The following is a 141663-nucleotide window of genomic DNA, read 5'->3' as shown; positions in this document are numbered from 1 at the left end:
TAAATATCAGCAACAAAAATATGAGGAAAATGTAACCACTTGGAAATTAAGAAACACTCTCCTAAATAAATTTTAAAAAGTGAAATTTCAGGGGCAAGATAGAGGTATAGTATTAAGAGATACAAACTACTATGTATAAAATAAGTAAGCAACAAAAATATATTGTACAGCACAGGGAAATAGAGCCATTATTTTGTAATAAATTTAAATAGAGTATTGGGAGTTCCCTGATGGTACAGTAGTTAGGACTCCATGCTTCCACTGCTGGGGGCCTGGGTTCAATCCCTGGTTGGGGAACTAAGATTCTGCAAGCCACACAGCGTGGCCAAAAAATTAAAAAATAAATTAAATAAATAAATGGAGTATACTCTATTAAAAAATTGAATCACTATGTTGTACACCTGAAACTAATATAATATTGTAACTCAACTATACATAAATAAATAAATAAATAATAAAAAGTGAAATTTCAAATTATCTATAATCTTATGAATAAAACGTTTCATACAAAACCATAGGAATACTGCTAAAGTTGTACTCAGAGGAAATTGTGTAGTCTTAAAGGTTTTAATTATTTTAAAAAAGATAAATGAGTAACATATTCAAAATTTAAAATTAGTACAAGAACCATGTAAAGTAGAAAGAAAATTCTAAAAAAAATTAATAAAATAACAGTTTGTCAAAACAGTTGAAAGGATTTGAAAGGCCCAATAAAATAGAAAGGAAAAATATCCTGGCAAGCCTGAAACATGGGTAAAGGATAGAAAAAAAATAATAAACAGTAACCATGAGTCAGAAAGGACATATAACCACTAATAATGGCAATTAAAATGATTACAAAAGGCTATTCTGTATAACTCTATACCAAAGGATTATAAAATCTAAGGAAATATTGTCATTCCTGGCAACAAAATAAAATACTACAATTCCCCCAGCAGAGAAAGAAGACCTAAATAGACTAGTATGTAACTCTAAAGAGTTTGGAAAAGTAATCAGTCATTTTAGAAGGCACCAGGTTCAGATGGTTTTACAGCTGAGACGTCTTCAATTTTAAAAAACAAGAGGAAACTTGGGGGTTATAGATATGTTCATTATCTTCATTTCTTTATTATGGTGATGGTTCCATGGGGATATTCATAAATCAAAACTCATCAGCTGTACACTTTACATATGTACTGTATGTCAATTATACCTCCAAAAATATGTTTACGAAAAGACAGGGAAAGTAGGACTTCCACTTCCAATGATGAGGAACTAATCCTTTAATTCTAATCAACTATAAGACTGGACAAAATCAGAGGCGATTGCTTTCAGGCTTTGGAAAACAGGCAACACAGACTGTGATCCTTGAGAAAAGGGAAATAGACAAGATGAGCCCCATGTTTGTCCTGGCTTTCTGCCTGGTGACAATTTCCCAACTGCAGTGGATCCCAAGCAAAGGAGTGGTCTCCCTGAGCTGAAAAGGCAGAAATCAGTATTTGGGGCTGCTGAAGCAGCAGGAATTTGCAGGTCAGGGTACAGGAGCAGCACAACAGTGGGTGGGAGGAGGCAAAAGTCTACACAGGAATTCCTCTTGATTCTTTGGCCAAAGAAGACTGGGCTGTGGGTTCTGTGTGTACAGAGTGAGACTCTGTGAGGCTCAGCAGAGAGCAACTTCTCAGGGCTGAGAGCTGAACAGAGATACCAAAGTTTGCTCAATATTGGAACATGGAGTTCAAGCCCAGCCACAGTGGATGTGCTGAACATTTGGGGCATTCAGTTGAGACTCCCAAAAGGCCATGCTTTAGGAGTAAGAACTAAGTCCTAGAGTAAAGGCCATGCCCAAGGACCAAAGACAAAACCAAAAGAGACTCTCCCAAACACAACTTAAAACCAAACCTGAAAGGAACAAGAGGCTCCATCAGTAACTTAACTACCTGCCAGACCAAAACTCAAAACCCTTGAAAAGAATGCAGGAAAATCCAGACTCCCTACAATGTATCATTCATGTCTTCCATACAATAAAAAATTATTACCTGTGCAAAGATGAAGGAAAGTGAGATACACAGTCTAGAGAAAAAAATCAATAGAAAAAGACCCCAAGAGGACCTAGATGTTGGAATGAGCAGAAAGGATTTAACACAACTATTATAAACATGTTTGAGGATTTAAAGGAAGAAGTGGACATAATGAGGGAACATCTTAGCAGAGACATGGAAAATATTTTAAAAATGGGATTTATAAAACAGATAAGTATAATATCTGAAATGAAAATTTCACCTTGTAAAGTCAACAGAACATTAAAAAGTGCAGAGAAAAGCTTAAACTTGAAGAATCAATAGAAATTATCTAAATTGAAAAACAAAGAGAAAAAAATTGGGGGAAAAAAAATGAACATAGTCTTAGTGTCCCACAGGACAATATCAAACTGTAACATACCTGTATCAGGAGCCCAGAAGGGAAGGGGAGATAATAGGGTAGAAAAACCATGCAAAGAAATAAGGGGCAAAATTTCCCAAATTTGGCAGAAAACATCATCCTACAGATCCAAGAAGCTCAGCAAACCTCAAGTAGGATAAATACAAACACACACCTAGGAATATAATACCCAAAGGTCTGAAAACCATGGATAAAGAGAAAGTCTAAGCAGCAGCCAGAGGAAAAAAGACATATGAGGGAAAACAATACAAATGACAACCCACTTCTCACCAGAAACAGATGCAAGAAGACACCAGAGCAAGGTCTTTAAAGTGCTGAAATAGAGAAAGTGTTCTCTAGAATATACAATAGAATTCTATCCAGTAAAAATATTCTAGGAGTGAATTCCCTGGCGGTCCAGTGGTTAGGACTCTGCACTTTCACTACCGAGAGCCTGGGTTCAATCCCTGGTCAGGGAACTAAGATCCCGCAAGCCGAGTGCTGAGGCCAAAAAAAAAAAAATTCTAAGAAAATGAGGGTGAAATAAAGACGTGCTCAGATAAACGAAAGTTCAAGAGAGTTCACTGCCAGCCACAAGAAATGCTCAAGGAAATTCTCCAGATGGAACTCAGATGAGCAAAAAGGAATGAAGAGCACTGGAAATAACAAATATGTAGATCAATATTTTTAAAATTGTCTTTTAAATTACATATTAATTATGTCTTAGTAAAACTGGAAAATTTTGTCTTTTGCATTTTCTTAAAAAGACAACTATTTAAAGCAAAAACAGTAATATTGTATTGTGAGCTTTGTATATGCTCATGAAATATAAGACTCTCAGCACAAAGGACAATATTGGGGGTGTAAATGGCATTATATTATTATAAGAGTGTCACGTTTTACATGAAATGGTACAATATTAAATCTTTTTAAAAGGACTACAATCAAAACTATTAAAAGAAACTTTAGGAAAACATTTATAAAACCTTAGGTGAGCGAAGCCTCCTAAAATAAGACAAACCCAGGGGCCTTAAAGGAAATGACTGGCAAATTTAACTACAAAACAACATATTTTGTTGCATGTCTCCTGGACTGCAGGAGACACTCAAAACAACATCAAATATAAATAACCAACTGGTAAAAAATACTTACAACACATATGAAAGACAAAGGTTTATCATTCTTACTATACAAAAAAGCCTCTACAAATTGTTGTGAAAAAAAGATGAACAATCCAACAGAGGAGAGAGCAAAGGATATGAACAGGCAATTCCAAGAAGAGAAAACCCAAATAGTAAATATAGGAAAAACTGCTTACCCTGTCTACTGACCAGGGGAATTCCAATTAAAGAAACAATGAGATAACATTTTGTCCCCATTATATTGATAAAAATAGAGAAATGACATCTAGTGTTAGTGAGAATGTGGAAAAAAGGAGCATTCTCATTCCTTGCTACCAGAAAGGTGAATTGTTATAATCCTTTTGGGAAATAAGATGACAGTATTTACTAAAATGTAAAACATACATGCCCTTTGACCCTGCATTCCCACTTTGGGGAATCTATCATATAATTCCTGAGTAAGTACAAGAATGTTTATGGCAGTATTGTTGGCAGTTCCCAAAAAAGAAAAAACAACAAAAACCTGAAACAATCCAAAGTCCATCAGTAAGAAAACAGTAGAATCCATTCTGTATATGAACAATATAGAATTATACATAGATACTAAAAAGGAATGAGTAAGATCTTTATTTTTTTTAACTAGGTGGGATATACATGATACTTTTATTTTTAGGTGGAAAATTAATTTATAGAGTAATAAGTACAGTTTACCTAATTTTTATGAAAATACAAACAAAAAACCTCAGATAAAATCCTGCAGATACAAGCTCCCAATGGCCAAAGCTAGAACAATTTGAGCAATAAGATAAATAAAGAAGTATAGGGCTTCCCTGGTGGCACAGTGGTTAAGAATCCGCCTGCCAGTGCAGGGGACACGGGTTCGAGCCCTGGCCCAGGATGATCCCACATGCCACGGAACAACTAAGCCTGTGCGCCACAACTACTGAGCCTGCGCTCTAGAGCCCACGAGCCACAACTACTGGAGTCTGCGTGCCTAGAGCCCGTGCTCCACAGCAAGAGAAGCCACTGCAATGAGAAACCCACGCACCGCAACGAGTAGTAGCCCCCACTCGCCGCAACTAGAGAAAGCCCGTGTGCAGCAACAAAGACCCAGCTCAGCCAAAAATAAATACATTTATTTATTTATTTAAAAAAAAGGAAAAGAAGCATATAGCCAAAGTATAAATAATAAATATCCATGAGTCCATACTGGTATAAATTATTGGTTAATAAATACATGGGGAGAAGTGACAAATCTGTGCAGAATTCCAAATGATTTACGTAGGTACTCTGTCCACGAGAAGTCCCCACTACTTAGGGGTGGGCTCTACATAGTGACTTCCTTCTAAAGAGTATAGCATATATGGAGGGAGGTGGTAGCTTGACCCTGGAGAACCCTGAAAACACTGTCTCAACCAGGTGATCAAGGTTAACCTCAACAGTGATAAGTCATGTAGATGGTATGTACCCTGGATATGATGTGATGAATGGTGGTCTTCCTCCTCCAAAGCCATAACCTCAGTCTAATTATGAGAAAAACATCAGACAAATCCCGGTAGAGGGACATTTTACAAAATACCTGACAGATACTCCTCAAAACTGTCAAGGTCATCAAAAACATGGAAAGTCTGGGAAGCTGTCACAGCCAAGAGGAGCCTAAGGAGACATGACAATTCAATATAATGTGGTGTCCTGGATGGGATCTAGGACATTAGGTAAAAATGAAGGAAATCTTAAACCATGGACGTTAGTTAATGATAATGTATCAATAATGTTCGTTCATTGTAATAAATGTACCTTACTAATATAAGACGTTCATAATAGGGGAAACTGGGTGTGGGGTATATGGGAACTCTCTATACTCTCTCCTCAGATTTTCTGTAAATCTAAAACCGTCCTAAAAGTTAAAGTCTGTTTTTCAAAAATCCTATACATACATGTAGTTATATTTATCCACAGATATGTGTATGGATGTGGAGAAAGAGGTAGAAGGACACACACTGGGCTGCAAAACCTGGTTACATTCATGGGGTGGAAAGAGAGGCTAGTGGGAAGAGATGATTAAGATAGTTTCACCTCTGGGGACTTCCCTGGTGGTCCAGTGGTTAAAGCTCCTTGCTCCCAATGCAGAGGGCCCGGGTTCGATCCCTGGTTGGGGAACTAGATCCTGCATGCCGCAGATCCCGAGTGCCGCAACTAAGACCTGGCACAGCCAAATAAATAAATATTTTTAAAAAAAGATAGTTTCATCTGTTAAAACAAGTATGTACAGAAAATTGCTTCTGAAATTTAAAATTATATATTAAAAATAGTAATAGAAATACCAATGGGCTGTAATTGTACACATCTTAAGGAGTCAGTTGAAATGAGGGATTTTGACTCTATGCCTCTATGGATGGTCCCTTGTTGCCCTTCTGTGTCAAAAGTGTAAAATCCTATGACTGTCGCCTGACCATTCTCTTTCCCAAATCTATCTCAATAGGAACACACTACTCCATTGAACCTAGACCCATGAAATGGAATGCATCCCTGGAAAAGGTAGGATTCATCAGTTCTTTGTTTGCTTTTTAATTAATTAATTGATTTTAATTTTTTAAATTATGTTTAAATTATTATTTTAACAAATGTCTTCTTGGGAATTCCCTGGTTGTCCAGTGATTAGGACTCGGCCCTTTCACAGCCGGGCCCTGGGTTCAATCCCTGGTCAGGGAACTAAGATCCCACAGGCTGCACGGCAGGGTCAAAAAAAAAAAAACGTCTTCTTGTAGACATATACAAAAATGTATAAGGAAAACAATATCAAACACCTACAGCTCCAGTATCCACTATCATTATTTTTTGATTATTTTTTAATTTCCTTCTAGGGCTTCTTTCAATGCACACATGGAGTAGTTTGATTTTTTTCTCATTACAAAAATAATAAATATTCAATACAGAAACAAATCTTCAAAACAGAAAACACGGATATACAAAAAGAAGAAAATGAAAATCACATATAATCCCACCACTTAGCATTTATCCATGTATCCTGCAGACATTTTTTTCTGCATTTACTTTTCTCTAGACAAAATTGGGACTCATTCTTTTTTTTTTAATTGGAGTATAGTTGATTTACAATGTTTCACAGTACAACAATGTTATTCAGTTATACATATATATACATATTCTTTTCCAGATCTTTTTCCATTATAGGTTATTATAAGATATTGAATATAGTTCCCTGTGCTATGTTGTTTATCTATTTTATATACAGTAGTGTGTATCTGTTAACCCCAAATTCCTAATTTATCCCTCCCTGCCCTTTCCCCTTTGGTAACCATAAGTTTGTTTTCTATGTCTGTGAGTCTGTTTGTTTTTTTTTTTAATAATTAAATAATGATTTTTAAAAAATATATAAATTATTTTATTTATTTTTGGCTGTGTTGGGTCTTGCTGCGCTCGGGCTTTCTCTAGTTGTTGTGACCGGGGGCTATTCTTCGTTGTGGTGCGTGGGCTTCTCATTGCGGTGGCTTCTCTTGCTGCGGAGCACAGGCTCTAGGTGGGCGGGCTTCAGTAGTTGTGGCACACGGGGTCAGTAGTTGTGGCTCGCAGGCTCTAGAACGCAGGCTCAGTAGTTGTGGCGCATGGGCTTAGTTGCTCCATGGCATATGGAATCTTCCCGGACCAGGGCTCGAACCCGTATCCCCTGCATTGGCAGGCAGATTCTTAACCACTGCACCACCAGAGAAGTCCCGGGAATCATTCTTTATATCCAGTTTTGTTTCCCTTGTTTCTTTGAACTCAATATATATCATGAGCACCTTTTCTCTTCATTAACAATCGTGGTTCATCAGAATCCCTGTGGGGATATACTCCTGGAGCTCACCTCTCCTTCAAACAGGTGTTTTCTGAGCACCTGCTCTGTGCTACAACCAACATACTGCCTGGCCTGGAAGAGCTGACACTCTGGTGGCGGAGGCAGGAAAAAACCCAAACACACGAATCAATATATAATCACAATTTGAAGAAGTGTTATGATGGAAATAAAGAGGGTATAGTGATAGAAACAATATTGGGGGTGGGATTTGTTGGGGTGGTCAGGGGATGCCTCTGTAAGGAGGTGGTGTTTAAGCTGAGACCTGAGACCGAGAGGAGGCTGGGGTGGGCTTTGGCGCTGGCAGAAAATAATCTTATAGGTGTATCTGGAACCTCTTGAGGTCCTGCCCAAACTAGCAGCATCACTGGAGCCAGAACACGACTCCTAGCTCCCCATCCAAAGCTCTCTGCACTTGACTGCTGTGGCTAGTGTAGGCTCCACTGCGCTGAGGTGGGGAACAGCCACACTGGCATCACGGATGTGTGACCTATATAGTCCCACGGGGCCCTCCCCCAGAAGGGCCTCGCACTTGGAGTTTAATGCTCTGCTGTCACTGTCTTGAAATTCTTAATTTATCTTTGAACTGGTGTTTTGTAAGTGAAGGCCCATGGACAGTCAGCAGAGGAGAGAAGTACAACATGGGTTTGCTTATGTACAAGGATGTATACTGATACGTTGAGAATTGTCCCAGCATTCTCGATGCCCGGTGAGCACAGATTGCAGTGGACCCACGCTGCATGGGAATTCAGCGAGACTCAAGGCAAGCACAAGGTAAAAGGGTTACTCTGAGAATAAGTGAGGACATAGCCCTGAGAGGCCATGCCTTCCATTTGAGTTGGGACTTGCTTGAATGCAGAAAGAAGGCGCCAATGTTCTAAGAAAGATGAATGACCAAAGAACCCTATCATATTCTCTCTTACTCATGTGCCTTTGTGTTAGCCAACTACTTATGCTGAAGATGACAGCAGAAGGAAAAGAAAAGACAGAGCAACCCAGAGTTCCTTTTCCTTCCAGTCTTCCCTGACTCATCAGTAAGCTGTGGCTGGAACGTGCATGTCTCAAGAAGTGAAATAAAAACAGTTGAGTATATTCTGTGCAGCACTTCCACTGCTGTGGCAAGCACAAAATACAAACGCGTGGACAAGTTACAAAATGCAAACTGTGTAATTCAGTGATTCCACCCGTGAGCTAAACTCTCATAGATGTTTGCATTTAAAACTGGCATTGAGGGACTTCCCTGGTGGCACAGTGGTTAAGAATCTGCCTGCTAAAGCAGGGGACATGGGTTCGTGCTCTGGTCATGGAAGATCCCACATGCCGCGGAGCAACTAAGCCCGTGCACCACAACTACTGAGCCTGCGCTCTAGAGCCCGTGAGCCACTACTACTGAGCCTGCATGCCACAACTACTGAAGCCTGCGCACCTAAAACTCTGCAACAAGAGACGCCACCGCAATGAGAAGCCCATGCACCGCAATGAAGAGTAGCCCCCACTCACCGCAACTAGAGAAAGCCCGCGTGCAGCAACGAAGACCCAGTGCAGCCAAAAAAACAAATAAATAAATTTATATATAAAAAAAATAAAATAAAACTGGCATTGCACAATGTGAACACAAATGGTAAAATTCATGCTGATAATTTACAATTTTATTTTTTCTTTCCTTAGAACAACATTAAATAGCAAATGAAAAACACCATGACAAGTTGAGATAATAGATAGAGAGACCACAGAAGAAAGGAGAAAGCCTTACATGCTATTACTTTCAACAGCACTTTTCTTCCTGTCTTTTGTACAAGGGGCCCTGAATTTTCATTTTGCACCGGCTCCTGCAGATTAGAGAGCTGGCCCTGGAGGCAGCCTAGAGAAAAACCCTGGGATCTATCTCGGCTTCCGAGTGAGGCACATGAGATAAAAGAAGAGAAAAAAACCTGGCTGAGACAGCAGCACAGTTTATTTAGCTTTAATTCAAAATGATATTAGCAGCAACATGTACCTACATATGTTAAAAGCTGATGCTCAACTTTTTTTTTTTAAGATTTTTTTTTTTGATGCGGACCATTTTTTAAAAGTCTTTATTGGATTTGTTACAACATTGCTTCTGTTTTTTATTTTGTTATGTTTTGGTTTTTCGGCCACAAGCCATGTGGGATCTTAGCTCCCCGACCAGGGATCGAACCCGTACCCCCTGCATTGGAAGGCGAAGTCTCAACCACTGGACTGCCAGGAAAGTCCCATCAATTTTTCTTTTTTAATTTGTCTTTGTCCATTCTACTCGGAATCTTTAAAATTTGTTTTAAAAATCATAAGATATACGTAAGCTCTCCGTAGTTAATTCAGAAACTATCTAACGAAGCAATATGTGCAAATTTCCTTTTGCTGCTAGCTGAAATCCCTGGCTCCACCCAGAACTTGTGGCAGCGAGTCCCTGGTTCTGCGCCCTTTTCTCTGAGGCTCAGAGAGGGGAGATGAGCCACCCACAGTGCCCAGCTCATAAATGGAAGGATCTGGACTGGTATCCAGATGGGTCTGCGTCCTGCATTGAGTGTGTTCCCCTCATGCCTTCAGCAGAACCATTAGTAACACGAGGAGCCAAGGCAGACACTGGAGAGGATCACGAGTGTGTCTGGCCCAGATTCTGCTCCATAATGACAGGCCTCCGCGGCTGCCTGGGAAATCCCAACCGGATATTAATTTCACCACCGTCAATGGCCTTCATAATATTTTTGTTTTAAAAAATGATGATTCCAAGTAAGAAGATCAAGTACATTATTAGTTCCTGTGATCTCAACTCTCAGATGAATTCATGCAATTTAGTGCCTCCTAATGCAGTCAGATGGAAGTTGCAAAGCAGGCTGTGTCGGACATAACAGATTTCTAAATGAACTTGACTAATATAAACACAGTATTGGGGGCAGGGGCAGGCTCTACTGAGTGGATATGATATCTGATTGTCTTTGGATGGTCAGGGCCCAGTAGAGTGTCTAGCTCAAGGTAAATACTCAATATGTTGGCCAGACTGAATTAGTCAGTGTGCACAAAGGTTTCTCATCCTTATGTCCTTAAAAGGAAAAGATGCCCCAGCTTTTCTGGTGTTTCAATGCAACATAGCAAAGCTAGCCCTTCATTTGTGAAGATGCTTTCTAGCTTAGCAGCTTAGCAGCTATGACACGATGTAATTGCACCAGGAAGACCCCTCATCTTGTAAGGTATCTGACCAGTTCATAACAATCCACATTTTCTGAGAACTGCCCTCTCCCCACAGTGGGGAGCCATTTGTTAGGACAGGACTCCTTCCTTTCTCCTGGCCACAGGGCATGGTACCAGGGTGAATAAGATACCTGAATTGGGCTCATCCAATTCTCTTTCCAAGGGACTAAGCATTGGGGTTCAGCAGTTCTGGTTGGTTTCTAGTATGACTGGGATGAGGAAAATGACAAAATTTGGGATCCATACTGTAGCCCTCTTGTGCCATGTGCCTGTATAGATAGAGAAAACCAATCTGTAGAGGGCAAGATTGCTTGGGAGAAAGAAGAGATGAGGGCTGGCTCCTGGCAACCATATTTGCACCATGTGATCTTGCCTTTGACCACAGCTGACTGGACCCACGTGGCAGCAGATCCAAGTCTGGCCAGTGAGACCTTCCCCCAGGAATTTCTCCATGGCTGGAACTACACATGTGGCATTTGGAAACTAGGGAGCAGACATGTTCTAGACCAAAGAAGCAGAGAATCTGGTCTGCACGCAGCCTGGGAAAAGCATGTCTGTGACAAATGATGGCGAGAAAGGCCTTCGTTGGTACCCAAAGTGCTCTTCTCCCTCCTTCTGGGCCCGCTGGCATTCCTGCTTGTGGGTTCCAGGAGACACAGTGGGGTCTTTCAAGTGAAGTCCTTTTTTTTTTTTTTTAATAAATTTATTTATTTTATTTTTGGCTGCATTGGGTCTTCGTTGCTGCACATGGGTTTTCTCTAGTTGCAGCGAGTGGAGGCTGCTCTTCGTTTCAGTGCACGGGCTTCTCACTGTGGTGGCTTCGCTTGTTGAGGAGTATGGGCTCTAGGCGTGTGGGCTTCAGTAGTTGTGGTGCATGGGTTTCAGTAGTTGTGGCACACGGGCTCAGTAGTTGTGGCTCACGGGCTTAGTAGCTCCGTGGCATGTGGGATCTTCCCCGACCAGGGCTTGAACCCATGTCCCCTGCACTGGCAGGTGGATTCTTAACCACTGCGCCACGAGGGAAGCCCCGTGAAGTCCTTTTTTATTTAAGGAGCTTGAGTTGACTTTGTTACCTGCAACCGAAAGAGCTCTAACTGATTCTCAGGACTCCCATGTCTTGTGCTAGGCCTCCTGAAGCACCCATTACTTTTGGATTCGGTGAGATGTGACAGTGCCCTTCTGGTAAATTCATATTCTCTTCACTTAAGCTAGTTTGAATACGTCTTTGCTGTTTGTTTCCAAAAGAGCTTCCACTTCCAAAGTCCGTTCCACTTCATTTTAAATGCTGCATAGTATTTCATCCCAGAGAGGAATCTTAATTTTCACAACCATTCCCCCTTCATTGCAAGACCCCATACTGGGAACTGTGGTAGTTTAATGATAGTAGAATTCATAGATACTAGAATAGGGCTTCCCTGGTGGCGCAGTGGTTAAGAATCCGCCTGCCAATGCAGGGGACATGGGTTCGAGCCCTGGTCCCCGAAGATCCCACATGCTGCGGAGCAACTAAGCCCTTGCGCGACAACTACTGAGTCTGTGCTCTAGACCCTGCGAGCCACATGCCTAGAGCCCGTCCGTGCTCTGCAACAAGAGAAGCCACTGCAATGAGAAGCCCGCGCACCGCAACAAAGAGTAGCCTCCGCTCTCCGAAACTAGAGAAAGCCCGCACGCAGCAACAAACACCCAACGTGGACAAAAATAAATTAAAAAAAAAAAAAAAAGATACTGGAATAAAGGCTAGAGATCAAGAAAGACTTCATTCTTAACATATACACACTACTATGTATAAAATAGATAACAAGGACTTACTGTACAGCACAGGGAACTACACTCAATATCTTGTAATAATCTATAATGGAAAAGACTCTGAAAAGAGAATATATGCATACCGAACATATACTGAATCACTTTGCTGTACACTTGAAACTAACACATTGTAAGTTAACTACACTTCAATTAAAAAAGAAAGACAGATGGGGACTTCCCTGGCGGTCCAGTGGTTAAGACTTCTCCTTCCAATTCAAGGGGTACGGGTTCGATCCCTGGTTGGGGAGCTAAGATCCCACATGACTTGCAGCCAAAAAACCAAATATAAAACAGAAGCAATGTTGTAGCAAATTCAGTAAAGACTTTAAAAATGGTCCACATCAAAAAAAAAGAAAATCTTTAAAAAAAAAAGAAAGGAAAAAAGATTTCATTCCATATGAACTTTGAATGTATTACCTATGCAAATGAATAGATACATGAAAGTCTTCACAACGGAGCTGAAATCTGTGTTGACTGTTGAACAACAAGCAGGATGTTTTTCTAGAAGAGAAAAATGTAGGGAAAGGGGAATTCCTAATAGAGGGACAGCAAAAGCAAATGTGTAGAGGCAAGAAACAGAAGTGGATTATGGAACAGACTTTTTTATCTAGAAAAAGGAGCTGGCATCTCTAAATTCGAATCTGCATTAGACTAACAGTCCCAAATGTTAAGGTATACTGGTCATCCAAATAAAGTCCAACTTTTAAAAAAATTAAAATAAAAACAAAAGAAAAGGAGTTGGCAAGTGACAAAGTCAAGATTTAAACCCAGGCCTGTCTGGCTCCTACGTGCTCACGAGTGACCACTGTCCCTTTTGCAGGGATCTGGGTCCCTTTGGATTTGGGGCAGATTGCTTCCCACTTGGGGTCTGTTAAAGGAGGATTGAAGTAGATGATACCTAAGGCTCAGTCTAGGCTTACATCCTGTGAATCTAAGTTCCAACTGACCACATTTTGTTTGCCGGCCACCCTGGATCTGGTGGATCGGATGAGCCTTTCAAGGATAGGAGATTTTGCAGGGTTTCTAGGAATTTCTAAGAAAGCTCTAAGTTTCTCAGAGGCAACCAGGGACTTGTTTTGAGGCCCAGGCGCCATCTCAGAACGCTTTTGAGATGGGAGTACAGCCTGCAGGCTCAAAGCATTTGACCTCCTGGCCCAAGATCATATATTACATCCCAATGGGGGAGAAATGCCCACCAGGAAATTCCAAGAGCCATTTCCAGGCACATCCAATGGCAAACTGTGAGTAACGGGATTCCTCTGAAAGGACCCACTCCAGGGATGATAAACTGGAGACTGGAGGCCCACTCGGGCCCTCTGGCCTGTTTCAGCAGCACAATGTTCACTAAAAATTTTGGACTACCTGACACACATTTAAAAATGGGAGATTTCCAGATTTCTAGATTCTCATGAAAAATGGAAAGACCTGACAACACTGGGCCCTTATTCCCACGACCCGCTGGACCCTGGTTGCCCCTGTGTGGTGGCGCCTGCCTCACCCTGGAGTTCCCGCTTGCCTCACACACCTCACCAAGTCAGCCTGGCCTCTGGAGGCACGTGAGTTTGAGACCCTTGATCTAGGTCAACGCTCTGGTTTTATAGGTGAAGAAACTGAATCCTTGAGAGGGGAAGGGACTTAACTAAGGTCACAGAGACTGGAGACTCCAGCTAGTTTCCAAGGTCCAACTTCCAATCCTGTGTTTCTTTTAGAGCGCAAGCCAGGAACCAGAAAACCAGCAATCCCTGTGCCTGTCGTGAAGGTTGAGGGCCTACTGTATGCCAGGTGCCTCTCGCAGAATGAAGTAGCAGTTCCCGCTGGGCTGCTGTCCCCAGAGTCTCAAGTAACCCCCCACCCCCACCCCCATCCCAACAGGTTTGGGAATCCCTGCTATAGTCTCACTCAGAAAGGTCCAGCTGCCAGAAGAGAAGTACCCTGGGCCCTTCCTTCTTTACCGCTCAGCATTTGGCCATGGCTCCCTGTAGGAAGCCTGCCCTGGCACCCCAAGGCTGATTTCCATCATCCCTGATATGAGTTCTAATTCTTGTGCTTCCCTCATCAGGGCATTTAACACTGAATTGCAGGTAACAACAACAACAACAAAGACATCAACAAAATAGATACCATTTGATTAGGCATTTACAATGTGCATAACAATACTCTCACTCATCTCTGTAAGAACCCCCTAGGCTCTGGGAAGTAAAGTAAATTGACCCCAAATCTCACAGCTGGAAGGGGATTCAGACCTCCTTGCCTGACAAGAAGCTGATGCTCTTCCTATTTTCTGTACCTCAGTTGCTAGAAAGGGGTTTTCAGAATCAAGGGAGACCTGAAGCCCTGAGGATGTGGGTTTACCCCATCACCTCAACTTTCCAGGTTCTGCACATGAATCTTACAATGTCAGGCCTGCACAGATGGAGCTTGGGAGTCGCCCTAGGAGGGAACTGCAAGGGGCTTGGCAGGGGTTTTGTAAATGTGGACGGTGGATTGCAAGCTTCTGCAGGTGTCCTGTCCCCCACCCCCGCCAACCCCTCACCCCAGCTCAGGACTGAGGTGAGTCACCACTAACCAGTTTGGATTGACACCCCAAATTTCTGAGCCAGAGTGGAGGTAAGGCTCATTTAGCTAAACTCTGGTAATTTATATGATAATTCTTATTTTAAAATCTAAGTTCTAGGGGACTGCCCTCGTGGTCCAGTGGGTAGGACTCCATGCTTCTAATGCAGGAGGCCTGGGTTCGATCCCTGGTCAGGGAACTAGATCCTGCATGCATGCTTCAACTAAGAGTTCGCATGCCACAACTAAGATCCCAGGTGCCGCAACTAAGTCCTGGTGCAGCCAAAATAAATAAATAAATAAATTTTTTAAAATCTAAGTTTTGGACTTCTGAATAAATTTCTGTTGTTGTAAGCCCCCTACCCAAATTCTATTTATATCCCACCCCTCCCCCCCAATAAAAAACACCTTGTGAAAGCACATTGGCCCGACAAACTGTCTCCCTCTATTTCCAGCCTAATGTACAAAATCAGTTGATCATTTAAAAACTTCTGCTATGTTTGATGTGCAAAGATGTTCATCTGAGTGCTGACTCTAACAGCAAAGAAAAAGAAAAAGAACACAACCTAAATTTCCAACATGGAAACTGATTAAAGAGTCAAGGTACTACCATCCACGCAGTAGGAAACTCTGCAGGGAGTGAAAATATGTACTTATTTTATTTTTTAATGTTTATGTAATGACTTGAAAAGTACTCATGATATTATGGATTCCTCATTGCTTTTCAAACTACAAAAGTAATCCCTTTTCACTATAAAAATAAAATAAAACACTCCAGAAACGTTTAAGGTAAGAGGTGAAGCTGCCCCACAAACATACCTACCTCCAGCCCCAGTGGTAACATGCAGTGTATTCATGATATACTGGTACTTTAAGAATCAGGATAAAATTGTATATATTCATTAGTATCACTTTTTTAAAAACCTATGCATTGGAATAGAAAAAAAGCGTATTTATACACCCATGTTCATAGCAGCATTATTCACAATAGCTAAATGTGGAAGTAACCCATGTGTCCATCAATGGATAAATGGATAAGTAAAATATGGTCTATCCATACAATGGAATATGAGTCAGCCTCAAAAAGGAAGGAAATTCTGACATACGCTACAACATGGATGAACCCTGAGGACATTATGCTAAGTGAAATAAGCCAGTCACAAAAAGACAAATACAGTATGATTCCACTTATATGAGGCGCTTGGAGGAGTCAAAATCATAGAGACAGACAGTAGATTGGTGGTCGCCAGGGGCTGGGAAGAGGAGGGAATGGGAAGTTATTGTTTAATGAGTACAGAGTTTCAGCTTTACAAGATGAAAAGAGCTACAGAGATGGATGGCAGTGATGGTTGCACAACATTATGAATGTATTTAAAACCACTGAACTGTACACTTAAAAATGGTTAGGATGGCGAATTTCATGGTATGTGTATTTTACCACGATAAGAAAAAAATGGGGGGAAAAAAGGCTAGCCAAAAATACACCAACATTTTAGGACTTCTGTTTGGGTGATGGGGCTGTGGGTAATTTTTTTTTCTTTTTCTTTCTGCTTTTCTTCATTTTCCAAATAATCCTTTCTGGGAAAAATAAACAATAAAAATAAAAATGATAGATTGAATCTTTTCTCTTTCTTCATCTTACTTCACCCAAGAATCAGTACTAGTTCAAGATTCCGTTTGTGTAGAATTTGGCTGCATCCAAGCCAGGCTGACCATTCTTATTTCATAACCATGGCAAGCCATAATAATGAGAGTTACCTTTTTTGAGCCAGCTTGTTGGTAAGGAAACTGAGGCTCAGAGGAGGTCAGTGATGTGGGAAAAGCCCGAGATAGAGACCCAGCATGGAGATCCATGGGAAGTCACCCTGTGGTCTCTCCATTGAGGTCAGTTCAGTTCAACAAACATGTTTTGTTTTGAGCACCGAGGGTGCGCCAGGATCTGTGTGCTGTGCCAAGGGCTGGGGAACGGGAGTGACCCAGGGACCATCCTGCCTTATAGTCTGGTTGTGCTGACACAGAGTGCTCAAAAGGAGCTGGTGGTTGGGCCACATGTTACCATGGAATCTCCAGCTAAAAGCTTAATTCAACCCAAGCACCATCACCTTTGTTCATGCAACCAACTGATGATTTCCAGTTTTCATTATTAGAAACAGTGCTCCAGTGAACATTCTTGAACCTACATCTTTTTTTAAAATAAATTTATTTATTTTATTTTATTATTTATTTTTGGCCGCATTGGGTCTTTGTTGCTGCGCGTGGGCTTTCTCTAGTTGCTGTGAGCGGGGGCTACTCTTCCTTGCAGTGTGTGGGCTTCTCTTGTTGCAGAGCACGGGCTTCAGTAGCTGCGGCACGCGGACTCTAGAGCACAGGCTCAGTAGCTGTGGCGCACGGGCTTAGTTTCTTGGCGGCATGTGGGATCTTCCTGGACCAGGGCTTGAACCCGTGTCCCCTGCATTGGCAGGCGGATTCTTAACCACTGCGCCACCAAGGAAGCCTATTCCTGAATATACATCTTAGAGCACAGCTGTGCTTATTTCATCATTTCATTCCAACAAATGAAATTGCTGGATCAAAGGGTAAGTGTATTTCCTATGCTTTTAAAACATATTGCCCTTGACTGCTTTCTAGAAAGCTGCACCAATGTACCCTCTCAGCAGCAGGGTATAAGGATCCTTTTGGGCCCTTGCAGCCATAATGGCAGTTAGCAAAATATTTGATAATTTGATAGCCAAAAATGATTTTTTCATAGATTCATTCAAGTATTTATGAGTCACATGCACTGTGCTGGTCTGTGGAGCTACTGTGGGGACAAGATAGGAGGAGTCTCTGCCATGGGAGCCTCTGTCTAGTGGGAAAGAAGACAATTTAAGGAGTAATTATTACCCTGAGAAGTAGTGGTGTCAGAGGTGTTGTGAAAAGGGGAAAGGGGCAGCTTTGGGCACTACTGGAAACATAGGAGGAGTTAACTACTTATGGTGTCTGGGGAAGCCACATTTAAACAGAGACCAATTAGTACACTGGAAATAGTGTTTGGTTTTTACAGGCCATTTGCATTTCCTCTTTTTGTGCGTTGCTTCCTTGTGTCCTTTGCATTTTCCTTTAGGGTTTTCTTTAAAAAAATTTTTTTAAATTAAAGTAAGATTCACATAACATAAAATTCAACGTTTTTGGACTTCCCTGGTGGCGCAGTGGTTAAGAATCCGCCCGCCAATGCACGGGACACGGGTTCGAGCCCTGGTCCGGGAAAATCCCACATGCCACGGAGGAACTAAGCCCGTGTGCCACAACTACTGAAGCCCGCGCGCCTAGAGCCTGTGCTCTGGAACAAAGACAAGCCACTGCAATGAGAAGCCCCCGCACCGAAACGAAGAGTAGCCCCCGCTCGCCGCGACTAGAGAAAGCCTGCGCGCAGTGATGAAAACCCAACGCAGCCAAAAATAATACATTTATTTTTAAAAAATGGTTCCTTTAAAAAAACACTCACCATTTTTTTAAACTTTTTATTTTATATTGGAGTATAGCCAATTAACAATGTTGTGATAGTTTCAGGTGCACAGCAAAGGGACTCAGCCATACATACCCATGTTTCCATTCTCCCTCAAACTCCCCTCCCATCCAGGCTGCCACATGACACTGAGCAGAGTTCCCTGTGCTATACAGTAGGTTCCTGTTGGTTATCCATTTTAAATATAGCAGTGTGTACATGTCGATCCCAAACTCCCTATCTCTTCCCCCCACCCTTCCCCAAACTCACCGTTTTAACATACGTAATTCAATGACATTTACTACATTCACAATACTGTGCAGTGCAGAGTTCTTTTTTCAATTAATTAATTTATTTTGAAAAATTTCAAGTTCACAAAATGCTTAAAAAGCAGTAAAACAGGGACTTCCCTGGTGCCGCTGTGGTTAAGAATCCGCCTGCCAGTGCAGGGAACGCGGGTTCGATGCCTGGTCCAGGAAGATCCCACATGCCGCGGAGCAACTAAACCCGTGCACCACAACTACTGAGCCTGCGCGCCACAACTACTGAAGCCCGCGTGCCTAGAGCCCGTGCTCCGCGACAAGAGAAGCCACCACAATGAAAAGCCCGCGCATTGCAACGAAGAGTAGCCCCCGCTCGCCACAACTAAAGAAAGTCCGTGCGCAGCAATGAAGACCCAATGCAGCCAAAAAAAAAAACAGTAAAACAAATACCCTAAATTGGGATGATGTTTACTTTTTAATTGCACTTTAAGAACTTTTTCCACGTTAAGGATATTAACTCCCTCTCTGGCTTCTGGAGCCAATTTTCTTTGGTTGGCCACTTGTCTTTCACGTACGTGTGTGTGTGTGCACGCGTGCGCACGTGCGACAGTTTATCATCTGCCATGTTTCTTGTCCCCATGTCACCAGTGGCACCATAACTCTCCTTCAGTTAATTAGGAACAAAGAAGAAAGTCCTCATAGATTTGCATATAGAAAAAATAAAACAATTACATAGAAAGTTTTTTTGCTTTTTTTTGTTCCTGATTAAGTGAAAGAAAGTCCTGCTGGTGACAAAGAGGCAGGAAATATGCCTGATGATAAACCACAGCCCATAGGGTCCCTGTCAGGCCCTGGAGACCACAGCACAGAGGGGTCGAGATAAGCCGGGTGGGGGTGGGGAGGCAGGCACTCCTGGGCCTCTTTCAGGATCCTCAGTGAAGCTCAAGAAGCTAGGCCTCCAGAACAGGCAGATGATTTGCACACTTCCCAGTCACAAAGGAAACCCAATAGTCAAGAAAGAAAAGAGGCCCAGGGTTCGGTGTTAAGAGACTGGCTGTTGGACTCAGGGAGGGCTGTACTCGACTTGGACCCCACTCTCCACCAGTGCAGGCTTGGACGAACCACCTAACTTCCCAGTTACCTTACCTATAAAAAGAGGGCAGTAAGCCTATCCTCAGAGGAGGGCTGGGGGCACTAAACTTCTGGCACAGTTCACCCAAAGCTACACTGTCTGTCTGGCTCCAAACCCTGAGCTCCGCTCCTGCACGAGGTGCCATGATGGCTCAATGAATGATCTTCCTATTGTTATTAGGAAGCCAAACACAGCCCAGCACTGAAGAGTCAGCAAAGGAAGCGCACTGGCGTCACAGGCCTTCTAAGCAAGCCTGATAAAGGTGAGAAGGGTGCTTTCTTGTTGTCCGGCAGAAACGAGGGTGCCCCTCCATCACCCCCTCCTGTTGGGTCCCTGGCTCATGGCCAATCACTCAACCAAAGCCTGGCAGCCTGGGTTCATGGGGAAGGCCCCAGGAGCGGCCGGGGTCTAGGTGCCACTTTGTCTTATGCACACTCGGCCATCCCTGTCCCTTCCTCATCTGGCAGTTGCCCAGTGCCCTTAACTGTGAGAACCCCAGAGTAGGTACCTCACAGGGGAGTTTCGAGAATCACAGAGGGTAAACCAAGTAATGCTCTCAGTACCACACCTGGCAGTTAGTGTTCAATAAATGTTCGCTGTTATTGTTAACACCCTGTTCCCAAACAGGAACACCGAAACATGTTGGGAAGAAAATATATTGTTATGAGGCAAGATTATAAAGCGGTATATAAAATAGGACCCAATTATTTAAAAAAAAAAATTATACATATGTAGAAGGCGAAAAAGACCAGAAGGAAATGTTGGCAGCACTTAACTCTTGGTGATGAAATTACAAGGAATCTTTTTTTTTCTTTGTGTTTTCATGCATTGTCTACACTTTCCTGCAACACACATATCACTTTTGCAATCAGGGGGGAAAAAAAATAAGCACTGTGAGAGATGAGAGGAGCTATCACTTGGATCTGGGCTTGTGGAGAGGATACCCCAGAGGAAGTGGGTTTTGAGCAGGGCTTGGAAGGATGGGAGAATTTGAAGAATGGGGGAGGAGAGCCAGGAGAAGCCTTTTTCATGTCCTTGTTTTTTTTGTCTGTCTCCTCCCCTAGGCTGTGGGCTCCTTGAGGGCATGGTCCATGGTCTAATTTGTTCACTGCTGTATCCCTAGCATCTAAAACAAACAAATTTAAAAAAATCCGAAGAACTGGTGCTTAGTAGGTGCTCAATAAATACGGATCTAGTGAGCAAGTAACCTTGAAGCTCCACTTAGCTTGGGAGACAAGGATGCTCTCAGTTCGCTGTCCAGCTGGTGCACTGCCAAAACGGAGGTGCGTGGTTTCCATGGCAACAGAAGAGGGCCTGCCAGGCCAGCAGCAGCAGGCAGACGCAGGGATTGTGAGCTCTGCATCTTGTCAAGGTACGGCCTGGAAATTGGGAACATGGCGGTGGGCTCTTTCAACAGATGTTGAGGGAAGAGAAGGAGCTTCATAATACAGTTAACTTAGTTGTTCACTGGACAGGTTTGTCAAATCAGTGAATGCTCAGGCAAGTAGTTCAGGTCTTCGAAGGAGGTTGGGAGGCTCTTAGTGGGTGGAAGGCTAGGGACTCTGGAAAGTTTGGTTCTAGTCTGAACCTTGCTGTGTGACCTTGGGCAAGTTACTTAATCTCTCTGGGCTTCAGCATGTTTATTCATAAAATGGGAGGTTTGATCAGCTCTAAAATTGCTCATAAAAAGACGTGTGTGGTAGTAATATAAAATGGTGCAGCCACTGTGGAAAAGTTAAACACAGAATTATCATAGATTATCATATGATACCAATTCCACTGGTAGGTATATACCCAAGAGAACTGAAAACAGATACTTAAACAAATACTTGTACTCGAATGTTCATAGTGGTACTATTCACAATAATCATAAGCCCATCAACGGATGAATAGATAAAGGAAAGGTAGTATATCCATATGGTGGAATTCAGCCATAAAAAGGAATAACAGTGCTACAACGTGGATGAACCTCGAAAACATTATGCTAAGTGAAAAGAGCCAGACTCAAAAGATCAAATATTGTATGATTCCATTTATATTAAATATCTAGAACAGGTAAATCCACAGAAACAGAATGCAGATTGGTGGTTGCCAGGGGCTGGAGGAAGTGGGGATTGGGGACAGAATTTTCTTTTAGAAACAGAAATGTCTTGGAACTTGACAGAGGTCTTGTTTGCACAATATTGGGAATGTAATAAGTGCTGCTGAATTACACACTTTAAAATGGTTAATTTTATGTTATGTGAATTTCACCTCAATTACGGAAAAAAAAAAAAAAAAAAGAAAGAGAAAGAGCCTAAGAGATAGGCAAGACTGAAGGTTCAGTTATAGATGAAATTGGGAGATCATCACAGGCCTCCCACACAATTACACCGTCAAGATGACATGCAGGAAAAAGCTCCCAGTTGCGGTCAGGACTGAGATCTGGATCTGTGTCTGGCTACTTCCTCATGGTGGGATCCTAGGCCACTCACTCAAGCTCCCTGAGCCTCAGGCTTCCTCTCTGCAAAATGGGGCTGGTGCATCTTCCCTGTTTTCCTCAGAGCACTGTGGATCAGTGTTCTGAGAGCACTCTGTGAACCCACGTTCACAGCGTGACCCCTCTGGGAGGCACATCTCAGCACCCTGTTTTCTAAGCACGGCAGACTGGGAACCAATTCCTGGTTCATGTGGAGACACTGAGGGGGTGCAGAAGCCACTGGCAAGGAAGGGGCACACCCGGGTTAACCGGTTGGATTCCTGGCTCCACCATTATCTGTGTGGCCTTGGGCAAGTCATTCATTTTCCTGTTTCTTCATTGGTAGAATGGGAATATATTTACCTTGGAGAGAGTCTGTGTATATACTGCAGGCCCTCAGTAATCAGATCCCTCTTTCTTTGTGGCTGCTCTCAAACACAAAAATTGCCGGTTCCCAGAATCCACCAAAGAATCTGAGCTGTGGGTCAGAGAGGTTAGGGCACTAGCCCGAGGTGGCACAGCTAGTTTGGGCTTAGAACACAGATCGCCTGACTCCGGGTCTGGGGAACTTCCCTCAGTCCTCTAAGCTTCATCATTTATTTTCTCCAACAGGCATTTGGCACCTACTACGACCTAGGAAAGGCGGAGTTGTGTAAGGAGAGAGACCCAGCCCAGAATTATGTGCTGTGCAGACCTCACCACTTCAAGAGACAGGTGCTGCTGTCCCCGGTTTACATATTAGGAAACTGTGTTTAACTAAGGCTCAGAGAGGCCAAGTGACCGTCACCAAAACACTCAACCAGAGAAGGGGTGTCGAATTCGAACTCGTGTCCTCCCGCGGCGCCACCCCCGGAACCCGTGGGCGCGCGTGGCTCTGCGCAAGCAGGGCGCGCGGCGGTGGGAATCCCGAGCGGAGCTGGAAGCCTGGCCCGTTCATTTGCATGCTAATACCCAGAATGCTTTTCCCCCGCACACCGCTTTTCTTAATGGAAGCGCTCAGTTTGGAACCGTGGAAAGTTTGGAACACATACTTCGCTCCCTCTTTGCAACTGTGGGAACTTCCCGCCCGCACACGCGGTGCCTGCAGCCCAGGGCTCCAAGTTGGGCTGCCTGGCAGCGGCCGCCAGCTCTTCCCAGACAGATGAACCTCTGTGTCCAACCCGCGCGCGGCAGCATCTCCCGGACGGCCGGGACAAAGCGCCCAGGCCCGCCGGCGGGGCTCATGGCCCGAGCGCTCGGCGACTCGCTGGGCTGCGGGCGCCGGGGATGCTCCCGACCTCAGGAGGCCAAAGGGTGCTCCCTGGAGGGTCCAGTACCCCCATTTCCCTAGGGTGCGCGGGGATCCCTGCCCCTTCCCATCGCCCGTGCCTCTATGTTGTCGCCTCCCCGAGCTGGTTACTTTCCGCTCCCTGGGGCACAAAGCTTGGCGTGTGGCGGTTTGGGGGAGAGGGTGGACGATGGCCTCGTATCCCCAGCTCTTCCGGGGGCGCAGCCCCTTCGGTTCACTCAGTGCGCGGGGTCCAGAAGCAGCTCCGAAGGTTCGGCCTGCCCCCAGCTAGGACCCCGAGCCCTCTCTGGGGTTGGTAGCGGGGAGGCGCTTGCAGGCGACTTCTGGGGATTTCGGGCATCGAAGGGGGGCTCCGAAGGGTAGCCAACGCCCGCTCGACTTACGGGTGCACATCGCTGGCTGGGGAACCCACATCTGCCCCCCTCGGTCTCCCCCCACCCCCCGCCCCGTCCGCTTTCCGCCACTCTTGGCGGGGAGGGAGAGGCAGTGGGAGCTGGTTTGCTGGCTAGGCGCTTCGTTTGCATTGGTCCGGGGGGGCTGAGACTGCAGCCCCCGGCCCCGCGGGCGGGGTGGCGAGGCGGGGGCCGGACGGGGGCTCAGTCTGCGCTAGCATTGGCGGAGCAGGGGACTGGGAGGGGGGGCAGGAAGCGGGGGGGAGCGGAGCTGCGGGGGGGGTGTATAAATAGGGAAGGGGGGACGTGCATCCTCGGCTGGGTGAGGGGGGGGGCGCTCGGCACAAAGAAAGTGGAAAGTTTGCAGCGCTGGGCGGTCCGGGCCAGGGATTCGGGTGCGCACGTGCAGGGCCGGGGGCGCCGGGGGCCCCCCAAGCCGAGCTCGCCGTTTCTTTTTTTTTTCTGCAAGCGGAGGGGGGGTGTTGTTGGTATCGCCCCCTCCTTCTCCTCCCCCCAGGGGTGAAAGTGCAAGAGGAAGTGCAGCCGCTGCCATCTTTCCTCCGCTCCGAACACACGGAGCCCGGGGCCGCAGCGCCGCCGCTCCGCCGCCGCCTTCGCTCGGCCCGGGAAAGGGCCCGCCCTACCGCTGCCGCCGCCCGCCCGCTCCAGCCTTCGCTACCGACTCCGCCCGCCAAGCTCCGGGACCCGGCCCGCGCTGCCGCCCCGGTGCGCGCCCCGCCGCCGCCTTAGCCTTAGCCTTTTGTTTCCTCCGCTCCGGCGCCCCCGCCCCGGCTCGCGCTTTGCAGGGGACGCAGCGCGCGCCCCCAGCGGGCCCGGGAAAAACCGCGGCGCGCGCGCCTGCGCGACAAACCCCTCCTCCTCCTTCCTGCGCGCGCGCGCGCGCGCCCCCTTGGCTGCGCGCCGGCGCCGCCTGGCGGGCGGGAGGGGAGGTGGCAGGCGCGTTTGCGGGAGGGGCGCACCTCTGTGCTCGCGTACCCCCCGGAGGTAGACCGAGAAGGGGAGGCGGGCGGGCGGAGAGGAGAGAGGAGTGCACGATCCAGCAGGGGTGGGGGCAGCTATGTGGGAGGTGGTGTGCCCTGCCGTCTAGACAGTCCGTTCCGGGAAGGGGGCGTGTGCGCTCCGCGCACCTGCGAGACTACAGAGCCCCGGGCCGGCACGTGTGGGGAGTGTAGACACATTCGTTGCACCCCGCTTCTTGCTGCCTAGGGGAAGGGAGTGGGGCTGGCAAGTGACGCGGCCCGGTTTGTGGGGAGGGGGCGGCGGCCATGGAGCGAGTGAACGACGCTTCCTGCGGCCCGTCGGGCTGCTACACCTACCAGGTGAGCAGACACAGCACGGAGATGCTGCACAACCTGAACCAGCAGCGCAAAAACGGCGGGCGCTTCTGCGACGTGCTCCTGCGGGTGGGCGACGAGAGCTTCCCAGCGCACCGCGCGGTGCTGGCTGCCTGCAGCGAGTACTTTGAGTCGGTGTTTAGCGCCCAGTTGGGCGACGGCGGAGCTGCGGACGGGGGTCCCGCTGACGTGGGGGGCGCAGCGGCGGCCCCGGGTGGCGGGGCTGGGGGCAGCCGGGAGCTGGAGATGCACACCATCAGCTCCAAGGTGTTCGGGGACATCCTGGACTTCGCCTACACTTCCCGCATTGTGGTTCGCCTGGAGAGCTTCCCCGAGCTTATGACGGCCGCCAAGTTTCTGCTGATGAGGTCGGTCATTGAGATCTGCCAGGAAGTCATCAAACAGTCCAATGTGCAGATCCTGGTGCCCCCTGCCCGGGCCGACATCATGCTGTTTCGTCCCCCTGGGACCTCGGACTTGGGTTTCCCTTTGGACATGACCAACGGGGCAGCCTTGGCAGCCAACAGCAATGGCATCGCAGGCAGCATGCAGCCTGAGGAGGAGGCAGCTCGGGCGGCTGGTGCAGCCATTGCGAGCCAAGCCTCCCTGCCTGTGTTACCTGGGGTGGACCGCTTGCCCATGGTGGCCGGACCGCTGTCCCCCCAACTGCTGACTTCCCCATTCCCCAATGTGGCATCCAGTGCCCCTCCCCTGACTGGCAAGCGAGGCCGGGGCCGCCCAAGGAAGGCCAACCTGCTGGACTCAATGTTCGGGTCCCCAGGGGGCCTGAGGGAGGCAGGCATCCTTCCATGTGGCCTGTGTGGGAAGGTGTTCACTGATGCCAACCGGCTCCGGCAGCACGAGGCCCAGCATGGTGTCACCAGCCTCCAGCTGGGCTACATCGACCTTCCTCCTCCGAGGCTGGGTGAGAATGGGCTACCCATCTCTGAGGACCCCGACGGCCCCCGAAAGAGGAGCCGGACCAGGAAGCAGGTGGCCTGCGAGATCTGCGGCAAGATCTTTCGTGATGTGTACCATCTCAATCGGCACAAGCTGTCCCACTCGGGGGAGAAGCCCTATTCCTGCCCCGTGTGTGGGCTGCGGTTCAAGAGGAAAGATCGCATGTCCTACCACGTGCGGTCCCACGATGGGTCCGTGGGCAAGCCCTACATCTGCCAGAGCTGTGGGAAAGGCTTCTCCAGGTGAGGAATGGTGCCCACCCCCCATGACTTGTCCTATTCCTAACTCATGGAATAGCTCCTCTCCAAGAGCTGGGGGTGTGACACTTGCAGGGGGCTCACTTGACCTTGCAGGGCCATGTCAGGTTTGGGGAGAGTGTTTTAACGGCCCTGATTTTGAGATGATGTGGCCAAGAGCTGCTTTCTCTTCCCTCAGGGAAGTTCTCTGGCACTAGGCGTGCCCTACCGTCTCTCTTCCTTGGGGCCTGTGGGAAGGGGCCAGATTCCTCAGGCCGCAGCCACCGGGCCTCACCATTCTTCTCCCTGGGCTCCCTTTGTGTTTCCGGCACCAGGCAAGGGGCCCCCTCTGGGGGCGGGAGGCCAGGCTCCTCCAGCGACTTTCCCTGCTTGAATGGCCGCCGGGGGAGGGACTGAAACAAGTGCATCTGGGACTCCTTACGCTCCCACGCCTCCATGTCCCCCCGCACAGCACTGGCAATCCTGGGTCAGCAGACTCCGGCCTTGCCTCTCGCAGTCCCGGAATCACGGGGCACAGAGCTGGGCACCCAGAGTCTCTTCTGAACAGCGAAGCCTTTGATCTGCTCTGACCTGGTGGCTCCAGAGCCCACCTGAACCCACAGATCCCCTTTATGTTCACTGGACAGAGAGGAAGGAAAGCAGGATGTCGTTTTAGATTGACTTTTTAGTGAGCCTGATAAGGAACTGAAGACTTGTCTGCAAGCAGAGGGTTGTTTTTCCTCTTAAGAGAATATTCAGAATAAAAGGCTCGTTTTAACTTGCCTGGGTACTGAGGGCCTTGTGTGTATGAACGTAGGGATGGAGAACTCCCTCAGAGGGGCCCCAAGCAGGAACCAGTCTTACCGGTCAGGCAGCCCCTGCCCACCTGCTCTGTCGGGCATCTGGTTTACCAGCCCAGCTGGAGGCTTAAGGCTTCATCCCTTGGCCTCTGGGGACTGAATTCCATCCGGGTGGCATTCATTGGCTGCTGTGGCGGGAGAGGCTGGGGGAGGGGAATGCTGAGTTTCTAAGGGGCTTTAGTCTGGACAATGAATCACACATACCCCCTCCCGGAAAGGCTGCAGCAAGGCAGCCCAGTCTCATTCTAAAGCCCCCTCCTTGGGTCCTAGAAATCATTGAGTTTCTGGTGGGGGGAGGCGGGTAGGCAAGGTCAGAGACAAATGCTCACTCCCCTTCCCCCTCTAGAGAAGTCCAGGGCAGAGAGGCCTGGGCCTCAGGAGCCAGAGCTGGGTGGTGACTTTTCTTTGTCATGCTGGGGTGGGGTGAAGGAGTCCTCTCCAGCCTTGTGGGGGCAGGGGTCTGGCCAAGTTTGTAGCCCCCTCTCTTAAGGTCTTGTTTTAAAGTCTCTCTTGGTTCTCTTTTCTAGGCCTGATCACTTGAACGGACATATCAAGCAGGTGCACACTTCTGAGCGGCCTCACAAGTGTCAGGTAGGGGCTGGGCCGGGGCAGAGATGGGCTGAGAGAGAATGCTGCTGTCCTCACAGCTACGGCCATGAGCCAGCTGCTGTGCGTGCTGGGCTGGCTGACTGACCACCGCTGTGCACACCTCCCCCTCTGTCCCCCCACCGTCTGTCTGCTCTCCTCCTTTGTTCTCCCCCAGCCCCCTCCCTCCCACCGCTGATGTCCCCTCCTTCCTGGTCGCTGGGTCCTGGTTTCCAACCCGTCTCTGTCTTTGCTCTGTTGCTTGGCTTTCCTCTCCTGGCGTTTGCCAGCTCCTTGGATGGTGGACCACATTGCACAAGTGTCGTCCTGGGGGCACTGGCACCCCACTGGGTCCGGCTTCTGGTTCCCAGCAGTTTGCAGGGGCCACCGTGGGGTGGGAATGGCTTCTTAAGGGCTCCTGGCGGTCCAGCCAACAACTCTTCCCCTTGTATGCCCGGCAGCCTGACCTGAGTTGGAGCTCCTTCTGGGTCCCCTCAGCTCAGGGCACCAGGCCGCGGGGGTGGGAGTGGAGGCAGGGAGTGGTGCGATCACTGGCACCTGCTTAACCCATCCTGAGCCACGTGTGCACACAGCCAAGGGCTTCTGAGAACTGGAAAGTGAGGTGGTTTCCTGTCCTTGAGAGCTCTTTGTGTAGCAGTAGGTAGGGGAGGCTGGGCAAGATTCTCACCCTTGGTTTGTCTGCTTGAACAATATCTGGGGGCTCTGTGATGCCCAGAAAATTGAGCTTCCTCTCCTGGCCACTGAGCATTCCTGTGTGGGTGGAAAACACACTTCTATCTTCTCCTTGGTCGTCCCCCCTTTCCTGGGCCAAGTTCCCACCATCTGAGTGGGAGACAGAGTTGTGGGGTGCTTATTGCAACGTTTGGTGGGGTGATCTGCTTCTCTTTATCCTGTTGGTGGCAAGGACGAGGGTCTGGGGAGACCGATAATAGGGAGGGATGGACGTGCTCTAGGTGGGGCAGAGAGCCCCCAGGGGCCAGGTGCGGTGGTGTTCCCAGACGGCCAGGCGACCAGGGGTGGGCCTGCTGGGATGCGCCTGTGCCTCGCTGCCTCCTCTCCCTCTGTCTCTCATCACGGAGCACATTCTGACTCTCCCAGGTAGTGTGCTGAGCAGCCCAGCAGAGTAGGAGGAGCCCAGAGGGCAGTGGGGGCATGCCCGGTGGCCTGGGGGGGTAACCTGCACTCTCTGCCCTTTTTCCAGGTGTGGGTTGGGAGCAGCAGCGGCCTGCCGCCCCTGGAATCTCTTCCTAGCGACCTGCCATCATGGGACTTTGCCCAGCCTGCTTTGTGGAGGTCGTCCCATTCGGTTCCTGACACCGCCTTTTCCCTTTCTCTAAAAAAATCATTCCCAGCCCTCGAAAACCTGGGCCCGGCACCCTCCAGCAACGCTCTCTTCTGCCCAGCCCCGCCGGGCTATCTGAGGCAGGGTTGGACTGCCCCAGAGGGCAGCCGGGCCTTTACCCAGTGGCCTGTGGGCTAGCCGGGGCCTCCCGAGAGGGTTTTCTGTGGAGGGGAACGGCAGTGGCAGTGGTCTGAGCCCCCTGCTTTTGGGAGAGGCCAGCAGAGTGGTCCCTGCCCACCATGCCCAGCTCCTCCCTGGGTGACTTGGACTCTTTCCCAGCTCAAGGACCCCAAATAGGGGTAGCAAAGGGCTCCTTCCTGGGTCCTCCCCATGGTCTCCATGTTTCTTTCTGGGCTCTCTTGCCTTGTTTTCCCTCTTTAGCAGATGGCACCCCTGGGTGTCTGTCCTTGCCTGGAGGTTGATGCTTTCCTAGGAACTAAGCCACCGGCTTACATGCTTCCCTTCCCCTGGCATCACCTCCCCTAAGGGGTTTCTAGAATGGGGCCTGCCCACCCCTCCCCCAACTCTGGGAGTGAATCCTCCTCCAGAGGAGACTCCGGCGCAACTCCAACTGGGCCAACCATGCTGCCCTCGTCCCTTCCCACTCGCACAGGTCCGCTTTCATTTCTGGCTTGTGAATTAGACTTTTGTGGTTTTGAGGTTTATTAGCAGGTCTGCTCAGGAACTAGATTAACCAGTAGCTTTACATTGGGTCATCCCAATATATGGCTTTGGGTGCTGATAAAGCAGATGTAGACCTCCGTCGGATCCCAGTGGTGTGCCCTTCAGCCCCCGCGGGCTCTGCGGGGATAATAGGAGTGATGATAAAAGTTTTCATTCTAACATTTGAGGCTTTGTGTGTTTTGTCCTTGGTCTGTGTCATAACACTGACATCACTGTCCCTTGGTGTACGAGCCTGCTCCTGCCCTGCCCCTCCGACACACACACTCTCACAAGCCTGCTGGCCCTGCCTCCAGCCCCACAGCCAGAACTCCCCTAACAGTGACCTGGCAGGTGCAGGTGAAGACGTGCTGCCTCTCAGGCTCTGAGCTGGCTGGCCAGGTGTGCCTGGGCTTTGTAACAGCAGGGGCATCTGTTTTGCATGGTGTGTCTGCTGAAAGTATCAGAGGTGAAGAGACAGCTCTCTGGGAGTTGGTTCCTTTAGCCCCTGGCAGAGTTGGGCATGGGCCATACCTCTTGGTCCCTCCTGATGCCACAGAGGAGACAGTAGGGGCCAGTTATAGAGACGGGTGCCACAGCTTGAGGGGAAAGGCCCTCCGAACGTGGGGGCATGGGGGCTCAGGCTTGGCAGTGACACGCAAGTCTCCTTGGGGTTTGGCCTGAGTGTCCTTAAATGGCCCAGATGCCCCAATGCTGCTCGATCTGTTAGTGCTGTGGACTGGGACATTGACCCCAGATGGAGTTCAGCCTGAAGCCGAGAGGCTAGAACAGCTCAGACCTCTCCCATTGCTCCCAGTGGCCCCACTTCTCGGGGGCTGGTTGGGGCGGTTTGGGCTGGAGGGATAACTCATTAGGAATTGAAGTGGGAATAAGGGAGCTGACACCCTTGAGAAGAAGGGGGCCAGCAAGGCCTATGGTGCTGAGCCCACATGCATTGCCCTCAGACTTTTCCAAGGCTATGGAAAAGACTACTTAAGATACCCCTTGAGGCTGCCAGGCTCACAGGCCACCAAGAGTAGGTGTGCACCGGTGCCCCTGGTACCATTGAGGCCCCATTCCTGAGCTGTTCAACCTTTGGGAAGAAAAGCATTCGGAAGTCTGGGACGGGGAGAAACTGGCAGGGAGGGAAGGGAGCCTGGCTGGGGCTCGGTGTTGAGTGGTGATGAACCTCTCTGGGGGCTGGGCCAGGACCTGGCAGGTGTGCCTCCAGCAATAGCAGGCTGCCTGTGCGCAGGGCTGGGGGCGAGGTGGCCGTTCCCAGCACCACCGGCGATCGATTGGGGTGCTGATCCCGTCAGGGTCCCTCTGCCTTCTCCCTGCCTCCAGGACAGGAAGTGTTTTTCTCTTGAGTGGCCCCAGCATGGAGGTTCCGGGCACCCCCTTCTTTGAGATCCATCTCTCTCCTCAGCCTTTCTCTCCTGGGTTAAGTGACCAGGCCTTTTATGTTCGGTGTTGTCTGAACTTCTGGCAGGCCTAGACTCGGACTTGGGCACTTTCACAGTTCCTCCAGAAAGCCTTGGGTACTCCAGCCACAAAGGGTCAATCCTGGCACAGAGAAGCCAACCACCATTTCAGCTTGGCTTTGTAACACAGTGATAGTTTTTGTTGCATTTGTGTTTTGTTTTGTTTTGTTTTCCCAGCAGCAGATTTACATTCCTAATTATGTTTGCTCAGGCTAAAGTTTGCTTTCATTCCTTGAGAGATAATCAATGGAGGACAGGGTGGGAGCACTCAGCCTGGTCTGCGGTTTTAATTTTGCTTAGCTAATCCCCCAAATAGATAATTCACTTTTGGATAATTGAGGTCTGGCTGTCCATTATCTTTCGTTAGCAAAGTATGACAGGCAGTGCTTTAAGGGACACATCCCAAAAGAAAGTTGGCAAGAGAAACAAGGCATCTCTTTCACATCCCTCTAGTGGCACCCTCTCCCAGGGGCCACAGAAGGTGGGATCCTGAATGTGTGGTTTCAGCTGCATTTTCTTACACCTAGTCCGTGGTTGGCTCCTTTGAGTTCTGCGGTGTAGACCACACTGCCTCTTGTCATTGTGGCGGTGGTCCTCAGGTCGCTGTCCGGCCAAGCCGGCTCTCGTCCCCAGATAAATCAACAGGTGCACCCCTCTCTCCCGCAGGTGTTCACGGCACCCCTTACTCTGGTTTACAGTCTGGTGGGGCTGGGGGAAGATTCAGTTTTCCACCCACTGTGGCCTATGATTGGGTCACAAGGTCCCTGACGGGGGGCCCATCTGTGGCCATGAGACCAAGCACCCATGGTGCTTTCTGAGTCACCTAAGTGCTCAAGTTTCCCTGCACAGATCCTGTCACCTCTATCAGGACAGCCCTGGCTACCAAGTACACTGATAAAAACTATCCACACCTTTCACCAGAAGCTACCTCTGCTGAGGCTGGAGGTGGTAAGAACACATGCTCAGGGGCTGGTTCTCCGTCCAGCTGCCCCAAGTCCTCTCAGGACCTCTGTCTGCCCGGCTGTAAATCGGGGAGGAGGGGAATACCCCAGGGTGGCCAGGAGGATCGGTAGGGCAGTGGCCCGGCAGTGGCAGGGTGTTGCTTTCTCTAGTAGCTGAGCCCTGTGCTTTGTGCAAATTACTCTCTAAACTTAGCTCCCTCATTTGTCAGATGAATAAACTTAATATATAAAACATGAAAGCAGTACACTTGACCCTTGAACAACATGGAGGTTAGGGGCGTCGACCCTCCGAGCAGTCAAAAATACACATACAACTTAGTGTCGGCCCTCTGTGTATGCGATTCTTCCACGTCCGCGGTTCCACATCCGCGGGTTCAGCAAACTGCAGATGGTGTACCACCTACCGTAGTATTTACTGTTGAAAAAAAATTCGCGTATAAGTGGACTCGTTCAGTTCAAACCCTGGAAAACTGTTCAAGGGTCAACTGTATTTTATTAGCATAAATTGTTCTATTCAAATGTGTAACATTTATTCAAAAGATAACGACTAAGAAGAGCTCAGCTGGTCCTGATGCAGACATTTGGGGTTGGGGTAGCAACCACAGTGTCTTCTACCTCCACAGCACCGAATGCATTTGTTTCTCGCTCTGATTGTACAGTAAAGCAATAGACAGACGTTGTACATGGTGACAGTGTTCAGACACTTACCTTAAAGTCTCAGGATCTCAGGATCTGTTTCTGTTCAGTGGAGCCGCAGGAACACCTCCATTCTAGCCAGTTAATGGGGTGGCGGGTCTTCAGTGGGTTAGCGTTCGGTCTGTGATGCAATTAAAGGTGAATGTTGCTTTCTTTTGTGGCTCTCAAGTAGTAAACACACACGTACAGAGAAAAGAAATGAGTCAACCTTGACTAGAACTCCTGAGACACATCCGTAGATCCAAAATAGTGAAGGTCACCAGATTCAACTCTCCTGAGGGCTTTCCCGACGTTCCGTGACCTCCACGGCTGGGCAGCCATGCAGGCCCGGGCTGGGGGAGAGATGTTGGGGGTAGACCCAGGGCTGAGACCGAGTCAGGGGACCCGGGGCTGCCTTCCCAGGGTGTGGTACTGACTGCAGCTCCTGGCCGGTGGGGTGAGAGCACGGCCTGCCTCAAGGGCCACCGTGAGGATGCACTGCATGCGACGAAGTCCTCTGAAGGTGGAGCCTGGGGCCTGCCTGGCACGGTGGGGGGCACTGGTCAGTGCAGGGTGGTGCCATCCTTGTTGGCACCAGCACTGGGGTTCCACAGATGCCCCCGGAGCCTCCGGCCCTCATTCTCTGCTAATTTTCACATTCGCAAAATTGACACTGTCACTTTATGGGCTGCTTTCTCAATACAAACGCACACGGATATTATGAAGAGTAATCTGTGTGTTCTGTCCTGCCTTTCCTTTCCATTTCCCTGTGGCCACGATTAATGTCGCTTTTGAATAAAGTGAGTAAATTGGATTCTTTGTATAAAGCAACCAGGAGAAACCCAGGGTGGAGAAGGTGAAGACTGTTCCGTTTATATGCCAATAGCTCTTCTGTAAATTCACTGACAGCCAATGCAACTAACATCAGTTCTTAAATGTTTAAGAATGAAAAACCCCTAGCTCTTTTGTTTTGCAAAACTCAGCCTGCCATGTAATGTGCATGTTGGGGGATGGTGGGAACCAGTGATCCTAGCTCAGGGGTCCTGTGGGGAAGACCATGGGGAGTAGGAGCGGCTTACTTGGCATCTGGGGAGGAAGCCTGGCCGCATTCTCAAGTTCTCTTTATACAGGGAGTCCGTGTGTCGGCCGGAAATGGCTTTGTGCCACAGTGTGCTTGGTAGGGAGTTGGGTGTGGACGCCAGCTTTTACCTCACCCCGTTTTCCTTTCTGCCCTCAGACCTGCAATGCTTCTTTTGCTACCCGAGACCGTCTGCGCTCCCACCTGGCCTGTCACGAAGACAAGGTGCCCTGCCAGGTATGCGGGAAGTACTTGAGGGCGGCGTACATGGCAGACCACCTGAAGAAGCACAGCGAGGGGCCCAGCAACTTCTGCAGTATCTGTAACCGAGGTAATCTCCCTGCTATTTCCTCATGTCCAGGGGATGGGCCTGAGCCCATGTGGGAGGCCGAGGGGTGTCTGACCACCCTGCCTCAGGCTCCACTCTGCACGGCCAGCCCTCCCTCCCTTCCCACTGAGCGATAAACACCTTATCCCCCAGCTAGCTGTTTGTCACCCTTTCCTTTCCAAGAAACCTGGGGTGCTTGGAACGGGAGTTGCCAGGAGCTCAGCAAGTGGGAACAGCAGAGAGTGTTGTTCCCAAGCTTGGGCCCATGACACACCTGCTGCCCAGGGGGCAGGATGGATGCGCTGAACTACTGAGGTTGGTGGGAGTCATTAGGCCCCAAGAGGTGGGAGAATGAGGGGTCCTGCTCAAGAGCTTTGCTGGCTGATCCACTGGCACGTGAAAGTCAGCAGCCAGGTAAGGACGTCGAGTCTGGAGATGGACAAGGGCCAAAACTTTCTAGCACAAATGGTCAGAAGAGCCCAGGCCCAGGTAGATTGTGGCCTTGACGAGAGCGGAAAGTGGCAGGTGCTCTGAGCAGGGCAGCGTGCTTGCGGCCGAGGTTGGCCTAGGTGGCATCTGTGGCCCTGGTGTTGTGTTGGATGAAGTCTGGCCTGTCCCTGAGCTTCTGCCAGGGCTCGTTGGCTGCTGGAAGGGCTGAGGTTCGTGTTTTGCAAGCAGCGTCAGTGAAGGAGGCTGCGCCTTACCTGCTGAAGGAGTTGGGGCAGCTGTCTGGTGAGCGTGAGGATGCTTCTGCATGGTGCGCTTGCTTTGGCCAGGTGGGGACGTGGCTGGAGAGTCCTATCTCCTGGGACACTCTTTGTCGCAACACTTCTGGAAGTCTTGAGTGTGGCTTACTAGATTGAGCACTAAGCCAGGAGGCAGGGGACCCAGGGTTTAGCTGGCCCCTCCCACCTCACCCTCCTGTGTGACCTTGAACTCTCCCTTCCCCTCTCGAAGGCTCAGTCTCTTCATCTCTAAAGGGGGTTGAGAACATCCCCCTTGCCCACCTCACAGGGTTGCTGTGAGGATCCCGGGAGACAAGGTAGGTGAAAGTTCTCTGAACCCTGCAGGCAGCAGCACACTTGGGAGGCCCTCCTTACACTTCGTAACTGTCAGGAAAGACACAGCTCGCTGACACTCTGATTTGGACCAGGTGCAAGCCCCCTGCAGTCCTTGGCTGGAAACTTTGAGTCCTGTGCTATCTCCACATGCCCTGAGGTTGCTGGTGGAGGGAGCCTGCTGAGTGTCTGGGTGTTCTCTTGGTGCCCTGAGCTGGGTTCCTCCCGGGGACTGCACACCTGGGGTTTGCCTTGAAGGCCATTCGATGTCAACGTTTGTACCACCAGGAAACCTGCTGTGGAAGCAGGGAGGTGGTCAGAAAAGCTGCTTAAGCATCTGTCCTATTTTCTGATATGTCAATAGAGCCCTTTCTGGCAGGAGCTTCCTCCGGGGAGCTAGCAGTGGGGCTGTGTGTGGAGAGAGCCATCAGGCTGTGGCTGCCCAGCTCTAGGAAGAGATGGTTCCTTGTCTCACTTCATTCCGTGGCTTCCTGACCGCGCCCCCAACTAACTCGAGACCTGCTGCAACGGTGCTGTCAGCGGGTGTTCTGTCGGGGTTTCAAGGTTGAAGTTCTCAGCCTGAGAGTTGGGGTCAGAGACCAGAGGCGGTAAACCAGTTAGGGCGGAGGAGGATGCCAATGAGGAAACTGAGATAAAGCCTGGATTACAAAGTGGCGGGGAGCTGAGTGGGGGACCCAGGGCCACAGCCCCTGTGGGCCCCGCTCAGGAGGAAAGAAAAGCTGTGAGCAGCTGGGAATAGCAGGGAAAGTCGACCCAGTTAGGAGACAGCTGATGTGGCAAAGCCAACAACTATTGTACGTCAGGATTTGTTTTCCCTGGGCTGGTAAAGAGGACTTGGGCAGCAGCCACAGGCCACGTGGCCAGGGTGGGAGTGCCCGGAGAGTAGAACCAGAGCCCACCTTTCCTCAGAAAAGCCAACGCTAGATCTGGGTCGTAAGCAAAACAGCTTTGGGGGAATTCCCTGGCAGTCCAGTGGTTAGGACTCCGCGCTCTCGCTGCCGAGGGCCTGGGTTCAGTCCCTGGTCAGGGAAGGAGGATCCCACAAGCCGCGTGGCATGGCCAAAAAAAAAAAACACCCAAAAGCCAAAACAGAAAAACCCAGCTTTGGGTCCCAGAGTCGGAGCAGGAAGTCCCATTCCTCCAAGAAGACAGAAGAGGGCTCTAGTCTAAACCACCCTGGATCCTCAGAAGGAAGAGAAAACAATTTTCGTCTTCATCAGAAGAGAAGGAGCAGGATTCTACCTCTGGACTCATTTCTTCGGCAGAAATGGGAAAAGACGCCTCCCTTCCCCTCCAAAAAAGAAGAGGAAGGGGAAGGCAGTTTTTCCAGGAAGAGGATAGGCCGCCAAAGACACTGAGACACTGGAATCAGAATGCAGGGAGCTCTGGGCCGTCCTTTCAAGGCTGTGACTACAGGAGGAGCTGCAGGAATAAATGGATGTTCTCTCTACAAGGGTTCAAGCAAAGGCTAACATTCAGCCAGCCGGTTAGCAGGTGAGGCCGGATCAGGTGAATTTCCAGGTGCCCTGAGATCCTCCAGTCCCAGCAATTCTTAAGCAATCAGCTTAACCACCCATCCATCTGCCTACTTTCAGCCACACGAACTTGCCTGTGAAGAATGGGAGAGAGGAGATGCAGCCGGTGGCCCAGCCCCACACTGGAGACAGATGACCTTGTCTTTGTCCTGGAGACATATCAGGACGTAGACCATCCCATCTGCAGAGAAGATAACTTGCAGTGGGAGGAGTATGATGGCTACAAAAGCCTGTTTCCTCACATTCAAGTTGAGGAAATCAGTTGAGTTGAACAGTGGGAAGGACCTGGTAGATTGCCACGATTTCCCTTCTTTTTAAGTTTCTGTAGCCGGGTCTTTGCGTAGATGTGTATGAGGGAGGGAGCGGGAAAGCGTATTGGGATTCTGTCTTTGACCGAGACAACACTTGCACTCAAATATCTGCTTAAAGGGTAGAGAAAGCCTTCTCTCCAGCCAGAGGCAAGCGCCAGTGGTAGACGCAGACAGCCTGCCGTCCCCTGGACTGAGCTGACCCAAGCCTACTTGGTGCCCCCCCTCCAGCACGGCTCAGTTGGGCACAGCCCCACCAAGGTGTGGACAAGAAGAAAGCCGTCCCTGACCCCTGCACAGATGTGGAAGCTGCCAAGGAGGGTTTGCTTCCAGAGTGCGAATTACAGCACACCAGGCAAGAAAATGCAGTGGAGGAGCAGTAGCCTCGTGGTAGCATATTCTCCGTATCTGGAGCGCGAGAGAGGGTGGCCTGTCGGTGGTGGTGGAGTCACGTGTGTGCTCAGTGTCCCCATCACTCTGATGCTTGTATCAAGCTTCCTCTTTGGTTCTTGGTTAATCAGTGGTGAATGGGCAGGTGAGTTTAGAATTCCGGCCAAATGCGTCTGGCTTCAGAGATACGTTCACAGAAACTCGGCTTCTGTTTTACCCCAAAACTTGGCTGCTGAGCTGCTCTGTGTTTAAATTCTGGGCTTTAGGTGGCAACTGTGGATCCACGCCTACCACCCGCCATGTGGTTTTGCTATAGATAGTAAGTAGTCTGCAGCTGGGGCAGCGTCAAGGGGACCCTGCCACGTGGTCCCCAGACCGTTTTTCGGGAGAAAACAGTGAGTTTTCATTGAGCATCTGCTGTGTTCCCCAGCATAGCTTTTCCCACAAGGAGTAAATATAATAGTTCCTGGTGCTCCTTCCCTCCTTTCCCGTCCCTCTTGATTGCAGTGGCCCTGCCCTGGTGCACCGTGCAGAGAGCTTCAAACCACTTCAGAGGGCCCCGCAAGGGATTAAAAAACAAAGAAAAAAATTCCCTTCTAAAGTGGTATCATCGCATCAGTCAGAAAGTCCTGATATTTCTGTTGGTTGCCAGGGCCGCAGCGCCATCCGTGGGGCAGGGCTGAGATCCTCTGTCCTGTGAGTCTCATCTGCTCCTTCCTGACCAGCCTCCCTCCGAGGAGTGTTTATATGGGACCCTCGTACGTCAGTCTGTCCCCTGCTTGGCCCCAGGCAGACCACTTGGTCACAGCGCAGGACATCGTGCTCTACCAGGCAGGGCAGGACAGCAGCATCTGGTCCAGGAGGGTCTTCTTTGTCAGGAAAGGAAGGAAGATTCACACAGCCCTCCATTTCCCTCCAGAACCACCAGCTGCTACCATCGGGGGGATGTTTGTTGAATAAGATTCCCACAGGTCAGCCTGTCTACCAGCAGCTTTCATTCTAATCCACCAACATGGCAGAGAGATACAGGAATGTAAATGGTGATAATGGAGCCTACTGCAAAAGTTGAAGGGATGTTTCTAGGGCCAGGACCAAGACACAGAGACTATTAGAGAGTCTGCCCAGTGGTGAAGGACCACATGGTGACACGTGGTCCTGGGGCTAGAGTCCAGGCTCTGCCATTTAGCAGCTGTACATGTGGCTGCAAAGCACAGAGCAATGCACGCGGTGTGCTGGGTCCGCACATCTCTGTCACTCGCTGAAGGTGACCTTTATTGTAGTTCCAGTAGCATTCGAAAGCCCAGGCCAATTCAGACTTTTTTCAAACAAGTCTTGTGCAGACATTACACAGTACTCTCCAGCCTCTGGCCCATTAGTAGTGGATCCCACTGCTACCCCGTGACTGTAATTTAACGAGGGAATGAAAGTACCCGAGGATGTGTCAGCTGCATCTGGAGTGGACTAAAGGAACACCATCTAGGCATAGCGCCCCAAGTGGGCCTTTTGCCGAAAAGTTTTGGTTCCTGCCGAAGGCACTTTCGGATCCTTGAGTATGGGAGGATTTGATGTCCCAGCTCCTTCCTGCGGAAACCCAAGTGGAAATCCTTTGACTGGCCCACCTGGTTCCATCTCCTCGGACTCATGGCTGCTGTGGAAATTGGCCCGAGATCACTCTTCCCAGCCCGAGGCATCTCGAGGCTCAAACTGACTGGAGCATCTGGGTGGGGCTGGAGCAGATCCCAGAAGGTTGGATTGCCCCTCCCCCAAAATAAAGACAAGGATTGTGCCTATTTCTTCTTCCTTAAGTGAACCTGTTGGATCCTCCAAAACCGAACCAAGAAGACCACCGTGAATAAGAGATGACTGCACACCCCCTTTAACATAACTTCCTATTTTCATTGTTCTTGAAAAGGTCTAAACAGTTACTAAACCCAGTTATTCTGAAGGTGAGAAAGTTTGCAAAATAGAGCATGTCTTAACAGGTAGAAGAAGGGGGACTCCCGGAGGCATTTCTTTGGGATTTCATCTTGCCTCCGTCTGGCTTCTTGCGCAGATGGTTTGCCTTCACACGTGTTCAGCGGCGTTCTGCCGGCTGGAGTCCCGTGGCTGCCCTGGAGCCCCATGTACCTTCCTGACAGCGTTTCTAGCCGTGGTCCCTGCAGCTGGTCTGGGGCTGTGGACCATCCGTTCAGACCACTTGTTACTGAGGTGCCAAGCGAGCCGAGGCAGTTGGCCTCTGGCCCTGGCTGGAGTGGGATCTCAGGCCATCCCTCCAGGCAGCCTCCACAGCCTTGCAGAGCGGGCTCTGCAGAGAAGCCGACTCGAGGACAGTGCCACCCTCCCTCCTGAGCCAGGTGGCTCCTGTGGTTGCAGCGCCTTTGAGCCAAGGAGGGGCCCCTTCTAGGAGTGCTAGCCAGTGCGGCCAGAGGAGAGGCGTGGGGGAAGCAGAGAGGTGTCTGTGTGCCGGCTGCGGGATCTCATCTCCTTTTGTCTTGTTTAGGTTTCTCCTCTGCCTCCTACTTAAAGGTCCATGTTAAAACCCACCACGGTGTTCCCCTTCCCCAGGTCTCCAGGCACCAGGAGCCCATCCCGAATGGGGGAGCAGCGTTCCACTGCGCCAGGACCTATGGCAACAAAGGCAAGCGACCCCTTGCTCTGCACTTTGCTTCTCTGCGCAGGCTGTGTTGTGGGGGCGCTGGGCCGGGCGTGGGGAGGCGTGAAGGCTGCCGGCTTGCTGGCCGCCTCAAGGAGGCTCGAGATCTGAGTGGCAGTGGCCTCCAGGACAAAAGTCACAGTGGGGAATCTCACTCCAGGGCGGTGAGTGAGGCTTTAGGGCCCTGCCGAGATCCAGCCCCCGCCTCCTCTTCCCCAGCACCCGCCTCGCTCCTGGCCAGCCCCCACGTCCAGAGCCCTGCAGGGACGACCCGGGCCCAGGGCAGGAAGAGGAGCCCTGCATGATGAGCCTCTGGACCTGTCCATTGCCTGTGGCCCTTTAAGGATGGCGTGGAGCTGTGGCTGAATGCTTTCTTCTCCTTTGACCCTGTGGGCAGGGGGAGCCAAGGTCTGGCTTCCCCCTCGGTAGGGGTGGTTGGTTGCTGTGACCAGGCCTTTCCGGAGAGCCTCTGGCCGCGTTTGTGAGATGCATGGTGCCGACTCCGAGTTGGTTTGGTTTGCGTAGAGCTCCCTAGGCCCCACCTCCACTTGTTGATTCGGGTTGTTCTGTGGTTTTTCAAGTTGTTGTTGCCTTGGGGATGACGCCAGGGGCTTGGCAGATGGCAGAGATGGCATGCTCCACGCTCCCATCACCGACTTCCCTTCCCGGCATGGCGCTCTGAACCCAGGCAGGAAGGAGCTCATTGTGGAGGATTCACGTGTGGGCCGGGCAAGGCAGATCAGTGAGGACTGTCTCGAGGACCAGCTTGTTCTGGGCCCTGTGTAGGGACAGCTGGCCGATTGAGTTGTTTAGTTCCTTCTAAGCTGTGTGCTTTGGCAACTTGGCCTGGAAGGCTTCTGGCAGGCAGAGGCAGTGAGGGCAGGGCTTGTGTTTGCAGCGTTGGGAAAAGGACTGGCTCTGACTCAGCCGTCGATAGGGTCTGCCTGGGTTGAGGAGCCCGCGGCTCTGGTTCTGCCTTGCTAGGGTGCAGCCAGTCTGCTGCAGAGGTAGGCCACTGACGTACCTGCTCAGCATCATCACAACAGCTGTTTTACCCTCAGAGGCACCCAAGAGAGCGCCTAGGAGCTGGGGGTCTTGGGTTGTCCTGGGTGGAGACAGAGGAGGTCCCCTCTCCATACCCTTCCTTGAAGCAGGCCGAGATGGTGGTGAGCAGTACACGTGCGCCTGCATGAAGAGTCCGCGGCGAGGGAGGCTGGCAGCCCCAGGCCCTGCTGTCTCACCCCTGTAGGCACGCCAGGCTCCCTGACTGACCAGCTGAACCTCTGTGGGTTCTGCTGGGCGGTGGCTGGCCATCGGCTGCCCTCCACGAGCCTGTGAGCTGGCCCCTGGTGACCCCTCCGAGGGGGCATCCCCATAGCCTGACCTCACCGCTCCTCTGTGTTCTGTTTCCTCCTAGAAGGCCAGAAATGCTCACATCAGGATCCGATTGAGAGCTCCGACTCCTACGGCGACCTCTCGGATGCCAGCGACCTGAAGACGCCCGAGAAACAGAGCACCAATGGATCCTTCTCCTGTGACATGGCGGTCCCCAAAAACAAAATGGAGTCTGACGGGGAGAAGAAGTACCCCTGCCCCGAGTGCGGGAGCTTCTTCCGCTCCAAGTCCTACTTGAACAAACACATCCAGAAGGTGCATGTCCGGGCCCTCGGGGGCCCCCTGGGGGACCTGGGCCCTGCCCTTGGCTCGCCTTTCTCTCCCCAGCAGAACATGTCTCTCCTCGAGTCCTTTGGGTTTCAGATTGTTCAGTCGGCGTTTGCATCATCTCTGGTAGATCCTGAGGTCGACCAGCAGCCCATGGGGCCTGAGGGCAAGTGAGGCAGATGCTGCGTCCCGGCAGAAACGGCCACCGGGGACCGCTGAGAAATGCTGTGAATGCGGAGGGAAGTGGTGTCTTTGGGTTCTGTAGCTGAGAGATTTTTATTCGTTTTTAACTCCCCCTCCAGCCCTGTCACCCACCCCTATCTCCCAATGGTCTTTAGAAATAGATTCTCATCTGATACTCGGCAGAAATATCTGCGAGACCCGGTATGGGATGAGGGCAGAAAACACTACACAGGCCTCCAAGGCAACACCAGGGCTGGTTTCTCTAACGGGTGGAAGCTGGAGCCCCTGGTGCTCAGTCTTAGTGACCCCAATTCCACACCCGCACCTGACAGCATTCTGGGACCTCGGTGATTTTGGTCCCCTGCCCCTTCTCTAATCCCTCATTCCCCCTTCTCATATCCCTCAAAAGATACCACAGTAGGGTCTGTGCCCACTTACACAATGCTGATGCCCAACTGTTTTTAAGGAAGCTGGAAGCCTACAGCATCCCGTGGACCATGGGGTGAGTGTCCTCTGAGAGCCCCCTGAGCTTGACCTTTGACCTGGAGGGCCCCAGACCTTTCTGAGCCCCGCTTGAAGGCTAGCATTTTGCCACTAGGACAAGCTTAGCAATCGAGGACACTCCTACCCCAAATTCCAGTTCTTAGGTGATTTTAACCATTCAACTTGCTGTTGGGTTTTAATTCTCTAATTATTATTATTATTGTTATTATTTTTTAGGACCAGTTGTAGTGAATTGCTACTGAAAGCTATCCCAGGTGATACAGAGCTCTTTGTAAACCGCAGTCACACGTTAGGGTTTAGGATTAAACTTTGTTTAGATGTACCATAATTAACTTGGCTAGTTGATGTTTGGAGTCTATGGAAGAAATAGTTTTATGCAAAATTTAAAAAATGCCAGTCTGGTCAGGGAGGGAGGGGGTTTCAGTGCTGTTGGAAGGCAGGAGAGCTGGCAGGTGGGGACATCATACACCTCGGTTGTATCACACGTGAGCAAGCCCAGGTTGACCCTGTGATGTGAGTTGATCTGATCAGACTGTATTAAAAATGTTAGTACGTTACTCTGCCTGCTCCCCTGAGTCTGGTTTTTCTCTGGGACCCAGAGGGTGGGCAGTCTGTGCCCCTGCACCTGGGTTGGGTGGGATCCCAGGAGACCTCTCTTCCTCTTCACTGCACCAGTCCCACTGGGATTGACAGGTGGGTGCTTCCCCTGCAGACTCAGCTGCCACCATCCACCTACCCGCTCTCTCCTGGTCTTCACTGCTCTGTGCCCCAGACCCTGGGGTACAGTGGTGCATGGGACACCCTTGTGGAGCTTAAAGGGAGAGAGGGAACCGGTAAGCAGATTTAACCACAGAGTTCAGATAGGGAGACATCCAAGGAGAGAAACGGGCAAGGGAGGGATAGTGATGGCGGGAGAGCAGGTAGGTGGTCCAGGCTGGTTAGAGGTGGGGGTGGGACTCTGGGAAGGAGGCCTGGAGCCAGAGAGGACCAAAGAAGCTAGGACCTAAGGGGGGATGTGGGCAGGGAGAAAACTCTCAGGGTGGCTCTAAGAAGCTCAGCAACTTGAGTCCCCCCCAACCCTGTGTTACCCAGGGGTTAAGTAAAAGGCTGCTGTACCCTTAGTGTGAATGTACGAGGAGAAGGGGAAAGAGAACAGCAAATAGACAAGAAGTGAGCACAATGGAGAACTAATGGGAGCAAGAGTCAGAGCACAAGGGCACGGGCAGACTGTTGGCAGCCTGGGTGTCAAGGGAAATCCCGAACTAACAGAAACAGCATTTAAGCTCCAAACAGGTAGAAAAGAAAAGAGTGACAAAGGGGAGAAAAATACAGACCGGGAGGAGCAAACAAAGCACAAAATGATTTAGACCCACATTAATATTAGTAATAACATTGTTCTGACTTAAAGGCAAAGACTGAGCTGGATGTCTTTTTTTTTTTTTTTTTAATTGAAATATAGTTGACATACATTATGTCAGTTTCAGGTGTACTGCATAATTTGAGGTTTGCCTACATTAAGAAACCATCACCAGGGCTTCCCTGGTGGTACAGTGGTTAAGAATCCGCCTGCCAATGCAGGGGACATGGGTTCGAGCCCTGGTCCAGGAAGATCCCACATGCCGCGGAGCAACTAAGCCCATGCACCACAACTACTAAGCCTGCGCTCTAGAGCCTGCAAGCCACAACTGCTGAGCCCACGCACCACAACTGCTGAGCCCACGCACCACAACTACTGAAGCCCGCGTGCCTAGAACCCGCGCTCTGCAACAAGAGAAGCCACCACAATGAGAAGCCCCTGCACCCCAATGAAGAGTAGCCCCCACTCACTGCAACTAGAGAAATCCGCATGCAGCAATGAAGACCCAACACAGCCAAAAATAAATAAATAAATTTTTAAAAAATCTTAAAAAAAAAAAGAAACTATCACCAGGATAAGTCTAATAACCACCTGTCCCCATACAAAGTTATCACAACATTACTGACCGTATTTCTTGAGCTGTGTATTACATCCCTGTGGCTTGTTTTATAACTGGAGGTTTCTACCTCTTAATCCCCTTCAGCTATTTTGCCCCCGCCTTCCACACTTCCCCCAACTGGATTTTTTTTTTTTTTTTAAAAACTCTAAGCATCTACATGAAATCTTGGGTAAGTTGCTGGGCTCTGTGGAGCGTGCGGGATGGGGGCTTTGGGCCCTTTGGGGTGAGTGTCAGAGGAAAGGGCAGGTCTAGAATGCTGAGGCCCTGTGGACGGGCAGCCTTGTGACCACCACAGAATCTGCCAGCTGGGGACACCCAGCGGGCATTAAAGCAGAGAACCAGGCCTTGAACCAAGGTCTTCATTGGGGACATTCTCGGTCCTGCCCCCACAAAAGCCCTGGTCACGTCTGTGGACAGGCAGGCACCTATCCACAGTATCTGTCACCTGGCAGGAGCGGGACGACAGAGCAAGCACTACTCACTGAGGCCTGGGCAGCAAGCAGAGGCCCCTGGCCCCCGGCCTGGCATCTCCTCGGGCTCCTCGGGCCGTGGGGAGAAAAGCTGTGCAGAACGTGGTGCATAACGGCGGGGCGGCTCCTCTTGTCCTGGTCAAAGGTGAAGGCCCTAAGCTCTGGCTGTCCAGCCCCACCATCTGCCCACCCGCAACCCTGGGCAAATTTCTGAGCCTCAGTTTCCTCACCAGTAAAACAGGCTGTGAAGACTAAGGAGGCCTGAGCTAAGCTCTGTGCCTAATTCTCAGCACAGCCTGTGAGGTGGGTTCCATTACTCCCCCTCCTGCAGATGAGCAAACAGGCTGAGAGGTGGAAGCATCCCTGCCCTGCCCCACCCTCGCCCTACCCCAGCCCTACCCCACCTGGCTCCCACCCCCATCACATAGGAACGGGCTGAGCCAGGATTCAAACTCAGGTCTGTCCTCTGACTCCAGAATCTCTGTTCCCAAGCTCCAGTGACAGTGTTTCTATACACATGAAAATGCCCACTACTGTGGCTGGCGCAGAGCAGGGTCTCTACTCTCCCAGTCCCCCAGGACAGGGGCCAGCACAGGGCAGCAGAAAAAAGCCACAGAGGAAGTCAGGGTCAGTGCCAGAGGGAGTGCCCAGAGAGCTGAGTGAGTGAACACACTCTTCATCCTGAGACTGACCCTCTGGGCTCCAGAGCCTCCCTAGGCCCCCACTGAATGAAGGTGTTCCTGGCACCACCAGCAGCCTGGTTGACTTGCTCTGGGCAGACCTGTCACACCAGGAAGCCTGTCCAGCCACTGCCCCATGGCCTGGGCCAAGGCAGGAGCACTGGCCTCACCTCCCCAGGGCAGTGATTACCCACAGGAAGGCCCCGTGGCACCAAGGGACCCCGGCACATATGGTTACAAAGAAACGTGACCACTGACAGCTGGGAGTGGGCGGGGCCTGTGGGCCTGTGGCCAGTCTCAGGAGGTGCTTCTGAGATACTTTTACAGCTGTGGTGACTCTCCAGGCCTTGGCCTCCCCTCTGTGAAGTGGGGACGACAGCACAGACTTGCAAGGTTGTAACAAGGCTGAATCACACACATCCAGTGCATCCTCTGGGCATGAGAGAACCCCGGCCCCTTCCCTGGCCCCCTGTTTCTAGTCTCTGCCTTTCTCTCTCCAGAGCCTGTGGGGGTCCCCAAAATGAACTCTCCACAGCAGCTTGCCTCCTCTGGATTTCCCTGCTCCAATCCCACACTTTCTACTAGGGATGCCCCAAGCACAAGCCCCGACTTGTGCTCTTGTTTTCCACATATCAGGCCTTTATTTGGGCCAACCTGCAGTCACATCCTGTGCTTAACAACAATAAGCATAATAACAATGGTACTAAGCGCCAGGCACCCTTCTAAACACTTTACACTTATAAATCTGTTTGCCCTCCAATCTCCCAAAGAGGTACGTGCTGTTATTACAATTAAGCAACTTGCCCCAAATACATGGCTTTGAGTGGTACGGTAAGGACCTGAAACCAGGCCCAGTGTCTGCGTCTTCATTGCGACCCTGCGCTGGGGCATGTCCTTGCCACTCGGCTCCACACTCAGACCCTCCCCTTCTCAGCAAGTCCCACCTGGCCCCAGCCCCGAGCCTTTACCCTGGAACACCCTCCACCTGGAAGGCTCTTCCTTCACAGCCCTGTGTGTCTGAGTCTTACCGTTTCCATGGCCTTCTTTGCCTCTGCCCTACTCCGACCTTCCACGGTGCCGCACCTGCCCCTTCCCTGGGCCGTCACCAGGGGCCCTGGCTCATGGTGGTCTCCAGAGATGGCCAGCGGATGCAGATCCCAGCACCACCTCTTTCTAACCGGGTGGCCTCTGGCAGGTGCAGCTCTTATTCTCGCAGCTGCTGTGACGATTACACAGGCTGGTACCTGTAAAGCAAATTAGGAAACACTCAGAAAGCTCCCTTTTACTTTGCCCGCATTATTATCTCCTCCACCAGACTACACCCGCACAAAAATGCACAAGAGCAGGGACAGGCAAACTTCTGTAAAGAGCTAGAGGGTGAACATCATCAGCTTTGTGAGCCGTGTGGCCACTGTCACAGCAGTTCCACTCTGCTGTACAGGAGTAGCCAGGCACAGACATGGCTCGGTTCCAACAAACCTTCATCAATGGACACTGAAATTTGAATGTCATATACTTTTTACGTGTTACAAAATATTCTTCTTTTGATTTTTTTCCCAACCATTTAAAACCAATATAAACCAATATAAAGTTCATTGGCTGTACAAAACCAGGTGCAGGCTGGCTCTTGTACAGCCCGAGTCTGCCAACCACCACTCAAGACCAGCTTCTCTTTCTGCTTCTCCAGGCCTCTCCTGGCTTCAGAGCTCAGATTTCCCCCAGATTCGGGTCCCAGCCTATGGGACATAAGCTCACGGTTTATGTGAGTAAAATGGATCTGACACCCAGAGCTTGTGATTTCTTGGTCTGCCGATCAATCCATTGATCCCTGCAGAGTGCAATGCCACGTCCCCCAAACAAGGGCGTTCTAAGGAACTCCAGAGCCCACACAAAGGAGAGCCTAGTGCGCCCAGAACAAGAACTGCCTGCCCAGTTTTCTGGTCATTTTGTTTTCATTCATATCTCTTTTGGGGTCAGGGGCAGAGGAGGCAGGACAGAGGGAAGAGGGTAGGTGGGGAGCTGGCAGATGTGGGAGTGGGAGAAGTGGGGAATGAGGTCAGAGACCGAGTCCTGTTCTTGTCTGCTCTCGTTCTTCCTGGCTTTCCCCGAAGGCTTGTGCTCAGAGGCACCAGGGATGAAGTGAGAGCTGCCAGTTTTGGCAGTGAGCTCAGAATTTCAGTTCTCTTGAGCGCCTCGCAGGAGGAAATTCCACAGGCGTGCCCTCTCTTATGTTGAGTGGTGAGGCCAGACTCGCCCTAAAGTTATCCCCAGAGCCCCGCCAGTTCCCTCCAGTTCCTGTAACCATGCCAGCTGCCCAGCACCTGGCAGCAGGCCTCCAGGACTCCAGTCTTTACACAGCCCACCTCTACCCTTCTTTTCGTGGCCCCCGGCCTGACCCTTCTGGGACCTCCCGAGGTGCCTGTTGGACCCTGAGGCTCACTGGGGAGAGCGAGGGGGGCAGAATGTCTATCTGGACCTGCATCTCTCGCTAAACCGTGTGAAAGGAAACGCCAAACATTCATCTAAGAGATGAATCTGTCCTAAGAAAACAAGACTCTTTTGAAGACAAGGCAGTGCGGAGGTAGGCACCTCTGAATAAAGCTCTTTGTATCGCTGTGGATGCCACAACAGGAAAATCACTGACTTTTGCTTCAGGGAAAGCCTGTGGCCTGCACTCAGCCTGGTGCCCCACCCGGGGCCAGTCCACACCGGGCAGAGGCCGAGGCCTGCGGCTCTGAGGACGGACCTGTGAGGCTGTCCTCACCTCTCCCTCCTTCAAGGGCATTCGTTCTCTTCTGATTCTCTCCTCTTCCAAATCAGAATCTGTGCCCTGAGCCTGCTGGATGTCCTGGTGTCCACATTGAGAAGCACAAACTCCACGTGTGGCAGGGCCTGTGTTTACTTTTTTTTTAAGCTTTTCTCTGGATGATGATAAACTATTTGCTTTTTCATGTTGTTTCCTCCACCTGTAAAGTCCATATCTCCTGTCTCCCTGAAGAACTCTTATTCATCTTATTCAGCTCAAGTGGCCCCTTGCCTACAAAGTTTTCCCCGCCCCCTCCAAGAGGAGGCAACTTTCATCCTCATATCATTGCTTTGTGCCACGAACTGTGCCAGGGCCCTCACGTACATCAACAACCCTGTGGAGTAGGTACTGTTTAATCTCACTGAGGCCCAGAGAGGTCAAGTAATTGTCACACAGCTGCGCAGTGGCAGAATTAAGATCCGAATCCTAAACTGTCTGACTGTGGGTCCCAAGGCCCCATCACTGTGTGCCATCTCCTCTGTGCCAGCTCCCTGTTCTGCACATATTACTTTTACATCATGCTTTTATGGATCTATCTCCCCATATGAGGCCAGGTTTCTCGGCAAACAGGGTTCGTGCAAAGATAGATAATTTGTTTCTGCATTCCCAAAACCTAGAATAGTGCTTGGCACTTAGCAGCTGCTGATTTATTTGACAGATGTTCTGAGTGGGCGACTGTGCCAGGAAGGACTGAATTCCTGCTCTCAAGGAGCTTAAACACACAAAGCAGGACAGGACATGGGACACACACATAAGCAAATGTCTGAACCACAAGAGAGAACGTGACAGGAGAGGGGAAAGAAAGTAAATGCTACGATGGTTTGGAGAAGGTCTGAGAAGGTGGTGGCATTAGAGCAGGACCCTGGAGCATGCTTAGGACTCGGAGATGTAGGGATGGGTGTGGGGGAAACGGGGGGGCGGGGGTGCTCAGAGAAGGGAGGAGGTGGGCAAACTTGCTCTTGAAGTCCAAATACCAGCTGACAAAGTGACAGATGCCTTCATGTCATCAAGGGAGAAGAGGGCCATTTCAGACTGTGTAGGAGCTGCTAGAAAAAGTCAGCCAGCAATCAGACAGTGAAGAAGAGCTGGTCGGGGCAGATCATGCTCCAATGTCTGAACAAAGACATTTTCCTAAGAGGACTACTGCAGCCAGCTTTTTAAAAATTAATTAATTAATTTTATTTTTGGCTGCGTTGGGTCTTCGTAGCTGCGTGCGGGTTTTCTCTAGTTGTGGCGAGCAGGGGCTACTCTTCGTGGCGGTGCATGGGCTCTAGGCACATGGGCTTCAGTAGTTGTGGCTTGCGGGCTCTAGAGCACAGGTTCAGTAGTTGTGGTGCATGGGCTTAGTTGCTCCATGGCATGTGGGATCTTCCTGGACCAGGACTCGAACCCATGTCCCCTGCATTGGCAGGTGGATTCTTAACCACTGCGCCACCAGGGAAGTCCCCGCAGCCAGCTTTAAATAACAAATCTTCTCTCATTAAAATAGTAACTCCCCCCCATTTATTCAGCACACGGTTTTTCTGATTCTCGTGACTGTGACTGGGGCAGTCGTCCCCATTTCACAGATAAGAAAACTGAGGCTCATATATCTAGCCCAGAATAAAAAGCCTGAGATTTAGAGTCAGCAGATCTTGGCTCCAGGGCTCACTCTTACTTTCCTGTACTGATAGCAGAACTTTTTTGGAAAATAATTTGTTAGAATTTATCAAGAGTCTAAAAATGTTCATATCCTTTAAACCAGTAATTCTACTTGTAAGAAGCTATCTAACAAAGTGATACTAATGAGCTTAAGACACAAAGATGTACGTAAAATGTGAAAGCAGCCTAAATAGCTGGTTAATACACAGCCACTTAAAAATGATTACAACAATGTTCAATATCATAGAGGGAAATGTTTATATTAAAAGTGGTTATGAGGAGAGGAACCAAGATGGCGGAGTAGAAGGACGTGCTCTCACTCCCTCTTGCGAGAACACCAGAATCACAACTAGCTGCTGGACAATCATCGACAGGAAGACACTGGAACTCACCAAAAAAGATACCCCACATCCAAAGGCAAAGGAGAAGCCACAATGAGATGGTAGGAGGGGCGCAATCAGAGTAAAATCAAATCCCATAACTGGTGGGTGGGTGACTCACAGACTGGAGAACACTTATACCACAGAAGTCCACCCACTGGAGTGAAGGTTCTGGGCCCCACGTCAGGCTTCCCAACCTGGGGGTCCGGCAACGGGAGGAGGAATTCCTAGAGAATCAGACTTTGAAGCCTAGTGGGAACTGATTGCAGGACTTCGACAGGACTGGGGGAAACAGAGACCCCACTCTTGGAGGGCGCACACAAAATAGTGTGCGCATTGGGACCCAGGGGAAGGAGCAGTGACCCCAGGGGAGACTGAACCAGACCCACCTGCTAGTGTTGGAAGGTCTCCTGCAGAGGCAGGGGGTGGCTCTGTTTCACCGTGGGGACAAGGACACTGGCTGCAGAAGTTCTGGGAAATACTCCTTGGCGTGAGCCCTCCTAGAGTCTGCCATTAGCCCCACCAAAGAGCCCAGGTAGGCTCCAGTGTTGGGTCGCCTCAGGCAAAACAACCAACAGGGAGGGAACCTAGCCCCACCCATCAACAGTCAAGTGGATTAAGGTTTTACTGAGCTCTGACCACCACAGCAACAGTCAACTCTACCCACCACCAGAGCCTCCCATCAAGCCTCTTAGATAGCCTCAACCACCAGAGGGCAGACAGCAGAAGCAAGAAAAACTATAATCCTGCAGCCTGTGGAACAAAAACCACATTCACAGAAAGATAGACAAGATGAAAAGGCAGAGGGCTAGGTACCAGATGAAGGAACAAGATAAAACCCCAGAAAAACAACTAAATGAAGTGGAGATAGGCAACCTTCCAGAAAAAGAATTCAGAATAATGATAGTGAAGATGATCCAGGACCTCGGAATAAGAATGGAGGCAAAGATTGAGAAGATGCAAGAAATGATTAACAAAGACCTAGAAGAATTAAAGAACAAACAAACAGAGATGAACAATACAATAACTGAAATGAGAACTACACTAGAAGGAATCAATAGCAGAATAACTGAGGCAGAAGAACGGATAAGTGACCTGGAAGACAGAATGGTGGAATTCACTGCTGCGGAACAGAATAAAGAAAAAAGAATGAAAAGAAATGAAGACAGCCTAAGAGACCTCTGGGACAACATTAAACGCAACAACATTCGCATTATAGGGGTCCCAGAAGGAGAAGAGAGAGAGAGAGGACCAGAGAAAATATTTGAAGAGATTATAGTCGAAAACTTCCCTAATGTGGGAAAGGAAATAGCCACCCAAGTCCAGGAAGCACAGCGAGTCCCATACAGGATAAACCCAAGGAGAAACACGCCAAGACACATAGTAATCATACTGGCAAAAATTAAAGACAAAGAAAAATTATTGAAAGCAGCAAGGGAAAAACGACAAATAACATACAAGGGAACTCCCATAAGGTTAACAGCTGATTTCTCAGCAGAAACTCTACAAGCCAGAAGGGAGTGGCATGATATACTTAAAGTGATGAAAGGGAAGAACCTACAACCAAGATTACTCTACCCAGCAAGGATCTCATTCAGATTCGATGGAGAAATCAAAAGCTTTACAGACAAGCAAAACCTAAGAGAATTCAGCACCACCAAACCAGCTCTACAACAAATGCTAAAGGAACTTCTCTAAGTGTGAAACACAAGAGAAGAAAAGGACCTACAAAAACAAACCCAAAACAATTAAGAAAATGGTCATAGGAACATACATATCGATAATTACCTTAAACGTGAATGGATTAAATGCTCCAACCAAAAGACACAGGCTTGCTGAATGGATACAAAAACAAGACCCATATATATGCTGTCTACAGGAGACCCACTTCAGACCTAGGGACACATGCAGACTGAAAGTGAGGGGATGGAAAAAGATATTCCATGCAAATGGAAATCAAAAGAAAGCTGGAGTAGCTATACTCATATCAGATAAAATAGACTTTAAAATAAAGAATGTTACAAGAGACAAGAAAGGACACTACATAATGATCAAGGGATCAATCCAAGAAGAAGATATAACAATTATAAATATATATGCACCCAACATAGGAGCACCTCAATACATAAGGCAACTGCTAACTGCTGTAAAAGAGGAAATCGACAGTAACACAATAATAGTGGGGGACTTTAACACCTCACTTACACCAATGGACAGATCATCCAAAATGAAAATAAATAAGGAAACAGAAGCTTTAAATGACACAACAGACCAGATAGATTTAATTGATATTTATAGGACATTCCATCCAAAAACAGCAGATTACACTTTCTTCTCAAGTGCACACGAAACATTCTCCAGGATAGATCACATCTTGGGTCACAAATCAAGCCTCAGTAAATTTAAGAAAATTGAAATCATATCAAGCATCTTTTCTGACCACAACGCTATGAGATTAGAAATGAATTACAGGGAAAAAAACATAAAAAACACAAACACATGGAGGCTAAACAATACGTTACTAAATAACCAAGAGATCACTGAAGAAATCAAAGAGGAAATCAAAAAATACCTAGAGACAAATGACAATGAAAACACGACGATCCAAAACCTATGGGATGCAGCAAAAGCAGTTCTAAGAGGGAAGTTTATAGCTATACAAGCCTACCTAAAGAAACAAGAAAAATCTCAAGTAAACAATCTAACCTTACACCTAAAGGAACTAGAGAAAGAAGAACAAACAAAACCCAAAGTTAGCAGAAGGAAAGAAATCATAAAGATCAGAGCGGAAATAAATGAAATAGAAACAAAGAAAACAATAGCAAAGGTCAATAAAACTAAAAGCTGGTTCTTTGCGAAGATAAACAAAATTGATAAACCATTAGCCAGATTCATCAAGAAAAAGAGGGAGAGGACTCAAATCAATAAAATCAGAAATGAAAAAGGAGAAGTTACAACAGACACCACAGAAATACAAAGCATCCTAAGAGACTATTACAAGCAACTCTATGTCAATAAAATGGACAACCTGGAATAAATGGACAAATTCTTAGAAAGGTATAACCTTCCAAGACTGAACCAGGAAGAAATAGAAAATATGAACAGACCAATCACAAGTAATGAAATTGAAACTGTGATTAAAAATCTTCCAAAAAACAAAAGTCCAGGACCAGATGGCTTCACAGGTGAATTCTATCAAACATTTAGAGAGGAGCTAACACCCATCCTTCTCAAACTCTTCCAAAAAATTGCAGAGGAAGGAACACTCCCAAACTCATTCTATGAGGCCACCATCACCCTGATACCAAAACCAGACAAAGATACTACAAAAAAAGAAAATTACAGACCAGTATCACTGATGAACATAGATGCAAAAATCCTCAACAAAATACTAGCAAACAGAATCCAACAACACATTAAAAGGATCATACACCACGATCAAGTGGGATTTATCCCAGGGATGCAAGGATTCTTCAATATATGCAAATCAATCAATGTGATACACCATATTAACAAATTGAAGAATAAAAACCATATGATCATCTCAATAGATGCAGAAAAAGCTTTTGACAAAATTCAACACCCATTTATGATAAAAACTCTCCAGAAAGTGGGCATAGAGGGAACCTACCTCAACATAATACAGGCCATATACGACAAACCCACAGCAAACATCATTCTCAACGGTGAAAAACTGGAAGCATTTCCTCTAAGATCAGGAACGAGACAAGGATGTCCACTCTCACCACTATTATTCAACATAGTTTTGGAAGTCCTAGCCACGGCAATCAGAGAAGAAAAAGAAATAAAAGGAATACAAATTGGAAAAGAAGAAGTAAAACTGTCACTGTTTGCAGATGACATGATACTATACATAGAGAATCCTAAAAGTGCCACCAGAAAACTACTAGAGCTAATCAATGAATTTGGTAAAGCTGCAGGATACAAAATTAATGCACAGAAATCTCTTGCATTCCTATACACTAATGATGAAAAATCTGAAAGAGAAATTATGGAAACACTCCCATTAACCATTGCAACAAAAAGAACAAAATACCTAGGAATAAACCCACCTAGGGAGACAAAAGACCTGTATGCAGAAAACTATAAGACACTGATGAAAGAAATTAAAGATGATACCAACAGATGGAGAGATAGACCATGTTCTTGGATTGGAAGAATCAATATTGTGAAAATGACTATACTACCCAAAGCAATCTACAGATTCAATGCAATCCTTATCAAATTACCAATGGCAGTTTTTACAGAACTAGAACAAATCATCTTAAAATTTGTATGGAGACACAAAAGACCCCGAATAGCCAAAGCAGTCTTGAGGGAAAAAAATGGAGCTGGAGGAATCAGACTCCCTGACTTCAGACTATACTACAAAGCTACAGTAATCAAGACAATATGGTACTGGCACAAAAACAGAAATATAGATCAATGGAACAAGATAGAAAGCCCAGAGATAAACCCACGCACCTAAGGTCAACTAATCTATGACAAAGGAGGCAAAGGTATACAATGGCGAAAAGACAGTCTCTTCAATAAGTGGTGCTGGGAAAACTGGACAGCTACATGTAAAAGAATGAAATTAGAACACTCCCTAACACCATACACAAAAATGAACTCAAAATGGATTCGAGACCTAAATGTAAGACCGGACACTATAAAACTCTTAGAGGAAAACATAGGAAGAACACTCTTTGACATAAATCACAGCAAGATCTTTTTTGATCCACCTCCTAGAGTAATGGAAATAAAAACAAAAATAAACAAATGGGACCTAATGAAACTTCAAAGCTTTTGCACAGCAAAGGAAACCATAAACAAGACGAAAAGACAACCCTCAGAATGGGAGAAAATATTTGCAAATGAATCAACGGACAAAGGATTAATCTCCAAAATATATAAACAGCTCATGCAGCTCAATATTAAAGAAACAAACAACCCAATCCAAAAATGGGCAGAAGACCTAAATAGACATTTCAAAGAAGACATACAGATGGCCAAGAAGCACATGAAAAGATGCTCAACATCACTAATTATTAGAGAAATGCAAATCAAAACTACAATGAGGTATCACCTCACACCAGTTAGAATGGGCATCATCAGAAAATCTACAAACAACAAATGCTGGAGAGGGTGTGGAGAAAAGGGAACCCTCTTGCACTGTTGGTGGGAATGTAAATTGATACAGCCACTATGGAGAACAATATGGAGGTTCCTTAAAAAACTAAAAATAGAACTACCATATGATCCAGCAATCCCACTACTGGGCGTATACCCAGAGAAAACCATAATTCAAAAAGACACATGCACCCCCAATGTTCATTGCAGCACTATTTACAACAACCAGGTCATGGAAGCAACCTAAATGCCCATCGACAGACGAATGGATAAAGAAGTTGTGGTACATATATACAATGGAATATTACTCAGCCATAAAAAGGAACGAAACTGAGTCATTTGTTGAGATGTGGATGGATCTAGAGACTGTCATACAGAGTGAAGTAAGTCAGAAAGAGAAAAACAAATATCGTATATTAACGCATGTATGTGGAATCTAGAAAAATGGTACAGATGAGCCGGTTTGCAGGGCAGAAGTTGAGACACAGATGTAGAGAACAGACATATGGACACCAAGGGGGGAAAACTGCGGTGGGGTGGGGATGGTGGTGTGCTGAATTGGGCGATTGGGATTGACATGTATACACTGATGTGTATAAAATTGATGACTAACAAGAACCTGCAGTATAAAAAAACAAACAAACAAAACAACTAAAAAAAAAAAGTGGTTATGAGAAAACAGCAGGTTATGAGAAAATAAAATTGCCTAGGTGGTAAGATCTGAACAATGTTAAAAAGATGCATGGAAAAAGAGTGGAAGAAAATGCACTTGCAACTGGTTTATTGGGGCATCTCATCCTGTATAAATGTGAATCCTTTTTTATATCTTTCAATAGCTGCCCTTAGTAACACCATGTCTAAGCCCTCTTTCTCACTGGCTAGCTTAATGACGGACACCATAGATTCTCAACTACTTTCAGAAATTAGAATAGTCTCCTTCTGGTTTCTCAGATTCATTTAAAATGTTTATACAAATAAAAATACTCACTTAAAAATGTCCAGGTCAAGCTCTCCTTCAAAGCTCTTGGCCTCCACTCCCAGGGAAGCTAGACGTGGCCATGGCCCTGGTGGCCTGAGTGGAGAGTGGCGGAAGGCGGTCTGTCCTCTGCCACTACCCCCCTGCTCCCGTCTGCGGCGGGGCTGTGGACAGGGACCGGGAGGCCATGGGGAAGTGGCCGTCTCTCTGTTGGTTGGCTGCTGCTCTTCAAGACTGACTGGCTGTTGTCTCCCTCTGTGTGGCAGCATCCAAAAATTGGCTCTCTTGTGCAGAACCTTTCTGAATCTCAGCTTTCTTACCTGCAAAATGGAAAGAAAATGCACTCCCTTATGTGGGTGACGTGAAAACAGAGTAAGATAACATGACTGGGAACACTGTCAACTGTAAAGCACAAAGTAAATGTCTTTAGCTATTATTATTCCTTTGAGGAGCCTATTCTTTGAAACATCTACTGTTATTTGAAGTGGATACCTTCACTCGCAGAACGTAAAAACAGAACTGGTGAATTTTCCCTCAGACCTACTGTTCTCCAGCCCCCTCACCTCAGTAAAGGGTAGCACAGACTCCTGGGGATGCAGGCCAGGCCTCTGCAGGCAGCCCGGGCTCTCTCCTCCTCTCACACCCAACATTCACTCCACCTGCAGGCCCTGCTGGCTGTCCATTCAACCGTATCTGCAAGTCAAGCGCTCCTTCACTTCTGCTACTACCCCATCCAGGCCACCTCACCTCTCTCCGTCCTCCAGTTGGTCCCCCTTCCCCGCCTTTGCCTCCCCGTGATCAGTCTCAGCAGCCAGAGTGAGTCTTTTTAGACATCAGTTGGTTCATGTTACTCTGGGCTCCAAACCCTCTGACGGCTTTCCATCTCACTCAGAGCGAATCCAAATCCCTCACCGAGGTGTACAAGGCCCTTCATGACCTGGCCCCTCATGACCTGGCCCCTCGTTCTCTCTCTGACCCTCCCTCCCTCGCCCGGCTCCAGACACACTGGTCTCCTCGCTGTTCCTCTCATAAGCAAGCACGTGCCTGCCTCGGGGCCTCTGCACTTGCTGTCCCCCGCCTGGAATATTTTTTCTCCAGGTAGTCACAGGGCTTGCTGCCTCACTTCAGCAGGGCTGTTCTCCCTGACCACCAAATTTAAAACGACATACTCCTACCTTATCCCTTTCCCCTGATTCTTTTTCCTTCTTAGTACCTAGCACCCCTGACACACTATATACTTATATAAGTATATGGTCTGCCTTCCCCCATTAGAATGCAGTCCACTGTCCACTGCTCCATCCCCACCACCCCGCACAGAAATTAATTCCTTCCAAACATTTCATTATAAGGACTGCTTCATAGTTATACCTGCCCAAGTCCAATGGCAATTTTCATGCCCTGGGGTTCTTCTGGATTGGGTTCCCTTCCTTGTGTATTGGGGAAACGCTATACCCTGAAAGGGAACAAAAGCCCATTTTCCATGTTCAGCTCAGCGTGCAATTACCCTGGCACTTGGGGCTTGGGGTTGGAGAGAAGAAGAGGGGCTCTGCCCTTAGCATCTGACCATCTTCAACCCTCTTCCAGACACCTGCAGCTGGCTGGAGTCAGGCGAGATGCATTCTGCCACAGCCCACTTTCTGGGAAGTTGTGCTGTGGAAAAGACAAATACATGTAAATAACCAAGAAATGTGATGGAAGGGGTGGACAGGTGTGGGGAATTTATTATACTTACAGACGGTGGAGGGAGGAGCCCCCACAGAAACATGCACCCAGAGTTCTGCAGAGTCATTACTTGTCTTAAGAGCTAGGAGGTGGGGTCATGTATCCCACGTGAGACCGTGAACTCTGGGGATGCTCCCACCTACGTTCACCACCCTCCTGGCCTCAATTTTCACAGAGGCTGAGATAAAACTCTGTAGCCCCTCTGCCTGCCTGGTGACCATGTCTGACCCCAGGCTGCTTTGTCTTAAGGGGAGAAGGAGCCCATCTCTATTGTCAGTATAGGCCCCAGTCCCCACACAAGGACCAGCTCATTTACGGGCCCATGTGGTCTTCCAGTGCTGAGGCCTCAACCCTGCCCTCCTGACTTTGTGGGCAGTGGCCCACCTTCCCTGTCCCTTACCCAGAAAGCTGCCCTTCCCAGAACGGTTCTCAAGCTGCTCTTCTCCTCCTGAGACCTTCCTGGACTGGCCCGGAGAACTTCACAACAATGTTCTACTTTCCCTTGGCAGAACTTGGCTCTGGCTCCAGTCTTATGCCACCAGAGGCACCTATATGCAGCTGCCCAGGAGCGGCCAGCAGGGGGAGCCAGGAAAATCCAGACTGCAGCTGGACAGAAGCGGTGGTGAGGCTCAGGTAAGTTCCTCCTCATTTAAGATACACAGAACCAAGTGCACTGTTAAAACAGCTGAGTGTGAGGTTCAGGTGAGTGGAAAGCCAAACAGAATACATCCAGTAGGTCATCAACAACTCGTTATTAAGCACCTTCTACATGCCAGCCTAGACCCTCATATAGAGAAATTCTTAGCCTCCAACGTAAGGGATGACGACCTGGGAGAGCTGATGAGTGGAGGTCCAGGCACTGGGATCACAGGGAAGAGGCATGACAGGTTCCCAGGACACCGGGAGTGGGAGGCACAAAAGAACAGAGTTTGAGGCCAGAAAATTCCTGTGATTCTGCCAATACAACAACACTGCCAGAGAGAGAACGACAGGGCCAATGAAGCTGCTAAAAGCAATCTAAATGAGAGCTCACATCCTAACATCTGAGGGAAACCGCTTCAAGAATAAGTAGAAACTGAAAACTTGATCAATATACTAATTTTGGTTCAAAATAATCCAGTGGGGAGAGGGAGCGAAAGGGGGTAGAGATGAAACACGATTGGCCATGTATTGATAATTCCACAAGCTGGGTGACAGGTACCTGGTAATTCATTACATTATCCTCTCGACTTTTGCATCTGTTTGAAAATTCCCATAGGAAAAGTTTATATATACCAACAAGTTGGTCAATAACTGCTAAAGCCAAGTTTCACAGAAGATACCCTATTTGTTATGGGAGAAAACGGGGCATCTCTGCTCATCCAAAATCCCTAAAGAGCTCAGGACACCCTGAAGCTGTGGACTTTCTCTCCTGCCCCTCATCTCACAGGTCTGCTGCCAGAGCCAATGATCTTGATCTGTTAAAGAGCAGCACAATGCGTGCAAGTCATTTCGCTGGGTCTCCTTACCTGGTTATTCACAGGAGCAGGGAACAAGAAACTCAAGACCTCCCCTGGGGAAACTACTGAGATGTAAATTCTATCTTCTGTTGCCCAATAGGAAAGGAGTGTTTGGTTAGGATGATGAGACGAGCATCCATGGGAGTGAGGGACAAATTCTGTTCCTAGTAGCACTGTGTGGTCACTGGGCAACCTGAACAAGTCCCATCCTCTCTGGGAGCTCCTCCTTTCTAAAGACAGGGACATATTACATATGGAAACAGCACTTGTAGGTGCTTGTTTTGGCAGCATGAGAGAAGTTCAAAAGATAGTTTTTTCCCATGTGTCTCCTCATCAGTATGACATCTCAGGGATAGTAATTTACAAAAAAGTATACAGCAGATCCTAAAGCTGGTGCCACTCCTGACTTCTGGAGAGCTCTGGTTCAAGAAAGAGGTCAGAAATTCAATTCACAACTGGCAGGAAGTACTGGGTCTGGGCTGAGGCAGGTGGGAGTGGTCCAAGTTTCTGTCAGCATGAATTAAAAAACGCAGCCAAAAAAAAAAAAAAAAAAAAAAAAAAACGCAGCCAGCATTCCCTGACATCCAGGGGGTGAGGCTTGATAGCTAATGAGTCTGGGTCCAGAAAAAACAGTGCAAACAAGGCTATCTAAAAGAGTAAAAACCACCCCAGAAAACAGGGTGACATAAGAGTTTGACAAAAGCAAGCACAGCACAGTAAGGCAATAAAACAAACACTTCATAATTATTTTAAATGACAAGGGTACTAATTATATAAATGATCCACACAGAAGTACATGCTCCAAAAAAAAAATGAAAATACAAAATACTAATCACAATACACAAATGTACTACGTATCAGAAGCACATCTAGGGTAATAAAAGTAGAGCATTCACAAAGTTATATTAATAAAAATAATATGGTGCTGGCATAATGATAAACACATATATCATTGGAACAGAATTGAGAGTCCAGAAATAAATTCATACATCTATGGTCATTTGATTTTTGACAGGGGTACCAAGACCATTCAGTGGGGAAAGGATAGTCTTTCAACAAATGGTGCTGGGACAGCTAGATATACACATGCAAAATATAACACCAAAAAAAAAAAACCCCCACAAAATATAACACCAAAAGCACAAGCAACCAAAGAAAAAACAGATTAACTAGACTTCATCAAAATTAAAAACTTTCGTGCATCAAAGGACTATCAAGAAAGTGAAAACACAACTCACAGATGGGAAGAAAATATCTCATATATCTGATAAAAGTCTATTATCCAGAATATATAAAGAACTATTACAATACAGACAAACAAACCAATTAAAAAATGGGCAAAGGACTGCAATAAACGTTTCTCCAAAGAAGGTAAACAAATGGCCAAAAAGCACATGAAAAGATGTTCAACATCTTTTCATTAGTCATTAGGAAAATGCAAATCAAAACCACAATGAGATATCACTTTTCCCCACTAGAATGGCAATAATTTTAAAAAGGGGAGGGGGGATAACAAGTGTTAGCAAGGATGTGGAGAAGTTGGAACTCATGTTGCTGGTGGGATGCAGAGGTGCAGCCACTGTGGAAACAGTCTGGTAGGTTCCTCAAATGGTTAAACTCAGAGTTACCCACAATTCCACTCCCAGGTATACACTCCCAAAGAACTTAAAACAGGTATCAAACAAAAACCTGCACATGAATGTTCATAGCAGCATTATCCATAACAGCCAAAAGGTGGAAACGACCCAAATGTCCACCAACTGATGAATGGATAAACAGAATGCAGTATAACCATGCAAAAGGAGGTTATTCAGCCGTAAAAAGAAATGAAATACTGGTACACTCTACAACATAGATGAATCTCGAAAACATTATGCCTAGTAAAAGAAGCCAGAAACAAAAGATCAAACTTAGTGTGACTGATATGAAATGTCCAGAATAGGCAAATCCATAGAGACAGAAAGTAGAGCAGAGGTTGCCGGAGGATGAGGACTGGGCAGGATGGCGGGGCGGGGGGGGGGGGGGGGGGGCGGGGGGTGACTGCTAGCAGGTAGTAGGCTTCTTTTTGGAGTGAAGATGTTCTGGAGTTAGAGAGAGGTGTCCAACCTTGTGAACACGCTAAAAACTGCCGAATTGTACACTGTAAAATGGTGAATTTTATGGTACCTGAATTATAGTTCAATTAAAAAAGTAGAGCATTTTTTAATTAAATTTACTTAATTTCATTAAGTTTTGTTTTTAAATGTGTCTGTGTCTTGATGGCGCAGGACATACTGACATCTGAAGGCTTGTGTGCCCCGCTCTGCAAAGTATTCGCCACCATCAGTTCCTACCTCATCCTCAATCTCCAGCTGCAAACCGATCCTCTAGCCGTTACCTGAACACAGACTGCCAAGCTCTTCCAGGCTCCAGTACCTGTACTCATGCTATTCCTTCTGCCTGGAAACTTGTTCCCTCTGTCCACCTCATCCAATCCCATCTTGTCTTTTTTTTTTTTTTTGGCCGCACTGAGTGGCTTGCAGGATCCTAGTTCCCTGACCAGGGATAGAACCCAAGCCCCTGGCAGTGAGAGCGCCAAGTCCTAACCACTGGACTGCCAGGGAACTCCCCCATCTTGTCTTTCGATACCAAACACAAACGTTACTGGCACCTTGAAGCTCCTCTGACTTCGCCCTGCCCCAGCTCGGAAGATGTTCCTTTCTCTGTACATTCCTCTACAGTGGCATTTCTTATATTATATTGTAATGGTTTGGTCCCATGTTAGTCCTCTTCTCTCTTCCTTCTCCACCCCAGACTAGGACCCCAAGGAGGCACAACTTTCCTCTTCCATCTTGAGCACCAGTGTAGTGTACCATCCCTATCTTACAGATGAGTAGACAGGTTCAGAAAGGTTGAGTAATTTCCCCAAGATCATTAGACTTGTTAAAGGATGGAGTGGAGGAGCTGAGATCAGAACTGGACCATCTCAGATCCAGGGTTCTCCCTATCAGCACAGTGAGGTGGTTATTAGCAAAGGCTATGGGATCAGACTGCCTGGGTACATAGCCTGGCTCTTCCACTTATTATCTTTGTGGCTTTAGGCAAGTTACCTAACCTCTTTATGATTGTTTCTTCATTTATAAAACGAGGATAATAGTCCTACACGCAGGAATTTTATGAAGAATAGATGAAATAGTATATATAAAAGCACTTAGAACACTATTTGGCACATACTAAAGTGCTCAATAATGTGAGCTATGATGTTTATTACTGTCCCACATCGAGCTACTGTTTGGTAAACACTGGATGGCTGTGCATCATTCTATGCAGAGATTTCTGGGTTATCCATCCCACTGCCAAGTCAGGAATCCAGAGAGGGGATGTTAAAGCTCCAACAAGTAAATATACTACAGTGATAATACTTTGACCTTTTTAAGGCTCTTTGGGCTGACCATGGCCACAAAATGGAGAGGAAACCAAGTATTTTCTACCTCATTTCTAGATAATTTGGATTTTCTTAAGCCACCCAGCATAACCAGAGAAAAATCAGAGGCTCGGCTGGGCTTCAGCTTCTAATCCAAGATGGTGGCAGTAACAACAATAATATTAATGATAATAGCTCTTAATACATATGAAGCATTCTTCTAAATGCTTTACATATATTAACAACGTCATGTTTATTGGAGCAGATTTTCCTACTATAGCCAAGAGAGAAGAAAGTCAGAGGAAAAAACAGAGTAAAATGGCTGATGGCAGAGCCACTCTGGGAATGGGAAGATTTCTCATAAATCTGATGACTTGTGAAGGTGACAAAAGGCCTCTCAGTGTTGGAAAGGACAAGCTCCTAGAAAGTGGAAATGCCCCTCCACTGCCTGGGCAGCAACAGCCTGGCTGCAACTGGGTGGAATTTCTACTTCTAATATCAGGACAATAAGGAAGCTGCTGCCAATACTGCATAAGACTCAAGAACATTCGGTGGTGATGGCTGAGTTCCAGCTGAGCCATTAAGGTAAATGTAGAAGAAAGTGCCAGGTAGAAATATCACTGGAAACTCACAGAACACATTGAGTGTTTGAAGCTGGTACTTAACCTCCTATTGTTGAAGTCAGGGTCTTGCCATGACGGGGCCAAACCGAGTCTACTTACGACGCCCCCCTAACACGCACGTTTCTGTTATCTGGGCTCCACAGTAGTAAGATATTCATTCCCCTCATCCTTGCGTTTCCTTCCAGCCACAGTCACTCTATGATCGTGTTTGGGATTTTTTCTTCTTCTTGGTTCATTTTACTGTAAGAGTCTGAAGATTATATATTACATTTAAAAAAAAATATTTCCGGACATAAAAATTCTTTAAAGGATATTTCTTAAGAGGAGATGGGATAGAGTTACCTGTGGGAAAAGGTGGGTGAAGAGAACAGTGCATATGATGGTGTAGAACTGGAGAGGGAGAGGGAACTGAGGGTAAAAGGAAGAGCGGCCCCTGACACAGAAGCTGCTCAACAACTGTTTGCTGACTGAGAGAATGAACAGCAACAGTGGAGTGAAATACGATTCAAATTGTTCCACCTTCTGAATTTTTTTTTAAATGTAGTATCTTCATTTTGTCTTTTTAAAAAAATATTTATTTATTTATTTGGCTGCACCGGGGCTTAATTGCAGCATGCGTGATCTTTAGTTGTGGCAAGCGGGATCCAGTTCCCTGACCAGAGATCAAACCTGGGCCCTCTGCATGGGGAGCGTGGAGTCTTAGCCACTGGACCACCAGGGAAGTGCCCCACCTTTTGAATTTTGATGTTTTCCCAGCTACCTTGTTATTCCCGCATCCAGGATAGATTTAACAGATAAACACCTGATTTACATATTGTAATGCTAACTACAATCACATATAAATTAAAAGTAATTCATGGCAAACACCACGATTGATCAGGGCTTGGCACACCTGAAATACACAGATATGTTTTTACATTTTGAAGACACAGCAAAGATTATGGCAAAAGTGCTGCCTCCCTAAAGTCAGCCCACAGAGCCCATCACTCCATATGACTGCTTAGACTATGCCTAGCAACTGGCCAAGGTCAATGGCTCCAGCTCCAAACCCAGGCCTTTCCTTTCCCACTCCCTCTCCCCGACAGCTTACAGCTCCTGGGCTCCACCTCTGACCTCCCCTGTTCACAGTGAATGCTCTTGATAAGCTCTGAAGTCTGAATTTGAGGCCTGGTTCCTTACCTCCAGCACCTGGCCTCATGGAGTTCACACACCCTCACCATGCTCATGAATTCTAAGGCTGCACCCAAAGCTCCTTTGTGCCTTCTTGCCAGTCTGCCTTTGTTCTAGTAGCTTCCTAGCTCATCCCCCCTCACCTGGGTCCTACTCAGGTTTTCCTGTCCAGTCGCCCAACACGGGTCCCATAGCAAACTGCTTGCCGGGCACTTCCACATGCACCCCTTGCCCCTATGTCAAATTCAAAACCACAGAGGCCAGACCCATGACACATCCCCAAATCAGCTCCCCTTCTAAACCTCCCTGGCACGGCTACTGACAGAATGGACGCACCACCACTCGGAAACCCGCCTGACAGTTCACTGGGTCCAGCGTCTGCCTTGCCCATGACCCTTCCAGCCACCCCCGGTCCTCCTCACTCAACTTCCTGAAGGAGCTGTCCGTTCTCACATCTCCCTTCATCATCTCCTTTTCCTTCCATAATCCATTCATTTAGCCCCGGCCCCCAAGCCCCCAAATCCTTCCTGACAAAGTCACCGATGGCCTTCTTGCTGCTACAACCAATGTATGCTTCTTCTTCTTCTTTTTAAAAAAATTTATTTATTTATTTATTTATTTATTTATTTGGCTGTGCCTGGTCTTAGTTGCGGCACGCAGGATCTTCGTTGCGGCATGGGGGAATATTTAGTGGCAGCATGCGAACTCTTAGTTGCAGCATGTGGGATCTAGTTCCCTGACCAGGGATCGAACCAGGGCCCCCCTACATTGGGAGCATGGAGGTTTAGCCACTGGACCACCAGGGAAGTCTTAGGCACAGGACCACCAGGGAAGTCCCCAATGTATTGTTTTTAGCTCTTCTCTTACTTGACCCTCCTGGCAGCGTTTAGCGATGTGGGCCCCTCCCTCCTTCCTGAAACAACTTCCCGAACCCACACTCTCCTGGTTGCCAGTTACGTACCTTTGGCCACATTTTCTCAGCCTTCCCCCAGCCTGCTTTTCTTCCGGCTCCTGATCTCAGCGAGTGGCACCACCACCTGACGAGCTCCCACACCAAAGCCAGCCTCCTTAGGTCTTCCCGCTTGTTCCTGACACCCCCTTGGTCACAGAGTCCTGCTCATTCTTCTTCATCGATGCGTTGCCTCTCCTCAGCCTCACTGCCTACATTTACGGAGCACAGACTATGAGCTGGACAGGTGTGTTCTAAGTGCTTTAATCCTCACAACAAGCCTCTAAGGTAAATTTTATTATCATCTCCAATTTCAGATTAGGAAACAGAGACACAGGGTGGTTAAGTAACTTGCATGAGGTCACACACAGCTACTAAGTGGCAGAGCAGGATTCAAACCCAGGTGACCTGACTCAATTCTGGGTCCAGGCCCACTGTTTTCTCACCTAGATCACTGCAGTGGTCTCCTTGCGGTCTTCTGGCTCTGACTTGGCTTCCTCTAATCCTCCACCCTGTGGCCTGACTCAACTCACTAAGACAACAGTCTGACTCTTTACTGGATCCACATGGCCTTCATGATAAGTCCACATTCAGGGACCTCCGTAACCTGGTCAGCAAGTGTTTCCCTCTTTGGCTTCATGTGTTTGTTTCTTGGCCTCACTTTAATCACCGCCCTGAAAGCTCCACTAGCCATGGTGACAGCCTCCACTGCCAGGCTTCTGCACATCGTCTGACCTGCCAAGAACACTAACTCTGGACTTCCCTGGTGGTGCAGTGGTTAAGAATCCACCTGCCAAGGCAGGGAACACAGGTTTGATCCCTGGTCCGGGAAGATCCCACATGACGCGGAGCAACTAAGCCCGTGCGCCACAACTACTGAGCCAGTGCTCTAGAGCCCAAGTGCTGCAACTACTGAAGCCCGTGTACCTAGAGCCCGTGCTCTGCAACAAGAAAAGCCACCGCAATGAGAAGCCCACGCACCGCAACGAAGAGAAGCCCCTGCTCGCCACAACTAGAAAAAGCCTGAGTGCAGCAACGAAGACCCAACGCAGCCAAAAAAAAAAAAAAAAAAAAAAAAAAAGAACACTTAACTCTTTGCCCTTCAGATTTTACTTTTTCTGATAAGCCTTTTCTGACCTCCTGAAACTAGGCCATATGCCCCTCCTGTGAGCCCCTGTAGCCCCCGACGGTAATCCCTACTGTAGCATTGATTTCTCTGTGTTGTTTTGCCTGTCCACTGGTACCCGCTCTATCACAAGACTGTGAACTTCTCAAGAACAAGGACCTGGTTAGGGTCACTGTTCTATCCTCAGTACTCGGCTTAGTGCCAGCCTGTGCACGGCATTTAATAAATAACCAGTGAATCAATAAACCTTTATTGTTTGTGTCATACTCTTTAACACCTACTTATAAATGCCCTATATTGCTTTTATTTTCATATGTGTTAGCCTGATCTTTATAACCAGATTGCAAGTTTCTGGAAGATAGCAAATGTGCTCAGTACTTCTAAGTCAGAGGTTACTGACACATTATTAAAAACTAACAATTATTCAGGGCTCAATGAATGTCAACAATCCAAAGATGTAGGTACTATTTTTCTCTCTCTCTCCCTCCATATGAGGAAACTGAGTCAGGGAGTTTAGTAGCTTCCCTAAGATGACACAGCTAGTAAGCAACAGAGCTGGGATTTGAATCCTGACATTTGTGCCTGTATTCTCAACCCCTATAATCAGAGGCTAAGGAAACTTGGAATTACAGATGTTAAGTAATTTACCCAAGGTCATACTGTAGTGCTGAGACTGGGACCCAGGTCTTCCCAAAGCCTGCACTCTTAATTACACTGCTTCTTTTGCTTAAATATCCGTGCTAAAGCTCATACTGGGTGTTGATAAATTTTGAAAGCTGCAGATTCAGTTTACTGAGATTGGAGAATACTAAATTCCCTTCCAAAAGAAGCATAACTGTAGCTTACCAAGTTAATTTACCTTAAAGATCGCCAGCCTAGTCTTACCAGCCAATTAAGTTTATGGTCTCTACTTCTCTCCCTTCAGCGCTGAAGACTGTTTTCCTCAATGTGAAAGCCATGTTTTCTAAGACTGGCCTCTAACTCAAAATCAGCTATCATTCAGGAATTTACTCTTCGCTTTATTTCCCAAAACCAGTGATGTGATTGATGTTCCCAAGTTCCCTGCTCTTGTGGCCCCTCATCTCCCCAACGTGGAATGTCTTGTTTCTGAAAGTAGCCTGTGATCCACAAGCCTTCTTGGCTGTTTTATTGCTTACCCTTAAAAAACTACTATTCTCTGTCGGCTTAGACTCTTTTCCTCACATACTCTGCTTTTTCCCTTTATTGCAAACGTTTATTAAACACTTAACTATGTACCAATATGGACATAATCTAACTCACTGAAGGCCATACTTTAGAAACGGCCTTGAAGTTTAGATCTTTTGACTGGACTATGATTTCCTTAACAAACTTCATAAAACCATCTCCTGCTCAGTTTGCAGTTGTACACCCAAATATGTCTCAGCAAAATCTCAGTGGCCACTTCCACAGCACATAATATGGAGAGAATATCGGGAGTCAACTCATTAGATCTTACCACAAAGAACTTTTTACCAACACCTTGGCCCTTTTGCTGACAAAAGGATTCTTAAGCCTTTTAACAGCGTTATGGCTTCCTTAGAGCTCTTCTAAGTTCAAAACGAACTGTCCAGCTTTCTTGGGAAATGCTCTGGAGGCTCTTTCCTGAGTTAACTGTACAGCTTTGTCTCTCTGGATTAGCACTGATTTAATATGAAACCAACAGTTAAACACCTCTGAAATAGTAAAATACGATTATATTTCACAATGTTGTCTTCAGGATATAAACAATCCAAAGTGACTATTTGGGTAGTGCTGTATCACATTATTATTGTAGTAATATTTCCAGAAGAAATCTGAAGTTTAGAATAACTATAGGCCATAAAATATGGACATATTGCACTAACACATGAAGCAAAGTTCAAATTTGGATTCTAAGAAAAAGACCAAAACATCACCAATGATGATGACAGGCACATCTCTGAACTTGATCTGATTTCCTTGAGGAAGGAAGGTACTGAACCGGTTATAACAGAATATGCCTTTGAAGGATTGAGCAACAAGTCCGTCATTCTCGAAAAAAATCAAATCATCCTGATAAATGTCTTAGTTATAAGGGAGAAAAAGCAGAGATGACTAAGCTGATAAAAATCTCCTCTGGACTGTCTTATATCTCTTCCAGGCAGTGCTGTTCCTCAAAAGACACACGGCACAAAATATGGTTTTGCTGTTATATCAAAGTGTGTAAGTTAGGGAAGATAGCAGTTTTTTAAACAGAAAAATTAGATGGTAACAGCAACAGGTAAAGAAGCTTTGGGATTCTGAGGAGGAAGTCCTGGCACCCCTACATAGGCACAGTAGATAAACTGAAAATGGTACACGTGCTGGTCTGAGTACAGCCTGTCTCTACTGTAATCAGAAGGAAGAGTATTACAATCCAGCGGAAGTAGCCCTTCAAAGTCTAAGGAGGAGCATTTCATCAGACAATAACTGAGCACTCACTGCATACAAAGGCAACAGATTAGGTGCTGAGGGATCCAAAAGAACCCCCTGCTTCTCTGAAATTAGAACTGCATTCTCATTTTCTCAAGCCAATGTATTTTATGTAATGAAACAAAATATGCATCACAGATCTCTTGCAGTGGTGTAAGAGTATTCAGGACCTGCAAGGAAAACTGTGCAAAGAACCTTCCCCTTCAGTCTTTTTCCTGTAGAAATATCCTACTGGTTCCCTGAAAATAGTGTAAGCTTTCTTTAGCAAGTGAAATACCACCCTGTTACTCTCTCCCTCTTACCCTGTTTCACTTTTTTTCATAACACTTAAGACCACTTGACATTTTATTGATTTGTCATCTGTCTTTCTCAACTAGAATGTAAGCTTCATGAAGGCAGAGATTTCAAAATATTTTGTTCGCAGATATATTCTCAGTATCTCAGTATCCAGAACTATATCTAGGGTTTCCCTGGTGGCGCAGTGGTTAAGAATCCGCTTGCCAATGCAGGGGACATGGGTTCGAGTCCTGGTCCGGGACGATCCCACATGCCGCGGAGCAACTAAGCCCGTGGGCCACAACTACTGAGCCTGCGCTCTAGAGCCTGTGAGCCACAACTACTGAGGCTGAATGCTACAACTACTGAAGCCCGCGCGCCTAGAGCCCATGCTCCACAACAAGAGAAGCCACCACAATGAGAAGGCCGCGTACCACAACAAAGAGTAGCCCCCGCTCGCCACAACTAGAGAAAGCCCGCACGCAGCAACGAAGACCCAATGCAGCCAAAAATAAATAAATAAAATAAATTAAAAGAAAAAAAAAAGAAATATATCTAGCATGTAGTTGTTGGAGGTTCTTAAAATTTTTTTTTTAATTTATTTATTATTTATTTATTATTTTATTTTTGGCTGTGTTGGGTCTTCGTTTCTGTGCGAGAGCTTTCTCTAGTTGCGGCAAGCGGGGGCCACTCTTCATCGCGATGCACGGGCCTCTCACTATTGCGGCTTCTCTTGTTGCGGAGCACAGGCTCCAGACGTGCAGGCTCAGTAGTTGTGGCTCATGGGCCCAGTTGCTCCGCGGCATGTGGGATCCTCCCAGACCAGGGCTCGAACCCGTGTCCCCTGCATTGGCAGGCAGATTCTCAACCACTGTGCCACCAGTGAAGCCCAAAATTTGTGTAAAATTAATAAAAGCGTTAAAAAGACACCTGAATATTATATTAGAATGATTAAGTTATAAAATTTTGGCGTATCTGTGTATATATGGGTGGGTGTGAGAGTAAATTTACAGACTCCATATGGTGTGATTCCCAGTGGACACCAAGTTAGGAGTCAGAGGATCAGAAGCTTGTGTGGGGAGTTAGGAGAGTGATTGCAAAAACAAAGCAACATGTCTTATTTAGTGGATGGAAGGAATCAAACATTGTCAGCAAACATCTCCAAAGAGTAAACCAAATGTATCTTTCTGTCCTTTCCATGTCTGAAATCTGAGTGTAGTGAATTCAAATTCACTTCAGATTAGTTGGTTTGACATTAGCTTTCTTCCTTAAGAAAACTTTTGAAACTTAGGTAGTAAAGTTTTCTTCTTTTCCCTCCTCCCTAAATTACTGCCTGCAAGATGCAAGCCCTCAGATCCAAACAGTCTCCCATTTCTATTTTGAGATTTGCCTGAGTCACAAGGTAGTCTTGGCAAATCACTCTGCTCTATCTCTCAGTTTACTGAGGCTGCCTGGGAACTGGAGCTGTCAGCCAAACAGGAAGAGAGCTGTGTTGCCTAACCCCAGAAGGTCTCCGTCCTATGGATGTGGTGAGGTTTAATGATGGATATAAACGGCTGCAGATGGAATTCCCACAGGGTGGGGGGGAAGGCAAACATTTTACTTAACTTCCTCTATAGGAACTCAGGGCTGGTAGAAAGGCCAGACTATTAAATATAGCTGAGCAGATATCCCAATGTGTCTGCATGACATGTGTTTCCAACTAAAGAGACCCCTTCTGTATTCCTACTTTTTCCTACATATATGACACCCCAAACCCCAAATATAAGCAAAGGTATGTGACTGATCTGACCCTGGCAAAGTTACACTGTTTAAAAAAAAAAAAAAGAGTCAGTGTCTATAAACATGTATAAACTACAAAGGCCCTTTTTCTTTTTCAAGAATGGGTATAAAGAGCTGCTTCCATCTGGATGCTCTGATTTGTGCCCCATCCACGGTCTCAAGTTCCTCCTGGTTGTGTAGCTAGCATGTTCTCCCTAAGTGGTTCTGCCTTAGTCACTGTGATTCTAAACTCCCTGCCCACCCCCCCTCCCAGTGATGCCTCTTGACAAAATTATTCTTTCTGTACTCACACAAATGGAAACAGAAGAGATGAAAGGCCCCGGGGATGCAGACAGTGCAGGTCTCGAGCTGAACCACTGCTAAGCACAACCTGAACTTTTCTGCCTCTCTTCGCTTGGCTGAGTTCCTCTCGTGACCCAGGGTAGAGTGATGAGCCTGGCATAGGAGGCTTAGGACCCAGGGGGCGCCTTTCAGCCGAGAGGAAAAAAAAAAAAAAAAAAAAACCACCTCGCTGCAGCAAGCTGGCTGGGAAGCTCCCAGTTCTAAAGAGAGGCTGTTTACCAGAAGAGCATAACAAGGGCAGGTCTGACTGCAAGGCTGGGAACGGGAGGCAGAGCCGCTGCCAAGGGGACCCCGGTTGGACCCTGGTTGGTCAGTCACCTGCAGGACGAAGGAGGTGAGGATGCTGTTGACCTGGCTGCAAACAATCCTCGTGGTCAGCAACATGCTCCTGGCAAAAACCTATGGATCTGGAGGTGAGATTACTATCTTTCCTTTCTGCAGCAACTTAATGAAGCAGAAAGGGTAGTGCTCCCTATTTCCCAAGCAGGAAGGAAGATGACAGGAAACGAAGCTTTTAGCAGGTTCCTGTTGTCCCATGAAAGCTTTTTTTTTTTTTCCCTTTCTCCTTTCCCTGCCAGGAGCTTGCAGCTCCATCTTTGCCATTAAGAACAAAGGCAAGTAGCCACTTTCTCTTTCCTTTTCCTTGCCTGTGGCTCATGAGTGGATGGAACTTGGGGGTTCATCTCCCCTACTCCTAAGTACTGTTCTTTTCAGGGGCTTTGCACGGTGTCACCAGAGCGCAGGCCCTCCTCCCCCAGCCCCTTCCTGCGGCTCTCCAGCTGAGGGGAGTGGGAGTTTGGAGTCACATCCAGGCAGCGATGAGGCAGGTTCCCTCTGTCTGAGGTTCTCTTTTCCGTGACTGAATCAAGGCTTTTGTAGAATTCTCTTGGGAGGGAGTGTTGCCTGTGGAAGTGTGGCCACATCCACGGAGAAGGGAACACCAGAGTTTATGTAACATGGAATGACAACACAGGGATGGATTTCGGGTCCGGATGCCCACCGACCGAAAACTCCCACCGTCTCCACAGAGAGACCTGAACCCAGGGCTCCCCCGCACCCTCCTGCAAACTGGCCACAAGTTCCAGAGCAACAACCCCTTGCACTTGTGCAGTGCTTTCCGGCTTACGAAAGAGAAAGAAAAGAAAAGAAAAAAAGCTAATACTGAGCGTTGGGGGCCGGGCACCGGCTGGGGGCTCTTCACGCGCTCTCTCTCCCTTCTCTTTCCGGCCTCACAACAGCCCTGCGAGGCAGGCGGGGTTTTCCACGTGAGGGCAGCGTCTCCCAGCTGGGATGGGCCCGGGCTCCCCTGCCCGCCACTCAATGTCCTGTCCGGGGGACTCCTCTTCCTCACAGGCTGCCTCTGGGACAACGACCACCTGTACCGGGCGGACCAGCCCTCTCCCGCGCCGGGCCTCCTCTGCCTCAACTGGCTGGACGCGCAGAGCGGCCTGGTATCTGCCCCCGAGTCGGGTGAGTGCCTGTCCCGGGAGGCGGGCCTCGGGCGGGCGGGCGGGCGGGCGGGCAGCGGCTGCGTCCCGGCCCCGGCCCATGGCGCCTTCTTTCCCCTCCCAGGCGCCGGCAACCACAGCTACTGCCGGAACCCGGACCAGGACCCACGTGGGCCCTGGTGCTACGTCAGCGGCGAGGCCGGCGCTCCCGAGAAGCGGCCTTGCAAGGACCTGCGCTGCCCAGGTACCCGCCCTGGACCCCGCGCCCAGGGGTGGGGGCCAGAGAGCCGGCAGCGCACGTGCGGCCGCGCGACGCCGGCCGGCCCCGCCCCGCCCCGCGCCGTCCGATTGGCCAGGGCTGTCTCCAGGCCGCGGGGCCCGAAGCCCATTGGCCGGCGCCTCCGCCTGGAATGAGCTCATCCTCCGCGAGCGCCTAGTAAACAACCGTGGGCGGCGAGGCCCCGCCCCTCGGCCGAGCTCCCCGCCCCATGCACCGCCCGGGGAGCCGCAGAGTCGCGCGTCCCGGGTCTACGCCCTTAGTGAGACCATGGGGGTTTACGGACCTCTTGTGGAGCGTCTGCTGTGTGCTAGGCACTCTGCTCACAGCACCCCCGCCATCCCCAAGAACCAGTTTGGGGGATCTGAGCCTCAAAGAGAACTTCAGCGATTTACCAAAGGCAGTGGCAGGGTCCAGGTTTGAATCCAAGTTTCTTAGACTCCATAGTGCAGACTTGTGGCTCCCGGCGCAGCAAGACGATTCTCTAGGATTAAATGGGCTATGTAAACATATAACATAGGGATTGGCATAAAGCTTGGGTTCAACAAACCTGAGCTGCTCAGAGGAGTCATGGATTGTTTCCTGGCATAGAGGGGGGACCCCTGGAGGACGTGGCAGCTGAGCCGGGCCTTGGAAGATGGCAAGGATTTGAGCATATGAAGACGTGGGAGGCAGGAGAGGCCCTTTCTCATAGCCTTCCCCTCACCTTGGCCTCGTCCCAGCTATGGTGCAGCCCTTAGGCCTGATCTTGCCCCTAGGTCTTGAAATCAGTGCATTCTAAGGTGGGCCCCCTCGTCTCCCCCCAAACTCAAGACACTTTCTGATGAGAGCTGTTTCCCACTTCACCTCCAGAGACCACTTTCCAGGGCCCGCCAACCTCTACAACAGAAACCGAGGAGGTGTCTGAAGTGCCAGGAGGAGATGAGGTGCAGGTGTTTGCTCCTGCCAACACCCTGCCTGCCCAGAGCGAGGCCGCTGCCGTGCAGCCAGTGATTGGGATCAGCCAGCGGGTGCGGGTGAACTCCAAAGAGAAAAAGGACCTGGGAACCCTGGGTATGACTGCCCACCCCTGTCCTTGTGGGATTTATTGAGAAATATTTGCTGATTATCTGGGGTGGAGATAATGGTATACCTTGTGTCCTGTCCTTGGCAGGCTACGTGCTGGGCGTTACCATGATGGTGATCATCATCGGCATTGGAGCTGGCATCGTCCTCGGTTACACCTACAAGAGGTCAGTAGCTTCGCTTCTGGGCTCTCTGAGAGAGGAGAGGAAGGTCCACAAAGTCAAAGCAGACTCCTTTGTGGCATTCTTACCCGTAAAGGAAGTGAGGTGTTGGAAGAGGAAAACCAGCTCAAGATGTAGAGACTTGGTTCTAGTCTTTACCAGGTGACCTTGGACAAACCCTTTCCTTTGGTGCCTTTACTCCTCACCCAAAAGCCTCCTGAGGTAGGAGTTCTTGTTCCCCATTTTACAAGTGAGGAAGCCTTCATCAGAAAGGTGAAGTAAGCTTGCTCAAGGTTATACTGCCTGGGAGTGGCTGGATTCAAACCCAGCTCTTTTGACACCACATTCCCTGCTGTCTAATCCAGCGTGCCTGGTGTGGAAGTGAGTGGCCCTGCAGAAATCAGGCTGGGCTCTCACTGCAGGGACCCTGAGATTGAATTCTTTCTGTGAGTTATAAAATTCTGCTACTAGAAAAAGTTCCCAGCCACTGCTTTTGCAGTTGGGGCTTGAATGTCCTGAGCCACAAGCAGTGGGATCTCCTTTAGGACAGGAGGAAGGAAGTGAGTAAGATGATAGGGAGTCTGTTAGCTACTCTACACCACATATGAGAAAGCCAGAGAGGCTACCTGGGAAACTCAGGGACATGACCTGTGGCTGGGACGGCAGGAGGAGGAATGCTTATTTTGAGAGGTCCCCTGAGATGCCATGTGGAAAAGGCTGTCAAAGCCAGTGACGGATGCATGATGATAAGCCAGAGTTATGCCCGTTTTTACAGCACTGGCTAACTCTAGGAAAATTATTTGCAAAATCTTGGGCAAAATCAGGGGATTTGACTTCTAGTCCAGAGTATGTGTGATGTTTCTTTTCTATGGTCTGGGAAGGCTTCCTATAAGGGAAGTGATGTGGTGGCCTGCATTTTCCAGTGGTGAGGACCACGTCTGAGCCCACAGTCCCAGTGGGTCACCCAGCATTAAATAAACTGAGGTGTCCTTAGGGCAATGTAGTCAGCCTCCTCATTTTACAGATGGAAAAGGGGAAGAGTTGGGTAAGAATAATAACAACAATAGCAGCAGTAGCGAACATTTACCAGAGGCCAGGCACTGCTTCAAATGATACGCACACTTTAACTCAGTCCTCGCAATCACCCCTTATGAGGTAAATGCTGTTATTATCCCCAGTTTACAGATTAGGAAACTGAGGCAAGAGAGGATATGTACCTTGCTTGAGGTCACACACCTAGCATTTGGTGGAGTTAAGTCTTAGCCCTGCCACTAACTAGCGATCTGTGTGACTTTGGGCAAGTTGCTTCTGTTTGCTACTCCAGGGCACTGCTGTAGCTGAGGCATGCGACTGCCTGGCCCATAGTAAGTGGTCAGTAAACCATAGCTATTTTTCTTTTCTGTAAAATGTGGGTATTGCACTAGCACTCTCCGGGCCCCAATGCTTCTCTGATCGTCTGTGATTCAGGAAGCACAGGTTCAGAGAGGGGAAGTATTGACCTGAGCGTGTCTCCTGACACCCAGTGCAAGGTTGCTGCCCTCAGTGGGATGGTTGACGTGGCAGGTCCAGGGGCACCTGCTTGTCATTTCACAGAGTCAGAGGAAATGATGGGGAGGCCCTGGTTACAGTTCATAGTCAGACCCAAACTGTGTTGGCTGAGTCTAGCTGTTGAAATATTTCCTCCTTCCTCAGCCACTGGATAGCAGTTGGCTCTCCTCCAATCCTGTGACAGTGTCCAGGCCTCCAGGTGCGTGAACTGACTGCTAAACGTCCTTAATTGCAAGCTCAGTTCTCAGGTCCAATGAGGAAGCCAAGCCTTTTTCTTCTAGATTTGTTCCTTCAGGCTGTCACAGGATTGCCCCGAGGCCTTGTATTTATTTTCCTGTAAACTCAGGGCGAGGCACCAAGTCACCAGACTCCCCGTCACTAACCATCGGACCACCCCTTCCCTTGGCAAAAGTGCTCTGAGCACAGACTGTACAACAGGAAACCACATGTGGGCTGGAGGCAAGCTCTCAGCCCCCATCTCTCCCCAGAGTCAGAAAACAGAGTGTTCTGGAAAGCACTGTTGAGCGCAGGTCCTGCTACTTCCCTGCACCTCCGTTTGTTTCTTGTCTGTTCAGTGGGGCTGTATCCCCACTCCACACACACACACACACACACACATACCCACCCCAGATTACCATTAAGTATTACGTGTAAACAGTAGAACACCAATCAGGTTAAATAACCACTAGCTGCCAGCATTTATTGCATGCTTTCTTAATAAGGATTGCCAGTATCTCCCAAAAGTCCAGCGAGGCCCAGGAACTTCATGCCAATTTGCATTGGATTGCATAGGACAGTAGGAAAAATTGGAACTTTCAAAATAAAATAGCTGGGTTTAAAAGTTAAAAGAACCAGGATCTAGTTCTGGAACACCCAGTTCTGGGTGTGACAGTAGACAAGTCATTTACCTTCTCTGATTTCCTCATGTGTAAAATAGGGGCAGGAGGTTAGTGATGATACTCCCAGCTCTAATGTTGCCTAGAAAAAGACAATATTACCTGGTGGTGGCTGCAGGCAGTACTGGGTTCAAATCCCAAATCCACCATTTGCTTGAATAAATGATTAAACCTCTCTGCATCTGCCTTCCCATCTCTGAAACAGAGATCCTAATAGATGCCGCCTAGGTTGTTGTGAGGATGAAATTAGTGTAGTTTGGGCAGACAGTTGGTGTTCCTAACCTTAGCTGCCTTGAGGAACTTGTCCTGAGCAGCAGCGTGGCACAGCACCACTTCTGACTGGGAAGGGAGCAGTGGCTCAGAGTTACATAATAATTTGAAGGAACCCGTGTTACCTGAAGGAGGTCTCGGGTGCCTCCAATCACCCCCCCGAAGAGGATGTCAGACACAGGCAGCAGCTCCGTCCACACCTGCTCTCTCTGGCCAGCCCAGCTCCCGGTCCTGGCCCCGGAGCAGTCAGGATAGAATTACTGCAAGCCATGAGCCCCCCTATCCCCCTCCCCACAAAGGCCAGGGAGAGAGCTTTCCCCTGGCCGGGAGGGGCGGGCAGGTACCAGGCTTCTTCTCAGGGGAGGCAGGGTGGCAGGTGGGGGCGGTGAGGGCTCAGCCTGGTGGGTCTTTGTCCTGGTTGTCTGGGCCATGAGGTTCAGGTGGCCAGTCTGCAGCTCCCTGCCCCTGCCACTGCCCCTGCGGCGTCTGTGCTCTGGCTCTGGAGGGAGTGTTTATTTTCTGATACAAAGGCAAGGGAAAAACTGTAAGTCATCACCACTCTGCCTACTTAAGAGAGGAGCTAAGTCAGTGAATAAGTCTTTTGTTCTTTCTTGGCTGCCAGACAACAGCCTGGCTGCCCCCCCTACCCCCAAAAGGTGGTGAGAAGGGGCTGAGCCGCCTGGTGGTCAGTGCAGCAGGCCTTCTGGCCTCTCTCAGACCTCAGAAGGGGCTAGGGGCAGCCACCGCACCTCCAGGACTCACAGGCACCATTAACAGGAGGCACGTGGGGTTGGGTGTGTTTTGAGGCTTCTAAGTGGAAGAGACTGTCATCCAGATGAGTCCCAGCACCTGCTTCCTTCATTACCCTTGGCTGCTCTTCCAGCCCGGCTCTGCCCCATTAATCCAAATTGATTTTTCCCCCTAAAGCAGCAGTACCCAACCTTTTTGGCACCAGGGACCGGTTTCGTGGAGGACAGTTTTTCCACGGATGGGGGTGGAGGGGGGGCGATGGTTCAGGCGGTAATGCGAGCGATGGGGAGCGGGAGATGAAGCTTCGGCTCATTTGCCTGCCGCTCACCTCCTGCTGTGCAGCCGGTTCCTAACAGGCCACAGACCGATACCAGTCCACGGCCTGGGGGTTGGGGACCCCTGCCCTAAAGACTTGTGTATGATGCAGCCTGACCATTATCAACAGCTCGGCTGACCACAGCTGGATGCTTGATAAAGTAGGTAGCTGAGGAAAGCAGGGCTTTGGAGTCAGACTCCAAAGCCTCACTTTCTTCTATAAAATGTGGGTGATATTTGCAGTCTTGCAAAGTTGGGTGGAAACTGAACAAAGATGGTACATGTATAAAGTGTGTGGCATCCAGTAGGTGCATAGGTAGCTCTTCTCATGCTGGATGATGGGAAGGCCATTTCCTGGCACCTTAGTGGGTCCTCAGGAAGCATGAGTTCCTGCTTTCCCTCTTCCTCCAGCCCCTTAGATTTTGAAATTCAGGCCTGGCCCAAGACTCTTGGCACATACTCTGCTTCTTTTGTAAATGGCCTTTTGGTCTTCTGCTGGCTTGGGGGCTCCCTTAATAAAATTAAACCCAGACCTTCCAAGTTTCTCCCTACATGGGCAGACTTGAAGAATCTAGCATTTTGTTTTATTACAGAGGTTAGGTGTTTTTTTCGATGTGGCGGCAGCTGTAACCAATGAACAGTGCCCAGGGGCAAAGTGAATCTCAGGCTGTGAGTGGGGATGCACTTGGTCCAGACTGCCCTGTCCTCATGGCCCTCCATGGCCCCTCTGGGTGCTCTGGGAGGTCGTCTGCTGCGGGGGTTGGTGGTGTCCAGTACAGAGCCTGATGAGGATGGGTAGGAGCTGCAGGCTTACACATTCAGAAACTCGGCCACCCAGGGTGAGTCAGGGAGGTGAGCTTATAGGTTTGCCTCTGTGACCTTACAGTGAGAAATAGGGAGTCAGGGCACATGATGCGTGGGATCTCACAGAATGTTAGGGTCCGTGGAGGTTATCAAGTCCAACTCCCTGTTTTACAGATGATGAAATGAAGGCCCCAAGAGAAGGGGAGTGGCTGAGGTCACACAAATAATACTCACCTTGGCTGGTCAGTAGGAGAGTTCCCTTGGGAACCCAGATTAAGATAACATTGCTTGGTGAGTCAAGTCGTATTCAGGGCAAATCATAACAGCCTCCTATGAGTTTTACAGCAGTTCCACTGTTTTTGAAATGCTTTCCCATCCATTATCTTATTTGGAGGCAGATATTATCCCCATTTCATAGATGAGGAAACCAAGGCTCCCCGAGGCCAAGTGTCACACAGCCAAGGCTGGGCTGATCCAAGTACAGACAACTGGTTTATTTAAAGACAGTTGTGAGGTACCTGTGCCAGCTCTTCCCTGTCCAGCCCCTGCTGTTTTCTCAGTGTTACTCTCCAGTCTCTGGACACTTCTGTCATCGCACCTCACATGGTGATGGCTGTGTAATCCATCTGATCTCGGCCGTCTCCCCAGGGAGTCTGAAGCAGGCCTGTGTTGCTGCACCAAGTCATCCATCGGCTACTTGTTTCAAGGCCTCTTTGGGGTGGGCTCCTTCCGGGAAGACTTCCTCTGACAGCTGAGTCCACGTGTCTAGTTGCTGTGTCAGACGATGCTGACCTGCGTGCTGGGGGCTGGTTCTCGTGTGCAGTGTGCTAGGCACACACGAAGCCCCTTGGCTTGCAGTGGGGGTGGCCTGGTCCCATGGGGTGGGCAGAACATGTGCAGCTGGAAGACCGGGTGTGTGAGTCCCTGCCCCACTGTTTCTTTGGGGGTGACCCTGATCGGGTCAGAACTTCTCTTGAGCATCAGCCTGAGTCTGACAGACTTGGGTTTGAGCCCACCATGTCATTCGGAGAGTTCAGTTTCTCTGGACTTATTTCCTCATCTATAAAATGAATGATAAGACCCAATTGTTAGGGTTCAGAATGAAGTGAGATAACGCACATAAAGCTCTTAGCATGGAGCGAGCACTTCATGTGAGTGAAATGGGGCAATACCACGGTCTGATTGGGTCACTGAGCACCATGAGAATTGGAAGGCGTGTGAAAACTCAGGGTCCCATGGTCATTGTCTCCCATTGACCTGAGCAGCCCTCAGAGTCTTTTTTGGCCCCTGCATGGTCCCTGTTTCTAGCCAGGGCTCACAGCTTCTGGCAATTTTGGATAAGATGTCTCAGAACAGGATGGTCAGGTCAGTTTTCTGGACAATTTTATAGGTGAGGGCTGAAAATTCTCTGGGTCTTGTGGCACCTTGGGCTGAAAAAGCAAAACTCCGCCTTGCTTTAAGAGTCTCTTTCCTACACGGTATCTTCATTGAGCCCCACTGCAGCTGTGTGAGGTTCATGCAGATGAGGTTTAGGGGCTCCTTGCTGAGTTAAGGCAGTCTGGCAGAACAGAAATCTAGGCCATGAGCCACTGACTGGCTGTGACCATGGCCAGCCCCTGCCCCTGCTGGGCCTCAAGATGCCACCTTAGGAACAGAGCCATGCAGGAGGCACAGCCTGAATGCTTCCCTCTTCTCCTGCCAGGGGCAAGGACCTGAAAGAGCAGCATGAGCGGAAGGTGTGTGAGAGGGAGATGCAACGAATCACCCTGCCCTTGTCTGCCTTCACCAACCCCACCTGTGAGATCGTGGATGAGAAGACCGTTGTGGTCCACGCCAGCCAGACTCCAGTTGACCTTCAGGAGGGCAGTGCCCCCCTCATGGGCCAGGCGGGCACTCCAGGCGCCTGAGCCCCCCATGATGGGCAGGAGCCCATGCAGACACTGGTGCAGTACCGCCTACCCACCTACAGCTGGGAGGATCTACACTTTTTGTTGTGGTTAAAACCCCCCACTTATTTTTTTGGTTTGTTTTTGGTGAATCCTAAGACAAGCAGGTGGCACTGTGGGCTGAGGGTGAGGCTGGGTGGGGTCCTACCAATGCTCTTCCTCCATCCCGTGGAGCAGGATTTTGCCCGTGGATGGAGGCAGCGGCAGTCCCCACAGCAGTGCTGCCAGCAGGGGCTTCCAGTGCCCCGGAACTGAACCAGGGATGGACAGGGAGCTCCCCCAGCTCCTCTGTGCTTTATTGTCCAAGATGGCCTCAGCCTCTGCCTCCCCATGTGTTCTCCTTGGGCTTGAGTGGTGCACACTGTTATTCACAGTTCAGGTCATGTAGGTTGAGAAGCGGTGTTTAAAAAAGATATTTAGTTTTTTAAATATTTGGGATGCAATTCCCCGCTGACCTCTGAGAAATGGAAATGAGTCTGTACGAAAGTCAGAACTGTGGGTTGAGAACGGGATCTAGGCGGGGGGGCTGCTGGCAGTGATGTGCCTTGACAACCGTGGGCTGGGCCCAGGGACTCTTCCTGTTTTGAAAGGAAAGGAAGGGAAGAATCGCACTGAACATTCCACTTAGGAAGAGGGTAAAGAAAGATCTGCAGCTGCCTCAGGCCACAGGACCCGAGTGGACCTGGGGTGCCCCAGACGGTTTCTCTTCAGGGTGGACAGTGACCTCTCTTCATTCTTCAGGGGTGAGACAGCAGCCAGCTAACCTACGGGAATGACACTGTGGGTGAGGCCTTGTGAACTGCTTCTGAGAGGTTAGCCTGGAAACCCACTTGGAGGCAGGGCGATGGAGGGCTTCAGGACTTGGCTCCTGCCTCGGCCCAAATCTGCAGGTGGCTCTGTAGCCTCCAGGCCAGCGCCTTCCTGTGGGGTCAGTAGGGCGAGGGCCACAACCCCTAACTTGTAAAATAATCATAGAACCATTGGAAGGGACCTTAGGGTTCCCGAAGCCTTTTGGACAGAGGGGCCAGAAGTGGAAACTGACATTCAGGGTCACAGAGGAAGCTACCAGCACGGCCAGCCCAGAGGCCCTGATATCACACTCGGAGGCCTTAGCACTGCTTCCCGTCCACAGAGCTTCCTTCCCAAAGCCTTGCCACTGCCTCACACGGAGAGGGGTTAGTGGGGCCCAGTCTCTCCCGCAGGCTGTTCCTGGAAGTGATTTGCTGAGGGGACCTAGGCCTCAGGGGGTCCCTTGTTGGTAGTGATGCAGAAGAGAACATTACTGGTTTCTACTTTTCTATAAAAGCATTTCTCTCTGTACATGTTTTATATACCTCATTCTGACACCTGCCTATAAAGTGCAGGAAATTGCTCTGCATTTGACTTACATAAATTAAAAAAAAAAAAAGATGACTCCATATTGCCAAGTTTTTGTGGGGTATCAGGACCCTCCTCCCAAAAGTTGGGAAGTTTTTGGTTACCTTGTCAACACCTGCATGGCAAGCTCTGGCTCTCTGTCCTTCACTTGGGCCCTGCACCTGGGAGGCAGCAGCAGCTGGATGGTTGGGAACTGCAGCCTCCGTGTTTGGGCGTCACCATCCGGAGCTTTTCAGGTCGAAGCTGCAGGAAAGAGGGTGTGTGGCATCCCAAAGGAGGCTGGTCACTGCAAATCCTCTCCCCCTCAGCATTCTTTCCGAGGTGGAGATAGTTAAAACGAACATCAGGCAGCCCCTGGCAGGGGATGGAGACGGGGTGGTGGGTGGTGGTGCTGTAGCAGCCGAAGGAGGGATGGGTGTGCAGATGAGGGAAGAGTCTCCGGGCTCCCAGGAGCAGCTCTGGGCTGTGGAAGGTCCCTGTGGGGGTGACTCCTAGGGCTCCAGAAGAAGGTACCAACGGGAGTTCGTTGGGCTTTTTAGCAGGGATTTAGCAGTAGGTTCTCAGCCTCTAGGAACACTTAGGGTGACCTCTGCCCATACCCAGACACTGCTCTATACTTCTAGAAGCAAGGGGCATCCTAGAGCATCAGTTTTTCCAGGAACCAGATCCTGCCCTTCAGTTGGACTCCAGCTTTTGGAGAAATCACCTTTGGGTATGTGGATGCCTAGTGTGCCCAGGATCCTACAAGCCAGATCGCAACATCTTGCCCAGCCGTCACCCTCCACGACAGACCCCGTGTGCAGAAGCAAGAAACGGGTCTCCCCTTGAGCACTTGCAGGGAAACACCAGGGGTGGGGGTGACTTGCATGCATTTCTTCCCTTAATGAAGGTGGCACCCAGCCCTGCAGAGAGGACTCCAGGATAGCCTGGCTATGGGAGCGCACGGATGTCAGAGGGTGGCAGCGTATGGCCCTGAAGGGATGACTCAGCCAGGAGGTGGGAGTCAGACCTGCCGCAAGGCCAGGGCTGCCTCAGGTGGGTCGTGCACATTCTCTGGAGCAGGCTGGTGTCTGTGTAAGGAGGGGAATCAGAGGTGGGGGGCACGAGAAGTCCCTGCCATGGGGTCAAAGTGGCCAGCACACCCTCCACGTGCATCTCCCTGAACCAGGCCGCAAGTCACTTTCTCACTCTCAGCACGGTCGGTTATGTTAACTGCTTAATTTATTTGGTCTGCTCGATGGCCCCGCTTGGGCCCACCGCCCCACACTTGCGGGGACCACTGAGGCACCACCAGCCACACATGCTGGCCTTCCCGCTGCCGGGAGCCCAGGGCTCGACCCTACAGCGAACCTGCACACTCCACACTTAAGTATGGTCTAGACAGCAAGGAAACTCTGGCCAGAGGTGACATCTAGTCCCACAACTCATCAGGTCTATGTACAGCATTTCACATAACACCCCACAGATAGAACAAGATAGTCTGAACAGCAACCGTTCTCCTGCATCACTCCCACCCGCCTCCTCCCCCCACCCCCAATATAACCACCATCGCAGTAAGATCCCAAACCCACTCCTAATCTGTTAAATATGGTGCAAGGTCACACTTAACGGGGAGGCAAATCTACTTGTGTTCAAGACCCCCACCCCAGCTTGGAAGCCAGGGTAGAGGGTGTCCCCTGGGCTTTTCAGCACCCACAGCTGTGAGCTGTGGCTCAGGAGGCTGGGGCCAGGAGCTCATGAGCTGGGCCAGCCAACATGGGAGGTAGAAGCCAGAGAGCCCGGCTCGGGGAGATGTCCCCCCCAGCACCTCCGCTCTGGGACTCTGCCACCACCTCTTGCCACCCAAGCTGCTGCCTGGATCAGGCACAGTGAGGGGTGAGCATCGGCTGCCACGAGGACAGGGCCGGGAGACTGCTGAGATTCCCAGCACCCCGCCCCATACACTGGGCCTGCGACCAGCCACACTGCCCTCCAGAACCCACCTAGCAAAATCCCAGGCTCCTGAGGTGCCCACCAGGGTGTGAGTGACAGCAGCCAGGATACTAGAGCTTTCTAGCGGGCAGGGCCTCTTTCCTTCCAGCCCCAGCCTCTTCCTGCACTTGTGGCTGACTGCTTGTGGGAGGCAGAAAGGAAGTTCCCAGCCAGTCTCCAGCAGCTCAGTTTGAGAACACGGGGGGAAGCTCCCCCTCGAGCTGATGTGGCCCCTGGGCCCGGGAGGTGAACAGAAACCAGCCCTTCCCCTGACTCCTGGATGGACCCACTACAAACCGACTAAGGGACCCTTCAAAACCTACTCCCTTGACCCTGCCCAGGGGAGGGCGGGATGTGGAGTGGAAGGGGGTAGCACCACTGTCACTTCACATCCTTGGATGGCCGCTCACTTGGCCACGCTCCCATGAGAAGTCCTCCTGCACCAGCTGGACCAGAGGCTTCAGAGCCCACAGGCAGGTGCACCTGGGATCCTGCCCAGCAGGTCCAGGTCGCAATGATTAGTGTAAGCAAGAGCCTCCCGGAATCCACTGCCAGGGAGTTCCCGAGTGGTCATGAGTAACAGATTCCTCCTGGCACGGGAACCAGGCTTTTTTTTTGTTTGTTAGTTTGTTTTCTTCTTCACAGCTTTCAGGCGAGTGTTGGATTTACAGACAGTAACCAGGCCCCAGAACCTGTGGAGATGGTTTCCCCGGTGCTGCACCCGCTCGCCTCCTGGGGAGGTAGTAGGGATGGCCAGTTCTGCTTCTAAACAAGCTGCCAATCCACAGGAAGCGCGGAAGGCCCTGCCCACAGCAGGGATGGGGCGCAGAGGGGGCAGTGCTGGCTGTGGAACGCCCCCCCGCAGGGGGCTGGGCCGGGGCTAGGGGGGCGAGTCCCGGGTCAGGCCATATTGCACGCTCACAGTGTGGTCCAGCTCCTCCAGCTCTGCAGGCAGCGGGATGCCCAGGTCCCCAAGGTACAGGGAGAGGGCCTCAAAGGAGTCCTCCAGTTTGGAGAATGCTGGTCTAGAAAGAAAAGGAGTTGGAGACAGGTGAGATACGGGGGTGGTGGCGGGGGGAGAGAAAGGGTGGCACAGAAGGCACCCAGGCCTGCGGCTCCACTGCTTCCTGGGTGTCTGACCTTGGGCAAGCCCCTTAACCTTGGTGTACCTCTGTGGGAAACGGGTCATGTAACTGCGTAGGTTGCTGTAAAGATGAGAGATAATAACACTGGGAGAAGGCTGGTCTGGCTTGAGGGGGCAGCTCAAAAAAAGCAAGTCCAGGAGAAAAAAAAGCCCATCCCAGGTCTTGGAGAAAATGCAACCATCACAGGCGGGACTGGACTAGGTACCCTTTTAAAGATCCTTTCCAGTCCTCAGGCTGTTTCCACATCAGTGGATCTGCCCCGGGAGGGGCATTTCATAGACTCTGGCAGCCCTTCCCAAGGAGAAAGCAAATGCCTGGCTCCTAGTGCCCTGGAGACAGCTCAGCTGCCCTGGAAACCCGACACCTCAGGTTTACTCTCCCGCCTCCTCCTTGATTCTGCTTAGATATCTTGTCACCTTCTTGGCAAGGCCTACTCTGATCACCGTGTTAAAAATTATAACTTGCACCCTAAACAATCCTCTTTCCTCGGCTTGACGCCTTTTTCCATAGCATCTGTCACTTCCTCATATTCAACACAGTTTGTCATATCTACTGTTTATCACTTCCCCTTGTTAGAATGTGAGTCCCCGGAGGGCAGGCCCCTTGGTTTTGTTCACTGCAGCATCCCAGAGCTTATGAGCACAGCGTCTGGCACGTGGTAGGCACTCAGTAATATTGTCTGAATTAAAGACAGACATTTAGAATGACTGAGAAGGGATATTAGCAAACGAATATTGTGTGGCTTAACATTTTCTCCTCATGCTCTTGTTCTGGTGAGACTGAAGGATTTTGGTCCTTTGGTCCACGAAGGAACAAGATTCAGAGCCTCCCACCAGCAAATCCCAAGTCTAAAGTGGACCTTCGGAAATCATTTAAAAATAAAGGTTATGTGACAACTGGTTATCTTGGGGGGGGATGGAGCTGGGGAGTGGGGAGTGCTGAGGGGCACACAGCTCAGGAGATTATAGAAAACGTATACTTCCTGTCCTATATATTTTGGTAATGTCTGAATTTGTTTTTTAAAAGAAACATAATTTTTAATAGCAGAAGCACAAAGGTTCTAGTTTTCTAATGCACGAACTTAAAAAGACTCAGAATAACTTTGGTAATAATGAAGGCTATAACCTGAGAAGAATAAAGGTAATTTTAAAAGATTTCTTTAAAGGAAGAAAATGGCTAAACGCATAAAGATGCTCACAGTAGTAATACCTATTGTAAGGAGAAACTGGAAAAACCTGAACATCTACGTTATGTATGTTATGTGTTCATACAGTCTCCTAGTGAATTTCACAGCCAACAAAAATGATAATCTGGAATACTGGGTAGTGACAAAATGCAGAGCAAAATGTAAAACTTCTCTATTTGACATTATAAATGTACAAAAAATATGTATTTGGACATGGACATGGGAATATGGAAACATGGAGACACTTATTCTGTTAGCATGGTGTAGGTTTGGGTGAATTTCCTGCTGTTAAAGTTTCTTTTAACAGCTGTCTCTGGGTTATATCCAGGTTACTTGCTACGATACCCTCGTCTCCCGTCCCCTCGACTGGCATGTCAGGGTTCTCAGGTGGCTTCGGTGGTTGACAGCCATCCTTGAACTCAAGGCTTTTGCCACCCCAGTTCCTGGGAAGGGCTTGGGGATGGCTGAAGGCAAGGGCGAGCATCCCAGGACCATGCAGGTTGGGGGACAGGAGCGGATACCAACCTGCTCTCGGGCTCCAGTCTACAGCAGATGGCGGCCAGGGGGAAGAAGGCTGGGGGGCAGTCCGTGGGGACAAACTTCTCCCAGAAGAGCTTCACGTTGAGGCCGAAGTCCAGTGTTCGGGGCAGGCAATCAGGATCTGCATACACCTGCCCAATGATCTGCAGGTGGGAAGACAGTGGTCAGGAATGGGCTGCTGACGTGCAGCCGCATGGCAGGGGAGGGGCATGCTGGTATGTGGACAGGACAGGAAGGATGGTCAGAAGAGGGAGGTAAAAACCGAGCTTGGAGGGCTCCCCATCCCCCGTTTCTACAAATCTTGCTAATCCAGACTTGTCTCTCGACTGAGAGTGTGGTTACTGAGGAGGGTTTGGAAGAGGCCTCACTGCAGCAGAAGCACAATATTCCCAACTGGCCTCTGGAGGGGCAGCTTCCACACACCCGACCCTGCCCTGCTCTGTCCCCTTCTGTCTGTGTCCCCTGCCAGAGTTTAGGCCCTGAGAAGGTTGGCGCTTGGTCTGATTCAAGTCTGAAACCCTTTGGCGCCAGACCAGTGCTTTGTACACAGTAGGTGCTCAAGTGATCTCTGTTAGAGAACAATATTTTTAAAAACCTTCCTTCATTATTCCAACCGTCCCTCTTGTCTCCTCTACCACATCTCACTCCGTGGGAAGCACAGAAGCCTTTGAATGTATGTACTCGACTCAGTGCTTCAAGACAGAATGAGCTAAGCTCCTGAGGGCAGGACTCTTTCCGTGACTCACTCTGCACCCCACAGAGCCCAGCGCTGTGCCACACGGGCCAGCGCTTCCTGGAGTGGCTGCTTCTCCTTGTTGGGCTGAAGGTGGGGGCAGCACGAGTGCCTGGGGAAGGTGGCACAGAGGGAAAGGCTACATCTGGCCCAAGAGCTAGAAGGACAACCTCCTGCCCTTCCTGGTGAAGTTTCGTGTCCCGCCCACCCCCTTACTGGCCGTGTGACCAAGAGCAAGCCACTGCCCCTTTCTGAGCCTCAGCTTCCTCACCTGAATAAGCCCGGCCCAATCCTTCTCATGGCACCAATGAGACTCGAAGGTGTCAACAGATCTGTGATAAACTACACAACCCTCCACTGGTGTTGATTTTATGGCAAGCTACTCATCTTAGGAGGAGGAGGAGCCCCAGTTCTGACTAGGGGGCCGAGCTGCTGGGCCTGCTGCCTCAGGCCCGGCCTCCATGCCGGAGCTCACCTCACAGAGGACGATCCCAAAAGAGAAGACATCCACGGTCTCGTCGTAGCTCTTTCCTTGGGGAACACAGGAGAGCAGGCTATTAGGTTTAGTCCCTTCTCTGCTCTGCACTGAGTCTAGAGCCAGGTCAGGCCACAGCCAAGAAACAGGGTTAGAATAGGTTCTGTGGGGATGCCCCAAAAAGGCTGCCCTGGATAGACACCATCTGAAAATCCCCTTTCCTCAGTCCTGGGTGGGCTGCCTTGGAGAGATCTTGTGAAACAACACTGCCCAGAATGAAACTGCATGGGATAGTGAAAGAGAATTAGACCAGGGTTCATATGGACCCTGACACTGCCTGCTGTGTGCTCCTGGGCAGATTCCTGAACTTCTCTGGGCTGCAGACTCCAGAAAGTGTTGTATCGGACCATTTCTGAGGCCTCACAGCCCCGTGCGGTTCAAGAATCCCAGTGAGCATCTCTGGCTGGTTTGAGCATTATCCACAAGGGGGCGCCACACTTCAGTTCTCAGCACGGAGAGAGAACAAAAGGCAATAAACAGCCTAAGCTCTCAGCTACCCTTGGGGCACGAAAGCCACAGTCAGACCTCAGCGTGGGCCCAGGATGGGGCACTGGCCAGCTTCCAGGCCTGAGCTCAGGGAGGGAGGAGTTTATGAGGTCCAGCCTGGCAGGGGATAAAAACCATCTAGCCCTCAGCTCTGGGTACCTGGCCTTACACTTCACAGGCCTCCCCTGAAGCCCCCAGGGCTCTGCTGAGAGATGCGGCCCCACCTCCCCTCCGGGGCGTCAGGACTCACCATTCAGCATCTCAGGGGCCATCCAGTAGGGGTTTCCCACCACCGTGTAGCGTTTCTTGCGGTCACTCTTGCGCAAGGTACGCTTCTTGGTGGTGGCCTTCTCCACTGGGGGCTTCTTCCTCTCCTCGACTATGAGCCGTGACAGCCCAAAGTCTGCCACCACCACGGTCTTGTCCTGGGAGGACAAGGGCCAGGTTAGCACTTGGTGGGGACATTCCCAAAAGCAGCCACTGGGAAGGGGAGAAAAGGAGTGTAGCAAAGGGGTGTCTTAGCGAACGGGGCTCGGCGTTTGTTTTTTCACTGTCTGCTCTCTGCACAGAGCAGGCTCCCCAGGCCTGGGGGTGTTCTCAGCAGAGGCGCTGGAGCCTGGAGGGGTAAGGCTCTGGGACCCGGAGAGTGGAACTCAGAGGCAGGACAGAAGATTTCTTTTGTTTTGTGTTTTTCTCATCCTGCCTTGTTCCCAGAAAGATTTAAGGCCGTGGCTAGAACCAGGATAAGACAGAAAAAGACAAGGTGGAGGCATTCAGTGGGGGGACGTAGGGGAGATAAGCTCTTCAAACAGCTACAAGGCAGTCATGTGGAAAAGGGATTAAGACTGTTTGGTTTAAGTGCAGAGGGCACAGCCAGGGCCAGTAAGTGGACACCCAGGAAGCCACACTGGAAGTCAACAGTAGTAACATTGTAACAGCCAAAGCTGACCAGCGAGGGGGACGGAGGCTGGCCCCAAACCAGTCACTGTGAATTTACTAGCTCTGTGGCCTCGGGCTGAGGCTTCAGGTGCCAAGGCTGTAAAACGGGGTCCTCAGTGAGTTGCTTTCACCATCACAGGGCAAAACCAGGAAAAGCGACAGGGCTCTATGTACAGTTAAGGAACTTCTCAAGTCCCTTCTAACCAAAGGATTTCAAAGGCTGCTACTGGGAGGAGGTGGGATTCGTCTGCATGTGTTAGGAAGCCCCTGGAAGACAGAGGAGGGCATTGGAGGCAGCAGGAGGGGCAAGACAGGAGCCCTAGGTGACATCTCTGGTCTAAAGCAATAGGGGACAGTCTCCCTGGTGACAAGGAGGCCAGGAGGACCGCCCTGGGGAGGCCTAGAGTCGTGGGACATACCAGCTTGATGAGGCAGTTGTGCGAGTTCAGATCCCGGTGGATGATACACATGGAATGCAAATAAGCCTGGAACAGAAGTATGAGCTGAGGCCAATGGGCAGTTAATCAACCAGATGGTGACTCTGAAACTGGGGGCCACAGAACCTGCTCTTCTCCCAGGTCATCCCCACCCAGCTTCAGTACCAACCCGGACTCCAGAGCCCTCCTGCTGTCACTCCCTTGTCCCAACGCCAACAGAAAGCCAAAGGCCGCCGGGGCTTCCCCTCTCCCTGATGCCATCTCCTGCCCATCCTCTGTTCACTGACCCAACCCAGTGGATGCTCTCTCCTCAAGTCTCCGACTCCACTGGGCCCTGGCCCTTGCAAGCCTCCATCCCCTCTACCCACTTTACTTAGATGCCCCACCTGGGTGCATTGCTGTGTGCTCCTGGATGAGGAAGGTGCCCCCTCACACCCCCACCCTCACCCCAGTCTCTGGCTTCAGCCACTCTGGATCCTTCCTGCTGTGAAAGGGTAAGTGGCCTCCTCCTGGTCCAGCTGGCTCTGTGCTCCCGACATCCCCCTCCCCTGAGACTCAGCACCCTCCCCACTCTCTGTCTACACTGAGACGCTCCCCGTGGTCTAGTGGTGAGGATTCGGTGCTCTCACTTTGACCTCTCCCTCTTCCTATCCAAACGTTTCCAAACTGGTCTCTACTTGCTATTTCCCCCCTCCAGGCCTCCGCCTCTGGCTCTTGTCACCCTGGAGCCTCTTCCTTTTCCTTCCCTTCCTCATCAAGAGTGGAAGGAGCCACCCCCCAGCCCCCCGCAGCCCCCACAGCACTGCTTCTGTCCCCTGGGCTCCTGGAGCTGCTTGCACACCCAGAGAGCTCTTCCTGACCTGCCTGCCACCCCTCCTCCGAGGCTGCCCATGCCTCTCCCGAGACACCTGCCCTCGAGACGCCTGCCTTTTCCTTCTGGCCTCCTCAATGTCAGCGCCTCTCAAAGCCACCTTCTCTTCACTGCTGACCCCCACGAACCACCAGCACATCAGCCTCAGCAGATGCCTAGCCTATCCTAGCTCTTCCCAAACCCGTTTCCCGACCATCACTACCCGCCCCCCCCCCGCCCCCGGCAGTCTGGTAAACGACACCACTGTTCTTCTAGGCACCTCAAGGCGCCCTGGGCCCACCTCCCCCTACCCCTGCTCCCTCACTACCAACCAGTCTCCATTCTGACTCCACGCTGCCTCCCAGTCTCCTGGTCCCACAGCCCCACTGTAATTCAGAAACCTGAAAGGTTTCATGACTCCCGACCCAGGTCTCCCTGCCCTGAGTTCTCCCAACTCCCCGCCAACCTACCACACCAGAGTCACCTTCAAAACAGCACAGCTCTGGTCACGAAATGTTCTTGCTTAAAAATCTTGTATGTGTATCCTTTTGGCTTCCTAAATAAAGTCCGGACTCCTTAGCTTAAACGCAGGGATTTTAATGTCCTCCCTGTCTAATACTGTCTTCATGGACCCCACATAGAACAGCAGGCATTAAAATCTCGGGCTTGTGGGTCAGACCAACTGGCCCAGGTTCCTAGCTCCGTCCCTGTGTAGCTCAGCTTCTCGTCTGGAACCAGGGCTGTCATGAGGGGTGCTAGTCCCTCAGCTGAGTGCCCGGCTTGGAGAAAGCACTCGGCAGTTGTCACTGTCCCCATCGCTGTGACTGGCACCATTCTTTCCCAGTGAAACAGACTATTTCCTCCTCTCTCCTCCCAGCTCTTTGCTGCTCTCATCACCCCAACCTTGGGGCCTCTCTGCCAAGAGGAACTTTCATGCAATTCTGACCCATCCTTCAGGGCTCAACTAGAACACAATTCCCGCTTCTCTGTTTTCCTGGGCAGTGAGGTTCTCTGCTTGCTCCAAGGGCCCTCAGCACCTGGACGCCCCTGTGACAGCAGGGCCAGGCCGCCTCGTGCTAGTTTGCTTCTCCAGTTCGCCTTGCCCATACCCTGTTTGCTCTTGAAGATTGGGAATTCTTTGAGAGTAGAGTTGTAAGCTGAGAACAGCCAGCTGTGGGCAATTTTCACTGGCACAGAGAGAAGCTTGATAAACAGGTGCTGAAGGACCCAGCCCATGCAGGCTGCCCAGGACAGGGTCTCTGCCTTTCAGTGCCTGCCCACCATCCCTGCACCTCTCCTGACCTCCCACTCCCAATACCCCTGCTCCGCTGGCAGAGCTGTTGGCAGGACTCACCATTCCAGAGGCGATGCCTTTGGCAAAGCTGACCTTCTGCTGCCAGGGGAACGGGTCCTACAGGATGGAGGAATGCCCATCAGAGGCTTCTGGGCCCTGTCCCACTTGTGGTCCGGGCCCCATGGGTCAACATGATCTGCCAGCAAACCCTCCCTGCCTGTGCCCAGTCCCGCCCAGCACGGCCCTTTGTAGGCAAAGCAGTGGGCCTCTCTGGCCATCATGGTTCCAGAGTAGTGGTGACACAGGTGTCCCACAGACAACCCACCAAGGCTCTCAGGAACTTTGGGGGTGGCGCGCTCACCACGCTGCGCAGAAAGTCTTTCAGCGTGCCCCCCTCGATGTACTCCGTCAGCAGGTTCAGCTTCTTGTCCTTGTACAGCACGCCGATGAACTTGAGCACGTTGGGGTGGTCCAGGCTGCGCATCACCTTCACCTGCAGGAGGGGAGGCCAAGGAGGGCGGGTGGTTTCTTTCTCACCCCTTCCCTCCAGGGAGTCAGCTTGACAAATGTGACCTGTATCTCCCACCTCCTATCTCATGTGCTGTGGAAGAAGTCCCCAGGTGGATGGGGATGGCCTCCCAGGCCTCACCCCTGGGACCCTGCCTTTCTAGGAGCTGCATCGGGGGAACTGGAGTAGGAGGACCCAAGGCCTGGAGGGCAGCACTCAGTGGAGCAATGGAGAGAGGTGGGAGAACCGTGTCAACATTCAAGGTGCCAGGCTCCCCCGGCACGGCGTTCAGGTGGGGTCACAGCATCGAGCTGCACTGAACTGGTCTGTGTTCACATCCATCACCCCACACTCCACAAGCTCCTCTGAACCACATCTCGCTGTACCCAGCTCATGCTGTCTTTAGTGTTTGTTGCACAAATAATTATGCTGTAATTTAGAGGGGGCAGGGACGTTCCTCTAAATGATTTTTTCTGCCTTAAGAAAGTGACTCCAAACTAAGTTTCCTCTTGAAATCTTTTTTTTTTTTTTGGTGCCAAAAGCCGGGACTGAAATCATTATTTAGTAACAACTTCCCTCTTCCAACAGTGACATCAAACTCCTAACCCCCACACTCCCCTTCTTACCTCAGTCAGAAAAGTCTTCTGCGTCTCCTCGTCACACCGAATCAACTCCTTCATGACCATCACTTTGCCTGTGGCTTTGTGTGTCACCTAAAAGGAGGGTGACTGTTACTGGTGCAGAGACCAGAAGTGGTTCTGGGGAACTGTGTGAAAATCGATGTAACTGGCCATCCCATCCCCTGGAGGACACACTGAAGTAACCGGATCAAACTGACAGAGCTCAGGTGTAGAACACACAGCACGGGCCCCAGGGGACTAAGAGGGGAGCACACCCTCCTCCCTAGAGAGCTGGGCATGCACAGAGGAGAAGCAAGAATCCAGAAAAGGGACATGTGGGAGGAGGCGGTGGAGAGGGGCTGCTGCCAAGCCAAGCAGGGCTCTGGTCACCTGACATAGGAGCGTGTCCGCTGGGGGAAAAGGAGTCTGGGGGCAGGAGGGTCAGTGCCACAGACATGCACCAGGGAGCTGGGTGGGTCGGGAGTGAGCTCTCCAGCCCCACTGCCCCAAAGGCTGAGACACATGGCTTACCTGACCCCCCCTCCCAGCTCTCAGCAGAGGAGGAGGAGAGAAAGAGAGGTTAGTCCCTGAGACTGTTCAGCAGGGAGGCAGGAGCCACTCCCAGCACCGAGGCCTCTGGGCACCTAAAAACACCCACTGACTGGAGGCGGGAGGGCCACGGGAGAGCTCGTCCCCACCCGAGGCTCCAGGTCCACCAAGCTCACTTCAGCAGCAATGCTGCCCTTCGGTGGCCTGGGAGGGCAGGGGTGCGGCCCTCACACCATCACCTCCAGCCAGGAGTGAGGTCTGGTATCCTGCAGGGCATCGGGGAGGCCATATGATGAGAAATCCCCAAAAGAAGGTGAGAGGGCTGGGGGGCAGAGAGGTGGCACAGCTGCCACCAGTGCTCACCTTGATGGCCTGCCCAAAGAAGCCCTTTCCTAGGACCTCCCCGTGGATCAGGTCACACGGCCGGAAGATCTGCTGCGAGTAACTGCTGGAACAGCGGAGGGATTCTGAGCGGCTGATGTCACGGCTGAGCAGGAGGGGCTCCTTTGGGGAGCTGGGGCCAGGGGACTTGGAGATGCTGTTACTGCGCCTGAGGATGAGGAAGGATGAGGGTAGGGACAGGGCAGTCCTCAGAGACCCGCCAGGAAAGCCTAGAGGCAGGAACCTCAGGTCCGCCCCGTCCGTTCCAATGTCTGTAGTTAGGGTGCTGTGATGGGGGAGGGGACTCTAACATCAGACAGATGTGTCATCTGGGGGCTGCAGACATCTACAGCCCATTTAAGCATGGTAAAATCACATTCAAAGTGGGAACCCTGAGTATCTCTCACCTGGAACGATGGACTAGACTCTACTAGCTGACAGCACTGTTGATGGAAATCTACTGCCTTCCGTGCCTGCCTGATTTAAGCCCTGACTGGCTTAGAGCGACAGCCTAGTACCACCCCAAACAAGCAAATGGGATTTTGGATATTTTGCACATCTTTGTAGTACCTGTCTGCATTTCCCGAATTTTAAAATAATAAGTGTGTATGATTTTTAGAGCAATAAGGTCACTATGTTTATGACTTTTTTTTTTTTTTGGCCACGCCTCGCAGCTTGTGGGATCTTAGTTCACCAACCAGGGATTGAACCCGGGCCCTCAGCAGTGAAAGCTTGGAGTCCTAACCACTGGACCGCCAGGGAATTCCCTGTCCCTTCTTGAAAACCTAAAACAACTTTAATTCACCTCTTGCTTTCTAGTTTTCAACGTCTTTACTTACACTTATTAACCCTATCTGTGCCCCTTCTCCAGCCTCTGAGCCCCATGCTTCCCCCACAGGCCATGCTATCCTTCGGGGTCCAGCACTGCTGCCTCCTGTCCAGCTCAGTTCAGTGGACAGAGCCTGACCCTCTGGTTTCTAGGGAAACCTGGCAGACAGCTGGGTCCCGGCTATGAACTGTGATCCCTGCGGGGGAGGAACTGGGTCAGCACAATTCTCATAGCCTGTCCCTGGCCAGCTGGTTCCCTTCCTAACTCTGCTGGCCTCTGAGAGCCTGCTCCACCTCGTCCGAGGGCTGGGCATGAGACAGCGCAGAGCTGGGGCGGGAAGTGGCACCTCAGAGAGCGTCTCCTCAGCGTCCCTTCCAGATTCTCCTTCGTGTCCAGGGGGCTGAGGGTGCCCGAGTGTCTGGCATTCTGCATGTGGGGAGAGAGCCGTGCATCCAGCCGCAGCTGGTCCAGGCGCTGGGAGACGGGGTCATGTTCAATCAAGAGCTGAAGCGTCTGGCTCGTCTGGCTAATTGCATCTTCTACCTGTGGCCAAGAGCAGTGTAAGGCTGGCTCCACAGGCTGTCCCATTGCAGGCCACCCACCGTCAGCCCAGATGACCCAAGCCCAGTGTGGCCTCCAGCTGCCACTAGCCACTCAGTGCCCTCTGACAGTCTGGCAGGCCATCCCTGCTGCCCTGGTAACGTGCCAGGCTGACACAGGAGGTCACTAGTGGTCACAGGCTCACTGGCAAGACAAAGAGATAGACTGGGGGTGGGAAAAGGTAAAGGCCATGGCCTGATCTCCCGGAGGGTCTGTTCCGTGTCCCACCCCCACAGGACACACTGTACCTCTTCCACTCGGAGTGTGCGGACGGGGGTCCCATTGATCTCCAGGATGCGGTCCCCAGGGTGGATGGCATTGCGGTTGTTCGGACTGATGTGCATCCGGTTGACCCTGGGCCAGACAAGAGTTGAGGCGGGGCGAAGGCATCTTTAAAAAGTGTCTGACCAATTTCTCTTGTGCAGGGAGGGCTCACCAGGCCCCAGGCCCCTACTGGCCCCCAAGGCCCAGGCCACTCACAGGGAAAGGCCACACTTCTCACAGGGTGCCCCATCTCCGTAAAGGGCACCCCCACTCACCCAGAGGCCTAAGCCAGAAACTTGGACGGCACCCTTCCCATCTGGGGTTCCCTCACTGCCCCCCAACCCTCACCATCCTGAAGAATCCTCCATCACCATAGTGACCAACATCCCTTGCCTGGATCTTGCATCAGCCTCCTAACTGGTCTCTGCACCTCTAGGTCTGCTCCTCTCCCGTCCCACTTCCACGGCAGCCATCCTTCTACAATGCTCACCTGGTTGTGTCACCTAGTTGCTTAAATCCCTCAATAGACCCGCTGAGTCTTCATAATCCAGGCCCTCCATGACTTAACAGACACCCTCTGGCTACTCCCAACCACCCAATCTACACCAGACACAGCCACAGACTCCCACCTCAGCCCTGAACACAGTTCCAGGCTTAGAGCAGACTTCACCTCACTCCCCCAACCCCAGGACCTCCCCCCTCTGCTGTGAGCACCCAGTGCCCAGCACACAGTAAGTGCACAGTCACCGTCTGCAGGGCTGGCAGCCACAGTGCCTCATTACTGTTATTAGACAGACAGACTCTTCCCCCATGTGGTCGCTGGCCTGGACCTAGGATGGAGTCTTAATCTCTTTCTCCTCCTTCCTCCATTCACTCACTCAACCAACGAAACAATAATCCATGCACACCCACTGTGTGTCAGGCACTGTTCCAGGCCCTGGGCACGCAGCATTGAACAAGACTAAGTTCCAGAAGGAACTCGTGAGGAGGACACATGATAAACAAACATAACCAAGCCAGATAATTTCAAAGAGCAAACATGATCTGAAACTTGACACGTGAAAGGTGAGTGATTCTGGCGTTAAGTATCTGGTGGGGAGGAGCCTAGGCAGGGAGAACAGTAAGTGCCAAGGCCCAGGCATGGTGACAGCACAGTGAGCCCAGGAGGAAGAAACGTGATGAAGATGTGGGGAGCTCTGCTAAGACTCTGGGGTTCCGATCCCCTCAAGGCCCATCTGTGGGCTCTGCTCAAGAACCCCTGCCCCAGACACTCACTCTTTTACTTGCACGGTGGTGGCGTAGTTGGAGCAGGCACTCTCCACGGACACGGAGAAGCCCCGCCTGCCCTCGGTGGTGGCCGGCATGGAGATGTGTGTGACGGAATAGGGCAGCTGGTCCTGGACAGACTCTGTGGAGAGCCTCTCAAACATGGGTGCCAGCACCACCTCGTTGTGGCACTTCCCACTGCGGGAGGAGCAGAAAGGGGGCTTAGAACCTGGAGCCCCACCTGGAAGCCCCCACGTGGCTTCAAGTAACAGTATCCATAGCCCCATGTTCACCGCCCTTGCCCGATTCCAGCTGGCAAGAGTAAGCAGCCTGGCTTCTCTGGGGTGGGCTGGGACTGGGGGAGAGACGGCCTGGGTTCTCTTCACTCTGCCTCTGACTCAAGTTAAGAACTGGGCCTCAGCCTGACTTTTTTTATCGACAGAGGCAGTTGGACTGAGTGAGTTCTAAGGGGTCTTTGCCTTTAATGTTCTGGGATCCTTCTCCGAGAGCGCCCTCCCAGGCACTCTCTTCCTCTGGGAGGATTGCAGGGCAGTGTGGTTATTCTCCCAGTAGGTAAGGACAGAGGGCAGAGACGTTAATCATCTTGCTCACAGCTTTCAGACCTGGTTAAGAGCATTGCTGTGATAGGAATCCAGCATGCTGATACCCCTGTAATCTTTCTGCCCAACTCACAGTGCCACTTGTCCCTCTCTCTCGGCCACTCTTGTAGGGAAGGATGGACACGGGGCCATCATCTTACCAGTAGAGGGTGGCGTGCTGCACCAGGGCGTACGCGTCCCCATCCTCAATGATCACCTTGCAGCTCATACAGGCAAAGCACTCTGGGTGGTACTTGAACTCCCCGGCCACCTGTGAGCAGGTAGGGAAAAGGGTGGACAGACATGGGGAGGAAGTGAGTTGTCACTGCTGCTGGAGTGAAGGTAGGGGTGGGTGAGGGACCTCCCATCAAGGATCTACAGACCCCAGTCATAATCTACCTTGGCACTCCCCTCCCTCGCGCTTCCAGAGAAAGCCTCCCTGTCATTTCTGAGACTACAAAAAACTCTTTCGGTCTCAGCCATGAGAACAGGTTCCCAGAAGTAATCATCCCCACTAGAAAGGCTCATGCTCTCCTTTAAGGCCCTCATCCCATCGTACTGTGTCTCCTCCCTGCCTGCCTACCCACCCACCCCAACACTGGACTGTTAAGTCTTTGAGGGAAGGACCTTACCTGGCACTTAATGGGTACTAAAAAAACATCTGTTAAATGACTGAATAAATAAAGGGAGAGGCCTCGGCTGATGGGAAGACCAGAAGATGAATGGCCACGGGGAACTGGAGGTACTGACAATGGACTCTGATGACCAAGAGGGGCAGAGATGGAGGGATGCACGCACCATGACAGGCCCCGTCATCAGCAGAGAGCATCCATGGCAGAACTCCCCAAACTTCCCCCAGTAGTCCTTGTGGCAGTAAAGCTTCCCATCCTTCTCGTAGTACCAGTTGGTGAGAGAATCCTGGCATTCAGAACATCTGAAAGGCAAGATGAGAACAGAAACTCTCCTGGATCCTTGGAACTAGGTTACACGGGCCGCCCCTGGCTCCCAGGTGCAAGAACAAAATGGAGGGACCTCTTTGATCCAGAGCCAGGACAAGGGAATGTTACAGTTTGCTGCTATCTTCCCAACGGAAGCCAGTCTGAGTGAACAGGACCCCAGAAACCAGATCTGTATGACCTGCCTCCGCTGGCGGACCTCAACCTTTCTGGGTCTTGAAGCCCTTGGAGAATCTGATAAGAGCCAAGAAGCCTCTCCTGGAAAAATGCGCATAGGAGGAAAATGTGCATAGAATTTAGGTATGGGGTACATGTGTATCAAGGGTTGAAGCCTACTCACGGCCCCCGTTAAGAACCTCTGGTCTAGACAGCTATCTCGACGAATCAAAGAAGCTCAAAAACCCACCCATTACCAACAGCATCACTGATGTAGCATTCTTTTATTTTTTTAATTAAAAAAAATTTTTTAATTGACGTATAATTGATTTACAATGTTGTGCCAATCTCTGCAGTATAGCAAAGTGACTCAGTTATACACATATAGACATTTTTTTAAAAAACATTATTTTCCATGATAGTTTGTCACAGGATATTGAATATAGTTCCCTGTGCTATGCAGTAGGACCTTGTTGTTTATCCATCCTATATATAACAGTTTATGATGTAGCATGCTTGAGAAAAATATGTTAAGCATAAAGAAACAGTCAGGCAAATCCAGAAAGGGGAGGTCATTCTATAAGACAACTGCTCTTTACTCTTCCAAAAAGTTAAGGCCCAGGGATTAAAAAAGCCTAGAGACACAGAAATCAAATGCGATACCTAAACCTTGTATTTGAATCTGGACTGAAAAAGAAAACAGACGAGAGTGACATTTTTGGAACAATTGAGGAAATCTGAATTTGGACTATACATTAGATTATATTGTAAAATTACTGTCAATTTTCTGAGATGTGATAATGATACTTTGGTTATATAGAAGAATTTGTAGAAGAAAAAATAGTAAAGTAATAATTAAGGGGAACCTTCAACTGACTTTTAAATAGTTAAGTAAAAATAAATAAATAAAACATTGTCTGTGTGTGTGTGTGTGTGTGTGTGTGTGTACAGACAAATAAAGTGGCTTAAAGTTAGCAAATGATGAATCTAGGTGACAGATACATGAGTGTTCTTTGAACTATTCTTTCAACTTTTCTATATATTTGAAAATTTTCAAAATAAAATATTGGGGGGAAAAAACCAAAACCCCATCGGCACTGTGTAATACATGCATGTTAGCCCCAGGCCTCTTTTCTGCTCCAGTCACCGTGACGCTCCACCTTCGGTCAGGCCGGGGGGCGTTCTCGGGCCATGTCTGTACAGACATGCGCGTCCTCACGTCTGATCCTGGCGCCCAGTGCTAAGAGCCCCTCGGCCTGACAAGCCCATCCCACCTCTTTCTCCCTAGTTAACAGACTCTCTTCTCTTGTCGTCGAGGCCTCACACCACCCACACGGGCCACATCCTTGTTTTCTGAGAGGCAGGGTGGAGCTGCCTCTTGGTTTGAATCCTGACCCTGCTGCTTACTAGTTATGTCATCTTGGGCAAGTGACTTCACTTCTCTGACCCAGCTTCCTTATCTGTAAAATAGACTGCTGCGAAAATAAAATAATCTGTATTAAAGTGTAGACAGTTTGGGACTTCCCTGGCGGTTCAGTGGTTGGGGCTCCGTGCTTCCACTGCAGTGGGCACGGGTTCAATCCCCGGTGGGGAACTAGGATCCCGCAAGCTGCGCGGCGGGGCCAAAAATAAAATTAAAAAATTAAAAAAAATAAAGTATACACAGTTTCTATAAAAGGTCTAGTGCAGTAGGAACTCAGTAAGTGTTCACTGCTGTTAAAGATGATGATGATAATGGAAGCTCACGTTATCGGCCCCTTACTGCCATCAGCTGGGTGGCTTTTGGACAACTTCTCTCAGTAGCTTTTCCTCACTGAAAAAATGTGACTCACAGCATCTATTACAAAGAGCCACTATGAAGACTAAATAAGTTAATGCAAGAGGAAAGCCTTTTGCAAACTGTGAAGGGCAAGGCAAGTGTATTATTATAGTAAATTGGCAAGCACTGTAGATAGAAAAGATAGATATACAAGGTTCCCTACTCCGCTTTCCAAGAGCTTTATAATGAGTTGGGGAAGAGAAATTCTAATCAAAACTTGATTAACAATGCAGGGTGAGAGGCCACGATGGGGGCTTCTGCCACCAGCCATTCCCACCTTTAGCATTTCCTACTTGTCCTTTGGATGCTGAATTTCAGGGTCCTGAGAGCTGGGTCTGGTGTGAAGAGTAAGGATATGAAGTGTCCAGAATGGCTCAGTGAGGACCACAAATTACAGGAGGTAGAGGAGAAGACCCTGTTCTGGGCTTGCAGCTCCAACTCCTCTCAACGTAAAAGGCATGCTGGGGGACTTCCCTGGTGGCGCAGTGGTTAAGAATCCGCCTGCCAATGCCGGGGACACTGGTTTGATCCCTGGCCTGGAAAGATCCCACATGCCGCGGAGCAACTAAGCCCGTGCGCCACAACTACTGAGCCTGCGCTCTAGAGCCCGCGTGCCGCAACTACTGAAGCCTGCGCACTGCAACGACAAGTAGCCCCCCCCAGCTCGCCACAACTAGAGAAAGCCCACGCGCAGCAACGGAGACCCAACGCAGCCAAAAAAAAAAAAAAAAGGCACACTGGATGAGCTCTGAATTAGGAGGAGAGACCTGGGTTCAAGTTCTTAGGAACTACATGCCCTTGGACAAGCCCCTTTCCCTCTCTGGGCTCAGTTTCCCCACTGTAAAATGAGGGGATTAGACTTTTCCCTAGATGATCGAAGGTTCAAGTCTCAGCACCACTTCCCCCCCAAGTGACCTAGGGCCAGCTGCTTTACTCCTCATTTGTGAAATGGCAACATCACCACCTACTTTCGGGGTAACAGTGAGGATTAAACTAGGTTCTGGATGGCTGTGAGGTGCCTAGCACAGGGCCAGCACCAGAAGCAGGGGCTTCCTTCCTGCTGCCACCTGTTGATGTAAAGTTTCTGGGTATCTGCTTTCCTCCTTCACTGGATAGGAACAGTGTCCCACTTACTCCTGGCAGACTCAGCACCTTGCAAAAGGCTGGCAGAGTAAGCCCTTAGCAAATGTTTCCAAAGTGAAAACGGTGGGAGTGGCAAGAACCAGCAGTCCAGGTGGGAGCACAAGAGTTCCAGGGCTCACGGTCACCGGGCCCTACCCTTCTCCTGTCTGCAGGGGAGAAAAGCTGGTGCAGACGAATTTGCACCCAACTGCAGGCCTGGGCCCTGTCACACCCTCGCAATGGTATGTGTGCCGCGGGGCACAGGAGCACCAAACACGTCCTTCTCTCCATTGCCAATATCCTGCTTTTGTTTGCTGCAAGTAGCCCTGGCCAGGCCCAGGAGAGGAGGCAGGGAGATAAGCGAGTGCAGGCATGCAGGAGACAGCCACGCCAGCCTCCTGGGAAGAACACCTGGCCAGAGAGCGACACCACCGATGCACACATCTGTGTCAAGGAATGCCTTTGAAGGGCACAGCCAGCTGCATGGCCAAAGTCAGTCACCACAGGTGTCTCTGAAGAACAGGAAGGTGAACAGCTGATAGGAGGACTGGTTGTGGGTCCCCAAGCTGCTTTGTCACAGAACACAAGTGGTTCCAGGCCACCGGGGAAGTTGCCAGGGTAGACTTAGAGTCCTAGCTTAGACATTAACAGCAGCTATGGTGACCTGTTATGGGAATGCTAACCATACTCTGGGTGCTGTATGAGGTGCCTTACATGATCTCTAGCCCTGACCACACCCTGCAAGGTGATAGGATTATCCCTGTTTCACAGACTAGGAGACTGAAAAGCAGAGTCAAGTCACTTCTGCAAAGTTGCCCAGTACACACATGACGGAGCTGGGATCTGAACCAATGTGCACTTGCACCTGACGATGCAGCACGTCCACTAAGCTGGGCCTCGGGGTTTGCATCTTTGAAAACACGGAGGCTGGAGCCCTGAGAGCTCGCGTTCCTTCTAGTGTTAACACCTGCTGACACTCCTCCTTCAGCCCAAGGACCCAACAGTTAAATGGCACAGCGACTCTCCTCCTCCGCTGAGTCCACAGCAGGCTGGTCCCCAGCAGACTCTGCCTTTTAAGAAAAGAATCCAAAACACACTCTGGGAAAGTAAGGTGCAACTCAAAAGAATCCCACCTCAGGTTCTCAGGGGCCACGGCCACAATATCCTCTCCCCAAAGCCAAGGCTTTTTCCCAGCTTTCAATTTTTTAAAGTTTCAAGTGAAAGTTAACATCTGTCCTGGCTGTAGGCCAGAGGGCATTCAACTCAGAGGTGGTGGGGTTGATGGTGGAGCCCAGACCTGGGGTGGAGGCATCAGCCACCACACTCTCCCGGTCAGTGAGCGGAGCTGAAACCCTCCAGCCCACACGCCTTGACAACCTCCAGAACTTTTCCCGAGCACTACGGAGAGCCTGGGTGGGTACAAAGTGGATCAAACCCTGATGGTCAGTTCAGTGGGCAGCTCAGATCCAAGCTGAGGCCTTTTGAGTCAGCAGGGAACACACCGGTTAAAAAAAATACTACTTAGAGTCTCACAAATAACTTTTTTCAAGATCTGGGTCCATATTCCTTCTTTGCCATTTACTATCTGTGTCACATAAAGCCAGTTACTTCATGACTCTTGAGCCTCAGTGTCCTCATTTGCACACTGGTGATGATGAGAATTAAATCACGTACAAATGCCTAGCACGAGCCCGGCCCACAGCTGGTGCCCATGAAGTGTTCACTTCCCCACCTCCGTCTTTAATTTGAGAACACCAAGGGCAAAAGGAGACAGACCCCTTGCCCTGCCATGCCCAAGCAATATGGACCTGTTTCTTGGCCCAGAACCAAACAGATTTCTGGAAATAGAGACGGTCCCAAAATGAATTATTCATCTAGCCCATTAGAAATCAATTGATTATAATCAATTCCTACCAATTAGGAAATAGTTACTGTGCATCTAGGGTGTGCAAGACCAAATAGGCAAGGTGCTGGGAGAAGCCAAGTGAGATAAGACAGAGGCCTGGCCCTCAGTCACATGCAAATTCTCCAGACCTAATGTTTACAGGTAAAATTTCAACCTTATGTGGTAAAAGCAGCACACAGCCACAATTACAGTGGATTTACACAGGTTAAAGAACAAGCCCTCCCATGTCCTGGTTGAGGGCCTGGTTGGATGCTCATCCTTAGCCTCTGAATGAGCAGGAAACTGTTGGGAAGAAGCTTCTTCCAGCCCCTGCCTCTGAGCTGTGACTGGGGTAGACGGGAGAGCGGACAGGTCTCTGCCCCTGCCTGAGAGTCACCACTGGGGATGCTACGCCTCCCCCAGGCCCAGGGGCTGCGGAGAGAACAGGGACCTAGAGACTCCGGTCCATCAGAGCCCAGCGTTCTACCACCACAGACCCCTTTATTACTCCTCCTTCCTGCAGACCCTGTAGACTGAAACAGGCTGTCAATTAAGCTGTAATTATTATGGATATGTTGTTATCCTGTTTGAAAAAATTAACCAAACACATAATGATCCTCTGATCAGCAAGAAATAAGTGCTGCCAGAGTGCGCTGATTCAGTTCCAACCAAAAGCCAGGAAGGCTGTAATAGTTTCAAGCAATTTGTGCCGTCGTGCTGCAGTTAAGGGTAGAGCCTCCGGTATTTGGAAAAAATGGAAAAGAGCTTGTGTGTCTCTGAGGAGGTACATAGGTTGCGGAGTTGGGAACCATTCACCTCATCCAAGTCCTTCATTTTTCAGATGAGGAGAAAAAGAGTCCCAAGGTGGCTGCCAAATGTTACTGTTAAGCTGGGCTGGGTTAAGAATAGCTTCTCCCTTTAAACATGGGTTGCTTTAGAATACAAAGATGCACTTGTTTTCTTTAAGAGACAATGTGTAAACCAAACCCATTAAATCAATGTTGGGCATTAAACGGAAAAGCTATAAAAAGAAAAATCCTTTAAAGATGTCAGACAAAAGTCACTCCTTGGGCGTCCCTGGTGGCGCAGTGGTTAAGAATCTGCCTGCCAATGCAAGGGACACGGGTTTGAGCCCTGGCCTGGGAAGATCCCACATGCCGTGGAGCAACTAAGCCTGTGCGCCACGACTACTGAGCCTGAGCTCTAGAGCCCGCAAGCCACAACTACTGAGCCCACGTGCCACAACTACTGAAGCCTGAATGCCTAGAGCCCGTGCTCCACAAGAGAAGCCACGACAATGAGAAGCCTGCGCACCGCAACGAAGAGTAGCCCCCGCTCACCGCAACTAAAGAAAGCCCGCACGCAGCAACAAAGACCTAACACAGCCAAAAATAAATTAATTAATTAATTAAAAAAAAAAAAAGTCACTCCTTAATTTACCTCTTTTGTAAATTCCAATTTGAGGTGTTTTCTTACTTGGGAGGACACTTGTAACTGCATCTCACCCCTCAAGCTGGTGGCACCGGCAGCGGAAGACAGTGCCCTCTGCTGAGTGGGACCTGCCAGGCAGGGGTGCCAGGGGCACAGAAATCACATCTTTCATCCCCGGCTCCCTCTTCCCTCCCCTGCACACCGTCACGCCAGATCATGTCCCCATGGAATCTGGTTGCGTCACTCTCCTTGCAACCAGAGCCCCAGAACTCCTGTGTGTTCAAGGCCTGGGGTCAAGGACTTAATTTGTTCCATGAATCTGCAAGGGTCGTGTTCAGGAGCCCAGGAAGTCCAGTCCCTATGCTCTGCAGAGGAGGAAACCGAGGCCCAGGGAGGGGTCAGAGGGTTGCCATGAGGACATCCTGTCGTAAAGGAGAGGGCTGATGGCAGAAGCATCTTTCTGACCAGGCAGGGACAGTGGTGATTGATGAGACTGCTACCTGGGAGAGTGGAGGCTCTGGGTGGTCCCTCCTGTGGGGCACAGAGCCCCATGTGTGGCTAGCTCTTCAGAAGTGGCTTCAGGAATGTGGCCTCCCATTTGGGGGAGGGGGCAGCGGAGAGGGTCTATGGCCAGTCAGTCAGTCGCCCCCCCCCCTCCAGCTGGCCAAACAGAGTTGGGGGGAGGGCTGTCAGGTTGCCCAGAAGGGCTGCGGCAGAAAAAGATAAAGGACAGGCAGACCTGGGTGGTTTCAGTGGCCTGGCCCTCAGAGGTCCAGGATGAGAGTTCATTATCTGCTCTAGCGCCTCAGAAGTTGTGTCTTGTCCCTGGAGATTAAAAGGGGCACATGTTCCTGCTTCTAAGGGAACAACCCCTCCCCCAAGCTGCCTATCCAGGATTAAGAGTAAGAGGGATTAATGAGGCCCTGGCTTAACCCAGTGGCTACTTCAAACACTTGGCATCTTGATTCCACATGGTACAACTCAAGATCAATTCCCACCGGCTCTGCAGAGAATCTCTGCCATCCCTTCATATGCCAGGCACACTACGGGGACCCTTTTTCTGCTCTCTCTCTGCTTCAAGAGGAAAGCAAACCTGAGAAAGATCCTGTGGGGGATACATGCAGGGGGAGGTGCAGCCTCCTGAGGATGAGAGAAGAAACTCAGGAAGATAGATGAGGCGGGCCAGAGAGACCCCACAAGTTAACTATGTTGAAACCAGTTGCCACATCTGTAAAATGGGGATACAAAACGTCTTGAGGCTGTTGAGAGATCAAAGGATAAAGTGCATAGCAGGATGCCTGGAAGAGTCAGCCCTGAGGACCAGTTCCCTCCCCCTCCCTCAAATCCAGGGGTTTCCCACCACTCTACCAGGGTCCGGTAATTCCGAGAAACCACATGGTGTTCTGCTTTTCTGCCCAGGGCACAGCCACCTGACTACGTATCCCAGCAGCGAGTTAGGGGCAAGGGGCTGGGTTGGGGAAGCCAGACGGAGAAGTCGACCAGGACCACGGGTGAGGGGGAGGCAGACCTTGGAACAACAGGCTGCTCCCAAAGAATGAAAACAAGCCCCACCCCAGCCAGGAATGGCTCCATTCAGGAGGGACCCAGAGGGCCAGAACCCCCCTGGGGAGTTTCTGTTGGAGGGGGGGTGGGGCAGAGAGCAGAGAAAGGCAGGTCGGAGGTAGAGAGGAAGTTTCCACATCTCCCTCTGAAAAGCCCCACAGAAGCTCAGGCCTGGGGACCTGGCAGGCATGGGGGCCAGCCCCACAGCTCAGGATACTCCAAAGCCAGCTGCCCCAGTCTCACTTGCACAGGCCTTTCCCCAGCAACCGTACTCATAGGGAGCACAGGAGCCCTTAAAGGCCAGAGGCAAAGGTGCCTGCCATTAAGAGAACAAACGTGTATAATGAGAGTGCCTACCGTGGACCGGGCTGCCCACACCCAGGCCTCGCCAGCTTCCATGCTGTTTGGCAAAACCTGCCCATCCTGCTTGTTGGGACAAATTCCTGGGCAGGCGGCACAGCCTGCAGGTAAGACGTGTGAGAGCTGGAAGAACAGCACCCTAGCTGTGCTCTTCCCCTGGAAGCAGTAACACCAAGAGCAGGCCGGGTCGGCGGCACCTTTCGGAGGCTCTTCCAGGTGTGTCTGGGAAGGAAGGAGAGGCCGAGCTTCCCAGGAGCTGCCTTCTGGGCCCACCCCTCACCTCCGATTCCCAGCACATGGGGGAAGCCTTCGCCAGCCTGGTTCTGCTTGGAAGCAGCTTCCACTGGCTTCTGCCTGACACACGGTCAAAGGACAAGTGAAATCTGAGAAGCAGATTCAGGGAGGCATCTGTCCTCCCCTCAGGACAAGGGGCCCAAAGAGGAGATGGGAAGGGGACTCGGAGCCCAACTCACCGGAAGGGGTCTCTGGAGGTGAAGTAAGCCTGGACGGACAAGTAACTCCCCATCTTCTTCCCACATCAGATACACAAGCTCAGCTGCAAACCCGTCTGGGAGGGCCTCTAGCCGGCAGACGGCCACCATGACAGGCCCGGGGCTCCGGCGCACCGCTGGCTGTGGGCTGGCTGCCTGGCTCACCTCTCCCTCTGGAGGGGCCGGAGAGGTGTGAGCGCTCCGGGGCCCTTGCTCCCCAGCAGAGACCCGCAGGGGCTCATGGCTGGGATGCTGCCCCCCAGTTCTTGGAGGCTGGATGGCCCCTCAGGACTCGGAAGAAGCACCTCTCTGCGGAGGCTACACACACAAGGATTCTTGGGCAGGGGCCGGTGACTAGCCAGGAAAGAGGCGCTGCTGTCAAGTTAGCCTTCTTCTCCAGCCCCACCCCTGCCGGGGGAGGGAGGGAGGAAGGGGAGGGGCTCCGCGCGGAACGAGGTGTGTGGTTGGAGCAGCTATTAGGAAACAGACCTTGCAGGCAAGGGGTGGAGCTGAGCTGGAGGGAGGCTGCAGGCTGGCGCTGCAGACAATAACCAGGACTGGCTGGGTGTCCGTCCCTGAGCTCGGGGAAGGGCAGGGCAGGAGAGGGGGTGAGCACATCTGCCCCAAGTGTCCCCTACCTGAAGAGCTGCCCAAAGGACGGTAACTCTGCTCAGAGGTGAAGAAAAGCACAGGAGACCAGCTCCAGGCCAAGCCACACCCCCTAAAGGGGGAGGCCCCTCTGGCAGGAGAGGTTGGTCCAGAGACCCAGGTCCAGAGAGCTGCCCTCTGGGCTGGCATCTACTTGGTGCTGGCACTAGGGTCCCCATTCATTCCTTCCCTCTGCCTGGCCTGGAAACTGCCACTCCACTTCTGGGCAGAGCTGCACTGCGGATGAGGAAACAAGGCCCATGGTGTTAACTGACGCCTGCTGTTTCTCTGTGCGGCAAGACACTCTCTTATTTCTTTGACATGGGAGTTATCTCCACGGTATACACAAAGAAAGTGAGGTACAGAGAGATTAGGTAACTTACCCGAGGCCAAAAAACTAGTCAGTGGCAGGGCTGGGATTTAAATGCAGACTCATGTGACTCTAGAGCTGGAGGTCTCAGCCTTGAGCTTCATTCTGCCTCTTCAAGGGGAAAGATCTCTTTCAAAGCCCTCCTGCAAGTAGGAGGAGCACAGAGCCTGGAGCCCAGGTCACCTGTCCCCTCTCTCTCTGTTTCTTTCTTTCATTCATTCATTCCTAGAATGCCAGCCATCGGCCTCAGCAGGCAGTGGTGCTTCTTCCACGGTGTCCATGGTAACCAGGCTTCTCAAACTGAAAAACAGGGCACGATGGAGGACAAGGCCCACGGTGTCTGTGGGGATGATTGGCCAAGTATCTGGAGTGGGGCCTGCCTGAAGAGCCCCAGCTTCAGGACTGACCAAACGAGGGCCCACCACTGGGAGAGCCCCCAGAAGACGTAGGCACATCCAGACCTCATTGCTGGACTTGAGGGAGCGACACCAGCTCTCTCCCACCAGGCGCACACCTCTCCACTGAAGTCACCCTATCACTGTGACAGGAAAGCCTGTGGCGAAGGTGGTGGCTGGGTGTCAAGGGAGCCTTTTCCCATTCCTCTACTGACTGGGCACAGGGATAACAACGAGTGTGATAATAGAGGGTGTTTGCACCCTGTTATAAGCTAGCATTTATCAAGACTTAGGACGTTCCAGGCCCTGTGTTAAGTGCTCTGCATCTGTTATCTATCATACTTAAATGGCCAATCTACAGGGTAGATGTTATCACCCCCATTTAACAGATGATGGAACTGAGGTTTTGAATGGTTGTGTCACTAGCCTGAAGGCACACAGCTGGTAAGTGGGGGAGCTGGGCTTCAAATCCAGTAAGAGCCGGGGTTGGGACACTTTTTCTGTAAAGGGCCAGACAGCAAACATTTTAGGCTTTGCAGGCCTACACAAATACAGACTCTGTCACTGCAGCACAAAAGTGGCCATATATAAAATGTAAACAAACGGATGTGGCTCTGTTCCAATAAAACTTTATTTATGGACACTGAAATTTGAATTTCATGTTACTTTCATGTGCCACAAAATATTCTTTTGCTTTCCCCCCTCAACCACTTAAAAATGTAAAAATCACAGGCCATACAAAAACAGGCGGTGGGCTAGTCTGCTGACCACTGCTCCACAGAGAGCACACTCAACCACACCGTTTCCGGCCTCTAATCATGAAGACCAGCCTTTGGCATTATTGCAGAACTCAGCCACGTCTATCTCCTGCCACACAGACCCCACACTCCAGCCCCAGAGGCAGCCAGCAGGCAGTGAGCACTGGAAGAGCGCTCACCCTCACTCACCCTGTCCCAAGCCCTATGCGCAGCACTTACAAGCATAAGTGAATTTTAACCCACACCAGCTGGTAGTCCTGTGATCTCCCCCTTTTTACAGAGGAAGGAACAGAGGTACAGAGAGTTTAAATCCCTTGCCTGAGGTCACTCAGTTGTACACGTGAGAGGTGAAGCCAGGATTTGAACCCAGGCTGTCGAACCTGAGCTCTACCATTGCTATGCTGGAGCCCAGCCTGGGCCCGCAGCCAGACTGTCTGGGTTTGAATACGACAAGGCACTGCACATAAGCCCTTGGCACAGAGTCTGGAACACATTAAGGGTTGATAAATGTTAGCTGCTAATATCATTAAGACTATTGTTACTACATCTATGGGCTAGCTATGTGGCCTTCAGCAAGTAGCTGCCTCTGTCTCAGCCTTGGTGAGGTCTCTAAATAGCTGCCAGCTTCAATGTTTTTCAGCCCTATGAGGTTGCAGAGGGCTCCTTGTTTTCCTTGGGTCTCAAGTTGAGTTTAAACCTCTTGAGCTGGCCCTGAGGGGATCAGGATCCTTGCCTGGGGGCCACACAAGAGCCACAGAGGAGGTGGGGCAGAGTGGAAGGGTAGGGGGAACAACACACAGGATACCGAAAGGCCGGCCCAGCTGAGAGCTGGGAGCTCTCTTTCTTCCAGAGACAGAGCCAACTATTTCTCACCAAAAATCTATTATGTTCCCCTGTAATTCGATCAGGCAAGAAGGGGGCCCCGAATTAAGTCTGGAACTAGCAAATTATTTTCTAATTGCACCCTCTGATTTCCAACTGATGAACAGAGTGCGGATGGAAGAAAATGCAAGCCACAAAGAGACGGGGCCAGGGAGCCCATGAGCATAACTCCTCTTGACATTTCACACAGCTCTGCTGTTCCAGCGGCGGCGGGTGCAGTGAGTCGGTGTCTAGGAATGCGAGCAGGAGGCTGCAGGCGCTCTCCATCCCCCCTACTCCCCTCACAAAGGACTCAGTGGGTGGGTGGGTGTGTGGGGAACTAGTGTAAGGACCTCTCAATGCCATAAAACTGCCTCCCCCTGGAAGAGGTGCAGCCGCCTCCCCCAGTGCTGACCTGAAGCGGAGGCCCCTCCAAGGTGGAGTCCACTTGACCCCCATAAATCCAGACCGCAGGAGGAACCATGAAGGACGCGAAACCACCAGACGTGAGAAGCCGCTGGCCGATCAGACCCAAGCGTGTGGCTCCTCAGGGCCAACTTCAAAGGGCTCCAACCCCCCCAGAACTGGGAGGCGGGAGGTCACAATGGAGGCTGTACTTCCACCCCCTGCCCCTGGATACTGGTTCTGGGTGGAAAGCTGCTCTTCTAGGTACCAGAGCAGCTGGCACAGGATTCAGAGGCTGCGGCTGCCAGAGGCAACTGCAGGGATCCTTGGACTGGCAGTGACGGACGGGATAAGATGGCAGGGGAGGTACTAATCTCCTGCACATTTCACAAGTTGGAAACCTGGCGGAGAGCCCAGCAAACCGACTCCTCGGAACCAGCTGAGACACTGGGCTTCAAGGCGGCTGCGAGGCTGGCAAGGACAGCCTTCAGGGCCAGTGGCCCCAAGTGAGTGCTCTGGGGAGCAGTGGTGAATGAATGAATCATCCCAACCTCTTCTCAGAAGGCAGCTCTGGTCGGATAACCTGAAGCCCAAGGAACTGTGTCCGTGTGGGGCCCTCTACTGGCCGGGAGGACTCCATCCAGGGACGGGAGCTCGGGGACCTTGGAAGGGGAGCGGCGTCATCCCCATCTGCTGTTTTTCTTGCCTCTGCTCCCCCTCAATTCCAGCTCACTTTCCATACTACAGCAGCAGTCAGATGAGGGTCCCAGCAAGTCTACTGCTAGAAATTTTGCCCAGAGAAATATTCCTACAAACGTGCCAAGACCTGTGTCCAGCATGGTTTCATGCTGAAAGATGAGGAACAATCCATGTGTCCATCAGCAGGGGTGGGCTACATGCAATCTCACTTCCATGTGACAGAATACTACGCAGATGTTAAAAATAATGAGGTAGGGGCCTCCCTGGTGGCACAGTGGTTAAGAATCCGCCTGCCAATGCAGGGGATATGGGTTCAAGCCCTGGTCCGGGAAGATCCCACATGCTGTGGAGCAACTAAGCCCATGCGCCACAACTACTGAGCCTGCGCTCTAGAGCCCACAAGCCACAACTACTGAGCCCATGTGCCACAACTACTGAAGCCCGCACCTAGAGCCTGTGCTCCACAACAACAGAAGTCACTGCAATGAGAAGCCCACACACCGCAACAAAGAGTAGCCCCCGCTCACCACAACTAGAGAAAGCCCGCATTCAGCAACGAAGACCCAACGCAGCCAAAAAATAAATAAATTAATATTTAAAAAAATAATAATAATAATGAGGTAGACCCTAGGGTCCTGAAACAGAAACTGTCCTGGGTAAGGAATTACGTGAAAAATCCAGGCATCAGAGAGAGTGTACAGTATGATCCCACCGTTTCAAAAGTCTATGCGCGTAATCCTTAGAGACCACCTGGCGGACTCTACCATGTGGCTGTCGGTTTCTCTTCAGGGTAGTGAGACAAGCAGCACGGAGGAAACAGCATTCATTTTCTACCTTTTGATACTGCTTACATTTTTTCTTACACTTAAGTGCTGCTTTTTAAAATGATAAATGGACAAAAACAAACAGAAGTCCTGGGACCTCCCTGGTGGTCCAGTGATTAAGAATCCACCTTCCGGGCTTCTCTGGTGGTGCAGTGGTTAAGAATCTGCCTGCCAATGCAAGGGACATGGGTTCGAGCCCTGGCCCAGGAAGATCCCACATGCCGCAGAGCAACTAAGCCCATGCGCCACAACTACTGAGGCTGAGCTCTAGAGCCCGCAAGTCACAACTACTGAGCCCACTTGCCATAACTACGAAGCCTGCGTGCCTAGAGCCCGTGCTCCGCAACAAGAGAAGCCACAACAATAAGAAGCCCGTGCAACGCAACGAAGAGTAGCCCCTGCTCACCACAACTAGAGAAAGCCCGCGCACAGCAACAAAGAGAAAAAAAAAAAAAAAGCAAACAAAAAGAATCCACCTTCCAATGCAGGGGATACGGGTTCGATCCCTGGTCAGGGAACTAAGATCCCACATGCCGCGGGGCAACTAAGCTTGTGCACCGCAACTACTGAGCCCGTGAACTCTGGAGCCCGTGCACCACACCTAGAGAAGCCCGTGAACCGCAACTAGAGAAGCCAGCTCGCCGCAATGAAGAGAAACCCACGTGCCACAACAAAGACCCAGCACAGCCAAAAAAAAAAAAAGTCCCATGGTTTAGAGTAAACACCTCCTCATGTGTTTTTCCTAGTGCTCCTGTCCAGAGGCAAAGCCTGCTTGGGTGCCCTGCACTCGGGACCCCCAGGGCTGTCTCTCCGGCTTCCCTCCTGGGGTCACCACTCTGGCCACCTCCTGCCCCACTCTACTTCCTGACCCGGCCACGTAGGCTCTCCCTGGGCAGTCCCCAAGCCTTTGCTCCCTTAGCTCCTGCAGCCTCCTCCACCTCCAGCTGGTGACTGTCTCCTCCTTTTTTTTTTTTTTAATTAATTAATTTATTTTTGGCTGTGTTGGGTCTTCATTGCTGCACGCAGGCTTTCTCTAGTTGCGGTGAGTGGGGGCTACTCTTCGTTGCGGTGTGCGGGCTTCTCATTGCGGTAGCTTCTCGTTGCAGAGCATGGGCTCAGCAGTTGTGGCTCGCGGGCTCTAGAGCACAGGCTCAGTAGTTGTGGCGCATAGGCTTAGTTGCTCCACGGCATGTGGGATCTTCCCGGACCAGGGCTCAAACTCGTGTCCCTATATTGGCAGGCGATTCTTAACCACTGCGCCACCAGGGAAGCCTCTGTCTCCTCCTTTTTCCAGGCCCACCTCCAAAAGAGCACTCAGTGTCCTCTGGAAAGGGTTTCCTTGACGCATCCCCAAGCACATCACACACAGGAGGGGCTCGGAGCCCGTACCTGTCTACCTCCAGATCGAATACATGAGGCCCACACCAGGCCCACACCTGACATTTGCAGATGCCTAGTAAATGATTCAGGACCCCCATTACGAGCAACTTCTAGAGTGGTGATAACTAAGGTTTACAATGCGTTTTCAATTTACAAAGGGCTTTTATGCTCATCATCCAGGTTAGTCCCTGCAACAACCTCGAAAGGAGTACGTACAGCACAGACAGGGCAAGGGAAGCCGAGGGATGTTAGGTAATCCATCCAAGGTTACTGCGGGGAGGTGCAGGACTGAGATTAAAAGCCAGGTTTGCTGACCTCTAATCCCATGCCCCTTCCTCAACGGGAACCCTAATGAGGCATTCAGGAATCCAGCCTCTCCAACACCTACCCAGGGCCCCAAAGTGCTGGGTATGCTGAACTCCTCCATCTGATTTCTCTAGATTTTCTGCCCACATTCTTATTGTCAGGATATCATGAAAGCAAATGCCTTGTGGAAATCAAGAGGGTCTCGTGACCAACAACCCAGTGAAAACATGAAGTCAGGTCTAACAAGCCATGACTGATCCACCATTGCTGAATCCTCGCGATCAGCCCCCTTCCTAAATGCTCACTGTCCACCTATTCCATCATCTGCAAAATTCCACAGAATTCCACCAGAATTTGTCCACAAAATCTCATTCAGAATTCTGTGAAAGAGTCAAGTCAGAAGAATTCTAAGTTCACTTTTTCCAGGATCTCCTTTTTTCCTCCTTTTTGAAAACTGGGCCAGTTAGCGACCTCCATTCTTATTTCACTATTAGATCCCCAACGCCTGGTACACGGCAGGTATGGAACAAACTATACTTGGGGTATTACCCCATCTCCATGGTTTCTCAAAAGTAACTAACTGTTGCTGTGTCAATAAGGTCTCCCCGCTTTTTCTTCCTTCAAAATATTAGGAAATAATTTTTCCAGTCTGAAAATCTAAACACATTTCATGTGACTGGGTACCCTCATACATCTTGGGCTTTCTACACTCCCTTCCGAGTTTCAAGGGACTGGACTATATCTCTAAGGTTCTCTCCAGATTTCCAGGATACCTGATTAAGCTGGATGCCAAGGACTGTCTTTTGCCCCGTGTTTGTTAACACGACACCACGTTCCAGAAGTCGTGGACACTTGGCTCCCTTTCTGTAAAACACTGACCGAGTTCTATGAGCCCCGCACTGGGGTGGGCTTGTTCTCATACACTTTCATTTAATTCTCATAACCCTGTGAGGTTGGGATGTCATCTCCTTGTTATGTATGAAGAACTGAAGTCCAAAGAGACGGTCATTCAAGGTTACAGGTCTAGGAATTGGCAGAGCTGGGATTTATCCCAAGACTTTGGATTCCAGGTCCAAGACACTAAAGTTGCCTCAAATAACTATTTTATACTTGCTATTTGATTTACAGTGGTGTTTTTAAGTTTGGTCGAAAGAACTGCGGCATCGGACACCCCTGGGCAGCTTGTTGAAAGTGATGATTCCTGGACCTACCCCAGGCTGATATAATAATAATTGCTGAGAGCGAGCCCAAGTATTGCATTTTATAGAAGCCCCGGTGTTTCTGATGCAGACTGAAAGCTGAAACCACCGCTTTCCTCTTTCCTGTGTGCTCTTCCACTTGATTCCACTCTACTCTCACACGAACCCTGAGAAGCAGGCAGCACAAATCACTAGCATCTCCTTGTTACAAATGAGGAAATGACTGCAAGGCAGCTTGTTCATCTTCTTATTCTGGATGCAGCTTAAGTACAGAAATGTTTGGTGGTTGACATTCTGTACAGCCTTGGCTTGCTGGGGACTTCCACCCTCCTGGCGCTGTTCTTACTCATGTGTAACACACAGTAGCTGCCTCTGTCTTTTCCTCACTGACACCGCAGTGTTGCTCAAGGTACAGTGGGAAAAGGTGACTCCAGAATATAGGGTCTTCTCATGAAAAGGCAGCCTTTGCAACTGAAACAAGTTAACAAAACAAAACGCAAGGGCTGACAAAAACAAAAACAGCTGGTGCTGCTGCAAGAGTCAGCGCTACTGATGGGAGCAGAGTGGGGCACCCTCTGTTCTAACCAGGATCACCACCGGGCCGCCTCAGCGAGGCAGGACCAGAAGATGACTGACACGTAGAAGAAAACCACCCTAATTCAAACCTGGCTTGAGGTACTGGGAGGTTTTTCCTGGTAATGGAGAGGAGTGTGGAGACAGAGATCTTGTTAGCACGCTTCCAGCACTGCCCAAGCGAGGAGGGATTCTAGCCCTTGCGGGAAAACTACAAGGCAAATTAGCACAGTGGGCTGGGCAGTGCAGAAGGCATGCCATCCCTCAAGGCTGCAGCATTGCTGGTTTTAGACTCCAGAATGACATTTATAGACAGAGGTCTTATTCTATGCCCCCATTTCAGAAGAAGAGCTCTTGCCTGGGAGAATACTGCAGAACAAAGATATGGGGATGATGTGCACTGGACGGGCTTTATCCAAGTGTCAAAAGAGAAAGATGGTTGTTCGATAAAAACATGATTCGCCCAACAAGCACTGAGTGCCCGCTGCGTTCTTGGCACTCTGCCGAGCTCTGGGAAACAAAGATGAACTGGATGTGGCTCCAAACTCAGATAATTTCATACTCCGAGAGTGATGTTAGACGTGTAAACAGATACTGACAGGGCCACGACTGAGGTTATACAAGGAGAGTAACAAAGAGAGAGAAAAAGGCTCCTCTGATTGGTGGGGAGGAGTGTGGGTGCATTCGGGGAGGCTCCTCCACAGAGGACTGGCTGCATCGGCTGAGTCTAACAGGCTGATCGCCAGGCAGACAAGAGGCATTCCAGCTGAAGGAACAACATGTGCAAAAGCACTGAGGCGGAACAGGGGAAGGTCCATCCGCTGCAGCGCAGGGCGCATGTGAAGAGCGAGCAGAGGGGAGGCTGGGATGGGGGAAGAGGGCACGGCAGACCACCAAGAGCCAGGTCACCCACAGGTGGTGAGGAGTTATCAGAGGTATTTAAGCAAGCAAAGGCTCCCAATGAAGAAAACACAAAGCCTGAAACACCACAGAGAGCGCTGGTCCTTAGCTGCCAGTTCCTCTCCCTGAACGGGCATTTGTCTCAAGTCCACAGCTGGCTGTGTGTACGTCCACTGAAGCCTGCTGGCCAACTAGTGTTCACTAACAGCAGACCAGGGCTTCATCCTCAGACCACGTCTCCACCGAGGTGGTCCTTTTAACACCTGAGATTTGCCTGCATGAGCTGTAGAAGAACAGGGTCGCAACCCCTTGTAGATAATTATCCACTGTTGCTCTGTAACACTAATATTAGAAAACTGAATGTTTAACATTCAGTGTCAAATGCTGTGTTTACACATTCTTCCCCTGACTGCATGGGGTTTGGATACCTTGACAAATCTCCGGGAAATGTCTGGCAGAGAAGACCTGAAAATCTAACCTGGCTGACAACAAACTTGCTGTGTGATCTAAGGCAAGCCATTAAACATCTCTGGGCTTCCATTTCTTCCTCTGTAAGAGGAAGGAGTTAGGTGAGCAAAACATTCTACACCAGTAGGTCAATGCTGAAGGGCTGTGGTCAGAGAAACGCTGACTGGCTGAACACCCAGAGACCTCTCCAAGGCTAGGGTCACCTTGGTGAATCCAGGACCTTAATTCAGGCCTCATTTTTGACCTTTTAGGTCCAGGAACAGGACTTCATAGTATCCAGAGAGGTGCAGACATTCTAGGATGTGTCTATCCTAACCATTTATTAACCTCTGTCCATTTATGAATTGGCACTTGAAATCAGAACACCACATCCCCTGTACAGGTGCTGCTCCCTGATCCTTCCTGTCATCAAGAATCCCAGGAAGCCGAGTTAGGCATCAGAAGGCTGCACTGTGAGCATGGACTTAAAATACAGGGAAATGAGGAGCCATGGAGAGAAATTTCGTTCTGGCAGCCATGAGCTAGCCAAACCAGCCCCGCCTACAACAAAGAACGCCCTTCTGGTGACTAAACCCAGATTCAGTATCTCTATGTGGACATACTTCTAGTTTTGCCTGACTTTTCACTTACTGTTTCACTGTTGGCCACTCATTATTCTACTGGTTTTTAAACTAATTTTTAATTGAAAAAAAATCATTACTTCTTTAGATATGTAATAATCACCAATTCACGTACTATTCAGCCCTGGCAGACACTGGGCTCCCTGGGAGCTACTAACAAATGGCTAACAGTGATGGGCACTCACTCTGCAAGCCCTGGTCCCACCAGGGCCACGCATGGCTTCACTCACTCACCCCTCACGATAACATGATGAGGCAGGCACTAGGCTACTTTCTCCATTTCATAGATGAGGCAACAAAGCACAGAAAGGGTAAGTAACTTGCCCAAGGTGCACAACTAATAAATGGCAGGACCAGGATTCGAACTCAAGCAATCTGGTTCTAGAGTCTTTCTTAACTACCACACAATACTGCTCTTGTTACACACAGATCCAACTAGTTTAACTCCCAGAGGACAAACTTCATTTCCAAGTTCTTGGGGAATTGCCAAACCATCCACCCCCTCCCTGCCATAAATCACCCACAAGTAAAAGATACTTTTTTTCCCCCACTTTATACTCAGTGGGCATCTTTAGCTAATGCCACCCTTCAAAGATTTCTAAAAATTTGAAAAACAAATAAATTAAAAAACTTGCGATTAGAACTGGGATTTGTCAGATTTCAGGACAGTTCGTAACTAGTTTGGGCCATAGTTGAACATTTCTCTTTCTCTCTCCAGGGCTTGCTCCTGTCTGGACTGTACCTACAGAGTACAGCTCAAGACCTGCTGCTGGACAGGAGGACTCCTGGGTCAGCCTCTTTGGCTCCTTTGGGGGCAGAAGACAAATCTTTCACTTTTCACTCAACACTTGTAGGCAATTGTCCCAAATAACCCAATGTCCGGAACCAATTCCTCCCTGCCATTTATAGTAACTGCAGCCACGGTGGCTGCTAAGGGAAGGATGTGGGGAAGGGGAAGGGCAGGGAAAGGCCTCGCTTTCATCACATCTCTTGGCCACCTCAGGCAATTCATTCAACAAATATCCCTCCCATGCCAACATGTGCTCAGTGGTGACACATAAGGGGCAAAAAACCCTGTGGTCCCTGACCAAGTTAGAGACCTCAGGATGTCACTAAGGAGATGAGCAAATGAATAAATGTGAGATTAAACCCACAAAAAAAGCTTCAAAGGGAAGGTCTATGAAAGCATAAAACAGGGGCCACAACCTATTCTGTAACTATTTCCCTGAGACATCCGTTCCTCATCCAGGTAAAGACCTGAAGGATGAGCAGGTGTTAACTAGGCGAAAAGAGGGTGAGAGAGCATTCCAGGCAGAGGCAGCAGGATCAAAGTCCTTGTCAAAAGGAAGAAGGGCGAGTTTTGGACCTGTGAAGAGCAGCAAGCCTGAAGTAGAGGAAACGGGAGGCTATGGGGCGAGGCCAGACCACGGGGAACTCTACAGGCCACAGAAAGGACTTTGGCCTTTATCCAAGAATGCTGGAGAGTCGTTGAAGTGTATGAGGACAGAGAGATGACAGAGTGTGACGTGGTCAGATTTTTTTTCTTTTTAAAGATCACTCACTCTGGCGGCTCTGTGGAGAATGTATTGGGGGTCCAGAGTGACCATGGACAGTTAGAAGGCTACTGTGGTCATCACGTGAGGGATGATGGTAACCTGGAACATGGTGGCAATAGGAGAAATGGAAAGAAGTGGACGCATTCAAAGTATAATCTGGAGATAAAACTGACAGGTTTGGATATAAGGATGAGAAAGAAGAGGTATCATGAAGGACACCTGGGTTCTGGCTTGGGCAGTGGGCGGATGGTGACGCCATTCAACGGGACAGGTTACGATGGAAAAGGAGCCAGTTTTGGGGGGAAGACTGAAGGCCCAGCTGCGTCTGAGATGTCTGCAAGACCTCCAAATGGACATGTGAAGTTGACAGCAGGATAGCTAGTCTAGAACTCAGTGGAGAGGTCTGGACTGCACACCGATTCCATCAGTATGTGTAGTATGTGGTCAACAGCATGTGGAGGACAGAACCATGGGGGTGGGTGAGACTGCCCAGGGAGGGAACAGTGAGCCCACCTGGAGGAACGGCAATGTTTCAGAGCTGGATAGAGGCGGGTAAGCAAACTGGAATGACCAGAGAAGTGGGAGAAAACGAGGGGGGCATGGAATGTCAGGGAAGCCAAGGGAAGGGAACGTTTCAAGAGTGACTGAGACACTAATAATAAACGCTAACATGTATTAAGTCTTAATTACGGCCAGGCACTCTGCTGAGGGCTTTGAATACATGTGCAGATTTAGTCTGCACAACAACCTTTTGAGGTGGGAACCATTTCACTCTTTTATAGATGAGGAAACTGTGGCAAAGAAAGGTTAAGGCCGTGACTCATGAGGAGCTGGGATGGAAACTCAAGCAGCCTGACTGCAAACTCTGATTCACCTACCTCCAGGGCAGCTCGGGAGGCCATACAAGATGAGGACTGAAGAGTGGCCGGTGGACGGACTGCTGAGTCTATCCTCTGGGACACCCCCAAGGGAATGTTCCAAGGGAGAGACAGAATGGAAGCCAGACTACAGCCCACTATTAGGAACGCTCCAAGTTTTGACCTGTTTTTCAGCTGTCTGAGGGAACCAGCTGGGAGATATGACAGTAGGTCCAAACTGTGTCCCCGACAGCAGCTAACTGGGTGCTTTAATACAGTAGATGATGCTCAAAATGAAATGAGAACGGCTCAGGAGCACAGTGTTGCTACGTGCTGCTGCTGACCCTTTATATCACCCCATCCTAATGTTTTCAGAGTGCTCTCTGATCTGTTACCTCCGTGATCCTCACAACGACTTCATGAGGTGGGTTACTTTTACCACATCTTAGAGATAGGAAACTGAGGCTCACAGCTAAGGAACTTGCCCACAGTTACACAGCTGGCCTGGCTCAGCTAAGGCTCAAATCCAGGTCTTCTGACTCCAGGTCTATTGTTCTTTCGTGGGAGTCACAGTGGAAAGAAGACCCTTCTTTGAAGCCAGAGAGACCTAACTTCGAGTGTCAGCTCTGTGTGACCCTGGGCAAGTCACTCTACCTTTCTGGGCCTTCCTGTATAAAATGGGGTTGTAGGGTTACCATGAGGGTTGAATCAGATAATCTAAGTGAAACTGCCAATACAATGCTTAGTAAATTATCAGTCCTCCATCCCTGGCCCCACTCCCACCCCCTCCATCTCTCCATCTCTGCCCTGGACAGCCTATGTGGGGCTTCTACGGGGTCTTAGTTTTCTTTTTCCAAAGAACAGAGCAGGATTAAGGCACATTGAAGGTCACAAGCTGCTGCTACATATTAGAAGTCCCACTCTGTTCATGCTGGAGTCCCTTGTGGGGGCAGAAGAAGGCCCAGGTGTTTGTCCTTCTCCTTCTCTGCGGGGCAGGCCCCAGGCCCCAGTCCAGCAGCCAGCCTTAATGACCTGCTGGCTGGCTGTTTCCTTAGAGATAAACTAGACAAACTAGAATCAAAGGCTTTTGGGTCAATAAACGGGACAGCAACACCAACAGTACAACAGCAGAGGGCAGGGTTGCTCCACTGACTCCCACTCCAGGAGCCAGAGACCCAGGAGAAATTTAACAGCACTTTTATTGACACTAGAGAGTTCATGAAGCCTTTGAACCAATGTCCTTCAGTGCTATCTGACACCACCAGTGTGTGGAGGGTGATTTCTTTTCACCCTGAAGGTACAGAAGAGGAAACCGAGCCTCAGGGAGGGTAAATGACTGCCCTAGTCAGGAATGCAAAGACTCTGGTAAGCAAGGAGTCAGGATGCCTGGGTTCAAATCCCAGCTATGCCAGTTACTAGCTCTGTGACTGTAGCAAGTAACCTCCATTTCCTTATATTTGTAAAATAGGTAAGACCAGTACCACCATTATTAGGTTGTTGTAGGAATTAAATGAGATAATGTACGTGACACATGCTTAGGACAGTGTCTGGTGCAGAGTAAGCACTCAATAAATGGTACCTGTTACTGTAATTATCATTCTACTGCGCTTGTTTGGATGGGGGTGTGGGTGAGAAAATGAGCACAGCTTTCAGCACCGCAGAAAACACTGTCGTCAGCCAGCCCATTATACCACAGTCTCGGTCGCTACGTGTGTGATTTCTTCACCGGCCTTTCCTGGAGTCACAAATTTAGAGGAAATGGTCTGTAGCTTGATGAAGTGACAACAGGTTTCTATCTGCATCATCCCTTTTCCAGAGCATCGCCATTAGGAAACACTTCTCAAAAGAGAAAGCTGTTCGCGATCCTGAGAAAGGAGGCCCTGAAAGTTCCCAGGAGCCTTAAGAATGGTGGAGTTTCCCCTGTGATAATGCTGTCAGGAATTGGGTCAAACAACAGAGTTCCAAGTAGGGGCCATAAAGACTAATATAGGCAGTTTTTCCCTCCTCCCACAATCTCTCCTCCTTGGCCAAACACCTCTGACTAGGGGGAAAGGACAATCAAGGACAATCGTCAGAAAACTCGTCAAGTTTCCCTGGTTTGCCAACATGCCAAGAGACCAGGTCACCATTCATAGCTTCTCATTTTAACCTCAACTACAAACAATGTGCAGTCTGGCTGCTTTCCTGGCCTCCCCCAGTGAGAGGGAGCCAGTTCCTGAGAGCTTCAGAGAGAATGGCCCCAGCTCTAGAACCAATGGCACTGCTCAAGAAGGAAGGCCAGAGGTACGGAGTCCAAACAGGCCCGCTGCAAAGGCTGAGGAGAGGAAGCGGGAGGGCTGGTCAGCCAAGCATCCAGAGATCAGAGAGATCCTGGCTGGGCGCCCAACTGCACCAGCACAATTATGGACTTCCAGGAGGTACCTTAGCTGGCCTCCAAAGTACAGCCCCAGGTCCCAGCCTTAAGTGGCTTCCTATTGTCTGGGCACCTGAGAATCTGGCGGAAGGCTATCGGAGGCAAGAGGCAAGATTACGGATGTGGCTGCAGACAGCGGATGGGCTAGTGTAAGGAGAAGGCGAGAGGAGGAGTTTGAGCCAAACCCCAGCAATTTCTCCATTCAATATCCAGCCCCACCCTGTGACTAGGAAAACAAACGTATGGGGGAAGGGGAGAAGAAAAGTCATTTCCTTTATTGTAACTGGAGCCCAGCTGGGTAAGAGTGAGGCCGGAATGGAGTCAGGAAGAATGAATTACTTTGGGTAGCACGGAAGGAGGGTCCTGCTTCTAGCAGGCCTGCACCCAGACACTCTGAATTCATCAGAGAATCACAGATAAGCTGGGGTGGAAGAGACCTTAAAAGACTATTCAGGCTAATGCCTCAGGCTCCTCATAACCCAGGTCGCTTCTGGGGCCAGACAAGTACAATCCTCCCCAGCCCTGAAGATATTCCGCCAATTTGGGAAAAAGTCAAACTGGCTCCAAAGCAGCCAGCCTCCCCAGGGCAAATCACCAGGCTCCATCTGAGGGCTCCATGCCATCCAGTTTTCGTGGGAAAGCTCAGGAGTCAGGAGATGCATCCTTTCAGTAGAGCTGGATCAGGACCCCATCCCTGAGGCAAAGCTGCAAATAAGAGACTGAACCGAGATGCTCTGCTTCCCCCACAGGCATGATCTTTGATTTAACTGTGCCAGGGTGGTTCAAAGTTAACCTTAATCCCCAAGGCTCCACATCAGATGACCAATGAGTGTGTTAAGAGAAATACACGTATGCATGTAGGTGTATATAGACACACATTCACAATATAACATAAAGTGACAACTGCTGATTATTAAAGGTTTTCTAGGTGTCAGATGCTATGCTAGGGACTTTACATAGGTTATCACATTTAATCCTCCTGAACAACCTTGTGGGATGAGTACTATTCTTATCCCCATTTTACAGATGAGGTACCTGAAGTTCAGGGAAGTCACCTACGGTCAGTTAATAAACTGCAAAGCCAGGATTTGAAACCAGACAGTCTCTTCCATAGCCTGAACTCTTTCCCACCAGGATAACGTGCCTTACTTCTTTATGAGCATGTATTTGTGTGTCTGTCTCTTTTATACACACACACACACACACACACACACACACACAGTGCACTCTAACAAGCTAGCATCTTCAGTTCTAGGGCCAGCTCTTTTCTTCCATGGCCTGTCTAACTTTTTGACTTTTTGGTTTCAGGCCTCACATCTGTGATATGAAGGAGTTGTATCATATAGTAGGTGGTTCTTCTAGTTATAGGAGAATCCAGAAATCCCAAAGATTAGCTTGTTCTACCCATTCCTGCTTATTTTGGATAGAAGATATTCATACAAATGGGAAAATGGCAGGAACAAATACGACCGTATGGGTTGGAGGCCAAGGAGAGCCTCAGTCTGGGAACTCTTTGGGTTCTGATGCTGCTCATTTGCCTCAGTTGTAAAATGAAAAGACTAGCCAGAGGCCCCTGCAGCTCTGATACTCTGCTCCTATCTTACTAAAAGGCAAAGTAAAAGTGGAATCAAATTCCCTGAGGGTAACCAAGGAGGAGTAACCAAAGCAATCAGATCCACAGAGAAGACTGGAGAGCTCTGAGTTAGAGCTGAAAGGGCAGAAAAATGCTCCAACTCTTCCAGAGGCCAGAGCTCTCCAGGCCAACCCCCCACGTAATTCCCTGGGTGGAGACAAGTGCTTAAAGGTCAATTAAATTTCTTGATATCAGCACAGGGGATGCTTTGCAACATGAGCTGTGTGTGGGAGCTGGAGTTTACAGCACATGGTGCCAATCTACGGTCTGTCTCATTCTCAGATCTGAGCACGGCCCTGCCACTTCAGACCACGGGGGGCCACAAATGCCCACCCAGCCTCCGACGAGGAATGACTGCAGGCCAGGCGCTGTGTTATGCTCTGGAGAATACAAAGACAAGCTCCCACTCTCAAGGATTCCAACCATTCAGTGGGTGCCTACCATGAGCTGGACCCTTGGCATATATGACTTCATTCAATTTCAACAAGTCTGTGACAGAGATGATTAACACCTTTATTTTCCTGATGAGGAAACAGAGTCTCAGAGAAGAGGAACAAATCTGACGTTAAAGTCTGTGTTATTTTCAAGAAACCGAGCTGCCTCCAAACAATAATCTAAGAGCTATAATAAAGTTAATAACAAAAAGCAGGAAACTAGGGAGGCATCCCGTGGTGAAGAAGAGCTGGCTCTGCCAGCTGCACTACAAACAACCCTTGAGGCAACTGCGTAATCAGCAGTGTAGGCGTGGGAAAGTCGCTCTTTCTCGGCCTCGGTCTCCTCACCTATAAAGTGAGGGTGCTGGGACACCCCGGAAAGGTCTCCTCCCATCCCAAACCCCCCACCTCTAGCTGCACCCGGCCCATGTGTGGCTCTTCCACTTTCACCTGGTGTTTGCTCACGTGCTCTTCCTGGGCATATCCCTTTGCTCCCTGAGCTCCCCCGAAATGGAAACTCTCTAGTAGGAAGCTTGTTTTGTATTTTCCAGAAGATGAAATAGTGCCTGGTCCGCAGTGCACTGGCAAAGACAGGGGTGTGGACCCACTTACCGGAAGCAGGAGCTGTGCCAGGCTTCGCTGACAGTCCTGTACAACCTCTGGTTCAGAGCGACATGGTCTCCACAGCCCCGACACCTCCAGGCATCTTCACCTGCACACAAAACCAAGGGGTTCAGAGGCCAAAGAAGCAGGGGTGCAGGGATGGGATTCCTACCATGTAGAAGAAGACCAAGTTAACGGACTCTCATACTGAAAGGGCTGGGCGATGCTCTGCTGGATGCACAGTTCCCTCCTCCACAAGATCCCTGGTGAGCGCTCATCCAGCTGTTCATCTCCCCGCCACAGGGAATTCCTGGCCTCAAAAATAGCCTCATTTTTTAAAATGAGACTTTCTAAAAAACGGTTCTGGTTGTTCCTTTTTCTACTGAAACAAAACCTGCCTTTTCCTTTCCTTCAGCCCTTGCTTGTAGCTCTGAGTAGATGAAATGAACAAAGTCTCTTTCTTTTCGGGTCAGCCTTTCCTACAACGGTCCCCAGCCAGCACCCAGAAATTTCTCCTCTCTAGGTTACACGTGTTGCTGCCTTTCCCTACTCTTCAAAAGCCCTGGTTGTGCAGATTTTCCATCACCCCAATGGTTCCATCATTCATTCAACCAACATCATGGGTCCTCTTGTTGGACCCATGGGTCCAAGCTCTATATTGGAGGCTGTTGGATAAACTACCCCTGCTCCTCGAAGAGGAAATCCACTGGAAAAGAAACATTCTTCCATATTGTAGTTTTTCACTGAGATGTTATTTCAGGGGTAGAAGCAAAGTGCTATCTTAGTTTAGAGAAAGAAATTACAAGGGTAGAAGGGAAAGAACAAACATTTAATCCCTCCTATATGCCAAGAACTGTGCTAGATGCTTTCACAGACCCAATCTCATTTAATTCTCAAAACAATCCCGTGAGACAGGTATTATTATATTCATTTAACGGATGAGGGAACTGAAGCTTGGGGCCGAGGGTGAAAGGCCAAGCGGCAGAGTTAGCATCCCAACTCAGGTCTGCCCCATTCTAAAGCCTGTGCTCTTTCTAGTTCCTGCTCATTCCACTCAGGGGAGCCAGGAAAGTCTTTGCAGGGGAAGCTGAGCCTTGAAAGATGGGGAAGATTTACTACAGGCTGAAAAAGGATGGGGAAGAGCTGTGTAGGCTGAGAGATTAGCATGGGCAGTAGCACAGAGTCAGTCCACGTCCCCCCAAAAGGGACAGAGCACAATATTCCTGGTGTGGCTCAGATGCTAACTTGTTGAAATAAAAGGGCAGCTGAGATCAAGTTGTGGTACCTGACTCAGCCCTAGAAAGCGGGACAAGGTTGTTACAAGACTCCCTTGTGCGCCCCGTGTGTGCGGCTTTGTTCTCTCTGGGAAACTCCAGACTGCCACAGGCACAGTGACAGTCACCGGACCCTGTTTTACAGGCACAGGGGCCATGAATAGACAATGCACGGCTTCGGGCACTTCAGGATTGCTTGGCGGCATTCTGGGGCAGCCAGGGCACAGACAGCTGTCCTCATAGCCCAGAGGAGAGTTAAATGAGCTGGCAGAAGGCTTTAAAGCCTCGACCCACCCGCTCCTCTCCCATACATGTATCACCTCCTGGATCTAAACTTCCTAGACTCTCAAGAGGGAGGGGTCTTTGTGGTTTTTGGGTGGTAGCGGTCGGACAGTGCACCATCAACCTCACAAACTCCAAGGCAGAAAAGTCTGAGACACTCATTCAAACTGGGTTACGGGTGAGACAGTGAATTAGTGAGGTTTTTTTTCTTATATTATTATTATTATTTTTACGTCTTTATTGGAGTATAATTGCTTTACAATGGTGTGTTAGTTTCTGCTGTATAACAAAGTGAATCAGCTACACATATACATATATCCCCATATCCCCTCCCTCTTGCGCCTCCCTCTCACCCTCCCTATCCCACCCCTCTAGGTGGTCACAAAGCACCGAACTGATCTCCTTGTGCTATGCAGCTACTTCCCACTAGCTATCTATTTTACATTTGGTAGTGTATATATGTGAATGTTACTCTCTCACTTCATCCCAGCTTACCCTCCCCCACCCGGTGTCCTCAAGTCCATTCTCTATGTCTGCATCTTTATTCCTGTCCTGCCCCTAGGTTCATCAGAACAATTTTTTTTAGATTCCATATATGTGTGTTAGCATGCGGTATTTGTTTTTCTCTTTCTGACTTACTTCACTATGTATGACAAACTCTAGGTCCATCCACCTCACTACAAATAACTCAATTTCGTTTCTTTTTATGGCTGAGTAATATTCCATTGCATGTATGTGCCACATCTTCTTTATCCATTCACCTGTCGATGGACACTTAGGTTGCTTTCATGTCCTGGCTATTGTAAATAGTACTGCAGTGAACACTGTGGTACATGTCTCTTTTTGAATTATGGTTTTCTCAGGGTATATGCCCAATAGTGGGATTGCTGGGTCATATGGTAGTTCTGTTTTTAGTTTTTTAAAGGAACCTCCATACTGTTTTCCATAGTGGCTGTATCAATTTACATTCCCACCAACAGTGCAAGAGGGTTCCCTTTAGTGAGAGGGTTTTTAATGAACACAGATATCCAAATGAATCTTCCAAATTCTGGAAGTACCAGAGTTTGGGAACTCTTACATGAAAGGGCTTTCAGGCTGTCACCAGCAAATCTCATTATTTTAAGCCACACCTTGTTTCTTGCTTTTACTTTTTAACCGGCAAGGAATAGTCTCTGACCTGACCACCCACTTACTCAACAATTCAACATCTTGGCTCTGAGTGACCTCTGGTTGTTTCCAAAATTCAAAAAGAATCAGGACTTTCCACTACGAAGATATTCGAGATAACTTGTTATGGCCACACCCTCCAGAGCCTGCCCTGCCCTCCAGTCTTTTTTTTTTTTAATATAAATTTATTTATTTTATTTATTTATTTTTGGCTGCGTTGAGTCTTTGTTGATGCGCACGGGCTTTCGCTAGTTGCAGTGAGCGGGAGCTACTGTTCACTGTGGTGCGCGGGCTTCTCATTGGAGTGGCTTCTCTTGTTGCGGAGCACAGGCTCTGGGCGCCCGTGTGCCAGTAGTTGTGGCACGTGGGCTTAGTTGCTCCGCGGCATGTGGAATCTTCCTGGACCAGGGCTCGAACCCGTGTCCCCTGCATTGGCAGGCGGATTCTTAACCACTGCGTCACCAGGGAAGTCCCCCTCCAGTCTTGAGAAACTCAAAGCCATTCAAACACTTACGTAACACGTGCTCTGTGCTAGGCACTAGGGGCACAAAAATCAAGACCCTCTACTCCCTCCTCTCATAGCCACCTGGTTCCACCTTTGAAATGTCCCTCCAATCCTTCTCTGTCCTTCAGCACAGCCCAAGTTCAGGTGTTTGGCTTCTTTTCCTGGTGTGCTGCACAGTCTTAGCTGGCTCACCCAGACTCCCCAATGTCTACAGAACTCAACTGTTGACTCCACCCCATCCCACCTCTCAGAAGACAGTCTCCACCACCACTCCCTTCTCCACTGGCTCCTTCCAACTGTCATTTAAATAAATTCAAGTCTTTCCCATTTAAAAAAAAAAAAAAAACCTGGACCCCACTTTCTCCTCTAGCTACCACCCTTGCTTCCCCACATCACAGCCACACATATTAAAAAGTTGTCTAATAGGGAATTCCCTGGCGGTCCAGTGGTTAGGACTCCGCACTTTCCCTGCAAGGGCGCGGGTTCAATCCCTGGTCGGGGAACTAAGATCCCGCAAGACACGTGGCGCAGCAAAAAAAAAAAAAAAAAAAAAAAAAAAAGTTGTCTAATAAAAAACAAACTTATGGTTACCAAAGGGGAAAAGGCAGAGAGGGATAAATTAGGAGTTTGGGATTAACAGATACACACTACTATATATAAAACAGATAAACAACAGGAGCTACTGTACAGCATGGGGAACTATATTCAATATCCTGTAATAAAACATAATGGAAAAGAATATGAAGAAGAATATATATATGTATATATATATATAACTGAATCACTTTGTTGTATACCAGAAACTGATACATTGTAAATCAACTATACTTCAATTAAAAAAAAAAAAGTTGTCTACACATCACTGCCTTCGTTTCCTCACTTCCTATTTACTGCCCAATACACTGCAGTTTGACTTCCACCCCCACCATTTCTCTGAAACTGTCTCACCAAGGTCAACAGTGACCGCTTATTGCTAAATTCAATGGACACGCTTCAGTCATTCTTTTAGCAAGTATTTATTGCATGCCAACTATGTGTCTAACACCATGCTCGGGAAAGAGCAGCAAACAAGAGAGAGATTAAACATAGAGCAGATATTAAACAATAACATAATTATTTTCATTATAATTGGGGCAAGTGGTAGGAAGAAGATATCAAGTTCATAACTAAGCAAATGGGGTTGGGTAGGGCAAACTAGAACATATTCCTTAAGGAAGTAATTTCCAAGCTGAGCTCTAAAGGATGAATAGAAATTAACCAGGCAAAAGGAGGAGGAAAGGGTAACACTGGAGACTGGGATGGCGGGGAGATCTGTGTAAAGGTCCTGAGGCAGGAACACAAACTCCTCACTCATCACTAAAGCTGGCTCTTGTTAGCTCCTAAGGACTAGGGGAACTAAGACCAGTCCCTGGCCTACTACAGTCCCTCAAGAAATATTTATTGAAAGAAGGGATGGCCCTCCACAAGGTGGCCCCAAAGAACCTTTATCTTTCAACCTCCTGTACAAACGAATGCTCTAGTCACATCTTGATTTATTTTTTATTCCTGCCACACAAATTCATGGTCTTGTATCCTAACATTCACACCTATAGCTACTCTGTGTGTTTAGGATACTTTATTTACCCACCTTTTCCTCCCTTAATCAGACTTCCATCCTTCCTTGATGGTCCCCCAAAGGCAGGAAGTGTTCGTTTCACTTGGTGTATTACCTGTTTTATATCATTTGTTCTATAACTACAGTTCATTATGTTTCTGTCTCCTTTAGTCCCTTCCTCTCTGCACCACCGCCCCCAGCTCTAAGGGGCAAAGACTGCATCTTGATCATCTTCAAATCTCCAGGGCCTAGCATGAAGTCTGGTGCAGAACTGACACTCCTTTGTGTGGCAAATCCAACTGAAAAACTGGACCCAACTGCCAGCTATAAAGGTAATTTCCAAAGATAAGCTCCAACGGTCAGCAGCGATGATTCACCTGGAATGTGTCCTGGCTCCCCCGTGACTACCTCCAGGTAAAGTCACATGTAGACGCACATGCCTCAGTCTGTCACACTGTACCCAAGGGAGGCTATTCACCCAGAGCCTTCAGCCTCCCAAACACAGACTTTCTTCAAAAATACTCTTGGCCTCTTCAGCTCCCTTACACAGCCCTAAAAGTCAATGATCCTAACTCTCTTACAACCTTCATTCTAGGAAATGTAAGAGAAATGTAATAATACAAAGCCTTGGAGATTTCTGTGAGGCCTAGTGGAAGACCAATCTAGGGTCCAGTCCGGCTGGGAAAGTCTTCCTCTAGGAAAATACCTCATTGTACCAGGCTGTTCACCTCTCCCTCGACTGTGTTTACCTCTCCTATTTGCAGACTTATCAACAGTGGCTACTGATTGTCAGAGTTCAGAAAGGGAGCTTGACTAAGTAAATGTCCCCAGCAGCTTCAAACAATACAGAGCCCTTGTCAGGTGTTTAATAATCAGAAAACCATGCCTTCATGGTTATTATTGGGATTTGTTGCTTTTAAGAAGTGCTAAGTGTGCGATGCAAACAAGGTGAGAATTGTAACAAATGGCTCATTACAAAGTTTCTCACCTTCAGGATCTTTTGAATGCTGGTATAAAATACATTCAGCTTCTATACCCTTCTCTCTCCCAACTTAATAATTGGTGACATGAGCCTCAAACAATCTATGACTCTACTGGGGTAGGCACTAGGGTAGCAGGATGGTAAGGCTGGAAGGGCCTTTAAAAACCATCTACTCAAACCTAAGCCTTTCATTTTTCTGAAAGAAAAATGGGCTTGGAGAAGAATTGAGTTGTCTAACCATCAGAAAGCTGGTCCAGGAGGGGCTCAAAACCAAGTTCTGAGACTACCAGACCTGTTGCATTTTTATGACCCTAGGCAGCCTCAGACAAGTTGAGACTTGGAAGGGCTCAGCCTGGTACCCCAGCTCAGGGCCAGTGAGTTTCCCACAAGACACTAACATTCACCTTAATCTTGGTCTAAGAACTGGGTTTCTGCAAACTAGTCCTTTTCAACTTCAAAGTGGTGAGAAATCCCCAAGCACTGAGAGCTCGTGAGACCATAAAGCTTGGCCTGAACCAACATGCACAGATCCTATCCTTTCACTTGAGAAAAAAAATCGTTGGTGCTTCTCATGTTCCACTAGACTATGAGAACCTGGAGCAAAACCCAGCCAATTCAGTGCAGCACAAAACAAGTACGGTAACTGTTGTGCCCCCTGGGAGCTGGCAGGTCAGGTATATAATTCCAACTTGTTCCAGGATAAAGCAGGAAGCAGAGGGGCAGGGCAGCAACTGGTATGGAACAACCAAGAGAGAAGAGATCACATTTGAATGAAGTGACTACCAACAAGATTAACAGTAATGATTAACATTCCTCTAGATATTCTCCCCTGTATCCCAAAGAGTTTTCCTCCTCACTAGCTTATCAAATATTACCAAAGGGAGTGTCTAAGGAAGAAAGATTAGACGATTTTTAAAGGTGCTCCTGGACTTCTCTGGACCTTAGATTCTTCCTTCATAAAAGGAGGGATCAAATTACTCCTAACTCTGAGAGTCTGTGACACTAAAACAGGGGCCTCTCATTTTTCAGGTCAAGGCACAGACACAGGCATCTCAGAGGTTTTATTCTTGCTGTTGTTCTCTTCTGCCTCTCCTTAGTTTATCAGGAAAAATTTGTAAGGGTCAAGCAGAAGAACCAGAGTTAGATCTGGGTTTGAAACCTGGCTCTGTGTCCTTGTGCAAATTATTTAACCTCTCTGAGCCTGTCTCTTAATCTTTTTTTAAAGAAAGTAAACAAATAACTTTCTCCCCCAGTTCCTATCAGTAATTTTTAATAATTGAAATATAGTTGACATACATTATGTTAGTTTCAGGTGTACTGCATAGCGATTTGATGTTTGCATACATTATAAAATGATCACCACAAAAAGTCTAGTAACCACCTGTCCCCATACAAAGTTATTACAATATTATTGACCTTATTCCTTACGCTGTATATTATATCCCTGTGGCTTATTTATAACTGGAGGTTTGTACCTCTTAATCCCCTTTACCTATTTCACCCCCTTGTCTCTTAATCTTTAAAAAGAGGATATCACCCACCTTACAGCATTACCAAGAGGATTAAGAGAAATAACATAATATTACCTGAAAATACCTCCCACAGTGCCTGGCACTTAGTTGGCAACTGAATTGTGAGTAGCTTTTCTTCTTTCTTTCATGTATATCTAGTGGACTGGCTGGGGAAAACGCTGAGCTATTAAATACATGAGCCTCTAAAATCTGATGGGAATGTTTTCAAAACAAATTCAGCAAATGTCTTCTATGTGTCCATGTGCAAGACAGAGACTAGGCCACGAACTTATGGGGCCCTTGGCGAGTGCTCATGGGTATGAGGGGCAAGGATATGTAAAAAAAATAACACACGTCAGAGAGGGACAAACCAGGTACTGGGGGCAGGGCAAGCTTGGTAGAGTAATAAGACACTTGGTAGAGAAACAAACAAGACAGATGGTTCTTGCCGCTTTTGGCTTTCGGGCACTCAGGTTCTCACTTCCAACCATAAGTTTACTTAGCTGTGAATGAGTAGGCATTTTCTTATCTAGGGGAAGGCCTACAAAGAATCTCTTTATCAGAGAACTGGTTAACCAATTCATACATTCTCAGATGGCAGTTCTCAACCCATTGTCAATGGCAGGGAAAAACTACTTTGAGTCCTTATTATATGCCAGGCAGTGTCCTAAGCACTAGGCAAGCATGAACTAATTGAATATAAAGATTCCATGAAATAAGGACTAGTATCAAAGGACTATTATTGTTCCCATTTTAATGAAAAGGAAACTGAACTGCTCAACTAACAAGTGTTAGAGCTGGGATTAGACCACAGGTCTGCTTACTCTGAAGTCTGTCTTTAACTACATTTTAGACTTTCTTTACTGGAAAAATAAATTACAAGTAGAGAGATCTGACAAAATAGAATCCCAGGATGGACGCTCAAGGTGTACTTTAATAGAACCAAGCAATGGTTTCGTGTTTTAGCTACTGTTGGATGTGAATTAATAGTTAAGAGTCTAATTCTTGCTACTGTATAAAGAAAGGTCAAGAGTGGGAAAGAATATAGACTTGTAAGAGACTGCTACAGCTCCACGCCCTCTCACTGAAATGCCGAAGTGATACCTGGGGGTGGGCTCCACCCCTCCCTAGTATGCCTGAGCCCGAGCCCCCAACCCCAGGTTGCACTGATCAGAGGCCAGCCCTGGGCTGGAAATCAGCACAGCCTCCAGAAGAGGCAGACAACCCACCAGGAATGTGGAAAGACTAATACTGCCTCTTGAACATGATGGGTTTCTATTCAGCTTTAAAACCTTGTGGTCTTCTTGGACCCTACCTTGCTCCCTCCATCCCATATCCAGAGCCATTCAAGTCACCCAACCCTGCCCATGACATGAGGCATTTTCCTCTGGTCAGTGCCTCCTTCTCCATTCCTATCACTAACAACCTCAGCTCAGGGTCCATTGTATGTACCCACCTCCAGACTGGTGCTCTTCCTCACCCTTGTCCAATCCATCCTGCCCACCAAAGCCAGACTGATAGTATAAACACAAAATGCCCACATCATGACTCTCCCTGCCTCTAAACCTACGGTCTCTGCTGCAGATCAGAAAAGTCTACAAGCCTGGCATTAAACCCTCTGCAGTCTGGCTTCACCCACCCTCCCAGCCTTATCTTCCACTTCCCACACCTCCCAATCTTTGCCTCCACCACACATATTAATTCACCACCCCTTGTGAAGATCTTGAAACTCACCTGCCTTTGCAATCCTACTCCCCCAGTTTTCTTCCTTACCCCTTAAACCCCCCTTCCCTTTTTTTTTAACCTACCTGAGACCTCTCAAATCTTACCTCCCTCAAGCATTCCCTGACCAAATCTGGTAGCCACCCTGGACACCTTGCTGTTCTTCAAACATGCCAAGCACATTCCTGGCTCAGGGTCTTTGCTCATTCTCTTTTATTCCTTGTCCAGAATGTTCTACCCCCAGATATGCAAATGGCTCACTCCCTTGCTTCATTTCTCTGCTCAGATGTCATCAACCAGAGAGGTTCCCCTGACCTCCCACTGCACCTATGCCCTTATCATACTTCATCTCTCTTCAGAGCATTTATCCCTGACATATGATATTCATGTATTTATTTATTGTCTGTCTCTCGCCACCAGAACATACACTCCACAAGGGAAGGGATTTGATCTATTTTGCTCCCTGTTGTATCCCCCAGGGCCTAGAAGTGCTTGGCACACAGTAGGAACTCAATATATATTTGTGGGATAAATGTATGAATAAAGTTCTCCCTCACCTTTGAAATTCCCTAATGTTATCACCTATAGGCCTTATAATAGCTTGCCTTGATTTGTTCATTTTTTCCTCAATTACTCTAAATAGTGAATTTCTCAAAAGCACAAACCACATATTATTCATTTCCACAAATACTGTGTGCCAGACCCTGTATGCCTCAAGGACCCTGGAATATTGGAAAGAGCACTGGACAAGTCCTAGGTTAGTCCTGGCTCTACCACTAGTTGAGTAACCCTAGACAAATCCATTTTCCTCCCTAGTCCTCAGTTTCTTAACATGTAAAATGAGGAGAGTTACATTATCTCTAGCATCTGTTAAAATTTATAACAGGTAACACTTGGCCCAGCCCAGTGCCTTAGACATCACCAGTACTCAGCAAATATTTGATTTCTTTGCTGTTGATTCTCCTGTTACACAGGAATCTGAGTTGTCTCGGAACACAGCTCTGACAGAACAAGTAAAAGTTTAAGTCCCGCTTCCTTCTCTGACTCCATGGGCAACCTCATTCTGGTGTTTGTGATACAGAGAGGATGATGCACCAAATTTGAAGCTAGAAAATATGAACTCTGACCACTGCTATTTTTTTGGCTATGGAATCTTGAACAAGTAATTTCTGAACCTTAGTCTCCTCATCCATAAAAAAGCCGTATTGGCCTTCTCTCAGTCTTCAAAGGCACCACATGCCTTTCTGCCTCAGGGCTTTTTTATGTTCCCTCTGCCTGAAAAGTTCTTCACCCTTTCTTAGCTGGACTAGCTTCTACTTATCCTCAGGGCTCAGCATAAACTTGCTTTATAAAGGAATGTGTTCCCTATCCACTTCCCTTGCCCCTGGTGCAATCTTACGGCACATATCTCAACTGCTTATCTCAGTTATTATGGCATTTATCTCAATTGTCACCTCAATTATTTACTGTACATCGCTAGGGCTGTAAGCACCACAAAGGCCAAGAATTGTGTCGTTTTGCTCATCATTATACTCCTCAGCACTTGGCTTAGTGTGTGGCCCAGAAGTATCCAACAAATATTCTTATGTAAGAATGTACAAACTAATGCATCTAGAGGCACTAATGCCTCTAGACAGCTTTTTGGTTCACTCAGAGAAAGATCTAATAAACACTATTGCACTCTAAGATCTTTCGCAAGTTTCTGAGAATCAAGGTTCAAGACAGGGAACCTATGTTACTCAAAGGTTAGAAAAAATCATTAGAAATCATTTGAGACAAAGAATTCTGGAAACTAAAAAAAAAAAAGTAAAATAGGAAGGGACGGAGAATGTCTACCTCTAGCCCTTTTTCTCCAAAACCCTATTATCAAGAATGAGGAGAAAATCCCATGCTCCCATGGTGAGGAAGTGACCCACTGGTGGCCTGGTCCTTTTATTCAGGAGGGAGGAAGTGACTGTCCACAGGCTGAAAGCCAGGAAGCGGGGGCAGATATCCAGGACAGCCTCCCTCCTCCACTATTCCCTCCTGCCAGCTCTAGAAAGCTTCTGGACGCTGACCCTGGTCGACCTAGAGGCTGGGCCACCCACACAGGTGGGTGTTTCCCACAACTTTCTGGGAAACAGAAAGTTCCTGGTACTGGGGGACAGGCAAGGAGGGCAGGAAGCTGCAGGGTGGTGTGAGATGACTGGGAGGGGACCGCAGGCCCAGCCAACCTAACCCTGAAGCTACCCTTCACCCTTAGACACTCTTCCTTCCAGGAGGTGTTTGGCCACATTCCTTTCTGGTCTCAGAGGGGCCATGGGAGGGCCCAGAGCCCCAGGGGGCCTACCTGCCTCAGGAAGAAGCTTGAATCTCTCCCTACCCCCAGTCGTGTCCTAAACCCCAAGGGAGCCCACAATGCCCTACTTCCTGCAAAGAACCCCAAGACCCAGGAGACCGCAGGCACCAAGATACCCTCCAGAAGCCTTGGATCCCGTGGGAAAGTCATACTCTCCTCAATTTTCCACAGAAAATCCAGAACACGGGGTAACTCTCCATACCCTCAGAGCCTACCCAAACTCTGAGGATGCCGTACTCCCCACATTCCCCCAAACCGTGACTCCAAAGGAAACCGGTCCCCTCAGCTTCCTTAGAAAGAGTTTTAATTTGAGGACCTGCAGTCTCCAGGTCCACAAAAAAAGGTGCCCCCCAGCATCCCTTCCTCCCAAGGACCTCAACTCGCGGGAAGCCGCCCACCCTGCCTGCCCCCCTCCCCGCGAGCCCTCTATCCCCGCTCCCCACAACCTCCGAGTCTTCGGGGAGCGCTGTGCTCACTCCCCAAATTCTCCCTCTAAGAAGCCGGTACCCACGGGGGTCCACTCAGCCCGAAACCCCCGAGAGGCCGCCAGCTCCCCTCAGGCGCCCCGGGGCCGGGACAGGACGGCGCAGCCCTTCCTTACCCGCCTGCTCGGCCATGGTCCCAGAGGCGCGGAAATAGGGAAGAGGAGGCCGCTACAGCGGCGTCTCCGCTCAGCTCCTGCCGCCGCCTCAGGCGCGCGAGGACCTCTGCCTGGGGCGCGGGCGAGATGCGCCGCCTACGGCGCCCGGGGAGGACCAAACCGCACCTGGCACGGGGGCCCGCCCGCCGACGCCCCGCCCAGCCGACGCCGGGCCCCGCCCCCTGGGCCTAGCCCCGCCCCTGGACCTGGCCCCGCCCCCTGGTTTGGGCTCTGCGGCGGCCCTGGTGCCCCCTAGCCTCTGCGCCCTCTGTGGGTGCCCGAACTGATAAGGGTGATTCTGCGCAGGCTGGAGATCTCAACACAGAGGACCCTCTGCCCATTTTTTTTTTAAAATATATTTATTTATTTATTTATTTTGGGCTGTGTTGGGTTTTCGTTGCTGCCCGCGGGCTTTCTCTAGTTGCGGCGAGCCGGGGCTACTCTTCGTTGCAGTGCGCGGGCTTCTCGTTGCGGTGGCTTCTCTTGTTGTGGAGCACGGGCTCTAGGCGCACGGGCTTCAGTAGTTGCAGCACGCAGGCTCAGTAGTTGTGTCTCATGGGCTCTAGAGCGCAGGCTCCGTAGTTGTGGCACACGGGCTTAGTTGCTCCACGGCATGTGGGATCTTCCCGGACCAGGGCTCGAACCCGTGTCCCCTGCATTGGCAGGCGGATTCTTAACCACTGCGCCACCAGGGAAGTCCCCCTCTGTCCATTTTAGCGATGGGGACAGCTGAGGACCAGAGGGGACAAGTTTGAACCTCAAAATGGCTCAGCTCATTAGGAGCTGAGCTGGGACGGGAACGCAGGCTCTTAACCCCTAGTCGAAAGCTCTTTCCAGTAGACTGTCCGGAATCAAGAATATGAATATGGAGAAACCAGGTTTACCCACAAATAGCTTTGGGGGGGTTGAGGGTGGGCTTTTCTTAGAAGCTTCCAGCTCAGAGAAGCCACTTGTCTGTGCCACTATAAGCAAGCTGACACTCAGTGGCAGATCCTTAGCAGGCCAAGTAGGTATGTAAATGAACCCCGAACACCAGATCTCCCAATTTTTCAAGATAAGCCCAAAATCCAGGTATTTAGGTGAAATTTCCCTCTTTTAAAAATGTTGGTAACATTCAAATTCTAAAAATGCCATGTAGGTCAAAGGAAATGTACCAGTGGTCTGGATTTGCCCCTCGGACTCTTCTTTGTAGAGAAGAGCCCTGGACCAGGATTTAGGACAGCAGACTGGTTTCTCGCAGCCGCTAGGTGTCTGAGGGGCCTTGAGAGAACCACTTCCCCTCACTTGGTTTGGGAGGGGATTGGGGTCCTCTGTGTGACTAAGGTTCGGCCACATCAGCTGGTCCTTGAGGTCCCTCCCATCTGATTCTCTTGTGCTGGGTCTTTGGCAACTGTTATTTCCTTAGATCAGATTTAGGTCATGAGAAAAGTGTACAAATGACCAGGAAGGGACAGGGATGGGGCCCAAGGAAATGGATCACGACACTCCCACCAAGGACGAAGTTCAACCCAGCACTGAAATACACAAAGGTGAGCACAATCCTCTTCCTTCCTGCTCTGACCGTGTACTCCAAACCAGATGCAGGTCAGATTTTTCTCCTCTGGGTGTGGCACGTGGCCCCTGAAGTCCTGAGTGTGAAGAAAGTGCTGAGGGGCAGTGTGGGTGATGTGCCTGACTTCTGTTCATTCCTGGGAACCCTCTTCAGCAGTCGGCTTTAGTTTCTGAGGAAATCTCTGCTCTGATTATAGTAAAGACAAAACTGTGTATTGAATTAAAGTGATGGTGATCCAGGGGACTCTCCTGACAAGCCACCTCATGGCTAGCAAAAAGGGGTGAGGCTTTTATTTGCCCTGCACATGGAAAGAGGTTACACTGTATTTTCCTAGACACCCAGGCACTGGCAGCCTTGGAACCAAGGCCCCTGGGAGTCTTCCCTCTCCCTCTGCCCCACAGCAAGGCACCCAGGTCTGTCTCTTCTCCCTCCTCACTCTCTCTCATTACACTTCTTTCCCACCCCCAGCCTCATGGTCTTTACCAGCAGGGAGCGGGAGGATAAACAACTCCCCCCCAAGTTGCTCCCAGGGAAGTTCAGGTAACTTTGAGAAATGCAAGTTGAAATGTAAAGGAAGAGAACAGCAGTCTATAGAAATGATAAAACCCAGAGATACCTTTTCAACATGGACACAGAGAACATTCCAAAATCACTTGTGAACTCAAGGGGAGTTCTGGAGGGCAGAAAAGGTCTGCGCAGGGAGAAAGCCTCCTGGGTTTCTAGTACCAGGTCACCTGTCCGCAGTTTGATTACCTGACCATGGCTTGGTCAGTCCTTGAGGCCAGATCCTGCTGGCTGACTCACAATCAACTCTCTGGACCTACAGAAATGAGGACCTGGGCCCTGACAAACACCTTAAGGTCTGGCTCTGCCATCCTGAGGGGACTGGTCTACTGGTCCACAGCCAGACACTCCCACTGTTCACTTCCATGTGCCTCAGACCAAGCCAGTCTTGGACCTCTAATTTCTCCTCTCCCTGAGTCGTCCTACCTAAAATGGACTGATTAATCTTCCAAAATTATGTTTCTGTCACCTCTGTGCTCAAAAACCTCCAATAGCTCCCTATTGCCTACAAAATAACAGCCAAACCTGGCCCTCAAGAACTAACCACATCTCACCCTACAGCCTTCTCTCCCTACTCCCTTTGCTCCAGGACTCTGCTTTTTCCTGAATACCTTCTGCCCTTGTAACATTCTGCCATTCCTACAACCACCAGCTGTCCCCCACAACCCCACTGCTCCCCATGTTCTCTGTAATTTTGTTGTCCCATTCTGCCAGAAGTGCAGTCTTGTTTCTAAACATTTTTTTAAAAAAAATAAATTTATTTATTTATTTTTGGCTGTGTTGGGTCTTCGTTGCTGTGCTTTCTCTAGTTGTGGCGAGCTGGGGCTACTCTTCGTTGCAGTGCACGGGCTTCTCCTTGTGGTGGCTTCTCTTGTTGTGGAGCATGGGCTCTAGGCACGCGGGCTTCAGTAGTTGTGGCACGCAGGCTCAGTAGTTGTGGCTCTCGGGCGCTAGAGCACAGGCTCAGTAGTTGTGGCACACGGGCTTAGTTGCTCCGTGGCATGTGGGATCTTCCCGGACCAGGGCTCGAACCCGT

The 141663-nt window shown here is 49.5% G+C and overlaps 3 protein-coding genes across 10 annotated transcripts; 2 read left to right on the top strand and 1 right to left on the bottom strand.

The window, feature by feature from the left end:
• The first annotated feature begins 24960 nt into the window (after positions 1–24960).
• Positions 24961–43365, top strand: PATZ1 (POZ/BTB and AT hook containing zinc finger 1). 5 transcript variants are annotated; one of them, XM_061169775.1, is made up of 5 exons: positions 24961–26514; positions 27896–27959; positions 34335–34506; positions 40316–40453; positions 41886–43365. In XM_061169775.1, exons 1-5 carry the CDS (start codon positions 25244–25246, stop codon positions 42302–42304), a joined length of 2064 nt encoding a protein of 687 aa, XP_061025758.1. In that variant the 5' UTR covers positions 24961–25243; the 3' UTR covers positions 42305–43365. The 5 variants fall into 5 exon arrangements, with proteins under 5 accessions (XP_061025758.1, XP_061025761.1, XP_061025762.1 ...); XM_061169778.1 differs by having other exon boundaries at positions 40381–40453; positions 41886–42005; XM_061169777.1 differs by lacking the exon at positions 40316–40453 and having other exon boundaries at positions 24963–26514; positions 41889–43365.
• A 29035-nt stretch (positions 43366–72400) lies between these two features.
• On the top strand, positions 72401–83102 carry PIK3IP1 (phosphoinositide-3-kinase interacting protein 1). Its single transcript, XM_061169705.1, has 6 exons — positions 72401–72635; positions 73576–73692; positions 73795–73914; positions 74800–75000; positions 75101–75179; positions 81459–83102. Exons 1-6 carry the CDS (start codon positions 72563–72565, stop codon positions 81661–81663), a joined length of 795 nt encoding a protein of 264 aa, XP_061025688.1. The 5' UTR covers positions 72401–72562; the 3' UTR covers positions 81664–83102.
• A 1180-nt stretch (positions 83103–84282) lies between these two features.
• LIMK2 (LIM domain kinase 2) lies at positions 84283–138618 on the bottom strand. Of its 4 annotated transcripts, XM_061169701.1 has the most exons (18): positions 126506–126593; positions 109626–109912; positions 108577–108767; positions 108101–108325; positions 99610–99745; positions 98973–99082; positions 98222–98410; positions 96931–97036; positions 96429–96625; positions 95236–95422; positions 94330–94416; positions 93557–93688; positions 93256–93312; positions 91034–91099; positions 89926–90100; positions 89130–89185; positions 87907–88064; positions 84283–86075 (listed from the first exon to the last, which is right to left on the bottom strand). In XM_061169701.1, the coding sequence occupies exons 3-18, from the start codon at positions 108627–108629 to the stop codon at positions 85931–85933; spliced, it is 2079 nt and encodes a 692-aa protein (XP_061025684.1). In that variant the 5' UTR covers positions 108630–108767; positions 109626–109912; positions 126506–126593; the 3' UTR covers positions 84283–85930. The 4 variants fall into 4 exon arrangements, with proteins under 4 accessions (XP_061025684.1, XP_061025685.1, XP_061025687.1 ...); XM_061169702.1 differs by lacking the exons at positions 108101–108325; positions 108577–108767; positions 109626–109912 and adding an exon at positions 138473–138618 and having other exon boundaries at positions 126506–126605; XM_061169704.1 differs by lacking the exons at positions 108101–108325; positions 108577–108767.
• Positions 138619–141663: the final 3045 nt, after the last annotated feature.

The sequence above is a fragment of the Eubalaena glacialis genome, chromosome 15 (genome assembly GCF_028564815.1).
Source record: "Eubalaena glacialis isolate mEubGla1 chromosome 15, mEubGla1.1.hap2.+ XY, whole genome shotgun sequence".
Classification (NCBI taxonomy): domain Eukaryota; kingdom Metazoa; phylum Chordata; class Mammalia; order Artiodactyla; family Balaenidae; genus Eubalaena; species Eubalaena glacialis.
The sequence above is the reverse complement of the archived record's forward strand: the minus strand, read 5'-3'. Positions and strand labels throughout refer to the sequence as shown.

Bases quoted from the DNA above. Each gene is read 5' to 3' on its own strand.
- PATZ1 (XM_061169775.1), top strand. From the start codon at position 25,244: ATGGAGCGAGTGAACGACGCTTCCTGCGGCCCGTCGGGCTGCTACACC. The intron at 27,960-34,334 runs GTAGGGGCTGGG...TTCTGCCCTCAG, and splicing joins AGCGGCCTCACAAGTGTCAG to ACCTGCAATGCTTCTTTTGC. The intron at 40,454-41,885 runs GCAAGCGACCCC...GTTTCCTCCTAG, and splicing joins CAGGACCTATGGCAACAAAG to AAGGCCAGAAATGCTCACAT.
- PIK3IP1 (XM_061169705.1), top strand. From the start codon at position 72,563: ATGCTGTTGACCTGGCTGCAAACAATCCTCGTGGTCAGCAACATGCTC. The intron at 72,636-73,575 runs GTGAGATTACTA...TCTTCCTCACAG, and splicing joins AAAAACCTATGGATCTGGAG to GCTGCCTCTGGGACAACGAC. The intron at 75,180-81,458 runs GTCAGTAGCTTC...TTCTCCTGCCAG, and splicing joins CTCGGTTACACCTACAAGAG to GGGCAAGGACCTGAAAGAGC.
- LIMK2 (XM_061169701.1), bottom strand. From the start codon at position 108,629: ATGGGGAGTTACTTGTCCGTCCAGGCTTACTTCACCTCCAGAGACCCC. The intron at 97,037-98,221 runs GTGAGTGTCTGG...TGTCTGGCCCAG, and splicing joins ACCACCGTGCAAGTAAAAGA to GGTCAACCGGATGCACATCA. The intron at 95,423-96,428 runs GTGCCACTTCCC...CCTCATCCTCAG, and splicing joins CTGAGGAGACGCTCTCTGAG to GCGCAGTAACAGCATCTCCA.